Genomic DNA, 121,896 nt, shown 5'->3' on the forward strand with positions numbered 1-121,896 from the left:
CTCTCTCCACACAGAGCCGAAAAGATCTACTGGTGTTAAGGAGCTAACTGCCAAGTTTGCAAGCGCAGTGTCCAACGCAACCTACTTTTGTCACATCATCAGATGCCATTTTGGAGACCTCGAAAATAGCTCCAACATGAGAAGAGGAAGGGGGAACTAGACTCCCACACCCATGCAAACCCTCACGTAAAGAGGGTGAGAAGGGGAAGGCGCTCGTGGATGACTTCACCAGTGCCACGTCAAGAATATTTGCAGTTTTGTTGCTCACGGGTTGTTGTTGCCCCGCCTTGTTCAAATTCCACTCTCTGTGTGCTGAGAAAAAGGAAGGGACCAGGAAAGACTCCAGATCTGTGACACGTTTCATAACTTACCCCGTGAATACAATTATTATTCACGATTTCTGCGTTGGGTAGGTTTAGGTGCCCTTTGTATTAGTCCCCGTGTAGCTCCTTTGTGAGCCGGCTCAGTCTCACTGATTTCCATTACAGCTATTGTCAGAAATCTATATTGCATCTTCAAGCCTATTAAAATACTGCTTCCTGCCTTTTTTAGATAATAATATCAGATGCATATATCAATTTTCTGCAGGAAGACATCGCAGGCAGTATTTGTAACGGCAGCTGAAGATGCAGACCCAATTCTGATCCCACTGACATTGTTGTGCAGCGAGGGTAATCTTTTAGAAGCCAATAGAATTACACCAAATGCCTGAGCAACGTGCTTCAGTGCTTTTATGGCAATCATTTGCCTTCAGTGCAAGTTAAATTGTCTGAAAGGAAGCTGTATGTTTCAATAACCTTGTGCTTGTCTAAGCATGACCACGTAACTAGCAGTTTGCTTGCAGGTCTCTTTTAACAACGATTTGTTACTGGGAGGTGTGTTTCATTCACTGTATATTTTTGCCACTTATTTCAAGTGGGTTCTTTTATTTAATTGACAAGATAATTCTAGGCAATGTTGTACTTAAAGCTTTTAAAAGTATTTTTTTAGAAAGGTAGCTGTGCATAATTTCAGAAGGCATTTTCAAAATCATAGGGATTTTGCATAAATGGAATTTAAATTAGTCATTAAAAGTTAAACCAAGAAAAAAAGAGCAGTCACCTTTCTGACTGTAGAACCAGGCAGCTGTTGAGTAAAATGATTTGCTCGGAGGCATTCAGTTACGAGGACTGGGAATGGATATTTTAAATTCATTTTCAGATGTAACATGGTGCAAATCCATTTTACGTAATGTGGATTAAACACTAAGAGGCTGAAAGACCCTTTGCACAAAGCATCCACGAAACAACGGGAAGATACTGCCATCTTGATTTCTATTTTTTCATCATGCAATGCAAGTATCATGAGAGAAAATAGGTAAAATAGCAAAGTATAGATGTTCCGTACCATAGAGCTCACACATGGCTATCGGGAGATGACATGACGGATCACACATTGCAACTTACGCCTCATCGGCTCGTAGTAGAAACCCTGCCTCAGTAGCAGTCAGTGACAAATTTCTGGCCACCAGTCAGGTATCCCCCGTTATTTCTCATCGTGCCGCTCTCTGCTGTGTTACCAAAGACATTCTCAGTTCCTTACACGCTCGCTTTTCAGATTATCGAGTCTGAGTTCTTGCATACAACAGGCTGTTACATTTCAGTAAGCACACCTTCTAATGACCCGGGCTTAATTTGAAAGCTTCAAGAGATGAAAAATCCCTTAATTATCTAATGTGCTGTGAACAAAATACTTCTCATTGTCCTTCCCCAGTGTTTCTTAAGTTTACCCTCTTGTACGTCTTTTGCTACAATTCAGTTCTTTGGGGCAATGTCTTTTATACTTTGCATAGGGATAACCATTAACTGTGAATAAGAAATCATGCCAACCTGTATATTCTTCCCTTTATCAGACTACATAAACACAGACCGTCACAAATTATCACGGACGGAAGGTTTTTTCCAACTGTAAGTGTAAAAAATTTCCCCTCAAGTCTACTGGATTGGTTATTCTTACTCAAATAACTAGCAGTTGGAGTTCTGGAAGTCTCACAGTCTGCCGACCTTATTCTATTTCCTGTGCCAGAACTGAACATTCCACTTTTTTCCTTTCTTTCCAACGGGTAACTACCTTTAGTCATTTCATGTCCGTTGGCGCATAATGTCCTTCTCGTATTTCTCCATAATAATTTATACTTTGTTTCACGAGATTAATTGCTCTGTGCTAGTGAGAACAGAGATGTACAAATTTCCGTGCACAGTACCACAGATGTTTTCCAAGTAACAGCTGCAGGAACATTTCCAGCATAGTTCTATCTTAAGCTACCATATCCAGGCTCATTTCACTAACATACTGTTGATACTTGCCAGAAGTAATAATTCAGATGTACTTTCTCAGATGTACAGTCAGTAGGTAGCTCTGGAAATATCTGGGTCTAACTCAAGAGTTCAAACCAACCTCGGATTTAGGATCACATATCACACGGTTCCCTAAATACTTACAGAGCATACAGAAAATCCTCCCACACCTTGCCTAATCTGTGTCTGCTCTCCTCCTGCTGTCACTGCAGCCCGTGGAAGAAAAGCCAGGCCCTAGCAGCAAGGATTGCAGAGCGAGGGCAGGAAACGAAGACTGCTGTATCCAGTTGAGCTGCCAGGTGATTTTTAGCAAACGGGAGTGTATGTCACTTTTGTAAAAATCTGCCACCTTGCCTCTATCCAAAAGAGCGTCAGCGAACGTGACCCTGACCCACGCAGAAAAGTGCAAGTCACTATGTTACTGGGCAGCAAACTATCCATTTAAAAAGGCATGTATATAAGTGTCACAGAAATACTATACATTTTGCAAGATTATAAACTCCTACAATGCTGATATGAACTCTCCAGGACATAAAATATCGTATTATAGATGATGATGTCTACAGCGAAGTATAACCACAGTCAGATAATTAACGTGAACTGCCTTTAAGTAGTCACATGGAGAAAAGAAAGGAATTTTTCTGTTCTGGAAGGGAAAAATGTAAGAAAACCTGTATTAAATGAGCCAGAGAGAATGACTTTTTAAGGTACTGTAACTCACATTTTCTCCCTTCCTGAAGACCATGATGAAGCTGCTTTAGCTGAAGGCTTGTTCGGAGCAGACACGCTCAGGAGTACACAGCTGTCGTTGCCTTGATTTACCTTGACGTCCGTTCCCATGCACTTACCCGTCGTCTTTGTTACAGGCTATGTGGAAAACCATTCAAGCTCATTTAACTTCGAAATTAGCCCTGCTCTAAGCAGGAGTTTGGCCTAGAAAACCTCCAGAGGTCCCTTCCAACCCCAGTTATTCTTCAATTTTATGACTATTTATTGCAGTTAACACCTTGGCGTTTATAATGCCCATTTACTTATTGATCTTGGATTGTGCAAGTAGGTCATTTTCTGCTTCTCCTGTACTGCCGTATTACCGCTCTGTTTTGCTTCTAGCACTATTAAGAAAGGCCATAAGAAATTATATTGTAGTTTAGAAAGCAGTTCAAGAAAACACATCTCTTCAAATCAAATTATACAAGAATTAAACTTAATGGCAGATGATGACTATTTGAAAAGAGTTTTTCGAAAACTGGACACTATTTTATCCTTTAGAAGGGCAGGTCAAAAAGGTTTGGAAACAGACAGTTAAACTAAGAAGGATTTTTTTCCCTGTAGTAATTTGGATTCAGGCACGTAGATCATATATATGAAACAAAATTAAGGAGAAACGTGCATGAAATATTACTATCAGGTAGCTGTTCCACTATATCGTTCACGCTGCCGATACTAAAAGGGTAAAATTGGAAATGCTGTAGAGGAGGAGATGCATTCCTACCTGCTTTTGGCGTTTTCGCGTGTTGCAACATACGTTTTTGACTAGTCATCTATTTTCTAAGAAGAACGATTGATTTACAAGTGCGATCCCTAGGGTGAGGGACACACTCTGAAGGTTTTACTATTACCAAGTTAAATGTCATAGATTTGGAATAGATTAGAACACTTTCCAAATAGTAAAGCAAACCGCAGAAAATATCTGTTCTGGTTGAGAAAATTACATTATGGGGCCGTTTATTTAGTAAAAATAAATCAGGTAGAAAGGTTAATTTAGTGCCTGCAGTTCTCCTCTCTGAATGAATCACTGAATGTGAAAGAGGTACTTCATTTGCTAAATGTAAGCATGTATTTCACTGCTCTGGACGAAAGCAGAAGTGTCTCTCGGTGTTTCAAGAAGCTCTGTGGTGGGAACAGATAGTAAGGGAATCTTCTTCAGCTCGAATAGCAGGGTTTGTTTTCCTAGTAAATAATTTATATTCCTGCTGTTAGGAAGAAGTTGCGAGAGACTGTCGGAAAGCAGCGTGGTAACAGCTATGAAGTCCTAAGAGGCCGTGGAGATGTTACACTCGATCTGGCACTCCTGTGATTCAGCTTATGATGATTTCTAATGTCAACAGACTTCTTTTAACGTGCAGTTCCGCAGACGTACAATCAAAACCAAGTGGCTACGTACCTGAGAGACTGCCTCTCCCTGCGTGACAGGTGATAGCTTCTGATAAGGGAGAGCTCTAAAACTGACAATTGATTTAAAAGAGACAGAACAGCTTGCGCAATTGCACAATTTGTTGACTGTGCATGCTACACGCAGCCATGACCGCTCTTTCTGTTATCTTTATTAAAAAATGGATTTCCGTATCTGAGACGCAGTGTGCAAGCCATTTTTTATTTTGTTAAACTTTTTTTCTTCCAAAGCTGACAAGCATTTGGACAGGGAATTTATGTTACTTTTTTTCTCATCTGTTTTGGAAAAAGTAAACCAATGTAGAGTACTTTGGAAAGGGGGCTTGCTTGCTGCTAGTCTCTCTTACTGGCCAGATGCTTCTTCCCGTTCCGTGCCAGGACAACAATTTAGCTTCAGTTTCATGCATGGAACAGCTGAATTCTGCTTGTGAAACTGAAGCCAGGGTTTGTCTGTCCAGCTGCAGTGGAAATCTACATTTTAAGCTGAAAGAAATGGAGGAGCCTGCATCTAGTTTCTTTTTTTCCTTTGCCACATACTTCAGGAATACTAGATTATTTTTTTTCAAAGGGCAATTCATTATTGCCTGTAAGAACAAGCATAGCTAATGTACTTATAAGGTCTTATAATGTGTATGTACTGACTTCCGCACTACTTAGTTGGAAAATTAGCATTCCATTGATTGATTCATTGCACAGAAAGGGTAAGATTTGCAAAAATAACTAGCGATTTTGGATAGTTCAGTTTTCACAGAGGTCAAAGACAGTTCAGTGCTCAAACCCATTTCATTCCTCTTTGCGAGTTCCTATGTGCTGATGATGTTTATTTGATGAGCACTTACTCCCAGGAAGCTGAGCAAAGTCTTGTCAGGTAATTTCACTATACACTATTTTTTAGGATTCTCCTCGTTTCCTTCTGTTGCTTTTCCCAATGTTCCACAATATTGTTTTGCAAACTGTGCCTCTAGACAAAGAAAAGAGAGTGTAACTTTCTTTGCAGCTTTTGAAAAATTGCTTCCCGAGAGTCTGTTTCATCCCAGTCTTTGAAAAAAGGAGTTCCCTCCAAGAAGAGAAATCTTTCCGAGCCCTGAGTAAGCCTCAGTATGGTATTTCTTCAGTGCTATCAGCATACTTCTCTCTCGTGATGGCTTCGATGAGCACTCAGATGCCTCTGCGAGGGTTTCCCCCACCAACAGCCCAAGCTCAGCTGCCTACGGGCAGGCAGCGGAGATGCTCCAGGCCCTTCCTCTTCCGTGATGAACGTGACTTCCGACGAGAGCTCTGCTGCTCACCAAATTTTATGTCCGAGATCGGTTTGGAAAAGAACAATAGGACTTTTTCATTATTATTTTTTAAGGTTTTGCGTATTTTTTTCTTTAAACCAACATCAATATCGCCTTCTCTGGGCTGATAAAAACTTGCTTGCTATATTAAATGTCTCAGGTTAGCAATAAATATAGATAAGTTATATAATGGTTAGAGTCAAAGCACAAACACAGGAATAACTAGACTTATTCTGCCACACTACACTGAACTCGACCAGCTAAATCCAAACAGCAATTATTATTAAAAGTTTGCATGTCTCTAGCCCCTTGGGATATTCAAATGCTTTACAAAATATTTTAATTTAGCCTCACAACCAACCTGACATGGGCGTAAATTTATACTTGTTCTGAAGTTGCTGTCTGCATACATATTTGAACTCATCAAGCTTGCTTGCCCGTGCTGGACTTTGTGTGCACATAAATTGGGTGGATATGAAAATGAGTATTAACCTTTGCATCTGTGGGTTTAACTGACTGGTCAGAAGTCATGCAGTGAATAGCGCTTGGGTCTCCAAAGTAGAACACAGAGCCAAACCACAAGACCATCTGTTTTTCCTTCTGAAGGGTGTTTAACCAGCGCAGATAGAAATGTCTGCTGCAAAGATACGTGTCCTTCCGTTTTCCACATACTGGGATTTGGCTGTGAATCCCGTAGCGCCTCTTCTTTCCCTCCGCTCAGCGGTAGAAAAACCAGGTGAAAGGCAGGTACTACAAATGCTTTTTATGTGGGTTTTTCTTGTTTCCACGGATGTGGATCTCTCGCTGGTCTAATATTTACTGGTTTGTCACCTCCCTAGAGCCCAGTCTGCGTTAAGGCAGCGGCCACCTGTGTAGTTACACTTGCATGCTGTCACGCTGTCTTGGGAGCCAGGCTGGGACACACTTGATTTTGCTGTGACCGGAGCAAGCCGTATTGCTGTAAGCCCCCTGCACGCCTGGACAGCCTACCTGGGACAATGCAGTTGTCCTGTCAACGCGCTTCACTTCCCCCCACAGGGATGAATAGGCCTTCTCCCTGCTACCAAGGTGTACTTCTTCCTTGGCTGACATGGCATTGGGTGTTTATACTGTTCCAAGGCATCAGATTTTTGTACAGTGCGTCAAGTCCCTGCATGCGGAACACCTGCTTGTAATGGTGTAATGGCCTTCTTCCAGGTGCACCTCATTACATTCACCGGGTACATTTTTCTTCCTATGTTTAATATTGCCTCTTTCGCTCTCTCCCCTGGCCAGAGGCCCAAACACATAGAGTTCTTGCTGGTTGTGTCCATCTCTTCCTCAGCAGTCTCTCTAAATCCCTTGGCCTTGGCAGCCACTTACTTATGGCAGCCTGCCCACCATAACCCTCAGCTGCTCTGGGCACACGCTGTGTCTTTCTTCTCGGAGTGTGTACAACTGTGCTGCTATTTTGACCCCTGGGCGGTTGTGCCCAGACTTAGGCCACCTCCTACAGAGCCTGGAAGTGGTCCTGGGAGACCTCGCCTTCAACTGACCATCCTGCTAGGACGACCTGCTCTGAGGTCCCTCCCGCGCCAGGTGACTCGCTCCTCAGCCTCCGTGATTTCCTTCGGAAGGAGGATCGATCCGGTAGCTGACTAGTTTATTGCGCTACTTTCAACTCAGTTGGGTGCCACCTCAGCTGTCCTTTCCTACTGTTACTGAGGACAAAGGACTGTCATCGTACGTATCCAGCTGAGGGCATATTCAGCACAAGACGAATACAAGGAACTCTGTTGTGGTATGTTAGCACTAGAGGTTCCTGCCAAACCATCAATTCCACAGTCTGCTGGTCTGAGAATGTGCCGCACCGCCTCGGGCTCCCAGCGCTGACATACGAAGTGTTCTGGGAAGGGCCCTGATGGAAATCCCTTGAGCAAATAGTCAGAATATGCCAGAACTGCAGTAACTGCGGGAGTGGAACAATCTCGGGACAGTGTCGGTCAGACCTCCAGCAAGAATTTCCCAGCTAGGAGCATCAGCTCAATTATCTTCACTTGGTCACTGCCACAAACTACCAGTGGGCCAACTGCTTTCGGAAAACCATAACAGCTTTACAGACTTCTTGAACACTGATCCTTAAACAACGAGATCCAGAAGAATTAGAATTAAATTGGGAAAGCTAGACAAGATTCCAATGGGACTTGCCCTTCTCTGCACCTTCTTAGTTCTAAAAGGTATATCCTGTTTCAAGATAAAAAGTAAGAAAAATGGAAGGGAGCAGCACACAGCAAGCTTGGATTCGAAAAGCAGTTCACCCTATGCATAGAAGAGTTTGGATGCTGCAGCAAAAATAGCCTTTCATTTCAGTCTTTTAAGTGTGGCCCGAGAATTACTAGAGAAAGGGTTAAAAAAGCTTATGACAGATGAATTTTTAGCAAACTGATTCGGAGTTAATTTGTCAGGAAATACATCGAAAAAAATTTCTATGTTCTCGCTACGCTTGATTTATGACACTGTGCTTATTATCTCTAGAGGAAATCCTCCTTTGTGTGCTGTCTGAACAGCTCATAACTACAGATACTGGAAGGAGTTTAAAGAAAATGAGTTGCCTTTGCTCTGAACTTCTTGCTTTTATCTGTTAATTTCTACCTCTAGTGGTATAGCAAGGTTTTGCCACTCATCTTCACAGTGCCAAGATTTTCATGCAAAGTATTTATTCTGATCCTGGTCTTTATTGTACAGTATTGTAACACACCCCCACCCCCCTCCAAAAAAAAAAAAAAAGACTTATATTACAAAAAATGTGAACACTCACAAGTTTAGTTGTCCAGTTCGTAAGTCGAGCGGACAAAAGGAATAAATGGAGCCGTGCGAAAACATCTCGGCTTCCCTGGCACTTCAGGCATCTCTGCCTTCTGCTATGTCAGTGGGACTGCCAGACAGAGCCTGCCATCTGGAAACGGGAAGAAAAAGGACAGTGAATCTTTCCTGCAGGCTTTTGTGCTGGGGAAAGGCCTAAGTAAGTAAATAAAGCAAGTAAATTCCTGTTTACATCTTGCACAGCAGTAAATAAGGCAACTTCGTGGTGACAGGGAGCTCTGTCCCAGCAAACACAGGCCGGGAGACACGGTACGGACATGAAAGCAGCGGGGACTTGACGCTTTTGTTAAGCGTCCGCACAAGAAGGTGTTTGTAAATAAACGCCTTTGCTTATTGTTTCGCGAGTATTTTGAATAAAACTTTAAAGCTTTAACCTGCCTGCTGCCAAAGTGTCACAAGAGGGGGGGCAAACTTAAACCTCCTTTGATGTTGGGGCTGCTGGAAGGAGCAGACAGACGCCGTGGGCGCCCACACCCCCGCTTGCCGGGGAAAGGTGCGCGGAGGGCGGCGGTGACAGCCGACCGCCCCCACGGCCCCGTCCGGCGGGCCCGTCCGCCCGGGGGCCGCCTCCACTGCCGGCGGGGGGCCGACTCACCCTCCGCGGACACCGGCCGGGCAGGGGCCCGCGGCTCCGTCACACCCGGAGTCGGGGCGCGGAGCCGTCCACCGGAGCCCCCTCAGCGCCGGCAGCAGCAGCTCGCCTGCCCGGCCCCGCAGCCGCGCAGGCGCCGCGGAGGGACGCCGGGGAAGCGGCTTATGCTCGCGCTACCTCAGCGCGATCCTTCCGCCGGGCAGCCCGAGGGAAGAGAGTCCGCCCGCCCCACAGCCGCCCGCCGGCGGGCCCCGCGCCGCCTCCCGCACCGGGACGCTCCCCGCCGCCGCGGCGTGGGCGGCGAGCAGCGAAGCCGTGTGCCCGCCGGCGGGCGGAGGGCGGTGGGGGGGAGAGCGAACAGAGAGGCGGCGCCGCGGGAGCGAGCCCCTGCGCCTCCGACGGCCGCCGGCGCCCCTCGCGCGGCGTTGTCCCCCCCCCCGGTGGTGCTGAACGCCAACGGCCGGCGCGCGCGCCGCGCCGCCCCGCCCCGCCCGCGCGGGAGGCGGGGATGGGCTGAGGAGAGGCCGCCCCGCCGGTCCTTCTTTCCCTCCCCTGCTCCCCCCGGGAAGCGGCTGGCTGCGGGCTGCCTCTCGCTCCCCCCCTCCCCTTTTAATTTTTATTTTATTTTATTTTAATCCCCCCCCCCTCCCCGCGCGGCGGCGGCGGCGGCCCGCCTTCCCCCATCCCCCCCCCCCGCCCCCGTCGCCGCGGCCCCGCACCGGTCCCGCCATGGCGACATGAGCCCGCCGGCCGCCGCCGCCGCCGCCGCCGCCGCCCCGGACATGGGGCCCGCACGGTGCTGAAGCGCCGCGGAGGAGCCCCGCCGCCGTCACCCCGCCATGGGGTGCTGATGGCCGGGCCCCGCCGGGCACCCCGCCGCCGCGCAGGGGAGGTGAGCCGTGGGGCGGGAACGGGGGGGTGAGGGTGAGGGTCCCCGCTACGGGATCGGGTGTGCAAGGCATCGGGGTGTGTGCGCGCAGTGCATCGAGGGGGTGTGCGGTGCACGGCTGTGCAGTGCAGTGCGAAGTGCCTGTGTGTGCAGAGCACCGTTGTGTGTGCGGTGCGCGCACGGCACCGGTGTGTAACGCCTGTGCAGAGCGCGTGTGCATCGCACGAGTGTGTGCAGACTGCGCGTGCATTCCACGAGTGTGTGCGCACTGCGTGTGCATTGCACGAGTGTGTGCAAAGCGCGCGCGCAGCGCATCCTGTGAGCGGTGCATTGTGTGTGTGTACCCAGCGCGCCGGGCGTGCAAAGCGTTGTGCGTGCAACGCTCCCGGGCGCCGTGCAGCGCTTCTCTCCGTCTGTGTGTGTGCAGCGCCTGTGCGCGCGCGTTGCACGCCAGTGTGCAATGCCGGCGGGTGCGTGCGATGCCCGCCGGGCCCTCCTCTACCCCCCTGTCCCGTCGGTGCCGGTGTCCGGCTGGGCCCTGTCCCGTCCCCCCACCCCCCGGGCAGGGGCCGGCTGGGGCTAAGCAGCGCATCTGTGCCCCAGGTGTGACTTCTTGTCACAGCCGGGTGGCTCTTCGTGGCACATGTCATTTGTTTTTGTTGCCTTGTCTTCGTCTACTTCGTTTGCAGACATGGGCTCCGCTCTTCTCCCTTCCTTCTTTGCCCTCCCGTCTGCGATGGAAGACGTTTCCTTGAAAGAAGACTGGCATTGTGTTCTATAAATCTTATCTCCAAAGGGGTGAACTAAAGGAGTGAGGTTACCGTCGGTTATTTCGTGCCGGTGGTAGAAAGCAGACTTGCAAAAAAATCCTACTGAAAACTTGTCCTTTGAACACAGAAAAATCTGTTCTCTTATCCGCCCCTTTTGACCCTGTGAAGGAGGGAAAAAGGAACAATCTTGCATTTTCCCGCTTGTAAAAGTAGGGGTGTTAGAAGGCAGACTGTTTCGAGCCTGAATTTTAAAAAGTGCTTTTCAGCATCAGCCTTTGTGTGCTCCCAAAACATCCTTTCGATGGTGTGCTGTGACAGCCTGTACATGGCACAGCACCTTTAAAAGGCAGAAGGGTGAGATTTTTTTATTAACTAAATATTTAAATTGAGCAAAATGCACGTGGTTCCTTTTCCCTGCAGGGGTGGCAGACGTGGCTGTGGCCCCCCAGCCCCTGGGGCTACTCCCCGGCTGGGGCTGACTGCTGCCTCTGCCCCGAGTTAAAGCCGGGCGATGCGTGTGGAGCCCAGGTTTCGCAAGGTGAGGCTGGGAAGGAGTTTGCCTCTCAAAAAGCAAATCACAGCATCTTTTCCTTGTCTTGAGGGTTTGATTTTGGATCCCTGCAAATGATTCGTTTTTGTTTTTAAAGTAGTTTGGCTGGCTCGTAAAGCTGGGGGACGGCTCGCTATCATCTGTGCCTGCACAGACCTTGGCGTGGGATGGGGGAAGCTGATCTTTTGGCATCTCCCCAGCAGGAATTGAACTTTCACATGGTATATATATACTTCTAATTATCTTTCACTCCTATTTAGAGCTCGTGTATAGTTTGATATGGTAGAACTGATCTTAGACGCTCCTTTTACTGTGTCTGTTCTGTATTCTTGCCGAGTCCTGTGCTTTGTTTGCTCCGGATCCTTATTTAAAAATACTTTGAGATTGCGTCTGTCATTGCATGCTAAGAGCCTTGCTCTATCAGGACCCTTTCCACAAAAGGTCCTGCTCACTGGACGCCTGCTGGGGCTGGACTTTCCCACTGTTTCACGTTTGGGGTGTCACGGGGCTGCAGCCGGTGTTGATGAGAGCCGGTGGTGAGCGCAGCAGCGCTCCTGCGGGGTGTTTCTGCTCTGGTCTTGCCGTCGGCGGCCGTTCCTGGATGCAGTTGAGGGCATCGACATGCCTCAGCGCAGCCTGAGGTGTGCTGGGTGCGGGCTACTCGGAGAGAGCAGCCTCGGCCCCACAGGGCGAAGAGACCCCGTCGTCGGCCCTGCCACGTGCCCTGGCCTTTGCCAGGAGTACAATCTGGGGCCAGCTGTGTGGCTCGTTCAGCTTGGCTGTGCAGCCTTCCCTTCTGGACTCTTCTGCACAACCAGGTGGTAAAGGGGAGTTTGAGTTGGTATAACTATAGTTTTAGGGAAACAGTGACAGGGCAGCGGTCCATATCCCTACATCCTAGAGGCCTTGGGATGACTTTGAGGGAATGGACAAGTCAAGTGTTGGGACCCATGTTTTCCGGGGCAATGCAGTAACCAGAGCTATCTGTCTGCCATCTTATATTAACACTTCGATGCAATCAACATTTACTTTCCAAAATGTGTTATTTTCAGATTATTTGTTATAGTAATATTTACAGACATATATCAATTTAAATAGACTGCAGTCCAAGTGTGAGGCTGTTCAGTGCCACTACCTTTGCTTGTGTCATTGCCCTGGGATAAACTTTTCAAGTCAGTAAGCAGACCCCAAAGTGTTTAGCTTTTTACAGCTTTGAGTATCTCCCCTGCAATTACAGTCTTTTACGTTTCCCCTTCTCAACTTTTCTGTGCTCAGCTGCTTCTTAGCGTACCTCGTGCAGGTAACAGAAATGAGAAAGTGAGCCGTGTTCGTGTGGGGGTGTGCGCCTTCCCCCAGGGCCTGTGTGAAAGATGCTTTCCTTTGCACACCCGCAGCAATGCGCTGGTTAAAGCGGTAATTAATCTTGACCTCACACTGAACTGCCTTTTTGGGAGCCCATATATTCACGGGTTTCATCTTTGTGTTTTTACATGGCACTTTTTAGGAACTAAGATTTGGTGCAGCTGTCATGCTGATGTAAATTATCCATCTAAACTGGGTGATAGAATGTCTAGATACACAATCTGCAGTTTATTTCACGCTGCTCCTTAGCCTGCCAGAGAGATATTTTAGAAAGGCTGGGCAGGACAGTGGTTCAGGAAAAATAGACATCGTATTTTGACTGCCAGATGATAACCCTTAGGACTCCATTGCCCAAACAGGGAGCAAAATGCGAGTAAAGGAGGAGACGCTTATCTCCAGATTGAGAGAAACATGGTTGTGGGACCTGAAGGTCCCCCTGCAAGATGTAAAATGGGTGTCTAGAACTAACCTGCCCAAGAACAAATTGCGGCTGTTTTCCTTTGCTCCCATGACTTTGTGGGGCTAGAGAAGGTACAAACCCAGGTACTTATCACCAGGACACTCTGATGAAGCAGGAAATCCAGGCTGGCCATCAAGGAGGTGGATTTCAGGGGGCATTCTGGTTCATTAAGAACAGAGAGTGGTTTCTTTGAGAATTCAGCACAATAATAGCTATTTTCAAATGCCAAAAAAGCAAGGTGAAGTCATTTAGATGGAAGGAAAAAAATCTCAGTATGAAGCAGATGTGGTCTGAAATTTTCCCTTCCTGTATGTTTGCTAACTGCAAATATTATCAACACTGATTTATTAACCATAATGGGTATTGGCACTTGCTATGCCATAAACTCATCTAAAAGCTCACTCATGAATAACATGTTACTGCAGATACTCCATTTTGCTCATCAGCCCAGACATCAAACATTTTCTTTACCGGGATGATGGGATGTGCTGGATGAACCCATTTGCCAGAGGCTTTTGTGCCTTTTTGGTGGTATTTCGCTGTACACAGAGAGATCCCGTTCCTTGGCTGGGGTAGCTCTTGACTACAGTGGTCTGTTATACAAGAACTTGGCTCCCAAAAACTTCAACCTTTACCTTCCTAACAATTTTGACTGTAAATCTTGGGGTTTAACTGCTGCCATGCAGCTGAAAACCCTGCTTCCTTTAAGGACGCAACTGCTGTAATAACATGACCATCAAATGCAGCTTAGTCTCCATTTATGAAAGCACTGCAAATGTGTCTGTGCTTGCATTGATAGGAGCTAAGGGGGCCTTTGCACAACACGCTTTGTGGAAGAAGCAGCAGGAGAGCTCTGACTGTCATTACATACTACCTCAGACATACTTTTATCTCTTCATCAGTACCCCCTCCTCCCTAAGTTTCCTTCCCTGGGTATATTTTAATTTAGGTTGAGGACTGTTGTTTTCAGGGGGTCCAGAACTGGGGATATCAAGGCTGTTACATTCCTACTGGCTGGGCAGGAGAGACGAGTAAGTAGGGAAGAGCCAGGACTGTGCCTGTGCCATCCTATTTTTGCGGACAATTGGAGTTAGGTCCTTTTCCATATTGTCTCAACAAGAGGCTAATTAGTCAGCAAGCTCGAGCTCCTGGAGGGTAATTAAGCTTTATAACTGTGGCTTCTCTTCAGTTGATGAGAAAGAAGAGACAGTACCCTCAGAGCCTAAGAATGCTGCTCTGCAGCTACTGTGCTGTACCTCATAATTGATCTATTGTTTCAACAGCACATAATTCCTCATTTCCTCATAATTAGCTCTTTTTAGTGCCTCACACTGTATCCTGATATTAGCTGTAATCACTGATAATTTACCCTGAAGCCAATCAGAATCTGCAAAGGGAAATATTGGCCTTGGTGAGCATTTATGCTTTCAGATAAAATACTCTTTTGTTGTTGTCAAGAGGAATCAAGCCATTGTAGTTACATGTTTTTTTGGATGTGGGTGTTGAACTGGGTATAAACTTGTTTGGTTTTGTTGCTGTTCATTTATGTTAATGACCGACTACTGCCGAAAGACAAAAAGAACTACTGCTGAATCCTGTTTCTGTGTTTTTGCCCATAGAGGCATTGTATTTATTTGGTTTCAGGGGATTATATTACTCAAAAGGTGGTGCGTGATGCTTTAGATTCTGAATGCCTGTTGGCCCTTGCTTGTAGAGGGTTAGATTTTATGAGCTTGAAAGCCTCTGGCCCTATTTTATAAAATTACTGCTCGCTCTCCTACTTTGTGAGCTTGATTTTCCTCAGAGTGACTCCCTTCAAGTTACTGTTGATTTATACCAAGTTATATTGGTGATGGGAGAAGTGAATCATACTCTGCATGTGTTGCTTTTAGGAGACTAGCAGTGAGACATTACATAATGCCAGGTTTGGTTTGGCCCCCCCCCCCCTTTTTTTTCCCCCCCCAAGCCTTCCTGCTCTGCTTTCAGCATTTGCTGCCTGAAGAACTGATGAGCTGCTCTGGGCATACAGGTGAGCTCTCACAACTGTGCCGCTTTGAGCCTAAAGCCCTTAAGATCAGAGTGGTTGAGGCTGGAAGAGACCTCTGAAGGTCATCTTGTCTAACCCCTGCTGCTTAAGCAGGGCCACCGAAAACCAGTTGCCCTGTACCAAGTCCAGATGCCTTTTCAATATCTCCAAGGATGGAGACTCCACAACCTCTCTGACCAACCTCTGCCAATGCTTGTCACCCTCACAGTAAATAAGTGTTCCTGACGTTGAGTTAGAGGGAACCTCCTGTGTTTCATTTTGTGCCCCTTGCCCCTGGTCCTGTCACTGGACACCACTGAAAAGAGTCTGGCTTCATCTTCTTTGCACCCTCCCTTCAGGTATTAATGTATATTAGTAAGATTCCCCTCCCGGACCTTCTCTTTCCAGGCTGAACAGACCCAGCTGTCTCAGCCTTTCCTCGCAGGGGAGGTGCTCCGGTCCCTTCATCGTATTAGTGATTCTTCACTGAACTCTCTCCAGTATATCCTTGTCTGTCTTGTTCTGGAGAGCCCTGAAGTGGACACAGCACTCAGGTGTGGCCTGACTAGTGCTGCGTACAGGGAAAGGATCACCTCTCCCAATCTGCTGGCAACACTCCTAATGCAGCCCAGGACGCCATTAGCTTTCTGTGCCACAACGGCACTGCTGGCTCATGGTCAACTCGGTGTCCACTAGGATCCCCAGGGCCTTTTCTGCAAAGCTGCTTTCCAGCCAGACAGCCCCCAGCATATACTGGTACCTGGGGTTGTTCCTCCCCAGGTGCAGGACTTCGCACTTACCCTTCCCGAGGTTCCTGTCAGCCCTTTTCTCCAGCATGTTGAGGTCCCTCTGGATGGCAGCACGACCCTCTGGCATATCAGCCACTCCTCCTCATTTGGTGTCACCTGCAGTCTTGCTGAGAGTAGTCTCTGGCCCATCGTCCAGACCATTAATGAAAATGTTAAACAGGACTGGACCCAGTATTGACCCCTGGGGTACACCGCTAGTCACCACCTCCAGCTAGACTTCGTGCCACTGATCACCACCCTCTGGACACAGTCATTCAGCCAGTTTTCAATCCACCTCACCATCTGCTCCTCCAGCCCCTGTTTTCGATAGTGTGCCCAGATTTTCCCGGGCCTTCCTTTTGATAGCCATGTACTTACTCAAGCCCCTCTCGTCTTTGACATCCCTTGCCATACACAATTCCAGCTGGGCTTTGGCTTTCCTAACCTCATCCCTAGCTGCTCAATGCTTCTGTATTCCTCCCAGGTTACCCATCCCTGCTTCCACCCTCTGTAATGCTTACTTTTTGTGTTTGAACTTTGCAAGAGCTCCTTATTTATCTCCACAGGCCTCCTGGCATTTATGCCTGACTTGGTATTTGTTGGGATGCGACTCCTGAGCTTCGAGGAGGTGATCCTTGAATACTACTCAGCATTTTTAAGCCCCTCTTCCCCTCAGGGCCTTGCCCCTTGGGACCCTTCCAAGCAGATCTTAGAAGAGTCCAAAGCCTGCTCACCTTAAGTCCAGGGTTGTGAGCTTGCTTCTTACCTTCTTCCTTGCCCGTAGGATCCTGAACTCCACTGCTGGTCACTGCAGCCAAGGGAGCCTTTGACCTTCACATTCCCGACAAGCCCCTCGTAGGAGAGTATGAGGTCCAGCAGAAAACCTCTCTTCTTTAGCTTGTCTATCACTTGGGTCAGGAAGGTGTCATGAGTGCACTCCGGTAACCTCCCGGATTGCTTAGGCTCTGCTGTGTTGTCCCTCCGTATGTCAGGGTGGTTGAGTCCCCCGGGAGGACCAGGGTCTGCAAACATGAGGCTGCTTCCAGCTGTCTGTAGAAGGCTTGATCCACTTGTTTTCCCACCCACTACAGTATCACCTTTATCCGTTTTCTCTTTAATTCTCACCCATAAGCTCTCAGTTGGCTCCTCATCCGTCCCCAGGCAAATCTCCATGCATTCCAGCTGGTCTCTCACATTAAGAGAAACTCCACCGTCCTCCTCTTCCCAGCATGTCTTTCCTATAGAGCCTGTATCCCTCCATTGCAACACTCCAAGTGTTGCAAGTCATGGGAGCCATCCCACCACATCTCTGTGATCCCTGCAAGACCGTAGCCTTTCAACCGCACACAGGTCTCTCACTGTGTTTGTTCCCCGCACTGTGTTCATAAGCGTACATGCACTTCAGAGAAGCACCCCGACATGCTTATTTCCCAGAAAGGGTTTGGGGGGATTTCTCCAAAATGGTACCTCATGGGTACATCCTTGCTTACATGCAAATGCTGGAAGTGACCCTGCTTAAGCCTTATTTTTTGTTGCTTTTGTGATGCCTTTCTGTTACATTACCCCAGGCCCTTTGCTCATCAGCCGTGTCTGTCACTCTCACAGGGCTCCTGGTAACTCTGTCCCTGCCCTATCATACCTAGTTAGAAGCCCTCCTTACAAGGTCAGCCATCCTACTGGCAGAGATACCTTTGGCCGGCTTGGTGAGGTGGATCCCATCCCTCCCAAGCAGATGCTGCTCCACAAGCAGGATCCCATGGTCGTAGAACCCAGCGTAGAACTGTTGTAGAACTGTCACCAGCACCAGTTCTGCAGCCAACTGTTGACCTGCACTGAGGAGAACATCACCAGGGCCCCAAGCCTTTGACTGCCACCTCCAGATCTCCGTAGTCACTTGACACTCTCCAGGTTGCCCCTGATGGTATCGCTGATGCCCACACAGAAGAACAGGAGGGGTAGCAGTCAGAAGGTTGGATGTGCCTAGGCAGTCCCTCCACAACATCCCAGATGTGGGCCCCCAGCAGGCAGCAAACCTCTCTAGATGATAGATCAGGTTAGCAGGTGGGTGCCTCTGTCCCCTGCAGCAAGGAATCGACCATTACAGTCACTCACACCTTCTTCCTAGTGGTCTTGCGTGGTTTAGGGTCAGGTGTCCCATATCTTTTGCTTAAAGGCACCTCTGGCTCCTCTTTAACAAGTGTGGTGAACTTACATTGTAGTTATAAGCCGTTAGGTAGGGCAGGAACTTTCCTTTTAGTGCCAGAAGTCACCCGCTTCCATCCGTCCCCTTCTCCAGAGGTTTCACTTACCTTGATGGTGGGGATGGACACTGCCTGCTTCTCTATTGCAAATGGGGGCTGAGGCTCATCAAGCTGCTGAGTCCCAGAGAAGATCCTGTCTGTCTCCCATGAAGCGTCTCTGATGCTGCGCAGCCTGCTCACTTCCTCTTATAACTCCTTCGCTTGGCACCACAGCTCCTCCAAGACCACATACCTCCTGCAGGGCAGAGGGCCATCTCTCCCAGCCTCAGAGAGAGGCCCTAGGCAGCCCTGCAGCCTGGGGCTTGGAGGGCTGTGCCCAGCATCCAAAGCTCCGCCTGCATCAAAACTTCTACCCTAGCAGGGGCAGCTGCTCCAATATCTGCTGGGGGAACTGCCCCATGGTGTACCGCCACCATATCTAAGACTGTTTACGCTTACAGGAACAGATCAACCTGAGTCCCCCCTCCACAGCAGGCTTTTACATAAACTACAGCATTTGTTGGCAGTGCCTTGGGCCTGGCTTTTATATAGACCTCGCCCAACCACTGGCTAAAAGGGTGCTTGACCCTCCCTGATTAGGGGGCAGCTGCACCCTGGGTCAAGAGCAGCTGATCACGCTCGTTAGAAGCTACCAGAGCTTCCTCAGGCCCACGGCCTCGTGGCCCCCTTTACCTTGTCCTTACCTAGCAACAACAGCACGCTCAAGTTTCTCAGAGGGTTCCCAGCTATTCCCCAATGATCCTGGACTTTGTCCCCAAAAGATCCAGAAGGTCCCAAAGCAGAACCCAGGGACTGCTGCGCAGACCTTGGTTGGTTGCCTCTGGAAGCTGTGCTTGTTCCTTTGCTGACGGCGTACAGACAGTTTGGTACAGGGCTCAGCCGTTGCTTTCTTGGATTTACCCGTCACTTAGATTGGAAACAGCATAAAAATAATAGGCGTCGTTTCAGCAAACGCTCGTTTGTCATTGCTTTATACCTGTCTCGTGCTTCAGTTCTGAACAAGGCGGTAACACCATCTTTTCGGCATATGACCGCAAATCGTCCCATACGAGGGCTGTCCGCCCTTGATGTGATACCCCAACGTACACAACAAAGGCTCATATTCCTGACCTGGCAGCACGGCTGTTTCCGAGCACTAGCAGGGCCCATTCCTACCGAAATGTTAGCCCTTGGCTGATTTTAATAAACTTCGTGAGGAGTTTACATCTTCAGGAGGCATCTTGCATGCATATCAGCAGCCAGATGATGAGCCCACAGTGTTGAAAGAGTATAAATTGTAAGCATTTCTTTTGCAAGTGTTCATGAAATGGCATAGAGGGGTTTTGGTTTGCAAGGGTTTTGTTTTTGCTTAATTTAATCCATGCAAGCAAACAGCCTCCATCAGTTAATAACTTTTCCTTTGATTTTTAGGTTCAAATAAACCAAAATCTCAAAGCAGAACTCATTAAAGTATATTGAGTTTCATCTCCTCTTTGCATCAAACGCATACGTTATGCAGCTGGAGCTGGTCTCCTAGGGCTGGATTCTGAGTTTACCTTTTATCCACAGTTTACTTGGTATGTTGCCACACACTGCCTCAAAAGGGAAAGGAGCTGTGATTGAAACAGCTTGTTCGCATCACTCGCGAGCTGTGGCACAGAAAATTTAAGCCGTTGACGACCAAAGGCCTTTCTGGGCAAATGTTGCGTGGACGGACTCATCGTGGCAGTTGCCGAGACAAAAAGGAAATGCAAACCTCCTCCGGCATTTCCAACCGGAGCCATTAGAAAAGGGGGTAGGGCAGGCATGGGTCTGGAAGCATGCCTGTCTCGCCAGGAGGGAAGAATGGTGACATTGTCTGAAAGTTCAGGCAGGAGTTCATCTTCTACCTTCTTTTTTAAAAGTCCCTACTTTGGAAAATGCCATTTAAGCTTCCCTTAAACAGCAAAACCCTGGTGTCAATCGTGAGGCTTGGGGAATGAAGTACAGCAGAGATTTCTTAGAACGAGTCTGGTTTGTGGTCCCCTGTGGGGGTAGGACAGAAAAGGCTGGGCAGCAGGCGTAGATTTCACAAAGCGGTGGCTGCTGTAAAAAAAAAAACGGCTCACGCCTGTACCTGCAGAAGCCCCCTGAGTGATAGCCATCGGACAGCAGCTTTATACCCCCGCCGTCACCAGTGGCTCTGTGGCACCCTCCCTCCTGTTTAAAAATGCCCTCATCCAGGCTTTTTTTTTTGCCCTGAATTATTCCCCCTGTTTTCTTGATGATTTTTTTGCTACCCTTAGGGACTACCGTGAAGAACCGATGATGTTTATGTTTTCTACCACATTGCTCTATGAATCTAAAAATGTTTATGGTGCTGTGACAAATTCCATCTGAGCTTTCCTTTTTGAACAGAATAGAAACAGAAGATGGTGGTGAGCAGAGTGTACGGCTGCTGGTCATGATGCAGCCCTCTCCAGAGGGCTCCTGCTCCTCCTCCATAGTTGCTAAACAAGCCCTGGGATTTCTCTGTTTCAAAACAGACTTCAAAATGCCTCCCTTCCCTCGCATCAAAACATTGCTCTGCATTCTCTTTTTGCAGTTGCAGACCCGTGTTTTTAACTGGCAGGCTTCCTCAAAATGTTTGGAAAAACTCTTCAGTTTGGAAAACCAGCACTAAAATGAGGTCAACTTTATTTGCACTCCCAGGAAAAATCTGGTTGGAGGAAGAGAAGTGGCGAGTGTGTGATGTACATGAGCCCGCCTGAACGATGCTGCCAAAATATCTCACAGACTTGCCTTTGTAGCAGGTTGTGGGAGTTAGCTCTGGGTGAGTCATGCAGACAAATGGCAAGGGCCCTCCTCGTTTCCCAGCCTGAATAAAATTACCTCTTTCCAAATTTAGGTCTGTTGGCTGGCTTATACACAAGTCAAATATGCTGCTTGTTAAAGGTGCAATATCATATGCGTACCTGTGGTGTATTTGTGTTTGATACTAATGCATTTCTCATGGGGGAATGCATTCTTATTTTAATGTATATTAGTATTCATTCCACAGAAGTCAGTTCGTTGCTTCAAATACAGTCGCTTATTCAGATGTTGAAATTTGGAACTATATTCCCAAACATCTTTTTCCCAGTCATTTAACTTGAAAAAGATCATACATTGTCTCACAACTCTGTCAAGCTATTTCCACTGACCAGGCTGCAACATGATTTACTTTCTACAACTCAAAACCAGTTGATTTTAACCCACGCCGGTCCTCTGCTTATCGCTATCACATCAGGTTGTGCTTTGGCAAGTTGAAAAGACAGAAAGCTGGGCATTGATTTTCCGTAGTGAGGCATCCATGGGAAATTTTAAACCACAGAAAACCACAGAAACATTGTCCTCTTAGAACTGTTATGTGGCACAGAAATGGTGTAAAATTGTAAAAGTAGTTTATGCCTGCTGCTTTTGTCTTCTCAGATACAAGCGACGCTGTAGGCATTTACCTCTGTCTGGCATAAATTTCCAGACTGCTTTACTGACACAAAGTGAGGAAAGAGTTAAGCCAAGAGAAAGCCCCAGATACTAAAATTAACATCCATCCCACCCCCCCGCCCACAGCTTTGAAATTTCTAATCACAACTTGCAGTTAGACGATTTCTTCTAGCAGTGCAAACTACGTTTTGATCATTTGAAATCACAGATGGCTGGCTGGAGCTCGGAGGAATTCAGTATCCTTCCTCTCCTCCTTCTGCTTCGCCTTCCTCCCCCGCCCAGAAAAGTCTGTTTTCAGGTCATCTGTAAGATTGTATTATTGCTTGCTAAAGCTGAAGCAGATTTGGCTGCTGGTCGCTGAAAAGACTTACAAGGTCTGCAGAAATGCGTGTGGTGGTTAAGCTCTATTGGAATTACCCCTCTTGTCCAGAATACCCACCTGGATTTATGCGCAAAATAAAGATAGCGGTTTTTAGGCTGTCTCTAGTCCTAGAAATCTTGTTAATTGTTTATGAAATGATTTACATTTAAAAAACAAAAACAAAACCAAAAAACCAACCCACAACCAAAACAGAAGAGGTTTTTATTATTGCCCTGAATGATTTCAGTGATTCTATTTTCAGTGCAGTTGTATTGGCACAGCTGAATTGCAATTGGAGGCAGGGGAAAATCAGGAACCGTGTTATGAGCTTGTTCTGCCGGTGGATAATACGTTCCTGTAACTGCATCTTTTGTCTGCAGGAGGCACCTTTTGTTGTCGGTGCAAGTGATTACAAAGCCTAAAAAAAAAAAAAAAATCGACTATTTTGCATCTTACACAAATGCACTCCCCCCAACCAAAAAGTGTTTCTGGCTAAGGAGCTGTCTGCCCCAATTACTGCAGACACGAAACTGCTCTTGAAAACCGTAGCCTGCAGCACTCAGAAGCGTAAAACTTCTCTAGGGAAACTGAAAGTACCTCTTTAAATAAAGTTAGCTATAAACTTGGATCAAAAAGAGAGATCTTTATGAGATGGGTTACATTTTATGGACCAAGTCGGGGTATTTTTAATGGATACGCAGGTGATTTTTAATGCCTCTCACAAGTGAAAACCTCACACCAAAGTTTTGACTCTCTAATTTCTAAGCAAGATTCAACCTGCAGCTTGTGACCTTGCTCACAGGAGACGTCAAAACAAAGCCAATGCGTTGACTTGGCTCACTTCTCCTTTACTAACTTTCCAACTGTTCTTTAAGATGTTTCAGTGTAGCCAGCTGGCCTTCCAGGGAAGATTGAGAAACTTTAAGAACTGTTTGAACAGTGGTTTAAAAACTCCCAAAGTGACCACAGAAAAAAAAAAACAACCCACCACCCTGGAGCTAAAGTTCAATTTTAAATCAGGGAAACAGAAGCAGAAAGCTAGGGTGAGTTAGTTTATGGTGACCGTCACAGCTTTGGCAGTTCCTCCAGCCACGGATCTCTTGGGCTCAGTCGCAGAAAAATGCGTGCACGTTTTTGGCAGGAGCAAATCTTCGCTCAGCCCTCCTGTTGGTACTGCTGTTCTCTGCAGAGATGCCTGCTGCATTGACGTGTATCTTTACTGCTGATGGGAGCCTTGACGCTGCTTTTTTGCGATGCTCAGGTTTTATCATCTTGATCTGAGCAGAGAGAAGAGAGTCCGGTCCCGCCGTGGTCTTGACCCGACTTCCATGCGCTGGATTTCGGGAAGCTGTGTCGGCCATCCCGTTTCTCATCCTCTCCAAGAAGTGCTCGCTCTCGGGTGGCTCCCTTGTGTTTTGTGAAGCGCTGCATACATGTAGAGCACGCTGGCATTTTTTTAAAATGGCGTGCCTTTATCTGATTAAGAGCTATGTAAATTTAGATGCAAACTCGTTTCAGCCCTCAGGGTGCTTGGCGAGTTGCCTGGCATGCTCTCGGTGCTGGAAAAGTCTGCGCACCACTGCTGCTCCAAGGGAAACTTTCAAGCGCGTCATTCCTCTTCTTTTTTTCCTTATAAAGGTTATTGTGCCTCAGCCCTCATTGAATTACCTCCCTAGTTCGGAAAGGAAAGGTTATTTTTCCCTCTCTTTTCCCCTTGGCAACTCAAGAAGAGTTGCCATCGCTGCTCGCTAAAAATGTCCCTTGCAGGGCCATTGGTATTTAAGGGTGCTCCAGGGACGCCCCTGAGCTCTCTGCTGGGGCCACTGACCCGCCGAGGCAGTACAGGGACAACCTAAAAAGGGATCAGAGTAACTAAAAGATCTTTTCTGAGCCCAGAGGCCTGTGAAACCCATTTGCGTTGTAAATACGGTAGGAATGTTTGTCAGTCACAACAGAAAAAAAGGTGCCTGAGGATGCTCACTTTGGCCTGAAATTTTTCATGTGTTTTCTCCAGTGATTTGAGGGGCGGCTAATTACTCTCTCTTTCCTGCAAAACCAAGAAAGGACCATGAATATTTCATGTTAGGAGACGTGGTCGGGATAAATATAGGTACTGCTTTTTTTCTGACAAGCGCCTCTCGGCTCTCCCGGCTCTCGGTGCTCAGCGCCGGTCCCCGGCTTTGGCCTCGCTGCTGGTTTGGCCGAGCTTTGGGTCTGGTCCTAACCTCGCCGTTTTAATCTGTGCATGTATGTCACCTTGTGCAACGCCAAGCGCTTGTGCACGCCTTTAATCGCCGGCTTCTCCAGGTGTGGTCTGAGAGGCTGTAGCTGATACCCTGTTGGATGATATCCAGTTAGCATTACCTGGTAGGTAGCAACTGATGATCTGCAGGCTCAGTTAAATAATAAATAAATTTAAAAAAAAAAAAGTCACCCATCTTTTGCTCTGCACGGGCCTGGAGAAACCAACCGCTTTTCTGGGGCTCTTGAGTTGCAAGGTGGGAAGGCTACGCTCCCCGATGCCGGGTCCCCCAGCTCAACCCCTGTCTGCTGGCTGCTCTCCCCCACACGCCGGAGGGGACAAAATATTTCACCTGCGCCTGCAATTTGAACTGCTTTTTTCCATCAGTGCGGGGGTGTAGCCCTCATCACTGCTGTCCTGGTTTCCCAGGGCTTTACACCTCCTTTGGAAGCGCTGATGGCTCTGAAAATGGTGGGTGATCCGACCTTTGGGAACCAGCCCAGCCCACGCGGAAACCTGTGGTGTCTGATGGGAGGATAACGAGATGCTAATGAAGCCCCCGGGGGAATGAGCTGGGGGGGAGGCTGTGAATGTGCATCCCTGTTTCCCCGTCAGCCTCACTGGCAGCCCCATTTGGTATGAGTGTCGTCAGGATCATCCCGAGGTTTAAAAAAGACATGCAAAAATGAGTAAATGCACATAAATAAGCTCTGGGTCAAGCCACGGTTCTGTTTAGAGGAACGCAGTTTCACCTCTTCCCAGGCGGAGTCTCCCTCTTGTCAAGTGGGGAACTTTTAATAGGGATTTTTCAGTCCACAGTGATACTCAGTTAGCCATTTCGGGGCCGACGGGGGGTGATTTTGAGACACACTGCAGAGCGTTTTGTGCCCTTGCAGGGATCATGGATCTGAGGTGTTTCCTCCAGCCGGAAAATCCGTATATGGCCCAAATCACCTTGGGTCATTGCACTGACGGGCTGGAAACCTTGCGTAGGGGTATGCCAAGCCCGTACAGCCTCTCCTTTGTTCATGGAGAAGCGTTTGTTTTATAAAAATCTAATATAAAAGGGGTTTCTGTTCAGGACCGAGAGGCTTGACGTTTATTTGCCACTTAAAACCTGCTTGCCTATAAGTGGGACTTGAGTGCGGTTTTATGCCTCGTGCGGGTTCTGTGTGAATCGCGCCCATTAAAAACTCCTGTAAATTGATAAAGAAAAATATTTGTTTTGCAGTTTCCCTTAACTCTGTGAAAGCAGTCTGAATCTTCGTTTGTTCAGAGCTGCTGTTGTTATTATTTATAATAAACCGATTGTTTTCACTGTGAATTTTGTTTATTTTCTCTGATTCAACATGTAGCCTTATTTCCTGTAAATATAGCATAAACTGTTGTATTAACAAGCTAGTCTTTATAAAATAGCCTGGTTAGCGTTTGGCCAATATCCACCTGTTGCGGATTTCACAAGAGCTCACAGAAGGAATTGAAAGTTTAAATAACTTTCCCATGGATTTACCCTTCAGGGCTGAATTGTTTTGCCTAAGTGATTTAATACTCTCAAGAAATTTGCGGCCAGAGTAATGGTAGGCAGTATTAGAACAATTTGAATAACCTTTTCCAACAGACCGTCTTCTCCATTTGAAAGCCGGTGGTGGAATCTGTTGTCTTTAAAAAAAAAAAAAAAGATCTTGCCTCTGCTTTGTTTTTCATTTCAAATTTACAAGTTTCTTGACACGTTGTTACTGCTGAGTGAGGCCGTACTAGGGCCGGGAGAACCCCCTTTTTGCTGTTCTGTGTATAGCAAGGTGTTTTGCTTTAGATTGTACGCTTTTTTATCATCGCTTCTGCCAGTGGAAGCAGGTCTTTCTGAATACTGTAGGCCTCGCAGAAATTTTCTCCGTCACTTACCCGGCTTGTAGTCATTTCGTACTTTGCAAAGGCTGGGTTTGCTGCTTTTTTCCTCCTTTAAAACACATTTCCTATCTAAAATTAGAGATGTGCCCTAAAGTTTTGTGGATCTAACATATTTTCAGAGTGACTAGACCCGAGAGGAACCATCCTGAACTCCCTGGTACATTTGCATTGTACGCGAAACAGGTCGCAGCTTCTGTGCGAAGCTGCAAACCATACTGTGCAGAGAGGGAAAACATTGATCTTTTTGCCGGGCTTCAGCTTGTAAATCATAAAAATTCTCAAACAAGCGTTCCTCTGTTTTGCACAGAACATCCAGTTGCTGCTGAGAGTGCTGGGGTAGGGCTGGCACCAACCAGACTCCAGGGCTGGGATTTTTGAAAACCGTTTGAATGTCAGTCTTAACTTCTCTTGAAGTCCCAGGTAGACTGGTTTTAACTTCAGCGAGATTTGGGCCAGGGCAAGCAACTTACTGAAATCCCCTTTATATTTGCCATACAGCTCCTCCCTCTTCTCAAGTATTTTTTTGTAAAACACCCCTACTTTTTAGTGCTGCTGAAGCGGGAGAGGTCTTGCCTGATTGCATACATAACAGAGAGACAGAAAACCTTGAAGTGGCAGGACTTTCCAGCCCATGTAGGTGTTGGAGACCTGTGGATGATTTTGGCCCAGCTTCATCTGAACCTGAGCCGACTGGTTTGGGTTTCCTCGGGTAGGTTTGCCAAGTACCTGATCACTGTCAGTGTTACAGATGAGCCTGCGCCATTTCTCGCAGCTTCAGTCACCTGTGTGCTTGCTTTTGCTCAGTTTACCGGACAGGCGTGGCTCAGTGTTTCACCAGGCTGTCTTTGGTTTTGCAGGTAGCTGTATCCAGCTGGGTGGCAGGTGGATCCAAGGGTTGCCATGAAGTTTTCAGGACCCCTGGAGAGCCAGAGGTTGTCTCTCCTTCTGGAGACGGCAATCTCTAGGGAAGCTCAAATGTGGAAAGCACATGTGCCGAAAATTCAGCCCAATCAGGTAATGCCTCTTCTTCACATCATTCGTCTTATTAAAGGCATGAGACTATCCTCTGGTGTATTTTTATGTGAACAACTAAAGCTGTTGCAAGAGAAGTTACCTTCTGCTTGAGACCCGGGAAATTAGCCTCTGAAGCAAGGGATTACTTTTTCGGTTGAGGAACATACCTGCAATCAGGGGTACAGAACACACTGTGCAGCGTACCACGTTAGATCTCTGCTGTTGCTTGTGAAAGCACGTACATAATACCGTCTTAATTAAATTCATTTTACAAATTGTGTGGATAATTAACGCACATTTCTAGCGGGCACCAACTCTGCAACGGTTCTTAAAAGCAGCTTCATTTTCTTGGACTAAGTTCACTGATAACAGCGTTGAAATGCTGGTTGCTTTCAACATGAAGTGACGTCTTCTCACACGAACCGGTACTGCTGTCTTAGCTCAGGCCTCCCCCTGAAACCGCGTATTCACAGCGAAAGCCTGACTTTGCCGCCTTTTCCCATTCTGGGCCAGATTTTTCCCTTGTGTAAGTCAGCCTCGTTCTGCAGGGTAGGCTGTAGCTGTACCGGCTGAAGCCCGATGAGGGTCTGACTCGGTAAGGCACCGTCTGCCTCAGGAAGAAACCCACTGACTGTAATAGGACTATTTGTGGAGCAGGGTGCAAGCTCGTGTCGAGGGAAGCAGAGCCAGGCGCTGACCTGTTCCAGTGAGGAATGTTCTCACAGGACTGGAGGAAAACTCGGGGTGGAAGGGACCGCAGGGGGTCCGTGGTCCAACCTCCTGCTCAAGTTTTGCAGCAGGGCCAGCTGGGAGGTTGGACCAGGTCGCTCACGGCCTTATCCAGCCTGAACTGTGTTTGTGCTCCTTGCGGAGCAGGCGTCTGTCTAGCACGTGCACTCAAAAATGCCTGTGAACTCCACAAAGTTTTGTTTAAAACAAAATGTGAAACATGAGGACGGTTGTCATAGAGTTTCTGGTACTTTGTCGCTGGGTTGGGCAGAAATAACCACACTAATGGGCTCAGATCCGGTCTTGCTGTTCTCGATGCATATAAAATGTTCACGCAAGTATGTTGTCAAAGCTAATCAGTGTGGTGTTTGTTCTTTCTGTCTGGTGAACAAGAAACCGCTGGTGTGTAGGAACAAATATGTTTTTAAGGGGCTCAGTATTAGTTTTGCTAATCCACATTTAGGTTTCCAAATAAGTGACCTGGTTGTCAGAGGTGTTGAGTATATCGTAGCTGTGGCTGTCTTTGGGCACGTACAATTTGAGACCCTGGTTTATGGTAAACCAGCCTGTTATTCCATGCTGGCAGTATTGCTGGGGTTAGTGATTGTAGGGAGATGAGATTACAGTATAACAAGACAGGTTAGGGACTCAGAGAGCGTAAGCAAACCAGATTCTTGTGTGAAGATTTCACAGGGTCAAGGTGTTTGCATTTTTGCCGCGGTGAAGTTGATTCCGGTGGCTCAGAAACCACCACCTGCGTTAGACGGTCTTCCCAGCAATCCCTCCCTTGCGGGATCGCGTTGTCGCCCTTTGAAGATGAGGTTCCCCACCTATGCCACGTTCGAGTTGTCGCTGCAGCAGAACCTCAGCCCTGTCTATGGTGAAGAGCAGTTGTCCCGCTGCCAGGGACCGTGAGGGAGTCTTAACGTCACTGCGGTTGAGGTTTGCAGCACCTCGCGAAGCGTTGTCCTCAGTGGTGAATACTCAGAGAAGTTAACGGGACTTTGGGCCGTCTGCCGAATATGAAACCGGGGAGGCAGCTCTGTTGCCTGCTGTGAAAAGTCAGAGTAGGGTCAAGTATGGAAACAGCCTGATGGCTAAAGCCAGTGTAAAGTTTGTGCTCGATAGCAGAGTCTCAGGTCTGGCCTGGACGAATACCAAGCTTGGCCTTTTAGTGTGCAATTATGTCATGATGATGAAGGATCTCTTCCCCCCTCCTCCCCTGCATTTCGACAGTATCACGGAGGTCCGTGCTTGGGAGTGTTTCCTCTGTGCTTGTCACCCTAGGGTTTCTACTCCTGGAATTTCCACCCCCAAAACTGTGTTGTCTTTGTAACCTTTTTCTTCATGTTTTCCTACATGTCAGCTCAGACATTGACTTTATCAGCTAGAATGCCATACTATTAAATGTTTTCTAGCAGTAAATAATCATTAAATTGGATTGAAACCTCTGTGTGCGTATGTGTAAAATGTACAAAGGTCAGATTTAAAAGAGAACATAAACACAGCTGCCTGCTGTGGGGAAATCCTGACTTGCAATGCCACGGTGCAGCTGAAAACCCTGTACCTGTAGTCACATATTTCTCTCTGTTCCTGCAGTTCGTGACACCCGACTTTTCAAACTGTCACGTGTTCGTCCACTTCTGCAGCGTTCGTTTTGGCCATGTTGCAGTCACGGACATTCAGTGTGAATTACCATATTCTCTGTAATATCTGGAAGAAGGTCGTATTCCCTAACATCCACTGCCTTCTTTTGAAAAACCAGCTGCGGTAGCCTAAAACCTCCCTGGTATGAAACTGTTGTTTATTTCCCATGACAGTCAGGAAATCTGCATCCTTCTGTGTATCAGATCTGGCAGCCCGAAGCGTGTGTAACTTTCCATTCCTTGCTACAAAGGTAAACTGACTACAGAAAGGGTTTTAATGAAGTCATCTGGTTTGCAAATGAGAAAATGTGAGAGCGTCTACAAAAACCCCTAATGATCAGATTGGAGGTACGCCGTAACTATTTTCCAGGAGTAAACTTCCAGTTTTGACTCTTTAGGAGACATTTTTGGTTCTAATGTTTAAACCCGGAACAAGTTCAGTTTCTAAATATGTGTCAGAGTTGAGATCTTTGAAAGGAAGAAAGAAACTCGTAGTTATAGAAATAGGAAGACTTTGCATTTTTAGTGCAGGATGCAGAATCTGTTGGGGACTTTGGTCCTGACAATGTATGTGATTTTTCTGTTTTGTTTTTACTGTTTCTCTGAAAACTCCCATTTCCTCCTGGTATGTATATTTCTTTTAGTTTCCCTCCTTTAAATGTAGGCCACTGGCTCTGGGTATTTGCAATATATCAAAGCCAGATGTCACAGAGGCTTTTCAGCCTGAAAAAAATAGGTGGGTTGACTCTGGAACCCTCCTAGTGCTTCTGAATGTATTTGGTCGGGTTTTTTTCCTTCTTTTTTTTTTCCTCTCTTGGGTTATACAACATGCAGATGACATTCAGAAGTTTTCATGTGATTAAGGCTTGAGAAATCAAGCTGTAAAGACTGGTCAAAGGTTGATTTTTGCATGTCACCAAGTAACTTTGCAGCAGAGAGGTGTGTAAGCTAAGGTTTTTATTTTTTTATAGAAACAGAGTGTCACTTCTGTCGCTTCTCCTTTCTTGCTTGTTCTGGCTCTTTCTGTCTTCTCGTTTGTTCTCTGTACCTCTTGAGGAATCAGGAGACCTCAGTTTATTTCCAGTTTTTCCACTGTCTCACTGTACGACCTTGGGTCGGTCTTCTAACCTTCTGGTGCCTGTTTTATCCTGCGGGCGAATCGGAGACTGGCTTACCAATTTTGTAAAACATTCTGAGGTTAATGCATCCAGCTCTTCTGCTTTGCCGAGCAGTAATCTCTCTCCCCCGTGTTTGTGCACGCTACCGTGCAGATGGCAGAGGCTGTGCTGCTTGAGCTCTCTGCTGCACCGCTAAACCGTAGGCAGACCCTGCAAAACGCCACTTCTGAAAGGTGTCAGGAGAGCACCTCCAAGTCCCCACTGGTACAAGTGAGAGGCATCCCAGTGGGCGTCAGTTGGGGGTCGCTCTGGCGTAAAACAAGCGATCCTGAGACCCAAGGAAGGACCGATTTGGCTGCGATGTCTACAGCTGCCCTTTCCAGAAGCCTCCCAGTCCTGATAAAGGTCACCTGCTTGCTCCCCGAGGAGCCCACAGCGGGACTAGGCAGAGACAAATAGGGGAAAGAGGAAAACATCTCTGTCTGGGACAGCAGACGCTAAAGAAAAAAAATTATCAGGTAAGGTGTTTTTCCTAGATTAGGCAGCAATAAAATTGAGTCATGTTTGAGTTCACAGATTTTTTTTTTTTAATCTGCATTTTCCAAAGTCTAAAGGTATTCTTAGAGATGATTTGTACTGTGCTCGCACTCTGGAGCCTGAGTCACGGCCTCCGGCCCTCCTGTCTCAAGCAGCGAGCGTGCAGCAGGGCCCGCGGCAGGGGTGCTGGGTCAGGGACGGTAACAAGGCGATTCGGCTGTCAGTGAACGGGAAGCAGAACAGCTGTGTGCCTCCCACCGTCGCCAAGGCCTCGCAGGCAGCTTTCTGACAGAATGCCTAAGACGTGGGGTTTGGGGCACTGATTTGGGAATGGGACAAGTAAGATATTAACCATCACAGATGCTGGAGGCCTCGGGTCTGTGTGTTTTGTATGGGGCGCTGTATTCCCTCCCTTGGGCAGAATTACTGACCTCTGCGGTCGCTCACTTTGGAGTGGTAAAATGACAGACACGCTGAGTGCGGCGCTGCCGTTTGGTTAGTCAGTGTAGTCACCCGCGGGGCCGGCACGTTGACTGGCCTCGTGCCGTGTTATGTGAAATACCTGTCAGGAATCCTTCACAGAAGCTTCCTGTTTGCTGACAGCATTTAAAGGCACGTTCATCGATAGAGTGACAGACAGGATATTTCTTGATAAGGAATCAAGCAAATAATGGCAGGAAGCAGGTCAATGTGATGTTCCCCTGCCTTACACAAGGACGAGAGAGAAGCTGACATCCCTCCGCTTCCCCGTTTGTGTCCCAAACACATTCCGTTAGCTCCGTAGTTCTGCAAGGTGGCTTATTTGTGTTCGTGCTGAAACAAAACTGGTGGGCTTACACACACTGTTGTGCTCTGAAAAGGTGGGAATTAGCATCACGTCTTCAGCTTGGGAAGGAAGATACAGGTCTGTCACTCACACATGGGTTTGGAGTAGCTTTGATAGGTCCGCACATCTGACGGGCCTGTTGCGCTCCTCGGGTATCCCATTTTGGCTGATGCCAGCAGGGCTCGTCGTGTGCAGCATTCTGTCCGTTGCTCCCGCCGGCCTCCCGATGGATGGAGGTGTGTGTGCGCTCCGCAGGTGGAACATGGGAGAAGAGCCGCGGAAACCTCTTCTGTTATTCTGTGGAGATGCCAAGCAGGACTAAGCAGGATGGAGAGGGAGGAAAGGTGTATTGTTAAAGAGCAGCGGTTGGTCTTGCTCTCTGCAGGAGCATTCAGCCTGCCGCATTACGCGTCGCTGTTGGTCCCAGGCACAGCACAGGGTAGACGAAGAGATGGCTGTGGGCAAACGGCTATAAGCGCGCAGGGCAGTTTGTAAAAGTTACTGTAAGGCAGTGCGGCAGCAGCACCGTGTCTCTTCATGCTCAGTAAAACTCCGTCAGGCGCCTTTGCACAAGTCCTGCCTGTGCTCCGTGGGGTGCTTCCTGCGTAGCACAACCGTTCTGAAATCCCTCATGCTTTATGCAGCTGCCGGCTGGCTTCCTGCTGCGGGCCAGCCAAGCGGCGCCTCCTGCAAATATCTGCACAGGCGCCGGTCCAGAGAAAAGCACTCCGGCACCTGCACGGGCTCGGTCTGCGATGGCTGGGGGGGCAGGTAATGTGGCCCCTCCGCAGCAGCTGGGGGTCCTGGGCACCCGCGGTCGCGCAGGGCGAGCAGGGCTGCGGCTCAGTCAGGCGCCTGGTCCTGGTGGTGGTTGTGGTGAAGAGCTGGGAGTGCTGTCACTTTTTTGGTGGCGGGAGTCACACGCACGTCTGCAGACCTTCGGTGCCAGGATGGGCAACCAGGTCTGTAGGTCGGGCCTCCCCTCTGAAAAAAAGACGCGGGAAAAGCACCAGCCAGAGGAGATGGATTGTCCTTCAGTCGCGAGGGCGGTTGTTAGGTCTGTCTCAGAGAAACCTACTGCTGCCGTGTGAAACTGGAGTGTGCCGTTGCTGGGCCTGGGTTACTTTTCCCTAATTAAAGCCGTCATGTGAGGCTATCGTGCTCTTCCACCCCGGGGGTTAAGTTCTGCAACGGCGGATTTGTGGCAACAAAACAAAGAGCTGGCCGCACGCAGATGCGGCGAGTGGCAGAAGGCGACGTCTGTGGGAAAGTACCTCCACACCAAAGAGGAACTTTTGCTTTCCATCCCAAAGGGACCTCCTTACTTTCAGCCACCGTAGTGTCTCGTTTTTGCTTTTAATTTTGTATAACTAAGGAACAGTGACCTTGCTGCTTAATTAATTTTACAGTGCTGCTTTTGTTATTTGTGTTGCTAGGGTGACACGGGTACACCTTCGAGGGAGAGCGATAAAGACGGATACATTTGCATGGGAAGCTCCTTGCCCTGCTTGGAAGTAGCAGCAGGGTTTGTAGCGGTGGGACCGGTTCTTATTCCTTCTGCCTGACTCTTAAAACGGTCCGTAAGGAACTTTCCTAGTGCTGATGGGAGGAGGTTTAAATTCACCTGCTCTTTTTGTGTGGGGGGGATTCTCCCTCCACCCTTGTGGCCCTTTATTTGCAGTTAGAGACTGGAGTAGACAAACTTTGGGTAGGATTGATGTTATTGCAGAAAAGAGCTGGAGATTCACCTCCTTTCCTTTGCTTCCCCACATCGTTATTAATAAGCCAATTTTATTTTGAAGGCTCACTTCTGCTGAGCATATACCTACATGTGAGTTCACTTTGCAGTTGTTCCTTCATACTTGAAGGAACACGGTGCTCTGTGGGGGGGCTGTTTTTTGTTTGTTTCAATTTTATGCCTTGCTGAGATACATTGTTGTTCTTCAGTGGTTTAGATTAAACAGTTTCTTCTTCACACGGAAAGGACGGTTGTTACCAGGGTCCGAGTGTACAGTTGCTCTTCTTTGTTACGGCCTTGCCATTTAAAGCTAACTCCCGAGTCTGAAATTTTGCCTTTTGGCCTCATGCTGCCCGTGAAGGGTAGGAAGATACAAGCACAGATCTTGGGAGGACTGAAGGCTGAGAGGCAGCATGGAAAGACAATCTTACCCTTCCCATCCAAGCTGTTTTTAGGAGAAGGCCTAACCTTTTGCTTTGGCAGGCATAGGGAAAACAGCGCTGAGCCAGGACAGACGCCGCCAGGAGCTGTGGAAGCTGATGCCCATTTCTGCTGGGATCTAGCAGGAATGGGATTTGCCAGGAATGGAAAGGGATGGGAAAAATCCCCTCGTGCTGCTGAGGCACGGCCCTGCCTCCCCAGCAAGGAGCCCAACAGGTGCCATTTTCGCCCCCTGCCCTAAAGCAGATGTTGCCTTGCAGGAGGGAACGCAGGGGAGAGAGAGGCTGCCGCCCCGCGGATACTGCACTGGTGATGCAGCTCTCCCCTCGCCGGCCAAGGGCCCGTTCTTGCTGGCTTCACCGGTAAAGCTGCTGTGGCAGGACCAGGGCAGCGATTTAAGAGTCAGAGGCAGGTTTTTAAAGTCAAGTTTATTTTGTTCGCGGGGGTGGTTTCAGGTTGGCTTTTTGCAGGTGAGCTTACCTGCTGGATTCACCCAGATACTGCATTTCCAAACTAAGCCTTTAAGCTGCTTGAAGTCTTTTAAGTCAACAATATTGTCCAAACCTGGCTGTGGTTAAGCTCGTTTGTATGGCTTTGTCTCCTTCCATTTAAAATAGGCGCAATGAATAAAGCAATAAGGAACTTCATCTTAACTATCGCTCCTCCTTTTTCTGCCTTTTTTAGGCTCAGCTGTGCAGGCCTTGCTTTGCTACAGGAGAAGTATGGTCTATAAGGACAGCCAGTAAATAACATAGCGTTGTCCATTCTTCTCCCCAGATACATTCTAGGTCCCTATGCCGCTGTCCAAAAGATGTTTTTAGCATAGCATTTAATAAACTCCTTAGCACTGTGTGGCGTATCCATTATACTCCCAGCGTGCATCGAACTAGCATTTCTCGAACGAGTGCAACATGTTGCAGACAGCGGGCGTCCTGCCCCTGGTGGGGCTCAGATTTCACCCTTAAATTGCAGTAATGATTTTAGAAAGAATCATTATTTCTTGGAATTGAGGAAACCAATTTTCTCTTCTCTCCTGAAAAATGGTAGGTGCTTTTTAAAAAGCCACACTATAGTCAGGCGGCATCCGGAGGACCCAGCTGAGAGCAGAGGCCCACCTGGATCAGACACACAGTCCTGCTGACGCCTTTGCACCGTCGGGGCTTCAGGAGAGAAAACAAGGCAGGACTTTGTTCTCCTCAGGGGAGCACCTGATACAGCAGTGAAGGCACATTTTGCAGGCGGAGGCAGTATCGCTTTATTAGCCCAGCTCCTACGGCTGGAAGAAACAGCTTTGGATTGCACAACCCCCTGTCTTTAGGCCAGATCCCTGCCACAGGAGCACGGTTACTGTTGTACTTTTTCTAAGGGAGATGGGTGGCCGCATTTTGGCGGGACGTGTGTCTGTGAGCAGCAGTAACCGGCTGTGCACCCGCTCTCCCAGAGCCCAGAATTCACCCCTGGGGCTCGAGCCCTGCCACCTTCCCCACCCCTTCTGTGCCACTGGGCCGTGAAGGTGGAGCTCAGCACCAGTAAGGAAGTTACACACAGAGTAAAGCTGTCATGCTGCATGTAACAACGCAAGGTGTGAAGCTGGGGTCCTTCTGGAGGCCCTAGAGTAATTACAGTTCTGCCTACAACGCTCTGCTTTCACACGTTCTTGCCTCCAAAGCAGGAGAGTCAGTAGGCCTGTAACAAAGCTGTTACTCTCTATGCAAGGCAAACAGTAGGTTCTTTGGTGATAAATGGAGCCTGAAGTATTTATTTTGCAACAATGTTGGGTGTGTTTATTTTCTAAAATACTGCTACTTTTCCCCCTGTGTCATTGCTGGGAGGGCAGCTACAACCCGGCGCAGCAGTGATGTTTGTTTGCCCAAGCCCTTAGCTTTCTTTTCCACAGTAACTGGTCAGCCAGCATTTCATTTGGTTTTTTTTCTCTCCAACCATCTCAGCAGTAGCCAAAAGAACACAAGGACCCTGGGCGTAGCAGAAGAAATTGGTTTGGTTTCACTTCTCCCTTCTGGACACATCCTCGCTACTCACCCAGAATAATCCCCTTAGAAGCAAGACCAGACATTTACTTGGTTGAATTGAAAGGCTCTAGAAAAGCTAGAAATATAGTAAATATTTCTGAAGAAAGTCAGAAAATAAGATTTTATGTCAATGATTGATCTGTATGTGTGGTTGAAATTCAGCTATTGTCGACACAGATCAACGGTGGTGACTTGGGCCAAAAAGTTAAAAAAATGCCCCAAACTCAAACATTTTTAGGTGAAATTGTACCTACTTTACGCCAGTTCACAGTTAACTGTACTATTCAAGGTCTTTTGTAAGCTGTTTGGATTTTTCTTTTTTTAACATATACCGAGCTAAAAATATCCACATAATTTGAAGGAAAAATAAACCTTTCCTCTCAAAACATGAACTCGGTCACTCCCCTCTTCTGTGTGTCAGGAGCTGTGCACCCGCCTGGCTCCCATAGCATGTCTGGTTTTGTTCTAGCTGGGCATTTCTGTCTAACTACATGGTTCTAAGGAGATTTTTAAAAAAAAAAAGAAAGTCTCTTAGAAGCAAGCCGGAGTGTACCGTGTCAGTCCTTGAGAAACTACAAGGCATCCTTCCTCTTTTCCCCAACATACACTGAAATTTCTGAGTGATGTCTGAGGTGGCTGTAAGGAAAGTTGTCTTTTCCAGGGCAGATTTCTTGGGATGGGGTAGGTAACAGCGAGATCAAAATGGTGATTGAGGCTGGCTCGAGGCCCCCCTTCCCCAAGGAGGTTTTGTTTCCATGTTGAGTAACTCCTGCGGAGCTAAAATGTTTGGTCTTCTCTGACTTGCTCAGCCTGCGTATAAGAATAGTTTGTTTTTCTCTCCAACAGGATGTAGCCATTTCTCCAAAGCAGAGGGATGAGGTCATTCAGTGGCTGGCCAAGCTCAAATACCAGTTCCACCTTTATCCAGAAACGCTCGCCCTGGCCATCAGCCTTTTGGACAGGTTTTTAGCAGCAGTAAAGGTAAATATTTGCAGATACATAAACTGCAATAGATTTATACCACTCACTCAGCTATTTCTGTGTACAGTCCTAGTGGTGGGGCTGTACAGAAACCCTTACTTCCCCCCTCTGCTCTCACCCCCTCTTCCTTTCTCACACACGTATAGGATGGTACCTGCACTACTCCAGGAGCCTAATTTCGGGTTGTGGAACTGGCAGCACACACTGCCGCCAGGAACTTTTGGAGGTAGATTCTTTCCATAGTCATTTTTCACCTGGTGAAAGAAGCCGTTGCTTTAATGAGAACACGCAGTTCTCGGGGAACTGACCCAGTGCTTACACCTGCCAAGACTATTTTCCCTCTTTTCTCAGTTCTCCCCATTTCCTTCATGCAATGCAGCTCAGCAGTTAAAATGTCTATTAAACCAAGAGAAAAGGAGCACCCTTCCTCTTCAACTACATGCTCGCTTTGAACCTGGTTTGAATGTTGAGTTTGCCTCAGCACAGTACCTGTTCCTTCAAGCAATCAGAAAAAGAGGCTGCATAGAGGTGATGCTTTAAATAAAAAGAGAAAAGTCTCTACCTTACCATGAATTGACTCATAAAGCTAAAGGAAATGCCTACCAGCCCACAGTTAGAAACCTAGGCCCAATGCCCTCTGACAAAAAAGTCAGGGAAAGTCCCTGCTCACCTCTTAATTTCTCTGGTGTTTTAACTGCATTTAATCTCATTTGTACCACCTAGAATTGCTGGGAGCACTTGCTAGCAGTGAACTAGCTGGAGAAAACAAATAAATGTTTGAGGACAGGTTTGGGCCTGGCAAGTGTGCTAGTGCAGGGAAATAAAAAAAAAAAGGGGGGGGAAGGCACAGCCAGAGGCGATTGCTTTTTGGGGGAGTAGTTCGCTACTAACGTGCTCTATAGTCACTCTGACAGACTAAAGCTTAAGACTGATGTCAAATCAGACAGACGTGAAGGAGAGAGAGGGGTAAAAAAGCCTGGGTGCAAGCCATCAAAGTGACAGGCTGTCCACTCCCGACGTACTGAACAGGGAATATATATGCCCGTTTGGTTTTAAGGCTGTTACACCATAGAAACTGTTTTAAAAAGACAAGTTAAAAATCAGCATTTGGGTACCTGCAACCGAGATCTGCTCCTCTTCTGTCCCCGTACGTCTGCCACAGAAACACGTTAGGTGTGCCGTGGTTGGGCCGTGTTTTGCACCCGCACAAGTGGCTGAACAAACTGTGGGCCAACCCGAAATCCCTGGCCTTGAGTTGTGAAGTCAGGCTTTGGGTAGCCTTCTCTCTTACCGTGTTTGCTCAGTTGCGTTCCGTGCTCAGAGATCTGCCGTCTCACCTGCACGTGTCTCTAATCTCATCACCAACACCGTTACGTAAGCAAGATAGCTTGGGAGATCTAAGCAGGAGGACGTATTCTCAGCCTGTGCACTTACATTTCAATGTCACTTAGCTTGTTAGAATGCAAGTGACATCACCCATTAGCCTACTCTTTAAATATTAGTAAATGTTGATAGCGCTTTAATTACAAGCCATGGAAGTTTTTATTTTTAAGGAGCCCTCAAAGTAGCTGATTTACTGAAATACTGAGATGGGAAATAGATTTAAATCCCTCAACAGCTAATGCCCTCGAGTACAGTTTTTCTTTCAGTAATTTGCAGCAGCCAAGGAGTCTGCGAAGAAAGTATGAGAATACGAGTAAGGAGTCCACTGCACGCTTCAGGCAGTGAGCAGGAATGTGGAAAGGTGTTTTGTCTGGGTGAGCACTGTTCGCACAGCTCAGGGCTTTGTGCTCCCTCCCCCAGTTTTCCTCTCCCATAAAGCCGTCATTCCTCTGATGCAGCTTAACTCCTGGTTTTTTACCAGGTGCTACCGTGTGGGATTTTATTACTAAGAGAACTAGTCCCTTCCCTTCACCGTGAACACGCTTTGAAACAGCTCGGTCTGGCTGGCCCTGAGGCTGTTACCCAGTCGTGCTTTGGAGGCCCAGGCAGCAGCTTGTGGTGTAACTCACTGCACAGCGCTCCTTAACCCTCAGCAGGGCCGCGTTTGCAGCCCATTTTGGTAGCGCTTGCCCCTGTGTGCGGAGCCATCAAGGCTGGTAGAAGCTCCTGTAGGAGACCAGGATGGGTGACCGGGTTTTAACACGCTTTGGCAAAAGGCACAGTTGTTCCTTCCAGGTCAGTCTCTAGAGGTTATGCACAAAAAGAGGAGACAAAATTATTGTTAAAGTAATGGGGAGAATATAGGGGAGAATAAGCTTCCCTGATGGTAGGAACCTGCTCTAGACATCTGCTTTTCCCCAAATACGATGCAGAAGCTGTCCTCCTTTGCCATACATGATTTTGTGCTAACTTGACAGTTATCTTTGAACCTGCCTGCGTGGTCAAGAACACGTTCCAGTCTTGCCCTAAGGGAATTTATTCTTTTTGCTTTCGGTGACACCTGAATGCACAAGCAGACGTGTGCATGTACGCCCCGCCCCCGAGTGTGGATTCATCTACATGTATTTAAGTTGACATTTAAATGGCACTAAAAAGCCAAAGCTCTAGGCATAGCATGGTCCTTTGTAAGTAACTGAGGCTGAACGCAGGCAAAGATCTTAAATTTGGACACGATCCTGTGTTCTTCTCTTGTTGCTTTCTGGAAACAGTGTTCTGGATTTTTTGACAGCTCATTGCACGAGTGTAACGTGCAGCATCTCACCCTTCAACCACCCCATAGCTCTGTTGCATCTGCTAAAATTTACCTAACAAGAATAAATCACGGAAACTGGTCAGGTTGTAAGTAGATTTTCACATTCGGTGCAGGATTCTCCCTTACCTTTGCTTTCAGCATCTCCTAAAGAGGACCCGTTGCCAGTAGGCTAGTGAAGGCGGGGGGGCAAGGCGCTGCAGCTGTGTACTCGCTCAGCTGTGACAAGGTTTAGAAACCAGGCCTCTACATTTCCTAGCCCCCAGCCACTAAGGACACATCCTGTGGTTTTTACGCTGATGTTGAAAGTGAAATCCTTTGTCAGATTGACAAAGGTCGCTGCTAAGCAAAAGCTCCAGCAGATGCGCCACATTCAGAGCACTTAGTCTGTCCATCACAGGGACTATCTGAATACTCACAGCCCCTGCATCCTGCTTCCCCCCTCACCCACCCAGCCAAGGCGCGTCAAGGAGTTTTTGGTGCACAGGCAAAATCACCCTTTCCCCTCCAAATGTCACTTATTTTGCCTGAAACAACTCCCTGTAGAAGGGACCAGCTCTCCCTCAATAATCTCTGGGCCACAGTTTTGAGAACTGCAAAATTGTATGAGTGATGGTTTTTATGGGTGTTCTATGCTTACCTAGGCAAGGACAGCATTTGTAAATTCTCTTCTTTTCCTTCCTAGTCTGCATCTGACCCCCAGCGGCACTAACACCAGAGCTCTGCTGAAGCAGGGGGAGTGACAACGGGGTTTTTTGCCAGGTGACAATCTGGCCCTTCTGATTTTCTCCTTCCTATTTCTACCGCACTGCCTAAAAATGAGCTCTTTCCACTCCAGCGCTGCACATCAGTGGGCGCCAATTACGATCACGGGGCTGGCAGATTACTGTTCTGCCTTACATCATGGAGTATGGATTTTTGCTTGGCACGGCTTGCCACCGCCGTGGCATAGTTGAAGGTCAGCCTGCTGATCCGGAACACGTTGCATGGGCAGCTGAGACCCTGGGGCTCAGGACGTCCGATGAGAAAGGATTATGCATAATTTTTGCATCACATTCACGCAGACTTCTCTGCTTTTCTGTACCATAGGCCCGTCCAAAGTACTTGAACTGTATTGCAATCAGCTGCTTCTTCCTTGCTGCAAAGACCATTGAGGAAGATGAGGTAATTTTTTTGTTCTTACCACCTTAGCATTGTCTGAATATATACTCTCCCAGTCCTGCCTTTTCTTGCACATGGCGGCTGACGCTTGCCAGGACACGAATGAAGCGTTTTGTGTGATTTCTATAATGACTGGTTCTCTCGTTTCTTTTTTGCATTGGCCTTTGCAGAGGATTCCAGTACTGAAGGTGTTGGCTCGGGATAGCTTTTGTGGTTGTTCTCCAGCTGAAATTCGCAGAATGGAGAAGATTATCCTGGATAAACTGAACTGGGATCTTCACATGGCAACGCCACTGGATTTCCTTCATATTGTAAGGGGCTATTTACATTCTTTATGTTGTCTGTCGGTGTAAATAAGGTACCTAGACAAAAATTCCACCTGTAGGGGAGCGAAGACCTCAGGACGGGTTCCTAATTCCTCCATACGAGTAGTTTCTGAAAGAAAAATCCTTCTTTCAGAGGAGATTTCAGAGGAGACTTGAGACAAAAATGGCGCAATTTCCAAAACACGGGCCTGATGTCTGACCTGTTTCAATGCATGTTAAAGCACACACTAAGACTCTCAGCTCCTGAAAACCTTGCCCCTAGGTCTTAATTTCTAGTGGTTTTGCTCCAAGCTAAATGCCAGGCAGCACGAAAAACAGTAAATACAACCATGGAGAAAGCACTGATGGTGGGTAATGGGTGCAGTCCGTGCCTGCCACAGAAAGGCACGGCCAGAGATCCAGATTCATGGATGAGATAAGACAAAGGGAAGGAAAGTGTCCTGAGGTTCTCTGTTGAATTCCATCCTCTCTGCTTGCTCGAGAAGGAGTTTTTGTCTAGGACACGTGAACTGCCAGACCTGTGTTGTTGAGAGAGAAGGGCGGAAGGGGATAGCCTTTTGCAGAGCCCCGAGAAGCCTGGTCCCCGGGCAGATGATGTGTATGATGGCAGGTCCCGCCAGAAAGGCTGCACTAGGCTGTCGGCGGGTTTCAACGGATTGGTTTTTTCCCACGGTGTGGAAATTGCCTTGAAGGTTAAGCTGGAGGATCCTTCTACATCAAAGACTTGTCGCATGCCATCCTTGAGGTCCGACCTGGCTTTGCCTGTGGGGTTGCCTGTCGGTGACGCCAGCTGCCTCATGTGCTTGTTTCCCCCCCCAGTTCCACGCAGTCGCGGTGTCCAACAGGCCTCAGCTACTGACCATCCTGCCCAAGCTGAGTCCCTCTCAGCACGTGGCGGCGCTCACCAAGCAGCTGCTGCACTGCATGGCCTGTTACCAGCTGCTGCAGTTCAAGGGCTCCATGCTGGCGCTGGCCATCGTCAGCCTGGAGCTGGAGAAGCTGCTCCCCGACTGGCTGGCTCTCATCATCGAGCTGCTCCAGAAGGCACAGGTGAGGGGGTGCTGGCACCGCACACCGCAGCGGGGAGGGACCGGGGGCCGCGGAAGGCTGCGTCTTGCTCAGTACTCCAGTGATGCAAGCCCGCCGGGGCTTTCAGATCCCTAGCTGCTGATCTCTGCCTGCCGTTACGCTTTTGCGAGGATGGTTGTGCTTCAGCCCAAAGGGACAGTTTGTTGGGACAGTTCTGCAAAGTCTTGATCTTGACTGCATCCCTTAGGTGGCAAAGGGAGGAGCTGTGTGCCCTGATGTATACGGGCTGTCTCTGCACCAGGGAGAAAATAACACACTGGGGAGAAGATCCTAGTTAGCTGCTCAGCCGTTCATTCTAAGCATACGGGGTGGTCTGACAAGTACTGGAAAGACCAACAGTCAAGCTGCTAAAAATATGCAGTGGAACCTTTTAATATATCCGACAGCTTTTTCCCCCCCTCTATTCCCATGAGGTTTAAAAAGGAGCAGGGGTCCGTATCTTATGAAGTTGTCGTGTTGGGGGTCTTTCTGGTCCTTCATCACTTTTGCTCTGGCATCCAGCATAATCATTGAGAAGTGAGGCGGAAAGGCTGCCGGTGTGTTCAGAGCCCTAGCCCTGCCCTGGCTGACAGCCTCTCCTCTCCGTGGCCGTGACCCCGCAATGCCGGTATCTTTGCTTGTCTTCCCGCTCCAGATGGATAGCTCGCAGCTGATCCACTGCCGGGAGCTTGTGGCACATCACCTTTCCACTCTGCAGTCTTCTCTGCTGCCCAATTCTGTATATGTCTACAGTCCCCTCCAGCATACCCTGGTGACCTGTAACAGAGGAGTGTTCAAATGCCAGCCCTCCTCTGTCCCAGGGCCAGGTTTCTCCAAGGACAACGGCAGGCCAGAAGTGCCAGTCACAGGTACAGCCGCGCTCTACCAGCGTCTGCCAGCTCCCAGCGGTTGCAAGCAAGCCTCTACCAAGCGTAAAGTGGAAGAGATGGAAGTGGACGACTTCTACGACGGTATCAAGCGTCTCTACAACGAAGACGTTGCTCCAGAGGTAGTGGCTCTTGAAAACATGGGCTCTGTTTGTGGCGCTGACGTCTCGAGGCAGGAGGGCAACGTTTCCCCTTGTCCGCCTTTACAGCCAGTGTCTGTTATGTAGCTGTGAGTGCACACCACCTGCTCCACCACAGCTACTCTAGAAACCACGCAGAACCTGGCATCCTGTGTTCTCAGTGGGGGGAGAAGGGGCTATACCTTGTCAGGCTGAACTGAAGGGAGCCAAAAAAAACAGAAAAAAAAAATCCCAACCCTTTTTTGAATTTTTTTCTTGTGCGGCTAATTATAGTTCCACTATTTAAGCACTTAAAAACATAAAAAAGTATAAAAATCTAAAAAAAGACCCAAAAACCAAACAAAAAAAGTAGCAAAAAAATTGTTTCTTTCTAGTGTTGTCAGTTCCACTGTTTTTCTGCTCCTGTGTATTGTAACCTGTTCTCCATCTCCAAGAGCTCACATCAGTCGTGCAGTTGTTCCAGGTTTCCCAGCCAACTAACACCTCTCTGATCCGATTTCCATCTGCTCCTTGCTCTCTTTCTGCTTGCTCCTCTTTTAATTCTCAGCGAGTCTTGTGCATGATGTTCTGTACTACCTGACCTTCACGACAGCTTTCTTTTTCCTTTCTAAAGAAAAAGACCTTTTTTGTTTTGTTAGCACTTTGGTGTTTAAATGTGATAATATTTAAAAACTGGATTTAAATAAAAGGTTAGTCAGGAAAAAAACAAAAACAACGCTTGCAAGCTGCTCCACACTTAAGTAATAACCACAGGAGTGTGAACCTACTCTAGAAGAACACTAGGGCAGCCGGCCACTGTGCTCTGTACCTTATACAGAGACTTCTCCAAGTTAAAACAGTTTGTGTTTTCCAACACAGAAAGCAGTTAATGGATTTTTGTATCACTTGAACAAAAACGGTATTTTTTTCTTGTTTGCACCAAGAAACGTTGCACTCGGTGTGGATTTTCACCAACGCTTGATTCTTTACGTCAAGTGTTAACCTTAAATTCTGCAGAGTCTGTTTTTTTCCCATATGTTTATAAGCTTAGCATGTGACCAGCACCGCTCGGTGAGGTGCTGGGGCAGCTACGTACGCCTGAGGTTTGAAAGGTGTGTAATTATCAGCCACAAAACCAAAACAAAAGACCCTAACCCTAAAGTTTTGTGTTCATGTAACTTCTAACCAAGAGTAAAACCTTTAAAAACTTGTCTCTTCAATGTTACACCTCTGTTTCTCAGAATGACCTGTCCCAATTGTAAGCTCTCTCCACAGCCCTGAGGAAGGTATCGTATTTGGAGCCATTGTACTGATGAAAGCCTTCTGGTAGCAATAAAGAAAGTTGTCCTGGATTCTGAGTCTTGTTTTGTGCTTTTCACCCGAGTCCAAGATCAGTTTTACCCGGAGGCTGCAAGGGAGCTGCTCCGTGCCAGCCCTGTGAGGAAGTGGCTTTAGGGGTGCTGGGCAGCTGGGGTGCAGGGCAGCCGGGGCACCAGGGGAGTTGCACAACGTAAGCTCATTGCCTCCACAGCGGTTCCAGCTTTAGCCCCAGCTCTGGTGTTCCTCACTCCCTCCTTCATCACCGGGCTGTTCCCCTTCCCGGCTGAGTACGGGCCGCTCAGTGCATGGCCAGGACACTGTGTCATCTCCCCTGCCCTGTAACCATCTCCTTTTTGATATTCTGAATGCCCCGTTGAAGAGAGTCGTTTCCCATACCCAGGCCGGCTGTAGATTCCTGCTTGCCTGACGTCCCTTCCACTGAAAATCACATTTGATAATGAAAAGGTGAGTGCAGACTTCATTTCTGCTCTTTTCTGTGAGCTCATAGATTCTGTTCTGTAATCTCGCCTTCTTCCTAGCTGGCTTTCATCTCGTGCACTTCAGGAGGAGCCGGCCCCTCCTGCCTCACGTCTTCTGAGGTGCCATCCTTTTTGTTCGGCACAGTCCACTGTGACAAACTTCTCTTGGGTTTCAGCTCTCTTCCTGCCGTGTCCTGGAAACCACCTCCCGAGGCTGCATTTCTCAAAGGGGTGTGCACCTTCCTTCCCCTCCAGCCCTTCCTGTCATCCTTATGCTATAACCAGTCCCTGACCTTTTCTCTCTTCCCACTGCTCAGTTTTCTCCAGCCGGGCTGCTGTGCTGTCTCGGGGCTTCACCTAGCGCACCCCTAGCAAAATACCCCGTCGCTGCAGGATTTCCATGATACTCGTGCTCACTACTTCAAACCCACGTCAAGGCACACACCTTTTTCAGTTAAACTACACAGCATAACAGCTCTAAATCAAAATAACTGCCCCGATTTCCAACACTAGATATAACAACATTAGCACGAGAAAGATTAGAGCCAGGTAATTTTCACGCCCCTTGGCAGCCAAGCCAGGCACCTGCGGTTTCTGCTCAGAAGGGAGTCTTTGTGTGCGCTTGTGCTTGTTGCGTGTGCGCAGCAGTTAACATGATCCAGCTTATCCTGAAGGGAGCAGTCGCTAAGAGCTCCGGCTGCGTATGCAGTCAGAGAGAGGTGAGCCAGGGCTCTCGTAACTCTTCTGACGATATTGGCCCGCGCGGCACAAAACCGTGGAGAGAGTTTTGTGGGACCACAGCTTATTTCAGTTGGCTTCCAACAGTATGAGACGCATTGCGGGGGAAGAAGAGGAGATGGGGACCAAACTGCCACGGCACTGTCATCCCACAGCAATAAATCTAAGCCTTACCTTCCGTTGGCTTCTCCCCCTCCCCAGACTCCTTCCCTCCCAGTTTAAAGGACGCATTCCCCCTTACCCCATTCGGCAGCATCAGCACACAGGCACTCGTGAGGATTACGGCCCAAACCTATTAGCAGACGCGCACAAGGAGAGGAGTTGGCACAGGGCTGGGAAAAGGAAGGCGTTTGCTTGTGCCAGCTGGCAGGGGCCTGGCTGGAACAGAAGGGAGGGAAGCTGGGCGTAAGGAGAGACATTTAGGTGCTGCTGGAGCAGTTCTTTAACAGATGTGCTGCAGCCATGGCTGCGAGTCGCTTTGTGAGAAGGTCAGAGCTTTCCTTCTCAGTCTTCTCCTCCCCAAAAGCGACAGGACAAGAGCAGGTCCTGCGATGGCCCCACACCAGGCATGTCCCCAGCTCATGCCAGCCCTGCTGGCAGAGCTCTGCGGTGACTGAGCTAGCTGCTGAGCTTGTCTCAGCCCCGGGCGCACCAGAGGAGAGGAGCCTCTTTTTTTTGTTGTTGTTGCTTTAGGGAAAAGCAACAACTTTGTTCTTTGCAGCAAAGGGGAAGGGGGTAGCTCTCTAGTGAGAAGCAGCTTGTGAGAGTCACCAAGTTGATTTTACGGTATCATCCTCTGCCTTCAGAACTGTGCTCAACAAACACAGCGTTACTTTTGGCTCTCCCTTGTATTAAGTGCAACGCTGGGAAAGGTCACTGCCCAGAAACCTTCCCAGCCTTCCTGTGCTGCACAAAGCTGGCCAAGCCACAGCCCCAACTCCGCATGCACCTGCGAGGCAAATACCCAGAGGCAGGGCTTAAAACCTCCCAGGCTGCCAAGGGAGCATTGCTGCTCCCGAGTCCCAAACACACAGGCGCTCCCCCAGCCCCAGTTTGAGCAGATTGCCTTTTTATTTTGCTGGTGCTACGCACAAATCCGCACCGATTATCTTTGGCCTGGATACAGGCAACTCCACCAACAAAAAACAAGGTTCAGACAGACAAAACCTAGCCCCCATTTGGTAGACCTACCTCTGCAGGGTCCTGCTGACAGGCTGCTGCCCGGCTGTCCTCACGTAGGCCCTCGGACACTTGTGGGCCAGCTCTCTGGATGTGTTGCCCAGCAGCATCCTGTTGCCTTTTGCTCTTCTGGATGCGAAAGGAAAAACCCAGTCTCTGCAGCTGCAAACGCACCTCTTGAACTTGTCTCTTTTCTTCCTCTCTACCTCTGCCGGGAACACACTAGTTTCCAACACACCCTTTCAACCCACCACCACGAATGGAACGCATCCACTACGGAAACGCCCGGTTGTGTGCCTGTGGTACCTTGATACACCCAAGAGCCTGGCTGCACCATCGAGGTGTACGGGCGCAGCAGGGTACAGAGGATTAACTTTCAAAACCACCCGTGCCCCAGGTGGCGGTGCCCAGCTCTGCTGCGAGCCGTGGGCATCATAACCAGACTCAGTGCACCAGCTTACCCCTCCCGCCCCGGTGTCGACTTGGCCGCGGGAGAGTTGCGCTTTGGGGAGCGGCCAGCCTGGGTCTCGGAGGCCAGGGCTGGCACGCAGGCCTCCACCAGGGACCGCAGCAACGTCACGAGGTGGTCTTCAGCTTTGCAGCTCTCCTCCTGCTGCTGGTGCTGCGCCCACCTGTGTCCCAGGGAACACAGGTCTGCATTGCTGGCTGCACTGGTGCACAGATTTACGGTGTTTTGCAGCTAAAAAGGTGATGCTCAAAGACGGGCTTGCCTTTGAAAATGAGGCACCATCCCAGCAAGATCAGGTCCCCCATGTAGAAAGGTCCAGCTGATTTGGAAATAACCTGCGTTGCCAGAGAGAAAAACCATTTCCCACTTCCCATATTTCCTCCCCACAGAAAAACCCAGGCGATGACGCAGTCCAGATGCGGCCCCTACCCATACCATTGCCTCGCTACTACGGTAGCAGGCTGACTTGTATGCTGTTCCCGCTGTCAGAACACAGGACTGTCCTGGAGCGCTGCCAGGGCTCCCTGTTACCCACAGAAGAATATCTCCTGATGCCCACCACTCCTCATATTCATGTGGCTTTCCCACAAGCTTTATAGCACCCCAATGCTTCGTGCCACAGACCTGCCAAAGATGCCCAGCTCTCGCGGCGGCCCCGAGCAGTGAAGGCAGGAGTCCAGCTGAGCACACGGGTCAGGCGAATGGCTGGCCGCAAGGGACACCCGTTTCAAATTGCAGGCTCGGTTCCCTGCTGCCTCATCTCCCCCACGAGCGCTGGGATAAAACCACTGCATTCATAAAACCATGCATGTTATTACTCAGCACAGTCCCCCAAAACCCAGGGAGCACCCGAGTGCACAGCAGCCGTGTTTTAGCAGAGCACTGCTACTGGTTTCAAATGCCTTTAGCAATAATCCCAGCTCACCTTTACACGCTGCGCAGCCGTTACTCTCTGCAACGCCCCATCTTCCCTTAAGGCCCCAGAAGGGCTTGCTTTGAAGACACGATAGCAGTAACCTCTCTGCAACTTTCTGCACAACGCTGTCCCAGAGAGATACCGATACACCTCCTTCCCCCTACTTAGCCTGGGGAGCTGTTTATTAAGTATTTATCTCTTACACAAGACCTACAGGTACTGAACATGGGGGAGATGCCTGTTCCTGGAGTAGGTGGTAGGTCAACATCTCGGTCCCCTCTGGCCGGCGCGCTGCGACCCAGCCCCAGCCCTGAGTGACCGACAGCAGCACGGCGCTGCACCCCCCCAGCTTGTGCCATGGGGCAAGTCCAACCTGGAAGCTGTTCCTAGCTCTGCGTTTTGGGATTTTCTTCAAGTTCGTTTTTACTCTCCAGCAGTGACAGGAGGGTTAAGCCCACAAGCATGATTTTCAGCTTGGGCACCTGCTCACTCTTGGGGATGAAGCAGCTTTCCCAGCCCTGCTGGGGACATTTGGTGACACCAAGTGACAAATAACCTCTTTGGGCTGTCCAACAAGAGGTTTCACGCTGCTGTCCCCGCCCCGCGCTGACACCCCTTCCCCTAACAGCTGCACGTGATGGAGGAAGCGAGCCAAAGGGCACGTCCTCATCCCTTCCCCCCAGCGCCGAGGCGAGGGAAAGCCTCAGCAACGCTCCCTCAGCCCAGCGCCCGTCCCCTTGGCCAACACGCGAGTCTCGCGACAAACACCACTTGCAGTGCCCCTACGTGCTTTCTGCTCTCTGATCCCCTCCCTCTGCCCCAGTATCCACCACCACCAGATTATGGATGTCAGATGTTTCATTCTGGTTTTTCCCCCCTAAAAATTCCTTATGGTTCTGTTCCTGAAGAATTTACCTTAAAACAAAACAAAACCAAACCACCACACCCAAAACAAAGCCCAAAACCTTCTGCTGGTACCATCTGCCTCAACAACCTGGGGCAACAAATTCCAGAAGTTTACCACCTGCTCTGTAAGAAAGCTACTCCGTGTTTTGAGCTGATTTCCTCATAGCTGAGTGCCCCTCTGGTTCCAGTCACGCCAATTAGGTAACTCACAGGTCGGCAGCCACCGCCATCACAACTTAGCGGACTTTGTAACGCAGCATCACAAATATATTTAGGCTGGAAGGGACCTCTAGAGGACATCGGCTGCAACCTCCAGCTCACAGCGGGGCTGATCCTCCCTCTCATCTCAGCCTTTCCCTCTCCAAACTGAGGCCTCCAAGCCTTTGCGGTCTCACCTGGCAGGCTGCTGCTCCATCCCATTTACCATTAGAGCCCTTCTCTAACTCCACTATGTCCTTCTGGAGACATGAAGTCCAGAGCTGCATGCAGGACTCAAGGCACCAGCACAGCAAAACTCTAGAGCTGCAAAATAAAGGCAGTTCACATAAGTGTTGGCATTTGGTTTGTGCCTATCTGCTTCTCTTTATATACAGCTTTAAAAAAATTTCTAATTGGAGTTTAGAAGTCAACCAACAAAAGGGTTTTGCCCCTCTTCAAAGCTTCTTGACGTAGCAGAACCACTGGTGGGTCACCTAGCCCTGAGCCCCTCCAGCTGATTAAGAATCTCCTCTAGTACAGCCCAGCACTTGTGAGGGGCAGAAGAAATGCCCTAAAAGCAGAGGTCTCGAGAGCTCCTTGAAAAGCCCAGGGCTGACCTGGCAGGCGTCTTCAGTGCTGCCAACCTGCAGATTTGGTCATGACTTCCTACCGTCACACACAAGATTTGAGACTCACCGAGCACAGCTACATGGGTAAGAATGCGTTACTAGCACTTCATAGCCTCTCTTTAGGTACAGGATAAAACAAAAAAAAACAAACCACACACCACCACCTAGTTTTTTTCCTTCTTACTTGCAGTAAATGATGCCCAGCCACCCATGACTGAGCCTGGGTCCTAAACCACTGTCATCAGGACAACGTGGGTGACCTGACACGAGGTAGAGCCCAGCAGAACAGCTCTGCGCGCATCTACGATAGTGAGGTAAGTAATAAGTGACTGACTATTGCAGGAGGGCGTCTATAGCACAGCAATGGGATTTTACAGGCTAGGCTCCTACTACTACCAGATAAACTACTTTTAAAAAAAAAAGAACAAAACGCTAGAGAACAAGAGAAACATAAGGAGAGGATTCCCTCCCAGAAACCGGGGCACTGGGGAGAGTCTCACCGCACAGGATGCTGCAAGAGCCATCCGGCGGCTGGGCTGGCCTCTGGGCAAGTAACCAGTAGGGTATTTTGGCAAGTTGGAGGCTACAATGGAGGAGGCTGCGCAGATGAGCCACAGCAAGGCCCCCGGGCCCGAGGCAGTGGTCCCTGACGCTGCAGACTGGCCTAGACACCAACACTAAAAAAAAAAGACACAGCACTTGTAAACTGGGCATTTTAATGGGCAAGACATTTTCTCAGTAAACAGTGACCGCCTTCACGCGCGGAGAACCCCGGGCCAGAGATGACACTCGCCCTGCACGAGGCACAGGGGTGGCTCAAGGACCAGCAAGCCCCAATCCCGCAGCAGCCCTTGGCTGCCAAGTTCATGACCCATCTCAGAAAATACGGGGCTCAACCCATGGCTTTCTGCTAGGTATGGGTGGCCCGGTGCACATAGAGCACTGCTGCCTAATCCCTATCAGAACAAAAAGGATTTCCTCCTGCAAGTGCCACAACCTCTTCCCAGTTAGCAAAGCGTCCACAGAGTTTCGCGGAATAAGAGAAGAATTAACACAGGCAAGGTTTAATCCAGCAATACCCTCAAGGCCTCAACCCGGGAGGCTTTAGCTACTCTGTTTTGTCCTGAATGTGAAAAGTTTTCTAGATCTGGCTGTCTCGTGGTAAGCACTGGTGGGTGGAGAGCAGACCCTCAGCAGGTATCACCTGAGCCCTCTGAAGCCTGGAGAGCAGGCTCCATTTTTGGTATTAATGCTAATTCTGTCCTAAGCTACATTTGTGCAAATACTCATATCCCTTCAGTTTGGACAACGGTCAGCAACTCCATTTACATCCCAGATAAATCGTTACAGCATACACACAAGACCAATATTAAACAATATTTCCCATTTTATCCATAAAGTCACTTAGTTGGTTGCAAACGTTTCCAAGATAAACAGTTTTCCTGCCGCTTTCGAAAAATAGCCACCTGGTTGGAGGGAGCTTCTTGTGATCTAACCCCGTCACTGAAGAGTGCTGAAAAAAATTGTGCTTCTGAAAAAAACCCAGCAGATTTCAGCAGAGACCCTCGGCAGCTTGTGCTTCACACGCCGATTGGAAGAGGCAAAACCTAGATGATTTAATAGTACCGTTTCCACGGCAGGTTAAAGGAGGTCAACTCCTTGATTAAGGTTTACAGATGAGGAGAATAAATCACTAGTATTTGGTATTAAAAAAAAAAAAAAGTGCATCACCCCACATGGAAAACATCCAAAGAGGATCAGGCTGTCTCCTTCCATCCATCCCAAACCAGCTAGAGGTCACTACACACCAAGTTCACAAGCTTTGTTTTTTACCTTCAAACAATACTTTGGCACTTTGCAAGCTTTTTGACTGAATTGACTTCCAAAGCAAACAAGTTATAAAGTTAAACTACCACTGCACACTCAAGATCGTTAAAAAAATAATCACTAATTAGGCTTCACGAAAAATAAAATGAAGCCCTCGATCTAAGTAGAAGGGAGTGCAGCTCGGTTGTACAAGAAGAGACACCTACTTTGCTCACAGAGGCAGATCAGCCAGAAAATAATAAGGCCTTGACCGTCCAGAACAGGCTCCATCAACGCACCAGTACGCAACAGCGGCCACCTCCGCTTCACCCAACCGCGTACTGAAAACAAGACGTCACCTAGGGCTAAGGACTTATTTTCAGCACACGTCAGAGGAGCGCAGGACGTACTTGTGACGAAGTTGTGGTGTCCAAAGCAGCCAGACTTGATCTTTAGAGGCAGAAAAGAAGTCCTCCGGCTATGCACGCTCGCCCTCATCCACAGTCTGTCATTCTGTTTGTCATCAGCAACACGTGCGTATTATGGCAAAAGGAAAGAAAATGGGGAGGGAGGGAAAAAACCCCTAACCCAGTGCAATCTCTGACATTACGGCCAAGCTCTCTCCTCCAGCTGTTACCTCTGTCATTTTTGGCAGCCTCAATTCTGTCGGAGACGCGCCGGGAGCAGACAGATCCCTCACAGAGACACAAGCACAGCGCACCCTCAAACGCACAGGTGACAAACAAAAAGGGAAGGAGAGAAGGGCGGACGTGATGGAAGAATGAGATGGCTCTTCTCCTGGCGGGGGTGCCCGTAGCCGCCGGCTCTTCCAGTGCCCTACTGCCCACTGGGAGAGGGGGTGTGGGGGCTTTTGGCAAGATGACGGTTACATAAAGAAGAAGCTACAGAAAAAGAGAAAAACAGAAAAGAAAAGAAACAGAGGTTCAGAATTGAAATGAAAAAGTGAGAGAGAGAAAAAAAAAAAGGAGGAACAACATTTTAAGGCAAGTAAGCCATGAAGGGAGGAGTGCCCTGGGGAGGTGTCATATAAACCAACCTGGACCTCTTCAAGACACCGACTGATTTGGAGAACAAGCTCACAACCGCCACAAAAAGCGACTGACAAACACCAGCACAAACCTACAGAGGCACCTCAAAGGCACAAAACAACCTGCCGGGCAACCTCGCATCTCCTCATCCCCTCCTGCCACGCCGTTACAAAATGGCAACAGCAAAACAAAGTCACAAAGGCCACGCGAAGACCAAAGCGTTTGGGTAAAAATATATTTCCTCTCCCCACGTGAAGTCTTGGCACTATTTGTATATGTAACCTAAAGCATATACAAGAAATAACTGAGCTTATGCTATAAGGTTATTAGTCAATTTGTAATTCAAAAACGGAAATATTTTAACATCAAGTAAAGTGACAATATCTAACAGATGCATACATATCATTTGCATTAACACTGTATGTAGGTTACACAATTATTTAGTTACAAACATGGGTTATTTTCAAATAGCAAGGTAATCAAGTTCTACATCTATGGTTTAAGGCAATCAGGATATTAAAAATGTATACAAATACAATATTTCTACCGCTGTTCACAGCTTTATTTTCCGTTAATTAAAAAACCCTTCATATTTGTACAGTTCCATGCTGACACGCGCTGATGAGGGCGTCACGGATATCACATACTGCAAATGCAACCAGGGTCCTCGGAGAAGAGACAAATACGCGCTCTTCTAACATCTTAGAAGGGCAAATGGTAACTGGATTCAAATGGACATATCTGATATGATCACACACGAGATGACATTTCCATTCTCACTTGGACCTTTTAGGAGAAGCAGAGTGAGAGCTACCTGGAGAAACACTGGTCATGTTAAGTAAAGACACGCTTAAAGAGAGACACAAAGATCCAAGTCTCCTTGACGGGATTTCAAGCCATCAAAAGCACACAGAGGGGGTGACACGAGTTGCAGTTTTCAGGCTGCAGAGGAGCCTGGGGTGGGTGCCAGTCGCTGCTTTTCGCCCCTCCCCAGCAGCACCACATGCCACAGGAGGTGCAAGGCGATGCTTTTAACGACCATGAGCTCAAAGGGCGCCTTCCTACTTACTGCCCTCCTGCAAAGTAACTGCGCAACCCCACTGAAGTTTTGGGGGAGCAAACCCTTATTCACCTCCGCCTTTTCGGCTGACTGCCGGACACACGCGTGCCCGCCTCTACAGAGCGATCATGGCCCTTCTCACCAACCACGGTTTTGTTTGTTTTCCCATTCTGGGGGGTTCTTCCATGCCTTGGGAACACCATCATCCCAAAAACACACGTTTCAGTGTGCTTTCTCGCTCCTTTATATTATTCTAAGGTTTGTCTTAGAATGATCAGCTAGTTATCGTTGCTGACTAATGCACACGAAAAGGCTGCAGTGCCTCTCAAGCAAGGCTCTTGCCCATGCAACCGGCTGTCCACAGTTTCACAGCTGGCTTGCTAGCTTCAAGCACGCGGAGAAGCTGTGCAGGGTAGCTTTAGGCATTCAACAGGAGCTGGACGTCAAGTTCCCTATGGCTTCTTTTCAACATCTCAGCAAAAGCAGATTATTGCAGGAAGTTATAAAGTAGTTTTAACAATGCCACTTGTAAGTAAGCGGACTTAAAGAACCCCCCTCAGAAAACCACAACCGGTTTCACATCAGTAGTGAGGCAGAAAAGGTGAGTTCTCTTACTGCTGTACTTACATGCAAAGGTGAAAGCACATCCAACTAGATTTGAGTGTATCATTTACTCCATGCAGAATCAGGGGCTACTGTGAACAAAGGCATGAGTAAAGAAAAGCAAGAAGTGCAGCAGTAACAAGCTAAACATGGCCCAGGGGTTTAAGGAGGAAAAAAAAGTCATTAACATCTCCTTTGGCCAAAACCCAAAGCTGTACCTTTAGCTTTTGCAAGTTTATGGTTTATTCCCAGTTTCTCCAAAACAGCTTGCTTTTTGCTGGATAAAGAAACCCAACCAAAAATACCTTAATGCTCTTGGCTACAGCTTTCTGTCAAAAAAAAAAAAAAAAAAAGCTAGACTTAGCTGATTTCCCCTGCCAAATGTCCCTTAAAGGGCTGTTAAATGAAGCAGGACAAATAAACGTTAAAATTAAGTTTTCTACTTGGCACAAAATGCTGGTAATTAAAAAGAGGACATGCACAGAGACAGCTGAAGCAAAGCATACCGCCGCAAGCATTCAATGATGTGCATATGATGTGACTGCAAAAAACCCATGCCAAAACGCAAACTTCTTCCTTGATAGCTCAAGATCTTAAAGCTGGATTTGCCAGAAGCCACAAGAACCACAGTTTCATTTTTCTAAACAACCTCCTAGCAAACCTATTTAACCTGACAAAAAGTGCATCATGGTTGACGAGACCAGGAGGTGTGATTTAAAGAAACAAACAAAAAACCCACCACCAACAAAACAAACAAACAAAAAACCCAAATAAAACAAAAGAGAGAAAAGGCTCAACTAGTTTATTTCCAGCTTATTTATCTCCAATCAGTTTTTGCTGTCTGTCCAAGACATCATATTTAGATATCCTCTTCCCAAAGCCATGTTTAAGCAGTGAGAGTTAAAAAGCAAGACGACCCAAAAGCTAACAGCCAAACACATTTCCCAGCGCAACACTTCAGAGAAGGCGCTAATTCTGCCTTCCCCCGCCCCGAGAGAGGCAAGAAATTCCATCCCAGAAACTAGCAAAGAACTGGAGTGCGTGAGACTTAGGTGGAGAGAGTTATTTTTAAGAGTGCTTTAAATAAAGAAACAGGAGACTACCTAGCTAGGAGCAGTGGAAATGCTGGCTGTACATCAGCAGAAGAGAAAGAAATCCAGAAGTCATAGGGTAAGCATGGCTCGCCACTTCTTGGGAAGGAAGGAAAAGACTCTGTCCGAAAAGCAATGGCATAGAAAATACACATTAAACAGACCGATTTCCACACCGCGCTGGCCACAGGGCGAGGCCTGGCTTAGGCTAAATCTCCTTTGCACGTTCAAGGGACATCGGAATGGGACAATGTCCCCGAGGCAGGAGGGCCGGTAGGGAACACGAAGAACGTACGCCCAGGTGCCCTCTCGCCCTTGACATGAAATTCTGGATCCCACAGCTTTGCAAGTCCGTATTTAAGTGCGTGCAGGAATCCTCCTGAAGGCTCTACGAGGATATTGAAGGCTCTGTCTTCCCCCCTGCCCAAACATTTGACTCCCTCAGGGCTGCTAAGTCTTGCTAAGATCATGCACACTGGAAACCAGGTACTATTTTAAGTGAGGTTTCAAAGGTTTTGGTCAGGCAAGTAATACATGGAAAGCAGTCATGAGAAACGCTCCTTCTCCCAGGCACCTGCCGCGCCGTTTGGTTCCCACCGCGGCGTTCAGCAGGTAGCTACTACACTGAACTGGAAGGGTGGCTGTAAATATATGCCAGCACATGACAATAAATCCAAGTCAACTAGTACGATCAAGTCAGACAACAAAAACAGGAACTAATAAAAAATATCATGCAAATGTAATGGCATGCAAGGTCAGTTAAAGTTTTGTTATCTTCACACATATACCCCCCTCCCTCTCCCCCAGCAGCGGGACTCATATTGCTCTAACACATTAGCTGTTGAAGGAATATGGGCCAGACTGAACTCCAGGGTTCAGCCACGCCAGGGGCTGGGCTGTGACCCTCGTACAGCAGTAATTCCCCGAGGCTGGTTTCTGCCGACCCAGGGACCCCCTTCAGCACAGGGCTATTGCAGCCAGCCCTCCGAGAGTTGGGGAGGCCAGCAGCGCTGAGGACCCGATCCAGTCAACGACACCCACCCGAGCTGCTGACGTCCAGCCCTGACTCTCAGTTCAAATTTGGGGCCGAGAAAGATTTACTACTGCTGGTTTTGATGAGAAAAATACATGCTATCATTACCTTGCCCCTCCACCCACCCCTGAACTTCCAGTTGCATACAGTCCTGCACCCAATCCTCCTCCTTTCTTGTTCCCACTATGTTATTAGATGAGTTAATAGTTATTCATGTTAAAAAATGAAAAAAGAAAAAAGAAAAAAAGAAAGAAAACAGATGGCAGAGACACATTACTGCAAAAGCAGGTGAATGCAGGAACATCCTTGGCTTGACAGGCTTTATGTGAAGCTTGCACTGCAAGTTAAAAAAAGAACAAAAAACAAAAAAGTTAGCAATAATTGAACTCAAAATATTAAAAAAAAAAAACAAAACAAAAACAAAAAACAAAAAAACAAAATCAAAGAAAGCTGGGAGAGCCGACACCAGCAACCCGCTCTGGTGGGTGGGCATGCAGATGGATTACGGAATTATAAAGAAATTAAACCTCAAGGCTGGGCTCTACTCCAGCCTGTGACAAGCAAAAGCAAAAAGAAAAACGGAGGGGGCAGAACTACTGAACAACCAACCACATAAGTTAGTCAAGGCTACAGTCTGTGACCACGCAGCGGTTGGTGTCTTTAAGCTTCATTTTTTCAGAACGTGCATGGCGGGGGGTATGGTCGCAGGTGACCAGTTTGGGTTACTTCACACAGGCGCTCTTGCAGAAGGCTGCGTGCTTCGCCTTTACCCAAACTCGGGTATCTCGCACCTGGGCACCATGATGTCTCCCAGCACTTCGGCACATCAGCTTTCAGAACCAAGTCAGATCCTTCAGACATCAACAAACCCCTCTTTTTACAGGGTGTTGGGCCAGGCCCTGACGTATGTGTTACAGCTCAGGGATTGCTTTGGGACTAAGCACGGCCCTCGATGGCCAGACCAGTCACACTGGACTGGAAACTATTATGCAGAAAGGAAGCTGGAAAAAAGTTTTTCGTCTGGTTTTCAGAAGTAGCTTGAAATAAACAGAAACAGAGCCCAAACAGATGGTCCCAGCTCCTGGGGGGGTTGAGGATGAGCAAGTAACACAACGGCACGTGTTGAGGCATGCATGTGGCCATCTACCAAACAACAGGCAAGCACCAGCAGGCTATTTGCTGCTCCTATTCGGTTTTGCCAAGCCCATTGCCAGGAACCGTCTCCAGATTGTTCAGGTTTGAAGCACAGTCCCATCCCAAAATTACAGCAGGGGCTTGGTAAGTACGCTCAGCCCCACATTCAGGAAAGCACTCGAGTACGTGTCCATACGACAGTCACACGAGCGTCCGAGGTACACAGATGCGCCGTCCTGAAAACAGCACACTTCTGTCATCGGGCCAGAGCTACAACGATTTTAGATGAAAAACGCGTAAGCTACAGGAATCTGAGAAATGGATTATGAAAGAAGGGATAAAAAGGCAAGTTGTTTGTATAGGAATAGTCTGGAAATCAAGAGGGCCAAGTTCTCCCTCATGGAGTTAGGCCAGCGGCAGATTTTGCCCTGAGCCTTCCCTCTGGCTTGCACAGCACAGTGGGAAGTCTCCGTTGTCCAGGTTGGAGAAATCTGATCCCACCTTGAGAAAGCAGCATTCCCATGAATTACTCTCTGGGGAGGCTACAAGGATCACGCATGGCAAGGATTTCCTCTGGCAACTGCACAAGAACCACCACAGTCCATGCCAGCACAGAGAAAGGTTGAAAGCCTTACCTAAATAAACTGCAGCTTTTCATTAGAGTGCAAGGAGGAACTTAAAGCCTTTAGAAAAACCAAGGTGTGCTACAAGGCAGAAGCATCAGCGTTTCCCTTTAAAGCCTCCGTTAGTAATTCAGACACTAAAGAACAATTGAAGCAGTTACAGCACCTGGTGTGGAGCGACACTGAAAGGACACACTAAAACACGTGCATGTTCCTCATGACTGGATTTCTGTGAATGCATCAGCAAAGCAGAAACTGTGTTTGTCACGGTCGCTAGAAACATCCATGTATCACACCCATAACATTGTGCATGTGCCAGCCAACTTCACAGAAGCAAACAGTAGCTCACACTGACTACCAAAAGTTACAAAACTCCCCAGACCATTATATACTGCACTGGTCTCACACCTACCAGGTGAAAAAACTGCCTGCAGAGTTTTTTAAAATATTAAGCTACCAACTCCGTTTAAGAGATAAGAAAAAGGGTCTTGAAAATTTTCTGTTCTTTTTAGGAAACAGGTCACCATGTCCAAATTCTCAGGTGAGAAAAGACCGGTGTTTCAGGCTATCCTATTTACAGGCATCGTCGCAGAAGGCTATTTCAGCATGCTTGGACGTTAGCTGCCGACACTTGATTGTTTCTGCAGTTCAGCACAACACTGATCGGTCTGTAATGATTTCTTGACCCAAGCAGAGCATGCAGCACACAAGCGCTCTATGTATTTCAGCGGGTGCCCAAGGCCAGGTTCTCAGTTAGCACAAAGCAGCACGGCTCCATAGGAGCTACATCAATTTACATCAGCTGAGGAACTAGCCCTAGGCCCTCCCCACCTCCCCCGGGGCAGAAGCAAGAAACTATGGGCACCGAACCAGCAGCAGAGACAGGGGATGTGCAGCGAGCGTCAGCGTAACTTCCCGAAGTGTAAGAATATACGAGTATATATGCAATACAACAGAACCTCATAGGCTCACGCTCTAAGGCAGCTCAGACCTGGCTTAAGTTCACAGGTTAGAAAGGGAGACAGAGGTGTCTGTACCACATCCTTACTAGCATTTTGGTTCTTCCAACAACGACAGCTTAGTGTTAATCGAGTAGGTTACTCTGCCAGAGCCTATTAAGGAATGCACCCCTTCACTGTCAGCTGTTAAGCGAAGCGTGGAACTGCCATTTTTGTGTGGGGGTTAAAAAAGTGTTTTCCAGTGAGATTTGCTGCATTACCATCTTTACAGCTTTCCCGACTGCAATTATGAGCACCGTTATCACAGACGACCCAGAAAGGACTCGCGTGAGTATCCCCTTACTAGGTATAGAAAAAGCGAATGGAAATTAGGACAGGAGGCCTCAAAGCAGCCTCTGTTACAGTAACCTGTCTTGCTGTGCTATACAAACAAGCCATGCGCAGCCTGCTTGACCTCTGCAAGCTTTGTTTGGCTTCAGTGTACATATCTCATCTAAGTGGACCTTGTGTTCTCATTTTTAAAGCACAGTGACGTAGCCAGTATCATGTAATAAATAGGGGTCTCTTGCACTAAGAGGAAGCTAACCGTAGCCATCTCCAAGTACAGGCTGCAAGGAGGAGGTTATGGCAATTTGGATCAATCTAAAGGTCAAGATTTTCAGGGGAGCTCTGCAGTGACTTAACTCTGAGCCCAAGTCCACGGCAACGATCCTCCAGTTTCAACGGAGGCAGAGTTAGGTCCAAACTGAGCGCGCCTGAAAATCCCGCCTCCACGTACTGACCATGGGACAGGCTCCATCCACAGATACACCTGGTGCCTACTAAATTGCTGGAATCTGAGTACTGGAGGGTATAGGATTATACTCCTAGCATACGAATATAATATAGTAGAAAACAGTGCCATTACCTTTACTGAAAGGTATGGGTTTCTTAGCTTATTACGTCAACTCGATACAACCACAAATGCCATTGACCTGCAATTACGGTACCGTAGTAGTTTGTTTTTTAAAAAAAACAAACCCAAAACTTCTTGTCTTTAAAGCAAGCTTCCAAGTACTCACTTTTGGCACTAGCATTTCCCATGTAAAAATAACATGGCCGTTTTGGTTTCTAATCTACTTCTACTTACAACTATAACCTTAAGGAATAGGAACTGGAAACTACTCTTGGGTGAAAGGAAGGACAGGCAGAGACCCCCTTAATAATTTTGGCTCAGGAAGTCCAGAACATCCCAGAGCTGTTCCAGAAGATGCTGGACGGATCACAGGTCAAACCTCCACCATCCGATTGCTCTCCCACACCAGTCAGACTTTGACATAAAATTTGAAGGTTCTCTTCTAGAGAAAAATTAAGATCATGTCCCTGGCCCACCCTTTAGAAAAAAAATATTTTATTTGATCAGGCTGATAAAAGCCCAGTTTCCAGTCTGGTAATGGGGAAAAGCAAATACAGACATGCAGCAAGAAAGAAAAAACAACCTCCCAAACTGTAATAAACCCTACAAAGGACGTGGGTGACATCCGCTTACTTTTTCTTGTCCTTGTCTTTCTTGGTTTGTTGAGAACCTGCCTGCTGAGCCTGTGACTGTAATAGCTGAGCCGCTGCCTTCTTCTTTTGAAAGTTGTTCAGCTCTTCCTCAAGTTCCTTCTTTTTGTCTTCCACTTTTTTCTTCTCTTCTTGGTGAGTCCTCTTTAGATGGTCAAACTTTTCATGAAGCTGCCGGGACAGAAACAATGAGAATTGGACGGGAAGAAAAGAATGTTTCACCCCGATTACTGGTAATGATGCCTGAAGTGGTTCCGCTGGCACTGATGCCTCACTGCATTAATAACGCGTCATTGGCCTGTCCCAAGCACGCCTGACTTTGAGAAAAGCCCTGCAATCAACACACATGCACACACAGATGGCGGGAACTGAAGTTGCTGTAGGAATATGACAGGTCTCTGGACACTTCCAAACCCCCACGTTCCACCCCTCATCGCTTTGTACCTAGCGGACTCTCTCATGCTCGTGCAAAGCAAGAAGATGTGGCCACTCAGGGCGATACTCTTCTCTGCGGCTCTTCTCTGTACACGCTCCTCCGTGAAGCCCAAGAAACAGCTCCCTTCCCTAGCAGGACATCTTCGTTTTCTCTGTCCCACAGTCATCAGTGCTGACCTACACACGTGGCGCAAATCACGGTCGGGCAGCTTTTCAAGAGCTCTGTCACGTCCGTCCACGACTACGCCGAGTGGGACTTACTGCCCTCTGGAAAGTCCTTATGTACTTACTGAAAGTCTCCAGAAAGGTGGGACTGCTCGAGGGCAGCGCTGGGTGTACCATAGCTGAAGATGCACTGCAAACCAACATTACTTTGAGTAGCAAACGTAGTCTCTTCTTTGGGTGGGACTCAAGAGGTGAGAGAGCAGAGAGGACTCCCACAGCACAGCAAGGCTGCCAGTTCTGGGGGGTATGGAGCTGCAGCCGCTCTTACTGTCACACTGCAGCGCCTCCCACTCGCTCCATGGTATATATCCTCCTCTAGCTGCCCGAAACCAGGGAATACTCCTGCTCCCTTTTACAGGCAAAGAAAAGTGGCAGAGACTTGTGTGATGGGGTCACACCACAAGCCCACCGCGGGACTGGGAATTGAGTTCATATCTGCTTCTTGAGACTGTTTATGCACACAAAGCACCTTGGCAGGCTTGATGTTGCAACCTGGATGCTCACCTTCTCAGGGCTCTCTTGGAAAAGCCCCAGCCTAACCCTCACACGCAATCCTCTGAGTTACAGTATACTCACATCTTTCTCTGCTTCCTTCAACTCGGCTTCCTTCTCCTTCACTCGCATGACAAACATCTGCCTCATTTCGTCCTCCTTCTTCTGGAGTTCGCCCAGGAACTCATTCCTCTTTGCTTCATAAGTCTCTTGGAGACTGTTAAAAACACAGAAAAAACAGTCAGAGCCCTGTTTCAAGCACAGTCATGAGTTTCCAGCCTTTGGCAATCTTACCGCATCGTCTCGTCACAAAACATCGTCAGAGGTCCCTGACTACAACAGGGGCATGAACACCTCCACCGAAACCAGTCCTAGCTGGCTAGGTGGCAGCAGTGGGAGACAAATCAGCAAGGAAAAAAACGAGCACACCGTTCAGGATCCTGTAAATCACTTAGCAGGCAGGATGACCACCCTCGAAAATAAACAGCCACTACATAAGCATCTACAGCAATCCCTGATGCTCACATGGCTCGTGATCTGTTTGAGTCACACCTTCTCGCTTCTCCCACTCTTTGTCCTGAATCTCTTCATTTGACGTGCAAGATTTGTGGAACAGACACGGGCATAGAGTGCGAAATCTGGCTTTATGTAGTTCATTAAACATGACACTGACACAGACCAAAAGTAATTTTCACTACTCATTGCTAATGGATTCAGATCAAGGGCTTTATTTAGATAAAGCCACCTTGGGAGACCTCTCTTTCTCCTTTAGCATTCAAGGGAGGCTAAGCCTTTGTGAACGAGCGGCAGCGTGCCTCCTCCAAATAACCACATTACTGGATTCCATCATTCCTTTATTCCCCCTCTACTTCTTGGCATTCCTTTATTTCCCCAGCACTGAGATACCGCAGCAAAGATTTGGGACACAAAATATGTTGTCCACGTACCTCTGAGATTTTCAGAGCCTCTTAGGAACTCTGGACGCCAAATTCCTCCTCATTCTATTCCTTAAATGGATTTTGATATTTCAGCCATAATGATAGTGTGGGAACGATAACTATTTCCCCCCAAGATGCTTTTCTGAAAATGCATTTTTTAAATGAAAACTCCACTGATATCACACAGATACATTGCATCCACGTGCCTAAGGAACACATTAACCACTGGGCTAGTGGGACATCTTAATCCCATTAAAGGCAAGCTTTTGCCTTTCCTGGCACGTGGTGGGGTTTTCGATGGCTTTTTTGTTGCCTGGTTTTGTTGTTTGGGTTTGGGGTTTTTTTGGGGATGGGGGTGGGGGGTGTTGAGCTGGGGAACAAAACTTGACAGATGAACCCAAGACTTGGGTTCAACACCGCTAATTGACGAGCGCTTCAGTTGCCTCCCAAAATATTCCACAGACAGGATGCCCAGAGCTGCTCTTGCACAGCACTGGCCACCCTGGCGGAATCACACGATTCCGGCTGACCACACCGTTGAAGCAAAAATGCTGATTCTACAAAAGACAAAAATCTTTTCATGGGAGAACAGGGCAAGAGGCATCTTTCGATTCTTAACTAAATCAAGAACCAGACCACTCACAGCAGACAGAGATCAGGAGACTCGAATCAAAACCTCCCTAAAATTCAGTCTTGGATTTAATCCTCTGACTGCGGACATTGAAACTTAAATTCATAAACCCTTCTGGAGGGTCTGGCTAGAGCCTAGGAAAACCCCGAGGGCAGATTAGCCTTCACTGCTCAGTGAGCAAAAATTGAATCTGCAATTAGTGACACACTATACTAGGGAGCAGCAGAGCCTTACGAACCGAAACGGAAAACACTGCACACTGCTAATCATATCCTGTATTGCAAACAATTTCTTGCAAAGCTCATTTCCAAAAACACAGTGCTGGGTGACGGGCAAGCAGGAAAAGCCTGGCAGGAGCGAGGGTGGCAGGGGCTTGCTGTTAAATTGTCCCAGGTTCAATGCTAATCCCAGCTTCAAGCTTCAAAACTTACCACTAGCCTAAAGCCAGCAAGCTTAATTCGCTACTGAAGCGACTCCGACTTCCAGAGAAGCAAAGTTCTCAGAGAAACTGGCCTGGCAACTCCAGGCTGCGTATGAAAAAAACCAACACTTACAGCCCTAAGGAATAACAGTCCAAACCAACTGGGATCCCTGCAGCTTCTCACAGACAAAGATGACAAGGGAATTAGCTTTTTAAGTATACAAACATATGAACCTAAATTACAGGAGTAACTTGATTCCCCAACACACACCCACACACTGAATGATGCCCTTGCAAATAATTTTCTTTTAAAAAAAAAGGTATTTTGAGAAAATTAACCACAGCAGCAGAGAAACCAGTCCACAACAGACGCAGGACAGCAGAAGGGTCTCTGTGCAACAGCAGACCCCGTTTCAGGGAGCAGATGCCTACGGGGGCATTGGTGCTCCCTCCTCACCTCCTGCAGCTCGGACAAGCGGTGGGGGTTCTGCCAGCGCTGTAAGTCTCCCAACCATTGCCAGCCTCCCTTTTTCACACCTTGCACAAGCGCCTACGCAGCACCAATGGTTTGCTGAGGTCTTTTGCCCTGCTCACCCCGAGATTTACAAAAGACTCCCTGCTCCTGGCTGATGCCAACTGGCCGGAGAGCGGCGGTCCCTGTGGCTCCCAGGGCCCAGACCCGGGGGAAAGGCATGCTTTTGATCCCTGGTCTCAGAAGAAAGAACAGAAAGAACCAAACCTACTGTTTTCCTCATTTCAGATATACATCAGCCTCGGCCAAACAGCTTGGGATCATAGGTTTTGTTTGTTTATTGGAGGGAGGAGGCACCCAGAGCGAACTGTTCTGAACTAGCACGTACCAGATGGAGAAATTCTGTACATTTTCATTTCCTTTCTACTTATGGCTTGGTCGAAAGAGGCCTCGTGTACAGGAAGCAATGGAAATTCCTCAGATTCCTCAAAGGGAAGGGCTGAGCCCATCTTAAGCCATCGCTCTCCAGAAAGGAAATCCAATAAAGCTTCACACTTGGGCTTAGTAACAGACCTGGGCTCAACTGATTCCAGCAGAGTTTCTGTGCCACAAAAGAAATGCAGCTGCATAAACTCAGCAAGTCACAAATAAAACCCCAGACTGATGCAAACTCCATGCCGTAGCGCAGTCCTTGCTCGGCTCACCACGGAGCGCTGTTTTCCAGAAACATGAACGCAAGGCCCCCACTCCGCCTTCTGCTCTGGAGCCCACCTGGCTTTCCCCTGTTGGGGATCAGAGATGAACCATGTCCGTGGTTATCTGCACGAGCCAGAGGAGTGGCTACCATCTCGGGGATTGGCACGCCAATTCTTGACATGCACGTGTGTTATGGACGTAAACCCACGCTGATGCACATTTAATTCTGACTGCCTTCCCGTGGGGCAGAGGAGCGTGGGATGCTGCTAAGGCAGTGGGTGCAATTATTGGGGAAAAGTTGGGGAGGAATGGGAAACAGGAAATGAGAGGAGAAAACAAACACTTCCTTCCAAATTCCCACACAGCTGTTGTCCCTGACTAATGACTTGGGCTTCAGACCAATAAAGCTGCCTGACAGCATAAACTCTATATTTAGTAATAAGCCAAACCTCAGGCATGGGACCATGGCACCCTCTTCACAGCACACCTTGGACCAGCTGTGAAAAGCTCTAGAAAGCCTGTACAGCCCTGCTGCAGGGTTGCAGACATTTTCAAAACGTTAAGGCAATAATTGGTTTTCTCAGCCACCCACGCTTTTCCTGTGCTTCTCCTGTACAAATCCGAGGCCCTGAGGGCAAGACTGCATTGCACAAGGTTTTCTTCCCCAGCCACGCTTTGGATCTCAGCTGCTCTAAGTGACCATGGCTATTCCCTCCCTAGCTCTTGCAAGCATCGGCAACCCCAAAACCTCCAATCTCTCTGCTTGTACAAGGCCTGAGGTAGCTTTCCTACCTGAAAGGCTTGCTGTCCGGATCCGTGTCCTTGAATCCCATCTCTTCAAGTTTGCAGCGCCTGTACAGCTCGTAGTGTCGGGTGTGCGTCTGCTCTCTCAAGTCCTCCATGTTCACTCGGATCAGCATCTCCCGCAGCTTCACAAAGTCACAGTGGTTTTCATTTTCAACTGCAAATAAGACAGACGTACACAGAGAGAACCTTAAACCCAGGAGCCAGGTCCCCCCTTTCCCTGGCCCCGGGCCCCGGTTTAGCAAACCTGAGAGTTCTTCAGGCACAGAAGCAGAACTCCAAGTCAGCCTGCACCAAAATGCCTTGCTGAACTGGGGGTGAAGCCATCCCACGCCAACACGCGGGCACCGGTTCAAGGCCTTTCACCGGATTTGCGAGATCTCCGTGTTGCCCATCTGTCACAGAGCTCCTGCCTCTCCGTGCACTCCTGCACCAGCAAGGCGATGATCCATTTGCACACAGCATTTCACTGCCCACTCAAATCCACTCTAAATCCACCTCACCGACAGGGGCCCAAGTGGGCGACAAAGTCTCAGTCTCTAGCAGCGGTGAAAGGAAAGGTTATGAGAAGACCCCACCAGCAATGCTGTACCCTTTCCACGCCAGCTAACCTTACGAAGGGGCCCTAAACCCCTGCTCCTGGCACGGAAGGGAGGCAGCACACGGAGTATAACGTGGCTTCCCATAACAGCTTCTATTCAGAGCAGGCACTGGTGTGCCACCGTCAGCCCCCGGGTGAACAAGCTGTTCAGCCTGCGAAGGGCCTGCGGCCAGAGGGCTGCACACTTCGGTGCAGCAAACAGTCTGGGTATGCTTAAAGACACGGAGTGGAAGTTCCCTCTTTAGGATGCAACGGCAAGCAGCAGACAACTCTGCAGCATGCCTCCGGCGACACAGCGAAGCACGCCAGCTGCTCCCCTTCAGACCAGACCGGCTGTCTCTGCAAAGGGGCAGTTCAGGGCCCGGTCTTCAAAGTCTCTCTGGTACCCAAGAAAATCTCTTTGACTATCTGGTCCTAGTTTCCTGGGAACAGCAAGAACCCAGCAGGATTCGTGTCAAGTCCAAGACTTCCCAAACATAACAACTTCTTTCCTAATTGCAAGGTATTCCCATATTATCCTCTGGTGTACAAAGCTGAAGACAGTAAGTCTGAAGCTGCTTCAGGGTCAGCTTGTATTATTGAGAGAAACTCTGCGAGTTTTGCAGAATGGCCCTGCGAACGTTCCCCTGCAGCTTGCTGGGCCATTCTCCAACTGGATACACAGCTGAAGCCACAAGCAGACCACCGCCGTCTCAACCCTGTACTTCTCAGCACTTGGTTGGGAAAGCAAGGACCAGCCCCATCCTTGGCGGCTTCAGTGCAGCCTGGGTTGCAAACGCAGCCCTAACCGAACTCTGCTCTCCAACCCAAAGGAGCTTTTGGCTGACTTTACGGGGGGTCGCATACTTCAGCTGCACGTCCACACTTTACGATACCAGGACAAAGCGTATCAAGCAGTCAGTGTTGAATTAGTTCTGCTCCCGCTTCAAGTTGAGAGGGCAGAGCACCTGCTGACCTCCCTGGAAAATCCCCCAGCTACATGTTTGCATTCAGGATTGTGTGCAAGGTCCAAACCAAACCACTCGGCGGTCCAAGCCTTCCCCGTTGCTTACGCTTTTTTGCCGGCACAAAAGCGTAAGGAACGGAGAACGGAGATTTAAGTTTTCACTTTTCAAGCTAGTTATTTCGCATCTCCTAGTAACGTTACCCTGCTCTTTCCCAAAGCCGATGGCTAGGTTGACACCACCACCCTCCCGCCAAACCCCCTCCACATGTCTAGATCTAGGTTGCAAAGCCCTGATTTTAAGGAGAAGTCTTAGAGCTGTGATACTGCTTTCTCAAGACAGATTTTGATAAGGACCATCCAGAGATCAATGCACCTTTCATCAGAATGAGACGGGATGACAAGACCTTTTTTGTGCTTTCGGTAACGTACCCTGCACAACACCCCAGGGGTACTGCCTGGCTTTTGCCATCTTATTGCCGATCTTCACTTCTTCAGTGCTGCCAACTACAGCAAAAGGAAGGTGAACCTACAAAAGGAAAGGGAGCATAAGGTTAGGGATTTCCTTAGTTGCCTTGCCAGGGATTGTTTCTCGAGAAAGCTGTTTACTGTGGCAGCTGTGCTGGATTTAAGTTGCTTAAACGCCTTTGCAATTCATTTGGTGTTCCAGAAAGAACAACAGAACCATCTGGGTGAGAAACCTGCTCAGACTTAAAGTCCAAAATTCTGAAGTCCTAAAAATGCAAGAGATGTATATGTTTTTTATGTAATTACAAAGCATGACTACCTTAAGCACAGAAGAAGTCTTACAAACTGGAATTCAATTTGAACACTGAGGAACAATAACTATCCAACAATAAGAAAAGAAAATAAAGTGCATCCTCCCAAGGAAGGTAGACTAAAAATTCAGGGGGTTTCTGCTGCTAGAAATAACTGTTAATGCTTCCTCTTAAAAAGAGGACAAAGCTGTGAGCAAGGGGAAGGGCAGAGCTGACCCAGCCCTGGGCTGATGCGTCTGAGTCACCGAGCTCTGCTACGTCCCAGTCTCTCCACGGGTGTGGTGGCGACAATCTGGGATCTCCTCCCAGAAGCGCGGCTGCTGCCAGGAGGGAGCTGGGCTCTGCCGCCAGCCCACCCCCGCAGTGCTCTCCCTGCCTTAACAGCATCCAGGAGGGCTGGGCGCAAGCTCTGGGAGTGGGTGCCGTGTCGGCTAAGCCGTGGTCACAGGCTGGGTGGGAAGGGAAGAAACCAAGCGGCAGAGGAGATATGATTAACTGGCCAAGGAGTTTCCCAGCAGCCGGGCTGCACAAGAGAAAGGCAAAACACACAGTGCACGCGCTGCACCCTGGCAGAGCCACGTCCCTTCTCTGTGCCAGCTTCTCCCTGCTGAGAACACCACACAGACAGGGAAAAGAGGGAGGCAATACAGGGGTTTGGAGAGGGTCTGATATCCAGCTGCACGTGACTATCGCCCATCTACAAGCAGTTGCGCAGGGAAACTCACAAAAGCCTTCAAGCTGCAAGGAAAAGGCTTATTCTTAATGCCTCCATTCCCTGTAAAAACGCAGATGACTCAACCTCGTCCTTTCTCTTGCTTTTGAGTGCACTTGCTGTGGGGTTGGTACATCCTCTTGGGTGTTACGTGCCCCGCTAAAGCCACTCGAGGGCCCTGTCAGCGCTGCTGTGATGCACATCACTGCCAGAAACCCTGAGCTCAGGTTCTTCCCCTTGCGCTCCGAGTCAGGCCCATGGGAAACAACTGTTTCCCTCTGTAAACCCCACTAAAATGTTTGTTCTACCCCAGCCCTGGTTGCCCTCAAATCCCACCCCTAAGGCTAGAGGAAAGGGAAAAGAGGTGAAAGCCAGAGCCCTTGCCACTGATGGCCACTGGCCCTGCCGAGAGCTGGAACATCATTGACTGCGCCCCCGCTCTCACCGGAAAGCAAAACAAAGGCAGAAGTGAATCACCCCCCACTAAGCAACAAGTGGTCGTTTGGGACAGGAAACCCAAACCCCAGCCCTTTGCCCTGACCACGTCGGGGCCCTGCCTCCCATCCTCTTCCTTTCCCAAGATGGGAATACTGCAATAGGGGAAGGATATGCAAAAATGCTCAGAGGAGAATCGTTTGTCAGACAATGAAGCCTATCGGGCCGGGCAGCCCACGCGTGACAGGTATCTCCAGCTCCGAAAGCCTTCTGGCCAGCCCGATATCTGTGCTTAGACTGCAGTTTTAAAGCCAAAAGAAACATGGTACAATGTGCCCTACCATCAAGGATGGGCCCATGCAACCCAAGGCAAGCAAACCCCCCCCGAGAAAACACATACACTCATCGTGGCATTTATCTCGGCCACTGTCTCTTCATCCGTCGGGAACTGGTAGATCTGGACGCCGTTGCTGACCAGCTCGCTCATGATTTTACTCTTGAACTTGTGCAACTCGTTTTTGGCAATGGTGTCAGCCTTGGCAATGATGGGGATGATGTTCACCTGCAAGACAAGGACAGCACCTCCACATACAGGACCGCACATGTTGCGTCACTGGGAGAGGACGGAGAGCAGCATGCATCCTGCTGCAACGGCCCTGGAAGTGCCACCAGCCACCGCCCCCCCAGCAGACGACCTTCCCTGGGGGTGCTGCTGACAGCACCACTGCCTCGGACAGGATTTTCAGGCAGCAGCGATGACGGCCTTAAAAAGAAGTCAAATGCAATTTGGCAACAAGCTATTTCCTGTCCTGTCGTATTCCCCTCCTCATCCGAATCGGCTGGACAGGAAATGCTGTCATAGATTATTCAAGCTGTTCCAAAAAAAGGAAATTACCATCTAGGCACTTCTCCTCCACACCGCAGCAGCCTGGATTACCGCAAGCAACACGCTCAGACAATAGCATCTCGTGGGCGTTTGCTCAGGTGTTATCAGGGACACCCGGGTGGGCAGCAGTGCTGCTGTTACCCCACTGGAGGTGGAAGCAGATGGTCCACATCCAACCACGCCACACACAGGGTGCGAGCTGGCAGTAACACAAGCACGCTTCCTCCACCTGCGTGCCCTCACATGCTCCCGTACACCGCTGTACTGCAGGACGAGGGTTGATTTATCCTGCACAGCTCTAAAACAATCATCCAAAGAACCACACGATGGGGTTAACACGGACATGAGAGTTAAGTTACTGACTCTCTCCCCTAGACGGGCTGTTTGCAACACGGGCAGTGGGATGGCAAACAGCAACACCACCTCGGAGCCAAGGGGAGACAGCACGGTAGCTGAACGGAACGGTGCACAGCGAGCACCACACAAGCGTCTGCTTTGCTGGGAGAGGGCAAGAATGCATTAGGATGAGGAATCCTGCTTGCTTTCCCTTTTTACTCCCTCCAGATGGACACTTTCTGCTTTTGTTCTTGCAGGATTTGCTTTTCATTGCAACAGCAGACAAGAAGATGTTCACATTGACCTATACGGAGGGATTTTTAACTGCAGTATTTGCAAATCCTCTTACATCACCTAACTCTGTCCGGAGGACGGCCTGGAGTTATTAAATCCCCCTTTGCCAGAAGATAGAACATGAATGCCAATTAGCTCACTTTGGGTAAATCTCCATAACCCTATTTTAAGTTGAGTAGGGCAGGGATCCTTCTCCGTCACTGCATAAAACCCAATCGATAGGCCACTCTAGGAAATAAAGAACCATTGTCATCATTTATCTTCTGCAGAATCAGGATCCAATGAGCCAAAGGGGCAAGGTGGACTGATTTAAATTGCTTAATCATGGTGTAAAGAAGAAAAGAGAAAGCTCAGTTTAAATACTCAGGTTTTACATTTGTACCTCAGCTATTTCCCCTAGAAGAAAAGAGATGAAATCTTCTTGCAAGCATCTAGTAAAACACCATGGTTTAAACCAAGCTCAATTCCCATCCTTGCTAGTCGCGAGGGTAACTGAAAAAGCACATATGTCAAGTAACATATTTATTCAGATTCTTCTTGTTTATCCGATTACGGTTAGAACAACACTACATGTGCCATAGAAGATCAAATCACTCTTTGTGTCTAGCTGGATGCAGCCAGAGCACGCAGACACAGCATTCTGATTTATTTTTCATTGATTAATAAGATGACCTAAAGCGTTTTAGATGTACTTATCTCGCTTTGGTAAGTACACACTTACCAAACCAGGTTTTGTACAAGAACCTAATTAATCTGTTGGACAAAGGGAAATAGAGATGGCAACCATGTCTTTGAGTGCTAGTACTAGCAGAGTTCAATTTCAACCTCTCTTTTTTATTTATGCATTTAAGGAGGTAAACACACTTTTCTCTCTTTTTCAACAGCCAACTGATGTTTCAGTTGTCAACAAACCTGTCACTGAACTTGGCTGAGTTAACCCACTGGAAAGCAAGAAGAACAGCGGTCTCCTAATGCATCCTCATAAATACAGTCTCCAGCTCTCAGCTTGCTAACTTTAGGGCGTAGCTGTGGAGCAAGCGGCCAAGTTTCCTAACCCGAGATGAGACTGGAAGAGGGTAGGAGCCCAAACTCTTAATAAATCTCTACAGCATATGAATCAGTGAATAATGACCCATTCTAGCAGCTAGCCCAAGGTCAAGTTTTCACACAGCACCTCTGCAATTCCCCACTGCTAAAAAAAGACAGTATTCTTCCGAGCAGGTTGAACTAAGCCTGGAGCAAGATCACAAAAGCACTACTAGGGCCACGCAAGGGTCATAACATGCGCAGCAAGTACCTTACTGTCGAGCTTCTTCATGGTGACCAAGTCTAGGGACTTCAGCGAGTGTCCGGTCGGTGCAATGAAATATAGGCAGGCGTGAATTCTGGTGTCGTGGTAATTGAACAGGGATCGTTTGATCTTCAGCTCTTCTTGCAAGTAGGCTTCAAACTGCGCATCGATATATTCTACTATAGGCTTGTAGCTGAAGAGAGAAAAGATGGCACAGAGAAAACCAGGGCATTCACTGCTGGGACAACCCAGTGATCAACACTCAGGAAGCTTCACGGGTGCTCTGTACGTTACGGGACAAGTGCCGCTCTTAGGACCCTCCCCACCCTACCTACAGTCCCTCCTTAGCAAATGTGCGTTTCCACTTGGTGCATGGGGAGTATTATGGACATATTAGCACGATAAAGCGGCAGAGACCCTGGACTTGAGGTGCATGGAAACCACACAAGGCTGCTACCCTGAAAAACATTTTGCAGTCTCTCCAATTCAAGTCTGAGCTGCTGCTCTGCCAACGTCACTGAGAATCATCCAATACAAGAAAATTTAAACACGAAACCGCCCGCTATCCTAGCTTGTCCAAAAGTTTGAATGTGATCTTAAGAGGGAAGGGAGATTCACAAGGGAACAAAAGGAACTTTTCAGGAATTGAAGCCTGTAAGCAAAGCTCCGGAGACAACTGCACTGTTTGTGTACTTTGGGGGGACCATTTTGTTGAAGGTAAAAAATTGGTGCAGTGTAACATGCCCTGATCTGACTAACTGATTGTGCTTCTGGAAAGGGAACTTCTCAGTTTGTTCCTCCCTCCACCAAGGGCAGCCTCAGGACCTCCAGCCCAAGGAAGCTCTCGAAGGAGGGCCCTGAGACCAAGGCAGCAAGACAACACTGCCACTGCCTTCAGCACTGGATTCACAGCAGTGTAATGCCCTCCCTCAAAAGCAGTTGCGAGGAGGCAATAGACCATCAGGACTTTTCAGGTCCTCCAGAAACACCCTTCTGACAGGCAGCCAGCAAGGCTCTGGTCTGGCCCCTCTGCTCCAGATGCCAGCGCAACCGTTAGAGCAGTTGCTCAAAACCCTTGGTGAAGCAGAGCAGACTCTTGCTTGATTTACCAAGCGAGAGCTATAGCGAGAGACAGCCAGTGCTGCCTGGGGGCCACCGACACCAGAGAGACCCGCAAGACAGTACCGAGCACTGCTTGTTCATTTGCAGGCACAGAGAGTATCATGAATCACTAGGTGGGTTTGTAACATGACTGCTGCTCCGGTTTCTTTGCTTTTGGAAATTCTGTCTCTGACCACGAGACCCCAAAAACGTCACCGAGTCACGTTGCCAAGAAAGCAGTAAGGCCTTATTGTTGGGAGATCATATTAGAGAAAGCATCGTAAAAAAGCAGAGCGAAAAAGGAGTGGGAGGACTCAAACCAGGAGCACAGAGAAAATCCCACCCACGGCAGCCAGACGTATCGGGACACAGCGGGAGGACAAAAGCTCCCCCTGAGCCCTGTGACTGCCCCTCTCTCCAACTGCCCGAGAGGGCGGCTGGAGGGGCTTCACCACCAATACTGCTGGCTCTTGTCTGCCGAATGAAGCAAATGCAAAGTGACCTGGCAGTAACAAGCTGCAGAGCACCCCTGCTCTGAGCACCTGCTCCTCCTCTGAGCAGCTTTTGTTCTCGCCCGAGAGCATATGGCAGCCTCTGACGTGCAGAGCTCTCCCTCCCGCCAGCACGTGCCCCTCGCCGTTTTGGCTCTGCAGCATTAGTTAGGAGCAGGCGCCGCAAAGCGGGGGCAACAGTTTGCATTTTGGTGTCAGGTCAAGCAGCGAGGAAGCAGTACAGAAATAAAGCATTGTAAAATCTTTTATAAAATCTACAGAGTTTTCTCATGCAACAGGAAACAGAATCCATCTCCTACTCAATCTCCATGCTTACAGGGACCTTGGTGGAAACTTTGATGTTCAGCTTGAGTTTTCCAAGAGCTTACGCTGCATGTCTACCTAGCGCCCTAATACCTTTTGGTCAGCGCGCATGCTGCCGATCAGCGTGCCCTCACTTGGCAAGGTGCAGAGAAGAGGACTGCAAAACAACCCTCCAGAAGCAGCTGGGATTAATGCGACGAGGGAGAGAGAAATCTCATTTCATTAAAGTTAATTGGGGAAATACTAGAATTAATGAAGCCAACTTTTCACCATATGCATTGTTTTAGGTAATATTGGTTAACTAGCACAATAGGTATAGAAGTAGTTTCTAGTAGTTTGAAGACTAGACCAATTCAGCATGTAAATGCTTTAGTTCGAGACCTGGAGAACTCAGAAATCAATAAAATGCACAGAAATTTTGAAAAGTGTGTATGCCACCTTTTACTCAGTGACTCTTGAGGAATTTCTCTGTCCAGCTCTGATTCAATCATCGTTCTCTTGGAATATTAACTATTTTAGCAACAGCTACATCTAGGCAGCCCTTGTGGATTATCTTGTAGATAGGTGCAAGTTGTCAAAATTGTTTGCTAATCAGGATTTTTAGACTATAAACAGATAACATACCCAGCAGAATATCTCATAATGGAAAGTTAGGTGATAACATTACTGTTTACTTGCCATGAGAAGAGAGGAAGGAGGGAAGAATTCTAATAAGGTTGATAAAGATAATTTGTATATGAAATGTGATGTTTACTTAGATCTGAACTACAGTAGAAAAGACTTCCAGATTTTAGGGCGTTTTATTACCACTGCAAATGGAGGGTACGTATGGCTCTAAGATATAGGAACTGCATTAATTAATGTATTAGCCCTGATCACAGAATGACTAGTTTTAACACTACAGCAAAAATCCATACGTATAGACACAAGGGATTGAATGGGCAGCCCAGTATATTCACTTCATGCATGCAACATGGTGCAATCAGCACCTAATTACAATGTTAGAGAAAAACCCACTTCGACTTTAACATTGCAGGATGGTGCGAACAAGTTCCACCTCCCTAAAAGATGCAATCTAATTGCAATTTGACCTCATGCTTTCAAATATTTACAGGTTTCAACCCAAGCAGAGACTTCAGCTAAGCCGCACAGAAACAAGGAGGGCAGAAACACAGTTTCAGTTCTGTAGCTTAGTTGATTTGTTTGTTCCTCATCACTTCTACCTGTCTCATGGGGCGAGCGGTGCTAGCTGCCACACCTGGATCAGTAAACAGCCCCGGAACAGCGAGGGACCTACTCCCCACAACAGGGTCAGGCCCTTCTGATCTCCAAGCACATCAGCACAAGGATTCCTTCTCCTGACAGAAATAAATTTACCTGTCATCTTTGTTAATTTGATCGCCAAATCCAACCGTGTCGACAATAGTCAGCTTCAGACGGACATTACTCTCCTGGAGCTCGTAACTCCTGGCTTTCAATCTCACGCCAGGCTCGTTGTGCGTCGCAGGTTCACTTTCAAACTTGGTATTGAACAGAGTGTCCATCAACGTTGACTTGCCGATGCCAGTTTCACCTGAGCACACAAAGGCACCATTAGTATGGTCCGATCCCTTTTCCTCATCTCATTCTCTGGCATATTTGCCAGGCTAAGGAGTTATTCCACTTGGGTGGCAGTGGAATTAGGCTACGTGCACACGGCCAAGCAAAATAATCCCTGCAGGAACAGACGCCTTTTGAGACAGGCCCCATCTTAACCAGTCCCCCAGGACCGAACCAGGGACTTTGCGAACATTGGTAGGTGACAGCAGCTCTGGCTTCCGCTGCTGGGCTCCGACTCATTTCCTCGGCAGGTCACACCGCCTGGGTCTCTGCGGCACACCTTGCAGACATACCCGATCAAAGCACCACACGCTGGGGATCTGAATCCTAAACGAGCCCCTGCTACGCAAAAGCTGCTCCCCTGACAGACACCAGGATAAACCAAATGCCTTCGGAGCTAGAAGTCATCGCCCGCAGGTGAAGAGCTAGGCTGCTGTGCTGGGAATGGCAAAAGAAATTCAGGTCTTACTGGGCCAGGCTTTCAAGGGAGGTGTACCACAATCACAGGCAAGGGCACAGAAAGGGGCATCACCAGACGTACTAAGCACCACCGACCTCAGGGATTTTTCATTATTTTGGGGAAGGAAAAGGGCTTATTTCACACACATAGAGGGGCATACAGTCTCTTCCACTAATACTATTGTTAACATTTCCCATGAGAAAAGGAGGAATTGGAGAGGATGGGCTGAGGCTTATGAGACTCCCTGAAGAGAAGGTACTAAACTGGAAGGAAGAAGGGGGGAAAAAAAAATATCAACAAAAAAATGTAAAAAATAAAACCATGACCGTGTTAAGAACAGTTACTTAGATATTTGCCAGGTGAGCCCCCCTCCTTGGAGAAGGGAAATGACTCCTGCCATGATGAACCAGCAAATGCCTGCTGCTGCTAGAACCCTGTTACTGGACTTGCTACACTGGCAGCGCAACAGAGGCAAATAATCATTCCTTTCCCATAAAAGCATTTGCTTCCAGTGGTCTTCAGCTATTGCCCGTGGTTTTTACATCGGTATGACCTGACTGGTGATGCAGACTCCCTCTTGCCTGACGGCATGCAGAGCCCTAACCTCCCCCCCTTACAAGCGACCTCTGTATGCAGGACAGCAAGAAGTAGTGTAGGCTAAGTCCCGGTTCTGATATGACTTTCTCTAACAGCAGCAACTTGTAAATTCTCTCAACTCTGAGTTTGATTCCCAAGGAGATATCTGATTCTCTATGTTTTTATGCTTTATTTTTTTCCCCAGCTCAGTTTCCATTCCTTTTTCAAGAGAAGCACAAAAAACCCATAGTGAAACTTGGGCAATGAAAATCTGAGACAGAGAAATACATAAAAAGTCTTTAAAAAGTCTAAAATAGCATACTGCTTAAATACCAACACTTACAACTATTACAGGTTCACTAATCCCCCGTGCAATTACTAACATGGACGAAAACATTAGCCTAAAACCCATTTTTAAGTCAAAAATGTTTGGTTAGCGATTACACTCTCAAACCGCCACTGCTACCCGTGCTGTGAGCAGGGGGTGGGCTGAGATAACGTCCTAAAGCTGCTCCATCTGAAGAGATGCAGGGATTTGGAACAGACCTCCTGGACTACAGCTGCAGCTCTGGCATTTGCAGGTCAGGCTTGTGAGGGGGTCCCATCCCAACCTCTCAACTGCCCCCAAAATCTTAAATAGAACTGAATAATTGAAAAGCAATGCAAAATATCAGGTGGGAGAGGGGAGCCTGCATTTGGGATTGCCCTCAAGCATCGGCTGCTGCTGTGTGCAGCTCTCCTACCACGAAAATCTCTCTCAAAATACGCCACAGAAGCAAATACCACTACTCAGCAACTGCCTGTTGCTCCGTGATACTTGACAGTTCATTTTCCTGGCTTTGACTTTGACCATTTTCATGCTAAGCTCAGGAAGTTAAGTGATTACTTACAGCCCAGTAAAACAATTAAGCAGAGCATTCCTACCCTGGGAAGGACATAAAGCAACCTTTTAAAAAAGAATGAATAAATGAAAGAGGGGGAAGACAGAAAGCATACATGACATTATAGCTCAAAATCTAGGCCCACAGAGAGCACAACCCACATGAAAAGATCAGTCCTAATCTGATGGCACAGACCGTTAATCTCTGAAGCTACGTATTTTAGTGAGCTCCTGATGTGAATGCAGAACTGCCGCATGCTGTGCTAGATGGGCTTTGCAGCATTTTATCCATGCACACCACAATTAAAAGCCTCACATTACAATGCCAAAGTTAATTGTGTCCTTTCTCAAAACGCAATTTCAAAAAAAAAATTTTTTTTTTTTTTTAAAGGGGAGATTTCTATTCCTTGGACAACTGCAGCAATTTGTGTGAAATTTTACTTTGGGGTGAAAAATGGTTGATCGACACAATTTATGAAAGCAAAGAGTTGGACCAAATTGCTATGTTAATGGAGACATATCAAGTCATGCTAAAAGAGGACTATTTAGAGAAAAAGGCAATTAATTTATGCCATTACCATCAAAGAGCTGCCTGCTAACGGGGATGTTCCCTGCTGAATTTTAAATGGTTTCATGCTGCTAGGAGAGTCAGGTGAGGGTTGGTAGCTTGAGTGTGCAGAAATACAACTATTCTCTTATCTCGTTCTTCGACCTACAAAGCTACAGAGAGCAGTCTAGTTGGTTTGCCAGGTTTCTTGTCAGACAGCTCACCCTGCACTGCAGACGGAAATTCTCAACTTGCTGTAGAAAACCACAGTCAGCGGGTTGTGGGTTTTTTCCCAGTTAATCAATGTAACCAATCAGAAGGGACAATATTCCATTCTCACAGGCTCAAATGAACAACGAATGGAAAGATGATGTTTGTAGACTGCTCTGCCAAAATAAAGAGTAAACCCCACCATTCTTGTCAACTTACGGAACCACATTCTGGGGGCATCTTGAAGAGGTCCACCAATAGGTCAACGCCGTTCTGGCACACAGCTCCCCAGGGCTGAGGAACGGATTTCCAATTGCATAGTACCCTTAGAGTGCCAAGACAGCAGGTATCCCTCTATAGCCAAGAGAAGGAGTTGCCTCCCCATATTTCACCCTCTGGACAATTTGGGAAAAGTAACACTAACTCAGGCTATAAAACCACTGGCAGCGCCCAGATTAAATACAGCACAGAACAGGTGACAGGCTTTGCTCTCAAGTACATCATTTGGAGACTAAAAATGGCATCATTTCCAACTGGAGAAACTAAGAATATACCGAGACAGACAGGCAAAGCCTAGAAGGGAAGGAATGAAATTTTTTGAGAAACAGCCTCCGTGCCCAACTCAGGGAAAGGCAGATTTCAGTTAACATTTTTTTAAAAATACACTTAGTTCCCACGTTAGCTCAGTTTCCTTATGGGCAGCCCTCGGAGAAAGCAGAACCGCAGGACCATCAAAAGCGTAGATTTTTAATACCCAGAAATTTTCATGTTTTGACTGAGGGGACAGGGTAGAGAAAAGGAAAAGAGGGACACTAGATTCTACCCTGGAGCAGCTCTGGGAAGAAACTGTCACTTCCCTGCCACTGCGGTCCTCACTGGCTCAGATCCTACCCTTTGCAGGAGGGAGAAGGTGCTAATTTGTGGATACGCGTGCACCCCTCGGCACGAGCTGACCGTCCAGCAGCACAGGATGACTCACCCACGCAGAGGATGTTGAAGCAGAAGCCCTGCGACGTTGACTTGTTGACCAGCTGATCAGGGAGGCTGTCGAAGCCCACGTGGCCAGAAAGGGACAGGTTCCTAAGGTCATCGCTCTGTGAGACCAAGAAGAAAGGCATTTAACAGAGTTAATGTCTTCCTGTCAGGGAAGAAGGCTGTGCTTAGTCCTGTCAGAACTGCGTAACACCACAACAGTTTTCGGGACACAGGATCTTTCTGTCTTAGGTTTGCCTCCCAAACGTGCTCTCCTTTTACTTCTATCCAGCCCTCTGCTGTGGGGCTCAGGAGCTAAAACATCCCCAACCCCAAGGCATGCAAACACCACCAGACTGTTTCTCCGTGCCTGCAACTAATAAACCGTGATTCTGTACCAATTTGCAATGCCCAAATATTGTTTTTAAGGCCTCAGCATCACCTATCCCTAGGGTTACCCAAAGATTATTTAGGCAGACACGTCCGTGTCCACTATACAGCTCTACGGCAGAAACCAGCCAACCTCCCCTTTCAAGACTCTCCCAGCAGCGTGGGAGCTTCCCCAAACCACCCAGCGAGGCCAGTTCTCCCCAACAGCACATGAGCAAGTGACACAGGTTGCAATGTAATCCTGGTTGCAACTCCAAAATCTATTCCTGATAGAAAGCTGTGTAGGCAAGCAGAGAGCCAAGCTCGTGTCTCCTTGGCTCAGTTGGCCAAAGGGAAGGAGCAGCTCGCTCAGACTGGCTCTATCCTCCCGGCAGTACAAGGGAAACGCGACCCTCTTGCACCTTTGCTGCAACCCTTCGGCGTGGCTACAGCAGAACCATGGCACGGCCATAGCTTAGGTGGCAACACCACCTCTAAAGCCAGCTAAATCTCCTTCCAGCTTTTACAGGCCTGGACCGGAAGAGAAAAAAGCACGCGTGCTGCTCTGCGGACGCCTTGGTTTACAAATAACGTCATCCGACACGAGGTGAGAAAGCAGGGCACCGTTCCCGGCGTTTCCCGCGTGAGCTACAAAGCCCACCGTGCTGCCCCTCCATGTCTTCAGCGGGAAAAAAGCCAGGCCAGGCACTCCGGTCACCCCTCGTCACCCGCTCTCCTCCTCCAGGCTGCCCGGGGGGCCCGAGCTGGTAACATCAAACACCCCAAGGCCCTTTCGTGGAGGCTAACGGGCAGCACAGACCTCGCAGAAGGGAGGTCTGAAACAACTCCAAGATTATATTTAGGACTTCTCCGCAACAGCTGTACAGTAATTCACAGAGGGGTTTGGAAAAAGAAGCCAGCCCAGTTATCTCTTTCCCGGCAAACTGCAGTTATGCCAACATCCTGAGCGCAGATGAAAAAATAAGAAAAACCTCCTCAGCAGCCCTAGAGCAGCTCTGCTGTTATTTCACAAAACGTTTTTCTCCAAAAGTTTGTTGTCCTTAACTTAAGATACTAACCTTTCTCCAAACCCAAACATTTCCAGTAGAGTCACTCCACCATGCTGTTGAGTTAAATTACAGCCCTGGGCAGCCTCAGCCTGGTTTGAAGATGCTGGAAGCACCAGCTTTTTTTCCACAAAATCAGTGGGCTTCGGACCAGACATGGAAAAAGACACTCTTCGGTTGTTAAAATAAGAATTAAAAGCGGAGGAGGACTTCCCGCTCTACACAATTGCTGAGCATCCCCGCTTCCCTCCTCGAAACATACAGACCAGCCACCGATTGCAGGAAGAAATAATTACATCTGTGCTGAGTGTTCATGAAAATACCACTCAGACTTAAAAAAAAAACCAGAACAACCAATAGAAATTCTCTGAGAAAGGCAACATGTCAAACCAAAAATGTTTAAGTTCGTGCCATCGCAATATCTAACAGGGATGGAGCAGGGGCAAAGGGTTCCTTTTTGCCGCGCTGGCACACGCAGCTTGACACCTGTACAAGATACCTGAGCCTCCTCTCACCATCTGAACCAGGCTTGTCTGAAGGCTTAACGCCAATACCCTGGACTGTTCACCTCCATCCCTGCGTATGCTGGACGGCTATTCACCAGCACCGTACGGCAGAAGCTTAAGGTGATTAAGAGATGCCACCTCCTTCACTCAGGCTGGGTAAAAAGAAACCAACACTAAAGAGACCATCGTCTCATTTACCACCACAGTGATTTTCCTGGAAAAGCCCCAGGCAATGGAAGGAGACCCTGGGATTCATGCATGATGTGAATGGGTTAAATAAAATATTTGTAACATTAGTATTTTTATAACATCAGCGGGCTTGCATTTATGCTTAAGTGAAGGGAGCTCGGAGCAGATCCCAGAAAGCAGTAGGTGCCCATGACTCACAGGCTTCACAGAAAGTGGTGGGTGTTGAACATCTCTCATCACAGCACCAATATCTCTTTCTCTGATATATTTTGGGAAAGCAAGTACTGCCTCATCATCAGTTACTCAGCAGGAACAGAAGTTAGACTCATCTCTTGCATCTGTGTCAGTTATTTTTTGCTGCATACCTTCTCTGGTTTAGCTCCCGCCCCTTTCTTTTTTTTCCTGCAAGTGGCAAACATCAACAGTGGAAAAACCAAAAACTATCTTTACACTTTTCAACGCCAAGTATTTTTCACAAGCTGTGCTGCATAACAGGAGGCAGAAGCATAGTCCGATATCTGCCCGAAACACCAAAACACTCATGAAAAGCTTAAAGGCCCAAGGCATGGGCAAAGATGAAATGCAAAGCCAGGTCTCCATCTTCCCCAGTATTCCCCAGACTGCAGCACATCTCGTTGAGTAGAGCTTATACAGAAAATACGCGCATTCCTGCAGAAGTATCGCAGATACGCATTTTGAACAAGGCAGGAGAGCCAAAGGGACTAGAGTTTCTAAACAGCTCCCTCCACACACAAATGAAAGCATCGTGCAACATAACAGCCAGTTTCAGTGCATGCAGATGGACTGGGAGAGGTGGCACTTTTGGGGGGGAGACGCAAGCGAGTGCTCCTCTCCGAGAAGGATTAAAGGGAGGTGCACACACTGCATAACCTCTTACTGCCGCAGCCAGGCCTCTGCTCTTGCTTTCACTCGCTTCAAGGGGATAGCTTACTGCTGCTCAGTAACTACAGGGATGCTGACACAAGGAGAAAAACCCAGCCCCCTTTCTCTGCTATCCCCACTGGAGAGGTCTGGACAGCAGGCTGGACACCCCCCCCCCCCGAAGCTCTGTGGCCCCTTTAGCCAAGGCACAGCTCTGCCAAAGATGCCAATCAGCAAAACCACAATGGGCAGTTTTACCAATTACCCCGACTGCATTGGACTGGGCAGTTCTGGCTTTATTAGCTCAACACGGCTACAGTCTTCAGCCCTCAGGCTGCCTGGGGAGGGGGCAAGGACTGAAACCCCTGCAAACTCAAGAGTAGCTCACGCTCAGGTTTTATCCACACGGAAAGGAAGCCTCTGCTGGAGAGCAACAAGCATGATTGCTCGGTGTATAATCGGCTGAACAGGCAAGTGATTCACGCATTCAGTCTGGCAAAACAGAAGTGTTTTAAAAACAACGGGATGCTAAGTCAGATGGCCACCCTGCTCCGGCTGTGAATCGCTGTGACAAGCTCCTGAGAAGAGTCAGTGGGCTGGGTTTTGATCTCAAGCATCATCCCTCGGTGAACTGGGTGCCTCCAGCAGAAGAGTGGCCAAAGGCTGACACAGGCCAAGGCTCCTGCCGCACAGAGACAAGCCCAGAGCCCCTGTGTGCACCCAACAAGCCAGGGGAGCAATGCTACAAGCATTGATTTATTCCTCCTGCCACAGTGTTCTTCTTCCAGAGGAAGGCAGCAGGGCTGCCCAGGCACTTCACCCCAAGCGGAAAGGCATATCATCACTCTGCCTCACCGACTTCTTCCCAAGGGTATTCCTCATTTTCCCTCAGAAGATGAACAGAGCCATGCCTTGGAGTTCAGCACAACTCCTCTCTTTCCCCAATACTGCACCTCAACACACTCCTGGACTAAAACAACTCCTCAGCTATCACACACAGTAACACAGTCCTAAGAGATGCCTTATTAACGCACAGAGAAGTCACTGTATCTGACCTCTTACAAGCACGCTAAAAGAATAACTGTTTGCCAAGCACCCGTCCTTGCTTGCAGCTTCAGGAGCTATGGACAAGATCAGCATGAGGAAAACTGCAGCTCCACAGACTGCTACAGAGATCAGCCAATTTGCACCAGATAGGCTGCTAGACTTGAGTGTCTCGATGTTGTCAGATATCAGAGAGCTTAAGACATCCCAAGAGCATTCTTCATTTTTAAACTCTTCCTTTAGACACAGTCATGTCTCCTTTACTGAACCCCGCATTGTAGGGCAAATCTTCCCTCCCTCTTCACATACCATCCGCGTGAGCGGGAAGTGATTCTGAACCTCCAGAGCTGTATGTTAACCCCTACACAAACTACAGTTGCAGAGTGACCTACAAGGCATCCCACAGATGATATTTCTTGGGTCAACAACAATCTTTCAGATGCTGTTATCGCAGCTGCTGGTTTTACCTCTAGCAGGGTAAGGGAAGGGGTAAGTAAAGCAGAGACAGGCCTCCAGAGGCACAGCATCTACTACGTACCATCACTATCAAGAGATTAATTGCCAGGACCCCACGTCCTAGTGCTCTTCATTTTAAGAAAAGAAAAAAAATGCCTTGCAAAAAACAAGAAAGGGTTTGCAACCTCAGAGCCCTGTCAAGTCTACTTCGGATCTGGTTTTCTTCATACATAGCTCCTGGTGGCAAAAGTTTTATAGGTCAAGCAATGCTGTAACGGATGCTCTGTGGCAAACAGTGGGTTTGTCTGGATGTAATTCAGTGAAGCTTTATAGAACAATTTGGCTGACGAGGCACGTGCAAGGAAAGAATCAGCTCATTCCTCCTAAGCCACAGTGGCTTGGCAGAGCTAACAGGAATAAGGGGAAACTTATTTTCCTCGTTGGAGTCAGCAACAGTACGCCAGTGTGCAGATGGGGAGGTGGATATAAAGGTGGGTCCCATGTCAGAAATGCATTACTTCTCCAGAGGCAGCACAAAACAGAGTGATGTCCTTGCACTTCAGAAGGTGTCTGGTAGCTGATCTGACATAAAGCAAAGCTGCTCTTCTCCTGGGTAGAAAAAAAGAGTGTCACTCCCAAAAGGCTGAGGACTGAGGGTCCACCTGCATTTATTGCCCCCGTCTGCTCTCCTCACTCAGGACTTAACTATGACTACGGCTGTTCCGTCAACCCAAGCAAGCTCCCGGCTGAGCCCCTTCTGCTTTAAGGCTGCTGGCAAAATATTCCCCGTCAGCCCCTCCTGGCCCACTGCTCCTGGCAGCTGGGGGTCATTTTCACACGGCCTCCGAAGAAAACAAAAACGAGCCTCAAATTCAAGAGGGGAAAAACGCTGGTATGCAAAATATTGAGCTCAACCACAAATATGAATCAAGTGTTTAGTTATTTGAGGCCACACGACTTAGGAGGCACCTTTAAGAAATTCTGAAAGCTTTTATTGTTGTCAGCAGCTCAGGCCAGCTACATTTTTGCCTCATTACCAGGCGCACGTTCCCGCATTTCTGAAGTAATCTTAGATGCTGCATCCAAAGGCAGGGACCTCAGAGATACTTTAGTCTGCTCAGACAAAAAGGTGGCTCAGTAAAGAGCAGTGAGCACAGAAGCAAAGAGTAATCAGCAAGAGATGGACCTATTGTACACTCTCCCTGTGTTAAACCTGAGAGCCGGGGTCTCTGCTGGCAGGGCACAAAGTATTCCCAGTGCCTCCGCCAGAGCCAAGCTCACTGTTTAAGTTCCTTGAAACAGCACCCACAACCCCCACCCCTTTCCTTATACTGACTTGAGGGATGGTTAAACCCTCGATTCTTGGACAAGGGAACTCAAGTATAATAGTGTGGGGGGAACACAAAAAGAATGAACAAACAACTCCTTTCCCCTCCTTGCCCTAGCTAATGCAGTCATGCCACAAGAAAACAGGCCATAGCAATCAATCAGTTAATCAAGAAAGGAAGGACTTCTTTGTTGTTGTTTTAGGCTAGGATAACCATCAGTGTCACCAGCAGAGGAGGGGGAGTTCCTGTCTCCACGCTTCTGCTGCTGGCTGGCTGCAGACTCGGGCAGATGTCTCCGCAAGCTACTGAAGTCTGGGAGGTCTTTTTTTTTTTTTTTTTCCCCTTTATTTTTTTCCCTTCTCTCTCAACAGGGAGAGCAGACCCCTTTGGAATACATATCCTCATTCTGTAGATTAATGTGTCAAGCAAGCAATGAAGATTCATGAGAGAGGTAGGCAAGCTGGATGGCTAGTGCCTCCCGCCCTGCCACCAGCCCATAGTGACTCACAGCTGCAGCTATTGCCCCCAAGGGCTGGACCTCAGCAAACTATTTTGTTCTTCCTGGATAAAAGCGGGCACCAGCTGTAGCTGCTCAGGGGCACACAGCTTCTCAACAGAGTGTGCTTCATTAAGTCCCCCGCCCCAGCCCACCAGCAATGTCTAAAACCAAGGAGCCAGGTCTCCCTACTCCCAGTAACAAGAAATAACGTCAACAAAGCGTTATGCCACAGCTGGTTCCCTCGCTCAGTAACTATGGAGGTCACAGGGAACACAAAAAGGCTCTCCTTGAATGTGCTGGTTTTTCCTTTTCATCCCGGAGAATTGGGATAGCAGAAAAGGTTATTTTGCAGAAGAAAGGCTAGAAGCCATTTGGCCAACAAAGAGCCTGGCAGCAGCAGATGGGGAAGGGTAGGTGTGGGTCCGGTGCTGCCCCTCCTCGCACAGACTACTGCTCTACAGACACATGAGATATCATCTGGGGAATCACCAGCCAAAGGGGGCTGCCAGCGAGACAAAGCAAGGGGTTCCCCTGAAGAAACGCCCTCAGAAACTGGTTGAGGCTGGACACGCTCACATTAGCGCAGGCAATAACACGCAGAAGTGATGGGGAAGGAAACATCCAGGCTGGCTCCCTAAATGAATCCCAGGATGACACCAGGGACAGTGAGCAGGCATCGCAAGCCGGCCCCTGCCCAGGTGCAGCCCATACAGGCCATGCCTGCCAGAGGAAAATCCACCACAGCCAAAGCCCTGCCCCAATCCCAGCTCCCCCGGCACAGACGCAGCGTGGGGTGGGAAGCACAAGGCCCATCTCCCCGACATCTAACGCCAAATATCCCGGTTGCCAGCGACTTGCAATTGCGAGCCGCAGCCCCTGCCACGCGGCAAGGAAACGCTCCCTGCGGCCGATAGAGCCGCCGCTGTTCCCGCGCCTCCAAGGCACGCTGGCGGGGAGGCGAGGGGAGTTGCTTACATTGGCAAGCTGCAGCAACTCAGCAGGAGGATGGAGAAAAAGGATACAGTCGCATTCTTCTAGGAAGAGGGAAGTCAGCAAAATCTGACAAGTCAGAAGTGGCTGTAGAGAGTGGGAAAGAACATTTGTCTTCCAGGCAAAATGTTTGGCTAAAGGTCAGCGCAAGCTCAGAGCCCTAACATTTCCATTTATGCCAAGAACTGACATAAAAGACATTTTCCTCCATAGGTTTCCAAAAACCACGGACCTTTCTATTTGGAGTAAAAGTGACTAATGCCTCTTAACAGCCCCTGATGTCACAAACTGCTAACCAGCAAAAAACAAAAAAAAAAAAAGCTGGACTTTGGGGATGATAAGGACCATATGTGCATTCCAGCAAGGCTTGTAAACTCACTGAAGAGGGGGGAGAAGGAGAGAGGAAGGAGGAAAGGAGGGGGGAAAAAAAGAGAGACATAATGTGACAAACAAGAATTAAGACCATCCAAAGGCAGAGCCCAATGAGAACCAGATGCTCTTTGCTTCTCTGGCCCATCTCTCTCCTGACAGGAGGACGACATGCAACTAACTGACTTTTTGACCACTTGTATGAGGCTGATGAAATAAAATAGGAATTATTATTCAGTGCCAGGCTCCCCAGGTTGAAACGCTCCACTCCTCCTGTTTCAAAAAACGGCACGTGATTTATTGCAGTTTCCCCGCCTTTTGTCTTCTGAGGTGCCACATGCAGGGAAAGGCAAATGCAGCCCTTTTAGCATCCCCAGCTATCCTCTCTCAGCCAGGCACAGCTGAGAAAATTGGAGGATCCTTCACACCGGCCCTGAACGAAATGTTTTCCATGGGGACCACGGCCCAGCAGACTACCAGCTGCTGCACAGCGATACGGCATGCAAGTCAGTCTGTGACACTAGCCCAGTTTACACCAGCAAGTATTGGAGAACGTCGAGTTTTTGTTAGACTTGAGAACATGTAATCTTAAGAGTTAAAAACAACTCAGATCAGTAGGGCAGAAGCGAATGGGGAGGTGGCAGGAAAGCATGTCACTATACGGACATTAGAAATACACTTTTTTTTCCAGTTCTTTTGCCCTTTTCCAGCCCTTCTGGCTACACAGTCCCACACCACCACAGATGCAGATATAGTCCAGCAAGACAGCAGAGAGGAAAAAACCAACAACAGCCATTTCCTTCTGTATTCCACTGCAAGCACTTAAAATAGCCCTGAAACAGCTGCATCACAGGCTCTTAAATAAGTAGATTTATACTTTGCTAAGAGCCTTTAGCTGGAGGCACAGCGCAATATGGGACTCAACACAGAGGGAAGTGTGATATATGAACTCGGTGAGACTCCCAGTTACACTAACACAGAGGCCGTTTGCAGGGAGCTCTTTGGGACACTGATCCTGGGCACAAGAAGGCAGACTTAACACAAACCCGAGAACAGAGCATCTGATCCCATTGCCAAGTTTTCCTCAAACCTTCCCCAGGCTTCCACCAACTCCAGTCCAGTTAGGGGTGTGAACACAACCAGAGCAAAATACAGAGATTTTTAGGCAGGAAAGCAGCCCATAGGGCTTGCTTATAAAACTGTAACAAGGCAGCGCTGTTCCAATACCTAAATCAAATCAAGGGCCACTCCAAACGTAAAAAGCAGCAGCTTTCCTTGAGAGGTGGTGCAGGCGCAGCAGAGCAGGGCTGGCTTGCAGTTCCTTAACCCCGTGTTTTCTTTCCTGAAAAAAACGTAGCCACACATCAAGCGCACATTTTGTCAGCCCCTATTCAGCAAACTCCAGGACTGAAAGGTGCCTCACACCGTGCTCTGGATAATTAATTAGCCCTGGGACTTACTACCAGGATCTGCATTAACCCTGTGCCCTGCTGGCTTGCTCAGAGGCAAGTGGGGGACACCGTGGCATGGTGCTGCCCTCCACATGGACATGCACAGACCCAATTTCCAAGCAGGGCACGCAGAAGTGTGTATATAAAGGCATATAGCTTCAGATCATTTATTTACTAATTCTCTTGAGTCTGGACTAAAAAATTCAGATTTATCACAGTAATTGTCTTCATATTCAAATCCTAAAACAACGCTGATATACATACATACATGGTTTCTTCAATGCCCAGGCACCACAGCAATGAGTATGAACAATTTTAAAAAAAAAAAAAATCATCATTCAGCTATGTGACTTCACATGGTCAGGGCACTGGCAACTTGTCTCGGGCTTGGAGTTATTGGAGGACCTAAATGAAGCAGGTAAATGTACTCCTTGGAAAACCCCTACCTGGACTTTTAGGATCCCAACAAGTGCTAGATTCACACTGGAATTCCTCAGGGAAACTTTACTGGTCCAGCACCACCAAGGAAGTGTCAATCCAGTATCAACTGGATTGAAAGAACTGGCTCAAACCAGCTCTTCTTAAATTCATATGCGACATGCACATGCATATATGACACTAAGGATATTAAATAAAAGGCCAGAGAAAACATTTCAGATTTAGACAAGTCCAATGTTTTTACTCTCACTAGCAAGGCATACACCTGCGGGCAGTTCTGACAAAGTAATGCAGACAACAACAAAGCAGGAAAACCAGATTTTAATGCGTTCATGGCATGGTCTAATTTTCTGAGTGCTAAGTCGGAGCCTTACGAGCCTCATCTACTTATAAAAGGAAAAGGCAACGTGCATAGCCCCTTATGGTACATGAAGCTCTTCTAGGGCGCCACAGAAGTCATTCATCATTAATAGGAAAAGGTCAGCAATCAAAGAATATAGAGGATTACAAATAATGTTGTTTGCCTTAGCGTGCAGTTTTCTGTCTTCAGCAGGAGCGAAAGTGGAATTAAGCTGAACTGAATCCGCGTGCAGAGGAAAAGGTCAAGGTTTATTGAATTATTTAGCTGACAGTTTTGAAACATTACTCCGTAGACTTCAACCTCTCAAGTGACTCAACAGCAACAATGTTCCCCACTTGCCTTCAGCAAGTCTTCGTTTTCCTGCCTTTAACAAGGAAAGCCTATACCAAAATTTTCATAAATAGGACATAGCTTCAAGGAGCAATTCCCCATTTTAGCTGAAGTAGTTCCTTCCCTCCACCTCATTAATTCCAAATTTTTGTGGTTGCCTTCAAAGACTGTGTTTTGTCTTTCCAAAAATGTTAATTGGCCAGAGCTCTTCCAGAGGAAAGAACATCTCATCTAGGTCCGCAGCACAGTCATAACACTGCTATCATTAGGAGGAGATGGGACTAGAAGGCCACTCTACAGCAGGCTTTTTACTCCCCTCGTGCTTTGCTGCGCTGATAAACTGCTACAGAGGCTTAACATTTCTGGACTCGATAGGCAGTGCAAGACAAAACATTTTTCTCGCATGCAACCCGCAGAGAGGAATGTTCCCACAGTCCTCTCCACATCCATCACTTGCAAAGGGGCAGGATCACAATGATGACCACTACAATCCTGGTGATGCTCCAAGTCATAAAGAATCCCTGGACAGGACATCAGCAACAGCCCATATTGGACCTCCATAAATGCATGAGAGACAGCTAAATAAACATTTACAGCACCAGAATAAAGGATTAATTCTGTAGTCACAAGGAATCCAAGGATGAGCTTTACAGCTCCAGTTTTTGGGTTGTGGCAAAGAGAAGCCTTTTATTCCAGAGATCTAAACCAACTCCCACAAAACATAAAGAGTCCCACTCTCCCCCTTACCTATTTTCTGCACTGCAGTTTATGTTGAGCTATTCCTCTCCACACACCGAAAGGCGAAAAGGCTTTCCTTGCCCTCCAGCTGCTCGTGACTAACTACAAGTAACACAGTGTGAGAGATGTTACAGAACTCCAAGTCCCCACCACAGCATAGGCCACCAAGGCCTCTTACGCAGCACAGCCAAACTCCCTTCTGAAGCTGAGCATTTCTGTCCTCCCCAAAACACGTCCTCAGCCTCCACTGCAAACAGACCAGCAAGGAAATCCAGCTCCCATGACTTCTTTTTTGCCTGGGCCAGAGGAGCTAACTACGAAGCCACAGAGATGTTCCACCCAGCGGATGTCCCCAAGAGGGAAGCGAGAGACTTGAAATCGCATCTCCCGCTGGAGTCAGCCTGCACAGCCGCAGCTAGCGCCAAAGTAGAGCAAACCTCACCTTTTCTCCCTGTCCCCCCCAACCCCCATACATCAGACCTCCATGACTGCGACAACAAAGCATGGGTACCATCAGTTTCATCTGCTAATTAACTCAGGAGGAGCCTGTGTCAGCAAGCAAGTGAAGACAGCCTAAATGAAGCCGGCTACCTACCATCTGGAACAAGTCAGCCAGAAGGAGGCTTTGCAGACACTACAGCCAAGGCAGAGAAACCTCGTACTGCCTCCCTGCCCTGTGCCGTGCCACAGCACAAAAATTCACGGGGATCTTGGCGGTGTTGCCAACCAGCATCAGCGACAGATTTCTGCAGCCCCAACCGTTCTCACCTCATGCTTCATCGGCCGCAGGTCATCCACAGACAGGGATAAAAAGGACTGGGTTGCTAGCGAGGCTGAATCCCTCCGAAGGCACTAGAAAAGCGGAGGCTTTTTCACAGAAACATCTTTACATCATTCACAGACAGACAGCAGTAATGTTTCCTCGCTCCGCCAGACCCTCTGAGCGCTCTCATCTCCCAAGGTGGCTCAAGCAGACACCATCACCCTAAAACAAGAGGGGGGTTTTCCTGCAGGAGACGAGCCTAGGAACTTGGGACAGCAGGGAGGGATCTTCCCCCCAATTACAGGCAACGACACCTAACATTAGGCTTGTCTGACAAGTTTCTGTTGCAGGGACCTATTTTCCAAACACCTCTATTACTGAGGCAAGAATTCCTGGGAAATAAAATAAATAGTTTTATTGGTGCAATTGGGAATATATTATAAAGGCAATGAGGCCGCACCACAGCTGCCTGGACGCACCAGGCTCCCGAGCGGTTTGAGCACAGCTTTCACACCGGGGCTGGATCCTGGCAAGAGGCAGTGGGTCTGTGCCAGCACTGGGTTGGGGTTTCACGTGCAACCCCCAGCTTGCTAAGACACAAACCAAGAAGGCAGGATCAGCACCAGACCCCCAATTCCTGCTGTGTGCCCAGCCCCAGCACATAGCACGTTCCTGGCAGAGCCTCCGAGACCGCCCCCCCCAGGTCCCCCTTCACAAGCACACGCAGCACTTCCCCGGCTCCTAGCTGTGTATTAGCTTTCGGTAACTCTGAACGGCTGGGCAAGCTTTCCCACCAGACCAAGCTCACATCACACCAGGAACTTCAATTCCTGTACTCCCCTCAGCTTTCCTTACTCTTTTTATACAAGCTGTGATGATTTCCTCAATGCAGCTTCCTTGGCAGCGAGGTGCTCCTTAGCAGGAAAAGACATGTTTCAGGCCAGCCGCAGAACTTCATTTCTGAAGGCTACAACTTTATCACCTGGAGTAAAAGCAGCAACTTAGTCTGCGTGAGAGATGTCTAGGAGGGAAAAGCTGCAAAGGAGAAAGGACCTGGAAAAGCAGATAACTCTATGGCATTCAGGATAATAAACAGCCACACAATTTGCCTTTATTTTCTGGCACCTTTACCTGTAGTCAGGTGGGAACAGCTACTGAGGCAACTGAAATAACAAAGCCTACCTGAGCTGGGGGAAATCCAGGCCTTAACTTCTCAGCAAAACACATAAGCACAGACAAACCTGTCATTTTGAAACTGGTGTGGCTACAACACCCACCTGACACGAGTGCTCTAAGCAGGCCTGGCAATGACTAAGAGGTTTGGTATCACGCACTAATACTAGTTGTGGCCTCAGCTAAAGCTCGGAGATGACTTTTACCTTTCTCCCTGCCTCTATCTACTCTCATCCTTTGCCAGGGCTCATACTCGCTATCAGGCTTTCCACCAAGACGCTAACAATTTCTAAGCGGCCAGAGCCAAAATAGAGCCCACTGCGTGTCCTCCACTTCAGTCTCCAGTACATTTCTGTGGTCTCCAAGTCAACACATGCACAGTTTTGGACATCTGAAAACTGCCTGCCAGTTAAAAAAAAAAAAGCCATCTAACAGCAGATCTCTGAAAGATGGACAGACAAGTAGCGTTCTTCAGAGGTGGTACTTAACTAGGAAACCTCTGCTCTCTTCTGCAACAGCCCTCAGTCGCTTGCTCACTGACTGTGCAATATTTGGAGAGCAGACAATAAAGCACGCTGTGGGGAAGACACAACTCAGAGCGTGTATGTGTGTGTGGAGGGGTGTTCACCCAGCCAGGCTCCCAAGCGCTGGCAAGAGTCAAGCGATCATGTAGTCATGCACAGGTCTAGGGCAGCTTCGAGACTAGCACTTCCCTAGTCCCCCTGCAAATCCAGAGAACAAGACACTGCCTTTGTTGTGAGGTTAAGCTCAACACCGTGAATAAAACTGGCTGTACACAAACGCAAGCCAACACAACAACTTTTTACTGAAACCTATGCGAAGTCCCCAAACCCATTTTATACCGGGCACTGTACTACAGAAATCTCTAAAGCCTGTAATAAAGGCAAATGTCAGGCTTAAAAAGCTAAGTCATAGGTGATAACCCACTAGGAAAAGAACGGCAAAGCATGAGTGTGCGGTACAAGCTGTACAATCTGTCATGCAGACCAGACACCCGGCCTGGAGAAAGCCTTTCCTCCGCAACACAGTGCTGGCAAATGGCAATTTCCCATTATCAAGGATTTCAAGCAGATTTATTAGTTTAATCCTAATAATGCAAATAAAGCCAGATGCACAACTGGCATAGTCACTACATGTGGAAAAACCCGCCCATGCCCCCCCTTCATGAATCTCTCCTAATAAAGCACAAGCCCGTACCGTTACCCTTTTCCTCCTTCCCCATCTTCTAGAAACCGAGCCAGCTCGGTGCTACCAGACCGGGTGTGCGAGGGGGACAAGACTGGCACAGGTGCCATTTCAGTAACTGATTTCTCTCCCAATAAAGGTGCTTCTGCACTTGTATCTAACTGGATGTCCTAGCCCTTGGGACCAAACTCTTAAGTTTGCAGGCAGTGATATACCATCAGGGGTTGCAGCATCTTCTCTCTCTTAAACTTCCATCCCTAGCAGAGAAGCTACAAATCCCCCCGTTAACAGCAAGGGCCTTGGAGGCTCAAGTGATACCCCCAAGTCACACTGCACTTCTCTTTTCCTCATCCCACTGTCTGGGGTCAGACTACCACCCGTTAGGATCCCGCTCAAAGTCAAATGCAAGGACAGTGATTACCGTCAGCTAAAGGATTCAGAGGGGGGTTGGCACATGCAAGGAGAGAGCAAAGCCTCTCACGGCCCAAGCAGCTGCTTGCTCAAGGCCAAACGTAACACCCTGCCACCGCAGAGCTCCCAGGAGGCTCGGGTGCTCTAGGTGTGAAGCGCAGCACCGAGGCGTTGCTACGCCAGACCCGGCAGACACCAACCATCGTTAGAGGTTGCGCTTGCTCCAGGCAGTTTCCTATTTTACAGCCTGCCATCTGCTTGCACGTATCTCGAGCTCAGCACTGTTAGTGAATACCCCCAGCACGTTTCTAAGAGGCATATCTAGATTTCGGGGGAGGAAGCTCATTCTTTAGGAGATGAGACTAATCCCACCTTCAACTTCCAAACAAACACCAGTGATGCATCAGCAGTCATGAAAAGACCAAGTGCCACATTAAATTCCTGGGGCTGGGAAGGGGGAAATCTCTTCAAGACTGTCCAACATGAAATGAAAACTAAGTAAATAAAACATCAAGGTCCCACACTTCCCCTTCATGCAAGTCGGTTCAGATGCTACCAGCCCCTGAACCTTCAGCCAACTGCTGTGTTTTCATAAGCTTAGCTTTTCTTGACCAGCAATTTTAATTTTTGCTCTAGAAAAAGCGACATATATACCCCAAAGCAAAAAAGCCCAATGGGAACAGTGTATCAATGCACCACGTAAGGAAATAAGCGAGAGAAAAATGCTTTTCTTTTTACTGTTGCCAAGTTTTATTAACACGAAGTGTTTTTTTTCCCAACAACTACAAGTAGGAAACAAACTCCTAAACGAAAATACTAACATTATTTCTATAAACAAACTTAGATTGGTGGCTCAACTCCAGACACTAATTAAATGCATCCTGTGACCATGAAATCCTTTACTTAATTCAAAATAATTCTGACACCTTGGTCCAAAACCTACTATCAACTTTAGAGGGCCCAACGCTCCAGCCATACAAAGTTTATTCCATCAGGAAAACAAAAAAAATCCAACCAACCAAAAAAAAGGCAAAAAATCCCCTATAACCTCAGGAAGCATACTGCACACTAACCTGACAAAAAACACAAAGGTTTTCCAGTACTAAGAGTCCCACTGTCAGCAAGTCTGTTCTCAAAAAACAGTCCCAGGGTACACTGGCAGGAAAGGAAACAGCTCTGCCTTCCTGAAATAAGAAATTCTTAATTGAATTCTTAATTCTTCTCAAATAAGAAATTGTTCTTGAATTTCCCCTCACGTCAGCAAGGGAATCGGCCCCTGCTGCGCACTCCAAGAATACATCCAGCATCACCACGCAATAAACTGATGAAAGATGTTGCACTCACATACTTAACAGCACAGAAGAGCAAACTGATTTATAAACTCGGGGGGGGAGAAGCAGCCATGTATTAACACCACCATACACACTTAATCAAATTAATTCACTTGGTGATGAGTAACTGTCTAATAGACACAGCTATGTTCTGTATGGTTTCCCATGACTGTTCTAAGGTCCCTCTGATAAAACAACGCACACCATGACTTGGCAGCAGGTTCATTGTCAAGGCCTGTTATTCTAGGGGCTCTCTCAGTGATTTGCCATTTTCCCGGTGATTAAGAGAAAGGGGGTCCGATGGCCTTTGGCCAGCACTCCGGAGCAATATAAATTAGCAGGCACAGTTCTCATTTGGTAACTGAGATCTGGACGTGAGGTAGAAGCCCCCTTAGAATCTGTTACAAAATACAACATACAGCTTTACACCTTTTGACCTGATCAAAGTGTGGAGACTTGCATCTCTAAAGTGGAGGAAATTTACTTTCTAGTCATTGGATTTTTTCCCCACGCTTATTATCATCAGTAAGGGGGGTTTGTGTTTGGTTCCCCCCTCCCCCCCTGCAACAGTTCCAGAAACAGCCTTCCTATAGCTATTTTTTCAAAAGCAGAGCTGCGTGTTCAGTGATCTCATGCTATATGTCAAAGCTCCAGAACATTTGAGGATTACGTTGCATTTCAACCTGTCCGCTAGAAAGACTAACATTTGTAACAAGAGAGGCAGCAAGCACTCATTTATACACATAGAAGGAGCAATACTTGGCCTGGAAATGAGAGTAGAGATGCTTTCACAGCAGGCAAAAGGATAAGCTCCATGAGAACAGCGAACAAGTTATCCGAGGCTTCTGAAAGCGGCAGCTGCCAGCATAGCCAGGTCTGCGCAGCCCCCGGTATCCCGCAGCTGGGAGGAGCGGTGCTCCTCGCTGAGCACGCCAACTGTGGGCCCAGCTTATTTTGCCAAAACTACGGGGGTAGCTGCAAATGTTATTTTTCTTCCTGTGAAATGGGGCATTTACTGGCAATGCTCCGCTGGCCACAGACACTTCATTGTGCTTCCCAGCACCATGGCTGTGCTAGGAGAAAGCCTGCAGTAAAAATGTGGTTTGGTTATCAGTCTCTTTCAAAACAAAGAGAAGACCCTATGTGTTACAGCCAACGCTTATTTAAAAGATTACACGCTTTATGGGAACACGGGGTCTTTAACCAGAGAACAGTGAACTTGCATTTGAGCTGGTCACTGACCCCCCATATGGGCAATGCAGAGGCGCCCGCTGCTTCAGCGGTGAGCTCGCACCACCGGCACGGCCCCCGCAGAGCTCCAGCACCCCAGGGTGAGGCAGCACTCTGCGCTGGCCGTCTCTCTACAGGTGACAACTACAGGCTGAACCACAAAATTGCCGAGTGCCCTCTCCCAGGGAGTAACACCCTGGCAGCCCCTGGGGGTCTTTGAGGAGTTTCTGCTTGGCAGGTTTCCGTATCTGATTCAACAGCTCAACCTCCACGAACAAACTTGACACAGGAGTTTCCCCCTCCTGTCTGAAGGCCGTGCCTCCTCCAGCCAGCAGCTCAGGCGATGAACCACAAAATACCCCTGCAGAAGGCAACCGCTCCAGCTGCTCAGACGCAAGCACTCCTCTATCGTGTGCCACGTCTGGAGGCATAGGTGCAAAGACACACCAGGTAACAGCGATTTACTACAGCAAGTCTCCTTGTAGCCTTCTGTAATTATTCTCAAAGCAACAAAGATTCTCACAGCTAAATGATACACACAAACTTTTGCAAAGAAAGAGAGTGAGACGCTCTGAGGGCTTGCAAAGGGGTAGCTATCATCTAAGGTGCTCCTCAGGTGTGAGAATACACTTTGTTATTAAAACCAACAGGAGGGGAAAATGCCAGACTTATGTTTTCAGCCCTGCCACAGAGCGGCTGAAGGAGCAGAGAGCAAATAAACCACAATTAGTGGGAGGCAGGCACTGACCCTGCCCTACGCGCCGTCAAAGGCTTCCCATCCGCATACCAAGGCTCCCAAATGCCTTTGTGAGCTGGACCTTTGGCTTCTGGTATCTTGGTCCTCCTCCGCCTGCAGTGTCGCGACAGTTTAATTAAAAGCAGGAGGCTGAAAAGTTGGAAAGAGGCAGGGGAGTGTTGCTGGATTCACATCTCGCTCTTAAGCTTGGTGCTGAGGCAAGGCCTCCATTTCTTCAGCTGCAGAAAAGGCACCCAACACCAAGCTCCCGAGCCAGATAACAGGTCTGCAATGGCACCGAGCTGCCTTGGAGCTGTGAGATCAAGCGCCCTGGCATTTCCCCAGGCAGTTCAGGTACTTGAAACAAGGGAATTGTCTTCCCATATGACAGAGATATTGCAAAGGCTGCTTGGGAAAAGCCGGTAGCTAAAAAGGTCTCCCTGTGTTGCTTCCCACTTCTTGTTTGATGCATGAAGAATATTCATGTTTAATACATTTCTGCTTACCTCAGAATATCCTGCCTAGAGCCCAGTGCTGCTCTGCAAAAGGGCCAGTCTTTAGAATCACGGAATCCTTAAGGTTGGAAAAGCCCTCTAAGATCATCATCGAGTCCAACCATCAACCCAACACCACCATGCCCACTACACGATGTCCCTAAGCGCCTCATCTACACATCCTTTAAATACTTCCAGGGATGGTGACTCAACGACTTCCCTGGGCAGCCTGTTCCAAGGCTTGACCACTCTTTCAGTAAAGAAATTTCTCCTAATGTCCAACCTAAACCTCCCTTGGCGCCACTTGAGGCCATTTCCTCTCGTCCTAGGAACTAAGTGCGACACTTCCAACCATTACCCTGAGCTAATCCAATGTTATTTTTCCTACAGCAGGCCGCTGCTCACAAGACCACTGGCAGAGATTTGCAAACCGCTGGCATTCACCCACGTGCTCGCTGGAATTGTGTTCTTTCAAATTCATAAATTATTCCATAGACAGGCTGCTGCAACATCCATTAGCTGTCGATGGAGCCCTGCTAAAGGTTAAACAGAAGCCAGTATCCATCCCCACAGATGAATTTATGTTGGCCACCACATTCTGCTTTGACTGTCCACCCCAGTCATGTTTGTGCTTTAAAGGAAAGCAAAAGCAGTCGGACCCAGACTTAATTTTAATTTCTGCCCTCCTGCCCAGACTTGTGCTGTAGCAATCCATGGCACTGCTTGTAACTGCTAATGTTACTCCTTGATACACCGCAAAAACAAACAGAACAAATTCTCTAGCGTACTACCCATCTGAACAGTCCAGCTGCTCAGACTTCTCCCTGACAGTCAAGCTAAACACATACCTGGTAGAAGTCAGTGTCTTGCAACCTTATGAGTACAGATAATACATACTGCACTCCACTTTGTTGGAATACATAGCTCAAGGACAACTTTTGAAAGGGAAGAATGGAACATTTTGCAAGGCTGTTTCTCCGAGTAACAATAATAAGCAAGAGAATTTGCCATTAGCTTGCATCTCCTGCGGTTACTTTACGCTGTAGCTTTGTATACTTAAATTACTCAGATTTCTCATCCTCTTTTTCCCCTAAGAGGTCTCACTCCAAAGAAGTGTGATCTAGTGCCCAGGTGCGCCAGCCACCTCTCATCCCACTGCCTTGGCAGGAGAGCACAGCAGCAGCCCATGACAGCCTGCTGTCCTGCAGCAAGATTTGCAAAGGCAGCCGGGCCAGCGCACGGCCCCATTAGCTACAGTCCCACGCAGGTCACAGGCTGCCCATACTAGGTCCCATTTTCTAGCCTTGATCTCGATTCCTTTTTTTTCCTGGAAGCACCAGGATAAACAGCAGGGCTCATCAGGTATCCCTCTGTAAGCAAAGCACTCAACTGTTCAGCTTGGCCGACAAACTGTGCCAGCACATACCACGTAACAGCTGAGCACGAGTCGACCGCGGACCAAGAACGACTGTGACAGATGAGCAGCGGTGCTGCCGAGCAAGCAGGCTCCGCTGCACTGGGCTTCATCTCTCTGCAGCAGCAAGGGTTTAAAGACCTGACAGAGCAGGTAAATCCTGTCACAACTTTACAGAGCCAAACCTAAGGATTCGGCAAGACAAACATACCCAAAGGCAAATTCAGCCTGCTCCGAGCAAGCGCTTCCTGCAGAGGACTAGGCAAGATTAGTTCACATGAAGGAGCTTCCTGCTCTGACATGCTCTACAACTCTAAGACCTGCCTATCCCAAAACTGGGGCACAATTCCCATGTGCGGTGCATGTTTTTGCCCTTGGCTCGAGTTATTTAATGAGAGATACCAAAGCAAGTGATCTGCTGCTGCACATTCCTTATTAACACTGCAAAGGGGATGCAGCAGTCTCCACCTCTGCATTACTCAAAGCAGTAGGTAACGCATGAAGCCACAAGCAGCACTGCATGGGTTGCCTATACCCCCGAGCAGCTGGGGTCTGACAGGTAAATAACTGCTCTGGGAACTTGGTAAGCCTTCAAAGAGGAAGACTAATGCTCGGCTCTTCCTCCCTTCCTCTCATGACGTCGCAGGATAAAGAGCTGCGTTTGTACATGCAGCACTGAGGCTCCCGGTCCGTGCACGCCACAGTACCAACACAACGCAGCCTGGTCCTGCGGCAGGCCAGCGCGTGTTGACCCCAGGAGAGTCAGCGCAGGCAGGAGAGCAGCCCTTCCTCGGGTGCATCATGTTTTCACTCGCATCTCCTTCGGCCACTCAGCAGCCCCCAAGGGTGCAAACCGGAGCATAAACCTCATAAGCTGACTTGCGCAGTCTTCCTACTTGTATAGGAGGCAGGAGGACGGCACTCATCCAGCCATCTGCACCCTCCCTCCAACCATTGAGCGCCACTGAACCCGAGATGCTGGGCCACGACCCTCCTCTGCGAGGCACTGCATCAAACCAGAAATATCAGGTCCCCTGCCTGAACAGCTTTCAATTGTCAAGATAATTCAGCACACAGCGTCCAGAAAAAGACTCATTTACCACAATTAGCGTGGATGGGGACAGCATCTGCGTGCTCTTCTCTTGAGATTTCTTACTGTGTATTTTACGTAGGGACCAACCACCTATTTCACACCGGAAACATCAACCATTTTTTAGCCTGTGTGAACTTTATTCTTCCCTTCATTGCCTGTAAGCTGTATCACAGCTAGCCTGCCTGGATTTATACTTCTAGCTTTTTGGCTCATCCCACTGGAAGAAATCATCAGGTTGCTTGGTTAGGCTATAAAAAAAATATTGCTTTCCTTAGGTTATATCAAAACAAAGCAATGCACATCTCATGGAAAAACTGCTTTTCCGAGCTCCGCTCCTGGAGAGGCCAAACCCGGGGGAAATGTGGCTGTTCTCAGTAACAGACAGTAGTCACACGTCAGACGAAATTTTCAAATAATGTTTTTGTTTAAACAACAAAACCAAAACACCTCCGGCTTTGATGTTTAAGTGGTTCTGGCCTACAACAGAGAAACTCACCATGACTTAGGAATGCTCTACATGAAAATTGCCCTCAATTGCATTTACGTAAACCCAGAGAAACAAGGTCAGTGGAGTTATTCACGCTGCTCACTTTTAAATCCTTCTTCCCTATTGAAATTACTTGTTAAATCTCCTCGAAAACGTAACTTGTATATTACCCTATTTAAATAGTCATTTTCTTGAAAGTATTTTTAATTCAAAGCATTAGTCTGGTAATGCTTCTATGCCACAAGATCTCACTAGATTTGGTGCACTAGGGCTTTGTAAAGGTGACTGTGGCCATGCCATTAATTCACTGATCACAGCTTTGCACCTTACAAAACAAGGGAATTATCATCTGCTTTACAGATGGAGAAAACAAAGGCATACCAAAATGAAGGTATTTGCCCAAGACCACCCAGCAAATCAGGAGCTGAAACACTTGCAGCATGCCAACCACACAAGCCCTAATCCCATGCGGCTCTTGTAATTAATGATCTAATAATGAATAATTGCATAACTCCAAATGCTGAATAGCAAAAGTGCTTTTCAGCAGGATGAATATTCAGCTACCTGGAAACACAACACCCAAGGTCCCCTGACACAACTGTTTTTTGGCAATTATATATCAGAAACCAAACTAAATCATTCAGTGACCACCAACGGTGCATCCCAGAAGGCAAGGCACTTCTTCCACAAGTTGTTTAGTTTCAACTTTCAGCCCAGCTTCTTTGTAATTGAGAGCATCAGGAATGGTTTACCGCCGCTTCGCCGAAGAGCTGGGCCAGGGCCAAAGCAGAGACTTTAAAGGCAGGTTTTCCCCAGTGTGAAGCGGCGACCAGATCTGCTGCCACTTTCCACCTCCACTGGACACCAGACACTTGTGCTGCAGCCACCAAAACCCCCCGCTCCCCGCAAGACCTGAACATTTATTAGGCCTGTGAGAAAGACAGGAGCGCTCTGCCAGAGCTCACTCAAAGCCGGGAAGGAGGGCTGCCTCCGGGCTCTGGCCAGGGACTCATTTCGTGACTTCCAAAATGGGTCCGGCACAGTGGAATAGCATCTTCCAGATGCAGGGGCTGGTGCAGAAGCAGCACTCTCTGACCTTTCTCGTGCCCAGTCCCTCCAGGAACCCCTCGCACAGCAGCCTTGACACCAACCAAGGGAGCACCCTGAGGTCCCCGACAACCTGCTCCCCAAAGGTGCTTAGCACCTCTCGGCGCCACGGGTGCTCAGATGACTGGCTGGCACCAATCACCTTGTCAAAAGCAGGCTGCAGGCTCAGAAATCCTGATGACTAACCAACCTCTGAAGACGGATTTGAGGGGGCAGGGGGAGAAAAAAAACATAAATTAGGTCAAATGCTCCTGGTAAATGCCAATTACTTTATATATAGCAGATCGCACTCGGATGTCATTTCATCTCAGCTTGCTGTTGTCAGATATTAGCTGAAATTCCCTGCTTTGCTTCGGCTGCCATGTATTTAATATTAATGAGACAGATGAAACAGAATGAGACTAGGCTGGCATTTTCTGTGATAAAAGATACTTTGTGGCAGAAAAACATTCATTTAAAAGCATGAAGGATTTTTCTTGGCTTGGAAATTACATACGACATACAGGAAACGAACAAAACCATTTTCAAATGTAATTAAAAATCTTAATCTTCTTATTCCGTAAGCTTACAAAGGCGTAATCGTCGATTCATTTTTTCTTCTGTTAAGAACAACAGCAGCAAGTTGAGTTACCTGGCCACAACTAGAGAAAGCTCGACAGATAAAATTGCTGACATGGATTTGAGAAATGACTTCTTTTCTTCTCCCCCAGTGTCTACACCCTTGCGCTTACACGCAGGAGAAAAAATTTCAGAGCGCAGAACTCTGACTGCCCAAGAAAGAAAAGGCACAATGAGACCTGCCATAGCTCAACCTGGACATGAAACAGATTTGGGGGAGGAAAAAGAAGCAGCCAACGGATGTGGTGGTTAAGTGGTGTGATTTATCACTAGAGTAAGTCACCAGACAATCTAGCAAAATCCCTGCTCCTCTTGGGGTCTTGACATGAAGATTTGAGGACTGTGCATATGTTCAGTCCCAGACGGCTGCATTAAGCCTTATAATCACCACGAGCATTTACAGTTAGCAATACACCTGCTCGTAGTTTGACGACCTAATCTTTTAGCCGTAAAAGCGGAGGATAAATGAGAACTGTTTCCCGTTCTTTAATTTAGCAATTTCTGAAAATATCAGTCCTGACATCTCAAACTAGAAACAAAACAAAAACAAAGACTATTGAAATATCATCAGCCATGCTGTTTCTAAGTTCATTCTGCAGATATCCAAGAAATGTAATTCTACCCATTAAAACAAAAAGAGACAGAGAAAAGAAAAATCTCGAATCGTATGAAGAAGCAAGAAAAGGAAAATCCAACTATATTTATGCACAACCTCTTTATTGGCAACCCTGTACATTTCCTACACACATCTGGAGGATGTGGGGTAATCCACGGTATTGCAGAGAGACGCCAAGAATGAGTGCCAAAGATAACCAGATACCTCCACCTTTCCAGGTGGCAAATTTCTTATTTCCAAGCTAGGCTGTTGCCTGCCAAATTTTGTCCCGGAAAAATAAAGCCAGGACCATCACCCTGCTATTCTTCATACATCTGAAAGCTGCCAAAAGCTCCTAGGCTGACTCAGATTGGAGGAGATGGGTTTTCACAGGGCCTGAAAGGAGATGATTTGCGTGCTTTGAAACGCAAAGATTTGGCTGTGGCTACAAGTGGGAACCTCTATCTTAAAGAATAAAAGCAGACTTGCAATTCGATCTCTACTGCAGTTAGTGCTCTTTTACTTCACTGCAAATCAGTCACCATGCTGCCCTACGGAAGAGGAAAATACAATCTCACGCTGTCACCCAGGCAGCCAAGCAAGCCGTCTACCAAACTCGCTCCTCTCCCACCTTAATTTTGTTTACAGACAAAAACAGAGGCTGCCACCACCAGACTGTCAAAAACTTAATTCAAGTCACAGTAAAGTGCTTAAGTAAAGTATTTAGCACACTTGGTGCATTCAACATGCGTCTGGCAAACAGATTCCGTCGAGCGTCATGCTTACAGGGGACATCGTACTTCACATTGCACCCAGTTAAGCCCCGGCGAAACACCCACAGACTTTGCAGAACACCTTCGGATCCACACACAGCCCTAAAGAGTGCCGCAAATGATTTACAAAGATCCCTCTCAGGATTCAAAACACTACTTCTCCCCTTCCACTCCCATCATCTGAGAGGTTAACATAATTTCTGAATGAAATGCATTACATGCATGCAGATTTCCAGGAACAATTCCTATTAGAACTACTGCTGTGCACAGGAATCAGTTCTCAGGAGCCGCTGGCAAAGCGGGCAACATCTGTGGCAAAACCAAAGTGTTCCTAAAACAAGCCTTCTTCTGTTGGCTTGTGCCAAGTATTCATGACCAGATCTGGTAAAGAAATAACCCGCAATTACAGCACTTCAATAACTTATTTCCAGCAGCTAAATCCCTTCTGAAAATAAATCTGGAATGCAGAAATGGTAACAGAAAATCCAATTAGATCATAGAAAGATCTAAAGAAGCTATAAGCTGAGATGGAAAAAAAAAAAACAAACAAAAAACACCCGCAAAACCAGTAGTAGTCTGCTCTTGGCCATCACCTTGTGTGGGATGCTCTACTAAAGAAAACAAAAAGCCTAAGCCTGCAAAAAAAGATTCAGCTTCCCTGCATTTCCAGCGACTTCAAAAGCTCTAATTGCAAATTCAGATCCTAAGGCTACTTAGCCACTTCTCTAAACACAGGCACAGTCTGTATTTTTAAATAAGGAGTCCCAAAGATAGCTCAACACTTATCAATTGCAGAGCTCAGCAAAATAATTGTACTACTAGTGAAATGGCAATAACAGCCTTTGAACTACGTGTTTCGTGCCAGCAGTGGGTATCACTTACATCGGACAAGCAGAGAGCACAGCCACAGGGAGAAAGCTTGCAGAAGGGTCGGGTGTTGCTAATGGAAAACCACAGGGAGTTTTTCCTCCTTCTCACAGCTCTTTCTCCACCGCCTCATGCAATGCCTACACCTGCATTAATCACACCTGCCCGAGCTGTGGATGAAAACGGCTCCGGCAAGTCCTGGCCCACATATGTCTAAACCAGGCACCACGGCGTAGAGGATGGGGAAAGGCATCCAGATGTAATGAAGCAGCCAGGAAAGAGCATCTCTTATTCCCATATCACTGAATGCATCACAGAGCCGCATGCAAACTAGCACTTACAATATAAGGAGAAAGAAGATGATGTGGGGTAATTTTTTGTCACCACTGCTCTTAATTAAGACAGTAAGACCCTGAACTTGGTTTTCTGCCTCTGATCTGGAGCATTCTCCACCAGTATTCATGTTGAATGCTAACAGCACCGTGGTGTTTGTCTGAACCATTATTACGCATCACTTATTACAGTAGGCTAGAGAGCTGTTCACAGAGCTGGAAGTGAAGACAGCTAGACAGTGTACCTAAAAAAAGCTTGGAGTACTATTGTGGGGCTTTTTTTGCTTCTTTTTAAATCACCCGGTTGCACCCAACTGTTCTGAGCTGAAACTGCTTCAGCGTCTTTTCCTGCGAGAGCCACTGTAGCTTATAGCACTGAAGCCTACAGCCAAACCAAGCCAAGAAAGAGGCTGGACAACACAGAAGCATTTGCCAAGGCAACAGAAGACCCTGTCCCCGTGGCACCTCTCCTGCAAAGCAAGCCACAACCCACTGAGCAGCCTTGTGCCCATGCTCTCGGCATTACCTCGAGAGGAAAAGACATACCAAGGGCACAAAGGGAGCGACAACCCTCAAATCTCCCCAGAGCGGGCAGCCAGCCAGTAAAGCCATCTCTCTCAGGGGCTGCAGGGGTGGGAAGGGGACATATAAAACATGCCTCAGCTCTGAGTAAATATTTCACTTCTTAGGTTCATGCTGCTTACTTAATCAATCCCCATCATCATTTCAGAGGCCCTACTCAGACACTAAAATTGATTCCCCATGATCTCATCTACACAAAATAAGGATTTTCCAACTATCTCCATCAGATCCTGACTCCAGGTCAGCTCACTTAATGCTGCAAAAGCTAGAGGCCCTGAGCTCGTGGTGGGCTGGACACATAACCTGCCCCACGACCGAAGCCGCGCTGAAAACAAGGCAAGAAGGAGGCAGGTTCCCACCATTGTTAACATCAACGGGAGCAACAAGAATTGTCTGAAAGAATTTCCTACTGCAGACAAGGCACCGAGGTGAATAAAGGAAATGAAGAGTTCACAAACTATAATACAGTTCTGTGTGCACCGCCCAGGTCTGCTTCCCTGGCGCAGGCAGCTGAACCAGGCCAGGCCCAAAAAGCCACGCTTCGCAGCTAGAAGCAGGCAAGGAAGCCAAAACCCATGCCTTTGGCCATCTCAGCAGCCCCAGCAGTGCCACCCAATCCCAAAACATCACCACTTTCACTGGGAGGAGAGTCCACAGCCCCGCCATGCTCCCTGGAGGACACCCGACAGCAGGGACAGCTCAGCCTTGCAGTTAACTTGGAAAGCGACAAGCTGCAAAGTAGCCAGGCACTGCTGACCTGTGCCTGGAGCGTGACAACCCACTCCCTGCCCTAGGGTCAGTCCCCGACCCACTTCGTCCCCCAGTCTCTCTCACTCTCAGCTCTCCACCTGCAATAGCTCTTCTCCCACCCAGCCGCACCTTGGTGGGTGAAGAAGACCAGACACTCAGCTAATAAAAGCACAGAAACACTCGGAGGCAAAGGTATATCCTCTTTCTTAGCTCTCATCTCATTGTCTAAAATCAGTGGTCACGGTGGCCCTGCTCCACCCACCAACACACGTGGACGTGGCTTTCCAAAGGCGCTGCCCCACAGCTCTTGCTGACCCCAGTGGGTGTTGGTAGATCTGCTGCTTGGAGAAAGACAAAGCACGTAGATTCTTCAGCTCCATTAGCCCCGCTCTACCTTCTTGTCTCTCTCTTTCATTCCCTCCCCTCCATGGAAACTGGCAATCTCTCATTATCAAGTATTTTTAAAACAGATCGAAGAATACACTGTGCTGTTTTAATCTCTCAGATAATGTTTTCCATGGCCCCCATGAAAAATTTGTATTCCAGCTTCCTTTTCCATCAATTTTTGTTAGACTTGGAGGGGAGTATATGTTAGTGTATACATATGAGTTAGTTTAGCTCCTTTAACTAGACCAAGCTATGATTCTGTAAATGTTTAGGATAAACAAATGAAGAGAAGGGTAGGGAGGCCAGAGCCCTCCTTCCATGCTCTGAACTACTGAGAAACCACCCAGCACCGGTCAAGATGCTGGGGATTAACTCATGAGGAGGAAGGGGGTCCTCTGTCTAGCACAGCTCAACGGTTTCCAGACTGCAAGTGGCTTATCTCACGCTGAGCCCAGATAGAGCCAGCGCAGATGACCATATGCGTCCTTCCACCCTGATGTGTGTTTAAGCACATGCATGGCTTTCATCAGCTGAGAGGTCCCATGGCAGCTCCCGGCACCAATCCTGCCTAAACTCTGCTTATGCATGCCTTTACATTTACATACTGAGATCAGTCTCCATTAAGTCAAATGAAATTACAGGCAGTGCATTACACATGTGCCTTCACATCTGTGGGATCAGGGCCTTCAAATGAAAGCCGCCCATCCTACCAAAACACACCCTGCTCAGCTACAATTAAACCCAGACACTTCAGAGCAGTTTGCTGAAGTTATTTTTTATGCATGCTTTTACAATTAACATAATGTCATATCCTGCCAGGACGCAGAAGGTTGACTCAGGAATGTTATCTTAGTTTTAAGTCAAACCGACTCGCTTTTCGTTTCATTCCTTTCCTTTTCTTTCCCCCTTCCTTAAATTCTATCCCCGTGCTCCCTCCAACAAGACGCATACCACTCAGGGCCCTTATAAAATATGATTCTTATGTTGAAAGCTTAGGCTTGATAGGCAAACGTCCATCAGCCTCGTCTTGCTCTATCGAACAATTAACTATTTCTTCAAACTCCCTACCACGCCCCCAGCAACACAACAGCAGAATGCAAAGGGGTAGCACGGAGGATTAGATAAGAAGGTATACCAGACAAAACGCCCCCAACACCTACTGAATACCAGCCCACTGCCCTTTCTTCTCTTATCACCCCAAGATAAAACAACTCTCTTCTCCAAAAAGCACCGATTCTGGAGAAGGAACGCTGCTTACGAGGAAGCTGAGTGCCCTCATCCTTCCCTCTCCCACACGCACATGCTTCTCGTGCTGAAGGATGCTTTATTCTCAGTCAGTCCCACTGCACTGGACTCAGTGGCACACAGGGACAAATTTAGTTAGCAAAACCCTCTGTGGATGCTGTTTTGGAATTGCTAGTGGACTTCGATCAACCAAAAATGTGCTGAGTAGCGGCATGAGTTTAATATAGTGACAGAAAAATAAAGCAAAACACATACACAAGAACAAATGGCAATCACGTCTTGTAATAAGCCACGTTCCTGAGTCTATTCATGTTGCAAGGTTGCTACTCTACACAAAGCAAAACGGCTCGGCTTGGCAATACCTTTCAGCCTGACCTAAAAACCAGCTGAAGTACTGATTTCAATGCATCTTCTTACACTGAAAGACAAACTTCCATTTCCAAATACGCTTTAGACCTTAAGATCAAGGAATCATTTCAGAAGAAGCTTTACAAACAGCTGGTATAATTTATAGGTATTCTGTTAACAAACATCAGCTCTTATTTTGCTTAGTAGCACAACTTCCCCACCTCCAGTAACACCATTAACCCCATCTTCATTCATTTGCTTTGCCACATCAGAGGAACCATAGAGCCCCGCAGATCCATCAGCGCATAATAAATGCTAAAAGAAAACCGTCTCATCCCGGTCACATCTTGAACACAGACCATGTTCTTATTATGAGAAAGACCCACATTCAAGTCCTCCACTCATGGGCAACATCTGTTTTACTTGCAAGCACTGAAAAAGTTACTGGGAAGTCGGTCAAGTCTCTCTCCCTCCCTCGGCCGATGCACAAAAGTGCATTCAGACTGGTCATGGTGGAGTTTCATTCACGTTTCTGCAAGTTGGATGCAAGAGAGGCTTTTTTTTTTCCGTGAACAGCATCTGTTAGTTTTTGTGGTTCGGGTTTTTTTTTTTCCCTTTCTCTCTGCAAAGGGGAAATCCTTTGTCTTTCTCAACATGGATGTAAAACACTCCTTGCCGCCACATCCCCAGAAAAACGGTCACGCTAGAAGATGCAAAACATGCGTGCCCCTCGGGAGACTTTCACGCCGGGATTTCCATGACCGTTGCCCGCCGCAGCCGAGCGCCCAAAGCCTTTCCCCCGGGGCTGCGAGCACTTCCCCGCCCGCCCGGCCGCCCACCCTCTACGAGGCACAGCTCTCTCCACTCCCAAGTCTTCCCATCCATGGGAATCGGCGGGGTAGAAGCACTCGCGGCAAGTCACCAAACGCGGCCCCAGCCGCGGCGGGAGCAGCCCGGGGACCACCGCCGGTGTCTCCCCGCTGCCCCGTGCTGCTCAACGCGAAGGGCTCCGGGAGGAGCTGCCCTCCGCCGGGCCCGGCCCCGCTGCAACAAAGAGCCGCGGCCCCAAACCGGGGCGAAAAAGTTTTGCGCGGCTCCCCCGGCCCCCGGAACGGGCACGGGCGGCGGGGCCCCGGCACGCCGCACCGGCGAGCCCGCCGTCCCCCCGGCATCGCACCCCCTCAACCCTCCGCATTACACGCCGGGCACAATCCCCGGCATGGCATCCCCGGCACTGCACCTCTACGACCCCCGGCACTACACGCCGCCGTACTCGGGCAATTCACCCCCAGCACCGCGCCCCGGGCATTGCATTGCATTGTCCCCCTCCGTCCTCCAGCACTGCAGTCCCCGGCCTCGCTCCCCGCCCCCGCCGCACCCACCGCCGGTCTCCCCACGGCCACGGCCATCGCGGTGCAGTGCGCTGCGCTCCCCGGCCCGCCGCCGCCGCCTCTGCGCTGCCTGCTAGGGCTGCAACATGGCCACCCGGCGGGGAGGGCCCATGCGCAATGCAAAGGGGCCGGGCGGCGAGGCGGGACCCCCCCGGCCCTCCCCCGGGGCCGCCGGGGAGCGCGGGCGGGCGGGCGGCGCCGCCCCAGCCGGCTGCAGCCCCGCGACCGCTCGGGGTACCCCGAAAGTAGGCTGGAGGCCGGCGGGCTGCACTCAGTCCCCCGCAGTAATTGCAATTAATCCCTCTCTTAGCAAGCCCTCCGGGGAGGGGCCGCGCTGCTCTGCCCCACAGCCCGGCGGGCCCGGGGAGGGGGAGCCCGGCCTGCTCCCCGCCCGCTCCTCCCCCGACCCGGCCGCTGGTACCCATCCCCTCACCTGAAAGCCTCACTCCCTCCGGCTCTGGCAGCCCCACAGCGATGTGGGGACAGCTGAAAGCAGCGACCCGTCTGCTCCAGGGGCCCTTTCAAAGAGATGACCAAGGAAGCGACTGGCATGGTCCTCCTTCTACCAGTTTGGTCAAAAATGACTATGGGGATTCAGTGAAGAAATATTCATTACATGGGATCAGACAGGAACTCCCACAGCTGGGGCAGTTTGCCAACAGGAGCCCCTAATGCCCTCAGGTAACGACACAGAAGGCAAAACCAGGCACCTCGTTCCTCTTGTTTCTCTTTCGGCTCCCCCCCCCGCCAAACACACCCATTCTGCCTTTTAAACAAAGTGGGTATACCAAACAGCAGCCATGCCCCGGTGGCCAGCTGCTGTCCCACTCCAGTAAGTGATTTCCAGGGCTGAAGTGAAGCACAGCTGGCTCTTTGCTGCTCCAACTGGCAAAATGCTTGACATCCTAATCTTAAGCACGATACCCCTTTACCTGCAAAGGCAAGAGTCTTAGGGCTAAATTCAACTCTGCTCGCAAGTCTTGAACCAAGGCAGCACTGAAAGAAGGGCCCTCCTGGGTCAGGTCCTGCAGCATTTTGCAAGGCGTAAAACCCCAAAAGACAGAGAGCGGATTCACCACACACATGAAAGACATGTTGCATTACAGACATATCAGAGCTACCCCCTTACGTGAACACCCAGAGAAACAAAACGACAAAGATAGCTTGTTTCAAAGGACTCGGGAGCCGGTATTTGAGCCAGTCACCTATGCCTGCTCCTGCAGCCCCGGGACTGAACAGAAACCAAAGGAAGCAGATGAACACTACCTGGCACTGCTCTTCACCTGGGGCTGAGGATCTGCACCTGGGGCAGCAGCCCTTAACTGGGCACAGCTGCAGCCATCATTAGCAAAGCTACTACACCAAAAAACACTAATGGGGTTTGTACCAGTAAAATTTTGCAAGCATAGTTGACGTGTTAGGCGTTACTGCTGATATCCTAGGGAGGCTGCTATATTAGACTCATATTCTTGCTCTTGTAGCAAATTCCTCCTGCATGCATGGCTCCAGGTGAGGAGGTGCTGAGGGCGCCTGTCCTGGGAAATGTGCTCTGACCAGTGCAGCCTCTAGTGGAAACCTGATGATCGCATCTAAAGAGTTGCCCTCGTTGCACATGTGGGTGAGGCAGACATAGCTTCCTCTTGTCGGAATTAGAGGCATGCATGATACTCTGGCATCAGCATAACTTAACTAACGCAAAGATCATCTGCATTTGCAAAACCCTAACATGACTCACCGTGTCCTTCCTTGGCCCGAAGCTGGGAGAGCCGTGGCTGAGTTTTCTCCACGATATTTATGCATACAGACCTTCCTGGGCATGGCTGTTCACGCTGAAAGAGTAGGGGGAAAAAAACCATCAAGACAAAGAAATGTTTTGCAATCTTGCTAGATCTCAGCTAGCGTAGTTCCTTGCATTCCTAGTGTTCAGCGGGAAGAAGCAGACCCCTCGCTCCTGAAAGTTTCGTAACTGCTGCTAACAAATTGGTACCCGTGCGAAGGGAATTGCCAGTCCCTCATTAGAGAGACCCTACAGGAACTGTTTCCATTTTTCCAGAGCTGTTTTCCGCCATTTTGCAAATACGGCATGTCAATGCTTTTGCGTCAGCCGTGGGGCAATTTGTCAGATTACGTGGGATGAGAAAATACGCAAGTAGACACAGAACTTGGATTAACTTACCTCCTGTTTAAAAACAAACTCAGGTATATAGCTCCCTAAAGGCAACATCTTCTTGCACAATAGGAAGCTACAAGACTAAGCAGTGGGCTTTTTTTTTTTTAAATGTCGAAGTAATGCTTGATCCTGCCTCCATTTTGTGATTAGCACTGCTCACAACTTACTCAAATTTCATCAAAAAGAATGAAGAGACCTGCTGTGTCCAGAACTCCCACAGATGGCAAGACCGGGGTAAATTCAGCCATTCTGAACACTCCTACCCACAAGCAAAAGTGACCAATTTGCAGACAGGGTAAATCATTAGAGTATAAGGGGAAACAAGAATCTCTTTAAACCTCTTAGCTTGAAGCAGGCAATGAAGCAACTCCAGGTAGCAGGGCTGCGCTTCTCCTTGCCTGCAATCAGCATTATACCCCCTTAATCCCAAAATGTGATTTGCAGCTCAGACTGTAAGGGGAGAGACGCATGCCAGCATTGGGTCTGCCTCTGAATCAATGTGAGCGACTCTTTCAGCAGACTTTTGCATGTGCCTACAAAGGGTATCAACAGACAGTCATAACCAAACGGCTTACAATCAACTGCCGTATTATTGTCCATCATCTGAGCTATCCAGTAAGAAACACGCTCCCAGCCAGTAGTGAGTGTCAAGTGGGATGTGTTCGTTTAACCCATTTCACTCGAACAAGGTCAGCGAGGCTTTTCCAACCTCAGCAATGCAAAAGCATCAGCATTCAGTGCCGGTCTCAGTCCCGCAGGTACTTCAGCAGTCACTTAATGTTACCTGAGTGTGTTTCATTAACTTCAAGAAGTAAGTTTTCGGGGTGAGAGCTGACATTTCTCAGGAGAAAAACCTCTATTTTTTCAGTCAAAGCTAAGCTTATAGTAAGCAAGCCGATACCTCCAAGGGTGTTTAAATGAAAATATGATATCGTGGAAAGCCTCCTGCTTACGCCTTAGTCCATTAAACCAAAACAACACTTTCATAGAGTGTTGTCATTTGCCACTGTTATTTGCTTGGATTTTTTATCTTCACAATCTGCCCTCCTCTCTTATTTGTGATCACAATGATATCATTATGCTCCATTCATTTCATCTCAACTGCTTCAGCTGAGAGCGTGCTGCTATCAAACACAGTTGTGACTGCAATTCAGGGCTCATCAGAAAAAGAGGAATAAAGGTATTTATGCCTTGAAGAACTGTACCAAAAGCACGTGCAAAATGATGAAATACTAACATGAGCCTTACCCTCCTCCCAGCACCTGTACCCTACTCAGATGAACACCACTGATGGGATGTAGCCACACTCTCCTACAGTATACACCGCAGGGGAAACCAAAAGCAAGATGTGGCAGAGCGTGTAGCGCGGTTTCTCTTGCTGTGCCACGCAAGCAACCCAAATCTTGGCACACGGGAAGACTTTTCTGATACATTGCCTAAACTGTAACTTTTAACCTAGACACACAAAAGTTTCTTTTAGGGCTGCTCCCACCAGTCCAGAGGTTACAGTTTAGCAGTCCTGCAGCTCCACACGGCAATTCATCCTGCAAACCTGCATGATAATGTACTGCGGCAGAAACTAACGGTTCAGAGTCAGCAATCCAAAAGCACAGACCTGCGTAGCTTGCTCACTCGAGCGCAACGCGGCTGCACGCGTCCACTCCTGCATGTGTTTGCAGGGTCCGAACCTTAAAAGTTATCCTAAGGTTTCGTGTTACCGGAACAGAAGTCACAAGCCCGTACACACCACCTATTGCAATCTCTGCCCAGGGTTTGTGAAGGTTGCACTGACTGCTGGGTTTGCAGCGGGCTGGAGGATATTCCAGCTGCCTAGATGACAGGCAGCTAAAAATATTTATGGATACCTGGGAGCCTGCAGTAGAGATGATTTCTGGAGCATGACTTATGGGCCTGATCCAGACCTCTTTAAAGCCAGGGAGCCTATGTTGAGCTCAGTCCCTCCATGCCTCTGTTCCCTGACTGGAAGACAGAAAAAACAGCACACCGTCTCTCCCACACTTTCCACCCAGTATTCACTCCTCAAACTCCTTGGGTCAGGGGATGCCATTTGTTTGGTGTATACAGGGCACGTTGCCCACTGGAGCACTGATCTTATCCATCCCTCTCAGCTGTAATGTACACACTCGTGGTAAGAGCACTAGCAACACAAAACAACATTAGATCCCTGCTCTGGTACAACCTGCGTCTGACCTACCTCCGCCACGCAGCGAATACAGAGATGATACGAGATACAATTTGATTTCAGGCACTCTTGGTATTTGTGTGTGGTTGTCGTACATGGGTACAATCCCACACACTTAAAATAACAGCTACCCTGAACCACATCGCATTCATGTATCTTTATTGCCAGTTTTCCTAACTCACAGAATCACAGGGCGGTTCATGTTGGAAGGCACCTCTGGAGATGGTCTGGACCAGCCCCTGCTCAGGCGGGGTCACACAAAACAGGATTGCATCCAGTGGAGCTTTGCATGTCTCTGAGGATGGAGACCGCAACCTCTGCAGGCAACCTGCTCCAGTATTTGACCGCCCTCACTGTAAAAGGGTTTTTCCTCACACACAAACGGAATTTCTTGCATTTCGATTTGTGCCCATCGCCTCCTGTCCATTCACTGACATAATGACCGATCAAGTGCTCTTTCTCCTCACCGCACGCCAGCAAATTAGCCTCGCACTTCTCAGAGCATTAGCAAGGCTCCTCCAGCCCCTCTGCCCCGCCTCCTTCACCGCCGCCGTTTCTCACCGCTGCCACCCCAGCCGCGCAGCCCCGCGGGCCGCCACCCCGGGCAAAGGCAACCGGGGGGTGGCGACCCGGCGGCGAAGGAGCAGGAGGAGGCGGGGAGGCCCGGCGCGGCAGGAGGCGGGTTTCCCCGCCGCGGCAGCGCCGCGCACCTGGGTGCAGCGCCGAGCACCGACGTGCAGCACCGAGTCGGAGTACCGAGGGACGGCAGGCCCGGAGCATGGCGCGGGAGCTGAGCCAGGAGGCCGTGCTGGACTTCCTCTGGGCGGCCGGGGGCCGAGCCCCCAACACGGCGCTGCTCCGCCACTTCCAGCGCTTCCTCCGCGACCCGGCGCTGACGGAGCAGCAGCGGCGGGAGCGCCGCGAATACTTCAAGAGCCTCGTCAATTCCCTGGCCACCGTCCACCCCGCCGCTGCCCCCGGCGCCTCCAAGGACATCGTCCTCCGCCGCAGGTACCGCGACCTCCTCGACGAGGAGCTGCCGCCGCCGGAGGAACAGCAGGAGCAGGAGGAGGAAGAGAAGGAGGCGCCGCCGTCCCGACGCGACCCCGACCGGCGGCGCGGCCCCCCAGGGGAGGCGGCGGAGAAGAAGGGGCGGCCCGGCGGGGGGCAGCCCCCGGGGGCCGCCGTCGCGGGGGGCTGCGCCGCCCGGGGCCGCGGCGGACCCTGCTGCGAGTGCCGCCGGGCGCGCCGCGCTGCCGCCGCCCCCCCGCCGGGCCCCGGGGCGCCGCCCCCCGCCGGGCCGCCCCGCTCCCGCTCCCCGCCGCCGGCTCCCGCGCAGCCGCCCCCCTACCGGACTCAGCCGCTGTCCTCGGGTCCCTGGGCGCTGCACCCCCCCGGGCCACCCCGCTCCCGGCCCCCGCCGCTGCCGTCGGGTCCTGGGGCGCTGACCCCCGCTGGGCCGCCACGGTCCCGATCGCCGCCGCTGCCTCCCGCCGGGCCGCCCCCATGCCGGACCCTGCAGCCGCCCTCTACCAGACCGTCCCGGTCCCGGTCCCGGTCCCCACCGCTGCCGCCGGGGCCCGGGGTGCTGCATCCCACTGCGTCAGCCCCGTTCGGGTCTCTGCCACCACAACGCCCTCGAGGGCCGCCCCCAACCCTGTCCCTGCCACTGCCGTCGGGCCCTGGCGTGCTGCCCCCTGACAGGCTGCCTCAGCCCCGGTCTCCACCACAGACCCCCGCGGGGATGCCCCTACCGAAGGCCCCACCACTCTCAGCAGGCCCAGGGGAGCGGCCGCCCACCGGATCATCCCAGTCCCCACTGCTGTCGTCGGGCCCCAGGGTGCTGTCCCCCACCGAGCTGCCCCTATCCCAGGCCCCACAGCCACCCCTCGCCGAGCCACCCCCACCCCGGTCCCTGCCGTTGCTGTCCGCCCGAGGGGTGCTGCCCTTGTCCCGGTCCCTGCAGGCACTCCCCGCCAGCCCCTCCCCATCCCCACGGCTTTTATCAGGCCCAAATGTGCCACCCTCCACCAAGCTGCCTCCATCACAGTCCAGGTCCCTGCAGCATCTCCCCACCAGGCCATCCCCATCCCCGCCGAGGGGACCCAGGGTGCTGACCCCAAATGGACCAACCCAATCTCAAACCCTGCTGCTGCATGCATTCCAAACCTTGCCACCGCCATCAGGTCCTGGAGTGCTGCCCTCCACCAGGCCACCCCCATCCCAATCCCCACCACAGTCCCCCACCCAGCCACCCCCATCCCAGTCCTTGCTGCCAGCACAGGGCCCCGCAGGGCCCCAGGTCCCAGAGAGCAGCCCCCCAGCACCGCTGCCTGTCTTCAGGAGCATCAGATGCCAGCTTGCTTTGTTGGAGGTGCAGGGCATCACCCCATCCCTGCCAGATGACTGTGGGCGGCAGCCCCGCACAATGCCCTCCAAGAGCTCCCCTAGGAATGTCGCAAGCCGGGGGCTGTCAGTGCCACTGGGGCAGCGGGAGCACGCCTGGCTAGTGGCGGTGTCAGCGGGATGCTGGGCTCGGGTGCGGGGGCTCTTCCTGGAAGAGCCGGAGCTGGCCCTGCAGCGGGACTTCATGTCAGGCTTCACAGTCCTTCACTGGCTGGCCAAGCACGGTGATGGGCCGGGCCTGCAGGAGCTGGCAGCGGCGGCGCGGCAGGCTGGGCTGGCCCTGGACGTGGACGCCCGCTCGGGCTGCGGGTACACTCCGCTGCACCTGGCTGCCATACACGGCCACCAGCTCGTCATCAAGGTGCTGGTGCTGCAGCTGGGATGCCAGGTGCAGGTGCGGGACAGCAGTGGACGCCAGCCCTGGGAGTATCTGGGCAGCTCCACCTCGGGGGAGATCTGGCAGCTCCTGGAGGCACCCCGAGGCACGATTATGTTCCCCACGCAGCCCCTGGCCCGCAGCGTGTCCTCTGTCAGCAAGGCCTCGCTGCCCACTGGCAGGGCAGCACTGCCTGCCTGCCTCAGACCGCAGCACGGCCATGGGGCAGCATCCCACCGAACCGGCAGCGAGAGTGACTGAGAGACAGCTCCCTGGCATCCCGTGCCAGTGGAGATGGGACCTTGGTGGCCATCCCGCAAGAGGAAGCCAAGCAGGCGGAAAAAAAGCTGTGAAAGAGATTGAACCTATTGAAGAAAATACTTTTAAATTAATCCATTGAACCGTTGTCTGAGCCTCTCTGCCCTCCCTCCCATTTCTCGCTTTTCTACCAGTGAGAGGATGCAACGACTCTGCCGGAAGCACATCTGAACACTTGGTAGGCAAGTCCTATGCACCCCACAGGGCAGGCGCCAGCCGCTGGATGCAATCACTATCACCACTGGTAGGGGGACCATGGGTTTGGGGTCTCAAACTCCAGTGTGAAGCTCACAGCCTGGCCCCAACCAGGGCGGAGTGCTTGCTTTTGCTTACAGCGACAAATTGTTGTTGGTCCTGGGGTTTGCAAAACACTTGTTTATACCGCCTAAATTCTGGGGAGTAGCTAAGACTGCGTCCCTTTTTAATCCCAGCAGATTAAGGACGAGTCCCGCTTTTAAAAATGCAGCTGATCAAGGTCCAGCCTTCCAGCAAGAGTCCTCAGAGAGCAACTGGCTGTGGCAAAGGGCGGCAGCTGGAGAGCCCCGAGTAGTGGAGGGTGTAACACACCCACTCCATTTCTCAGCCCGTCTTGCCCATCAGCCCATGCAGAAAGGAATGCAGGGCAGCACCGCAGCCCTGCTCCTCCCCACGACTGCCCCAGGCTGCCCGGCAGCACCGATACCGCCCTCTCCTTCCCGCACCTCCAGTCCCTTTCCTCACACCGCAGGACTAGGAAGCGGTACCCACGTTGTGGCTAGAGCCCCGTTCCCATGCCTGGGGACGGAAAGCGTTGCTGCAGGAATCTGATTTGGGCAGAAAAGGAGCTGTGCCGTGGTACGGGTCCCAAACTTGTAGGGCGAAGGCAGTTTCGTAATCAGAGCTGCATTTCCCCAGAGACCCCAGCCCTAAATTGCGTCATAGGTGCTTATGTGATGAGAGTGGGTGGGATTGGGGGTCCACGTGCAGGGACGAGATGGCCAGTGCAAGTCATTCCTGAGAGCTTACAAATAACAAGCTGGCTTTAGGAATCTCACTGGAGTATGTGGGTCCCACGATGTACTCTGCTCTCTGATTTAGCATAAATGACCCTCTCAACAGTCAAAAAATGCAATATGTTCATCTTGCACCTAATCTGGCTCTCCTATAGATCCTTTATGAAGGCAGGAAGAGAGCTAAGATACATGAGACAGGGATAGATCACTGCCTAGTTGATGCTCCTGCTGCTGGGTGACCCCAGATATAGGACCAGTGGGTGTCAGTGCTTGTGAAACTAGGGCTGCTGACTCTGCTGCAGCGGGATGCTTTGGGGCAGACCAGTGCAGTAGGTGGGACTGCTCACGTATTTGAGGCATGTGCCTAAATGCCTGCAGTTTCGGGGAGGAACGGGAATCAGGGTAGCAGAACCTGACCCTTGCATAACACGCATGCTGGGGAATGCCTCGAGTCCTTGCTCAAGCACTAATTGAGGTCTCCGCTTTGCTTGGGGTTTATTTGAGGGAGGAACTCTTTGAGGGAAGCTACTCTGCCTGACTCTGTGGCCACAAAAGGTTGTGGCCTTTTCCCAGACTGGTTTTCTCCTTTTAGAGGGGAAAGAGCTCAGTAAACCCAGGCAGTGTCTTGCGAATGATCATTCCTCTCTGAAGGGACAACACAAGCTTGACCTCATAAGAAATTCAACTCTGATGCGGCCTCTGAGCCATTGGCATGGACACCTGGAGGGCCCTCCGGGACCCCTCCACAGCCGGAGGAATCCCGTCTATCTCCCTTCCTCTTAGGTCCAGCTAGGTGCTATAGCCTAGATCAGCACGAACATGCAAAGGGGCTATTGCCTGGTAAAACGCTGAAGTCTTTTCCACGTCATTCAGAGCCATTGCCACAACTCACATCACGCACCAGGCTCCCTCGGGAAAGGGCTCGCTAAAGCCTTCCATGAGCCTCGGCTAGAAGATCTTAAAAGCAACCTGTTGACAGGGGGTATCAGGGATGCCACCAGAGCCTTCGCATACAGCGAGCTTCAGGGAAGAAACCCCAAATGAAAGAAGTTTGTGAGCTGACTAAAGCTGTCTGGTGGGAAGCATACCTTTGCTCCACAGCCATCTACAGCTCCCAAAGAATAAGGTTTTCCCCTCAGTGTCTCCAGTGTTGCTAAGACAAAGACTGAGAAGGACAGTGCTACGTTGGGATTCTCATTTTACAGCCTTTCCATGACCTTTCTCCGTGACGCAAATCTAAGTAACGCTTTTTTTTTCTGCACGCTGTTGCAGACCTTGTCTGTCATCTTTTTCAGAGCAGTTTTCTCTCCCTAGCGGTATTTAGTTCACCAGTCTAACAATGAGCTGTGAAATCATTTTGTGACCACTGTTTGCTCGCCTGTTGAGATGACACAGACAAGCTGGTTTCTCCAATTTTTAAATTATAAAGTAACCCTTAGGAAGTCTGAAACTGCAAAAAACCTTTCCCTACTGGATCCGTTCACTCTGATTTATCACCCTAGGATTACTTAGGAGTTCTTGGACTGCTAACATTGGTAATACTGCATAGCTCCTACAGCACACTTTTTAAAAACAGTCAGTCACTGCTTGTAGGAATAACCACTCTTTTAATCCACAGAAAGCCTCATCCTCCAAGTTTTCTGCCGGTGAAATAAGCAACGGACAGGGTGAGACCCATCTCCAGCCCATTGTGGAAGGCAGGGCCAGATCTTTCATCAGCTGTGCCTGGAGGAATCACACTGCTGCCTGGAGCATCAGGCAGGCAGGGCGATGCAGGCACCATAGGTCCAGTACCCCAGGAATAATCCACCCCTGGATACACACACATGCCACCTGAGCATCTCCGTTTCAAAGCGCTGCTGACCTCCTCGCTACTTACTCGTCAGCCTGTCTGGCCCCTTCCACACCCGTGCACGCTGCTGTTTCCTCATTGCAGGTGGACGTGGCTCCTTGCCTCACACCCAATCCAGGCATCTGATTTTGCACCACCCTGAAACACAGGACATGTCATGGATTAATGCACAGCAGGACTCTGCCCTCTCCTCTCATTGCTTTTGAAAACATACCTCCCACTCGACAGCTGATGATGATAAAGTCCACCCCTCTGCCTCCAATGCTTATCTCTAACCAACTGCTTTGTACTCCAAAAGCCACGTTTTTCGAAGGAGGGGGGGTGTTTTTTCAAGCAGTAGCCTTTGCCTACCATTTGCTGTCAAGCCTGTGAACTCCGAGCCTTACAAATTTATGGTAAAGGTAACCCTGAAAGCACAGTACCCTCCTTCTCACCACCTCCCAGCTCCTGGGGCACATGCTTTCACACCCACTCATGAGATTGCTAAAAGGGGACAGCACAGCAAAGCTGGATGTTGATCTTGATTCACGCAGCTTCTGTTACGGTCTCCATTATCTTCCCAAATTGCGGCTCTGATTAGACTCGGGCTGCAGCCTTTACTAGCAGAACTTGCGCAGGTGAGCTGGCAGTCTGATGCAATTGCTCAGCTATTAATGAAATCTCTTTGTTAGTCACCAACTGTCCTTTGCCTATAGGGTCTTTGACACTTAAGCCCAATAGAATGGCTTCTTAAACCACGGGAGTTTGCAAAGCTAGTGCTTAAATAAGCAATCATTTAAGCTGAATGGTGTAAACCCAGCACAGAAGGGCGAGTGTGTCAATTTGAGTCCCATTTTGTGGCAGAGCTATTCTTTGAAGGTATGAAGCTCCTCCCACTCAGCAAATCCAAGCTTTCCATCTGAGAGGAGCTTCCCATCTACAAACACACCAAATGTACACTAAGCTTCCCAATCTGAGAGCAGCAAGCTGGCAAACAATTGCCATGCTTCAGTCCTGTTTTTTTACAAGCCTCTAGACAAGGACCGAAGGCTAGGGCAACCGTGGGATCCCAGCTCAAACAACCCAAGAGGCGTTCATGCAGTTACAGAAGTGTTCCGGGGCAAAGCAGATGAGCAATACAGCAGCACATCGCTAACTTAAGCTGATGGCCAGGACATCCTGTGAATCGCAGTGCTTTCTGAAGCAGCGAGAAAGAGAACTTGTAGAATTAAAAAAAAACACATCCAAGAGTCCATCACACAAAATGCACTTTTTTCCTACTGTGACAAATGCCATTTGACTTAAATAGTTTATCTACAACTCCACAGTGAGAAGAATGTCTTGCA

At 48.8% G+C, this 121,896-nt stretch overlaps 3 protein-coding genes across 9 annotated transcripts; 2 read left to right on the forward strand and 1 right to left on the reverse strand.

Annotated features, from left to right (window-relative positions):
• The first annotated feature begins 9,739 nt into the window (after positions 1–9,739).
• CCNI (cyclin I) lies at positions 9,740–44,968 on the forward strand. 2 transcript variants are annotated; one of them, XM_075150379.1, is made up of 7 exons: positions 9,740–10,134; positions 27,161–27,317; positions 37,229–37,363; positions 41,145–41,219; positions 41,387–41,527; positions 42,362–42,592; positions 43,266–44,968. In XM_075150379.1, exons 2-7 carry the CDS (start codon positions 27,204–27,206, stop codon positions 43,722–43,724), a joined length of 1,155 nt encoding a protein of 384 aa, XP_075006480.1. In that variant the 5' UTR covers positions 9,740–10,134; positions 27,161–27,203; the 3' UTR covers positions 43,725–44,968. The 2 variants fall into 2 exon arrangements, with proteins under 2 accessions (XP_075006480.1, XP_075006481.1); XM_075150380.1 differs by lacking the exon at positions 27,161–27,317 and having other exon boundaries at positions 9,916–10,134.
• Positions 44,969–51,151: 6,183 nt separating this feature from the next.
• Positions 51,152–110,369, reverse strand: SEPTIN11 (septin 11). Of its 6 annotated transcripts, none has more exons than XM_075150377.1 (11): positions 92,540–92,713; positions 91,690–91,906; positions 79,912–80,026; positions 76,038–76,233; positions 72,751–72,937; positions 70,338–70,499; positions 68,444–68,540; positions 66,456–66,624; positions 62,590–62,722; positions 61,337–61,524; positions 51,401–53,158 (listed from the first exon to the last, which is right to left on the reverse strand). In XM_075150377.1, exons 2-11 carry the CDS (start codon positions 91,699–91,701, stop codon positions 53,143–53,145), a joined length of 1,275 nt encoding a protein of 424 aa, XP_075006478.1. In that variant the 5' UTR covers positions 91,702–91,906; positions 92,540–92,713; the 3' UTR covers positions 51,401–53,142. The 6 variants fall into 6 exon arrangements, with proteins under 6 accessions (XP_075006474.1, XP_075006478.1, XP_075006475.1 ...); XM_075150378.1 differs by lacking the exon at positions 51,401–53,158 and adding an exon at positions 53,626–55,060 and having other exon boundaries at positions 91,690–91,773; positions 92,540–92,560; XM_075150376.1 differs by lacking the exon at positions 51,401–53,158 and adding an exon at positions 55,754–57,429 and having other exon boundaries at positions 91,690–91,773; positions 92,540–92,666.
• A 5,036-nt stretch (positions 110,370–115,405) lies between these two features.
• SOWAHB (sosondowah ankyrin repeat domain family member B) lies at positions 115,406–117,670 on the forward strand. Its single transcript, XM_075150645.1, has 2 exons — positions 115,406–116,821; positions 116,879–117,670. Exons 1-2 carry the CDS (start codon positions 115,406–115,408, stop codon positions 117,668–117,670), a joined length of 2,208 nt encoding a protein of 735 aa, XP_075006746.1.
• The last annotated feature ends 4,226 nt before the right edge of the window (positions 117,671–121,896 follow it).

This window comes from Calonectris borealis, chromosome 4, assembly GCF_964195595.1.
Source record: "Calonectris borealis chromosome 4, bCalBor7.hap1.2, whole genome shotgun sequence".
Classification (NCBI taxonomy): domain Eukaryota; kingdom Metazoa; phylum Chordata; class Aves; order Procellariiformes; family Procellariidae; genus Calonectris; species Calonectris borealis.

Coding starts and splice junctions, on each gene's coding strand:
- SOWAHB (XM_075150645.1), top strand. CDS start 115,406: ATGGCGCGGGAGCTGAGCCAGGAGGCCGTGCTGGACTTCCTCTGGGCG. Junction 116,822..116,878: donor CACCGCCATCAGGTCCTGGA/GTGCTGCCCTCC, acceptor TCCCCCACCCAG/CCACCCCCATCCCAGTCCTT.
- CCNI (XM_075150379.1), top strand. CDS start 27,204: ATGAAGTTTTCAGGACCCCTGGAGAGCCAGAGGTTGTCTCTCCTTCTG. Junction 27,318..37,228: donor CGAAAATTCAGCCCAATCAG/GTAATGCCTCTT, acceptor TCTCTCCAACAG/GATGTAGCCATTTCTCCAAA. Junction 37,364..41,144: donor GGTTTTTAGCAGCAGTAAAG/GTAAATATTTGC, acceptor TCTGTACCATAG/GCCCGTCCAAAGTACTTGAA.
- SEPTIN11 (XM_075150373.1), bottom strand. CDS start 110,272: ATGGCCGTGGCCGTGGGGAGACCGGCG. Junction 76,234..79,911: donor CTTCAACATCCTCTGCGTGG/GTGAGTCATCCT, acceptor TTGTGTGCTCAG/GTGAAACTGGCATCGGCAAG. Junction 72,938..76,037: donor CAAATTAACAAAGATGACAG/GTAAATTTATTT, acceptor TTCTCTCTTCAG/CTACAAGCCTATAGTAGAAT.